The 144179-nt window shown below is 41.0% G+C and overlaps 4 protein-coding genes and 2 pseudogenes across 4 annotated transcripts; 3 read left to right on the top strand and 3 right to left on the bottom strand.

The window, feature by feature from the left end:
• Positions 1 to 9522: 9522 nt before the first annotated feature.
• On the bottom strand, positions 9523 to 10464 carry LOC124968186 (olfactory receptor 7A17-like). Its single transcript, XM_047530486.1, has one exon. The coding sequence runs from the start codon at positions 10462 to 10464 to the stop codon at positions 9523 to 9525; it is 942 nt and encodes a 313-aa protein (XP_047386442.1).
• Positions 10465 to 50492: 40028 nt separating this feature from the next.
• Positions 50493 to 51422, top strand: LOC124968185 (olfactory receptor 19-like). The gene has a single exon (XM_047530485.1). It carries the CDS (start codon positions 50493 to 50495, stop codon positions 51420 to 51422), a length of 930 nt encoding a protein of 309 aa, XP_047386441.1.
• A 4543-nt stretch (positions 51423 to 55965) lies between these two features.
• Positions 55966 to 59216, top strand: LOC124968184 (olfactory receptor 7A10-like; annotated as a pseudogene).
• An 8171-nt stretch (positions 59217 to 67387) lies between these two features.
• LOC124968183 (olfactory receptor 1571-like) lies at positions 67388 to 88917 on the bottom strand. Its single transcript, XM_047530484.1, has 4 exons — positions 88887 to 88917; positions 87966 to 88099; positions 85712 to 85867; positions 67388 to 68164 (listed from the first exon to the last, which is right to left on the bottom strand). The coding sequence occupies exons 1-4, from the start codon at positions 88915 to 88917 to the stop codon at positions 67388 to 67390; spliced, it is 1098 nt and encodes a 365-aa protein (XP_047386440.1).
• Positions 88918 to 104720: 15803 nt separating this feature from the next.
• Positions 104721 to 113595, bottom strand: LOC124968182 (olfactory receptor 7A17-like; annotated as a pseudogene).
• A 23640-nt stretch (positions 113596 to 137235) lies between these two features.
• Positions 137236 to 138243, top strand: LOC124968181 (putative olfactory receptor 7A2). Its single transcript, XM_047530483.1, has one exon. The coding sequence runs from the start codon at positions 137236 to 137238 to the stop codon at positions 138241 to 138243; it is 1008 nt and encodes a 335-aa protein (XP_047386439.1).
• Positions 138244 to 144179: the final 5936 nt, after the last annotated feature.

Genomic DNA, 144179 nt, shown 5'->3' with positions numbered 1-144179 from the left:
GTTAGATTGATTCCCAAGTATTTTATTTTATTTTTTTGATGCTATTGCAAATGGAATTATTTTCCTCATTTCCCGTTCAGATGTTTCCTCACTTGTATATAAAAATGCTTTAGTTTTATGCATGTTGATTTTATAGCCTGCTGATTTTGCTGAATTCATTGACAAGGTCTAGAAGTTTTCTGGAGGAGATTTTTGGATCCTCTAATATAGAATCATGTCATCACCAAATAGTGACCACTTAAGTTCCTCTTTTCTTATTCATATCCCTTAATTTCTTTAGTCTGTCTAATTGCTCTGGCTAGAGTTTCAAGGACAATGTTGAATAGAAGTGGTGAAAGAGGACATGCCTGTGTTGTTCTGGTTTTTAAAGGGAACGGTTTCAGTTTTTCTCCATTAAGAATGATGTTGGCCATGGACTTAGCATAAATAGCCTTTAAAATGTTCAGATATGTTCCTACTATCCCTATTTTTTCTAGTGTTTTGAGCATGAAGGGGTGTTGTATTTTGTTGAACGCTTTTTCTGCGTCAATTGAAATAACCATATGATTCTTATTCTTAAGTCTATTGACATGATGGAATATGTTGATTGATTTATGTATGTTAAACCATCCTTACATTCCAGGGATGAACCCCACTTGATCATGGTGCACAATTTTCTTAGTATGTTTTTGTATACGGTTTTCCAATATTTTGTTAAGGATCTTTGCACCTATATTTATCAAGGATATTGGTCTAAAATTTTCTTTCCTTAATGTGTCTTTGACTGGTTTGGGAATGAGGGTGATATGAGCTTCACAGAACGAGTTTGGTAGGGTACCCTCCTTTTCTATTTCCTGGAATACTTTGAGAAGTATTGGAATGAGTTCTTCTTTGAAGATCTTGTAGAACTGGACTGCTAATCCATCTGGTCCTGGGCTTTTCTTGGATGGTAGGGTTTTAATGGCTTCTTCTATTTCATTGCTTGATACTTATCTGTTTAAATTGTGTATGTCCTCCTGGTTCAGTTTGAGAGGAGCATATGTCTCTAGAAATTTGTCAATTTCTTCAGTAGTTTCTACTTTGTTGGAATACAGATTTTTGAAATAGCTTCTCATTATGTTCTGTATCTCATGGTGTCTGTTGTGATATTTCCTTTTTCATTACAAATTTTCGTAATTTGAGTTTTCTCTCTCCTTCTCTTTGTTAGTGTGGCTAAGGATTTGTCTATTTTGTTTACTTTTTCAAAGAACCGACTTTTTGTTTTGTCAATTTTTTGAATAGCTTCTTTTGTTTCAATTTCATTGATTTCAGCTCTGATTTTAATTATTTCCTCTCTTCTACTACTTTTGCTGTTATTCTGTTCTTCTTTTTCTAGGACTTTGAGCTATAATGTTAAGTCATTTAGTTGTTGGTTTTTCATTCTTTCCTGGAATACACTCCATGCAATGAATTTTCCCCTTAGTGTCCCAGAGATTTTCATATGTTGTATCATCATTCTCATTGACCTCTAAGACTTTTTTTATCTCTTCCCTGATATTTTCTGTTATCCATGTTTCATTCAATAGCATATTATTTAGTCTCCAGGTATTGGAGTAATTTCTGTTTTTTATTTTGTCATTGATTTCTACTTTCAGTCCATTATGATCTGATAGAACACAAGGAAGTATTTCTATTTTTTTGCATTTCCTAAGGGCTGCTTTGTGGCATAACATATGGTCTATTTTCGAGAAGGTTCCATGTGCTGCTGAGAAGAAAGTGAATTCCCTCGTTGATGGATGGAATATTCTATATATGTCTATTAAGTCTAGTTTATTGATTGTGTTACTGAGTTCTATGGTTTCTTTGGTTGGTTTTTGTTTAGAAGACCTATCTAGTGGTGACAGTGGTGTGTTAAAGTCACTCAGAATTTTTGTGTTGTGGTCTATTTGATTCCTGAAATTGAGAAGGATTTGTCTGATGTACAGGGATGCACCATTGTTTGGGGCATAAATATTTACTATCATTATGTCTTCCTGATTTATGGTTCGCTTAAGCAGTACGAAATGTCCTTCTTTATCCCTTCTGACTAACTTTGACTTGAAGTCCACTTTATCTGATATAAGGATGCAAACCCCCGCTTTTTTACTGAGTCCATGTGTGTGGTAGATTTTTTCCCATCCTTTCACTTTTAGTCTGTGCATATCTTTTTCTATGAGATGAGTCTCTTGCAGGCAGCATATTGTTGGGACTTTCTTTTTAATCCATTCTGCCAGTCTATGTCTTTTGATTGACGAGTTTAGGCCATTAACGTTAAGGATTATTAATGAGATATGTTTTGTATTTACAGTCATTTGGGCTTATTTTTGGTTTTTAACTTGGCTTGGTTTCTCCTTTGTGGTTTATCTCTAAGGTAGTCCCTCCGTTTGCTGATCTACATTGTTTTTTTTCATTTCCTCCTCATGGAATATTTTGTTGAGAACATTCTGTAGTAGAGGATTTCTGTTTGTAAATTCTTTTAAGTTTTGTTTATCATGGAAGGATTTTATTTCATCTTCAAATCTGAAAGTTAGTTTTGCTGGGTATAGTATTCTTGGTTGGCAACCATGTTCTTTCAGAGCTTGAAATATGTTGTTCCAGGCCCTTCTAGCTATTAGGATCTGAGTTGAGAAGTCTGCTGCTATCCGTATTGTTTTCCCCCATGTGTAATCTGATGCTTTTCTCTCGCAGCCTTCAAAAATCCTATCTTTATTTTGAATGGTAGGTATTTTCACTATAATGTTCCTTGGTGTGTATCTGTTGTGATTTTGTACATTTGGTGTTCTGTAAGTCTCTTGTATTTGATTTTCCATTTTGTTCTTCATGTTTGGGAAATTTTCTGATATTATTCATTGAATAGGTTGTTCATTCCTTTGGTTTGTATCTGTGCCTTCCTCAATTCCAATAATTCTTAAATTTGGTCTTTTCATGATATCCCATAGTTCTTGGAGATTCTGTTCATGATTTCTTACTATCTTCCTCTGTTTGGGCAACTTTATTTTCAAGATTAAATATTTTGTCTTCATTGTCTGAGGTTCTGTCTTCCAAGTGGTCTAGTCTTTTGGTGATGCTTTCCATTGAGTTTTTTATTTGGTTTATTGTTTCCTTCATTTCAAGGATTTCCGTTTCATTTTTTTTTTGAAAATCTCTATCTCTTTGTTGAAATGATCTTTTGCTTCCTGCACTTGCTCTTTCAACTGCTTATTCGTATTATCCATCATTGCCTGCATTTGCTCTCTTACCTCATCCTTTGCTTCGCAAATCATCTTAATCCTGTATAATCTGAAGTCCTTTTCTGACATTTCTTCTACCATACTGTCATTGGATTCTATTAATATAGAATCTAGATTTGTTTGGATCAATTTCTTTCCTTGTTTTTTCATGCTGTTCATGAATCTTCCCCTCTAGCAGTGCAGATATGTGGTATTGAAGATTCCCCCCTATAAACTTATAGTGGCCCTATAGGTTTCCAAAATCCTTTCTTTAAGGGGAGACCAATATTAGCAGTGCCCAATTCAGGCACTATGCAATCCTAGACCAAATAGCTCCAATGAGGACAATAACAAAATTGTCATAATAAACAGAATGACTTCAAATATTATCTTCTGTCAAAAAAAAGATTTGCAATAAGGTCTGCAGTTTCTAATGGAGGACAAAGTGGATGCAGAGGGTTGTAGGATGTCGCTGTTAATGGATAAGAGAAGAGTATACAGAAGTTCCAGATAATAGAAATGGTGAGAGTGTAATCAAAAGAAATTGGATGTTAGCATGCAAAAAAGGGAGAAAGAGACTCTGAGGGAACAGATAAATAAAAGGAAAAGAGAGCCAAAAAAAGTAAAGAAATAAAAATTTAAAATTGTTCAATAAGGAGAAGAAAGAAAATATACACTATAACAGTCATATAGTATTCAAACCTCCAAGTCTTCAGTAGCCTGATGCATGAGAGGTACCTGACAATGAGCTTCAAGTCTCCAGCAGGCATCACAGGATGGGCCCCACCTAAAGATAGGCGCTATGGATTATCCAAGGTGGCGGCACTGGCTTCTAAATGTGTTGGAAATGGTGAGCTGCAGCTCAGAGTGTGGACGTGGTCGGCTGGAGGTCCTGGAGGCAGGGGTGCAGTTGGTCAGGCAGGGGTCCTGGAGGTGAGGTGTGTTTGGTCTGGTTGCAGGATCCTGGAGGCAGGGTGCAATCAGTTAGTCTGGGGTCCCAGTGATAGGACACAGTCAATTGGTCTGGGAGTCCTGGCAGCAGGAAGCAGTCAGTCGATGTGAGGGCCCCCGAGGCAGGGAGTGATTGGTAAGGCTGAGGGATCCTGGAGATGTGGCTCAGTGAGTCCGGCCAGGATTCCTACGGGGCCTTGCTGTTGTCTGCAAATGGTGGCAGTCACGTGTAATCAAACCTGCAGGTACTGTAACACTGAACTTCCAGGCAACATCAGGCAGCTGGCACTCCACTGGCAGTCTGTGGTCAGTCTTCTGGCACCTGTCAGACGATCGGGAGGTGAACCTCTTGTGGTGTGGGATGGGTAGGTGAGAGGCAGATGATGGACAGGCAAGAGGCAGGCAAATGGTTGATGATAGGCACCTGACAATGAACAATCAAGAAATAGATACCCTCTACTTGAAACTGGAGTTACAGAGCGACAAGGAACTACTATGGGGGACTCATGTTACCTTTGTGGAAATGTGCCTCAAAATGCTAATATATCTGCCCTGAATTGAACTTTGTTGGGAATTCCATCAAGATGTTCCCAGTTCTGTTCCAGGTTGGTGGGCTCCACCAGGGGTGACTGTGCCTTCAGGAGACACTTGCAAATATCTGGAGAAAGTTCGGATTATAATAACTGGGTAGTTGGTACTGAACCTAGCAGGCTGAATCCAGGGATGCTTCTCAACATCCTATAAGTGACAGGATATCATATCACAAGGTATTATCTAGCACAAATGTCAACAGGAAAAGTGTGAGGACACCAGATTAGAACTTCTCCAGCTTCAATGTGAATATGAATTGCTTGGGAATCTTTTTTAAATGCAGACAGTGATGTGTGATTTGGCAGGTATAGGGCCACTCAGTGCATTTGTTAATAGCATTCAATGTTGTTGGTGGCCATCCTGGTCAGTGCATGATGCATGGAACTTCGAGGCTATGATGTGGATAAGAGTCAGGTTCAGGTATTTTGAGAACTTCTCTACCATGAATACCTCCATCACTTCTGCTCTGATTTTAGGTGGTCAGATTGGACTTGGAAGCTCAGCTTCTGCCTAATCAAGTTGACACTTGCTGCCTCTACACTTCCCTCATGAAAGGAAATCAAACTTATTGACCATGGCTCCTAATATATAAACTTGGTAGATTCATTCTTCTCCATGGAGTTTCTGTGTGAACTAAGTCATAGGCTTACAGGAAACTACCTGCCCAGCGGAGATGCTCCATGGACAGCAGCCATGTGACCATCACCTTTCTCCTCATTGTCTCAGGTCACTGTGACATCACAAGGGTTTCCTGGCAGAGTAAGTGAGTCCAGCACTGACCTGCTCCTGGTAAGACAGTGAATGGTGATGGAGGGGACGTGGTCCCAGGATCCAGGCCGGCAGCTCAGAGTCTGAGTTCACCACCCTATGCTTCTTGGACTCATGGACACCATCTCTAACCCACTCACTAGGGGTCTAAGTAGGCACAGTAAGTATTTTCAAACTCTTTTAAGCTGCTTTACTGTGCTACTCTTGAGAAATCTATAGAGCTGATGTTTCTTGGTGCATCAAATTATTTCTCCTTTGCTTCTAATCATTCCTGGCACAAATCCATAGATCATAATTCATCAATGTTTGATGCCACCAGAAATATAAAATGTTTGCCTCTGATTCTGCCCTTGGAGACTTTGTTTCATATTTTATGACGAGTTATCACTCCATTTTCTACAGGAGGACATACAACCCTATCCCCTACTGGGGGTCTTGCCCTGTCTTGCCTGATATGAATGCATTTCCTTCTGTGTGACTTTAGACATGGACAAGAGGGTGGCTAACTTTGGGTGTCTACTTGAGTAGATTAAGGGATTCCATGAAAATTTGTAAATTTCATTTCTCTTTCTCTGGGAGAATGTTTCCAGAGAAGATTGTCATTGAGTCAATGGACAGAAGGATGAAGCTTCTCTCCAGGTGAGCAACACCATCCAAATGTCTGGGATTCTGGAATGAACAGGAGAACAGAACAAGGGGAAGCTCTCTGCTGCCTCTTCCTGCTGCAGCAGGTGTGTTCTCTCTGCTGCAGTTGCTGGGCATCCGACTCCAGTATCTCAAGCCTTGGCCTCGTCCACTGGTACCAGCAGCTTCTGGGGTCTTGGTGTCTCTCATCTTGGACTGACCAGTGCACCACTGGCCTCTGTGGCACGGAGGCCTCTGGCTTCTTGGACTGAGGCACAAACTTGGCTTCTCTGGCTCTGCAGGCTGCACACAGCCATTGTGGAAATACTCAGCCCTTGTTATCATGTGAGTCAATCTCATTTAATCTCGTATGTAATATACATATTATATATTATCAGCTTTAATCACAGTAGAACACCAGAATTATTCCTCCCATCTGACTAACTTTGTATCCATTGACCAACTTCTCTCCATTAGCCCTCTTGCCGCTCCCTTCCAGACCCTCATAATCACCGTTCTTCATGAGATCAGCTTTATTAGGTTCCCCCTGCAAGTGACATCATGCTGATTAGTCTTTCTAGGTTCACTGAAGAGGTGTGAAGTGCATCTCACTGTGGTTTTGTTTTCTTTTTTGGGGGAGGTGGCACTATTATTCTTATTTATTTTCTGTTTTTAGAATGAGATATAGATCACAAATGACAAAATCCACCCTTTCAAAGGGAATGTTTCAGTTTATTCACAGAGTAGCACAATTATCACAAGTATTGACCTCCAGAATATTTTCATCAACTTCCAAAGAACCCCAGTGACTGAACTCATTCCTTCCTACCCTAGAGCCCTTGGCAAACACTAATGTACTTTTTCTGAACACTTCATAAATGGAACCATATGGTGTGTAGTCTTTTATGATTGACTTTTTTACATTTAGCATATTTTTTAAGGTTCATCAATTTTGTAGAATGAATGAGTACCTTGTTACTGTTCATGGTTGAATAATATTCTGTTACATGAATATACCACATTTTCTTACTGCATTCATCAGTTGATGGACTTGGGCTGTTTTCATTTATTACTTATTATGAACAGTGCTTATATGAACATGCATGCTTAAGTTTTTGTGCAGACCCATGCTTTCTGCTGTCTTAGGTACATAACTAGGTGGGGAATTGCTGAGAAATATAGTAACTCCATATTTCACTTTTTTTGGTATCAGAGATTCAACCCAGGGCCATTCTGAGCCCCTGAGTTACATCCCAGCCCTTTTTTATTTTCATTTTAAGACAAGGTCTCACTGAGTCCCTTAGGACCTCACTATGTCACTGAGGTTGGCCTCACACTTGTGATCCTTCTGCCTGAGCCTCCCAAGCTGCTGGGATTACAGGTGTGTGCCCCTGCACTCAGCCATATTTAACTTTTTAAAATTTTCTTTTTATTTTTACAGACTGAATATTTGATTCATTGTACACAAATGGGGTACATCTTTTCATTTCTGTGGTTGTGCACGAGGTAGAGTCACACCATTCGTGTAATCATACGTGCACATAGGGTATGATATCTGTCTCATTCCACCATTTTTCAGACGCCCCTCCTCCCTCTCATTTTCCTCTACATAAGCTAAAGTTCCCCCCATTTCACTGTGGATTTGATTCGCATCGAGTTCACTTTTTGGTCTCCCTATGTAAAGTTTTATTGGGAGACAGTCACGCCTACTCCTTTGTGTGTTGTCTGTGATGGTTTCCACATTATGGCAGAGCTGAGTCACTGTGCGAGACCATCTGGCCTGTGAAGCGTGAGACATTTACTATCTTCCCCTCCTCAGAGGTTCGGTGGCCCTCCCTTCAAGCAAGTGGGTCAGGTGAGAACCGTATTAGTGAATGTGTGTGTATGTGTATGAGCTTTCTTAAGTAAGAGCTTCTTGGTGGATGGTAGATAAAACAGGGGAAGGAATCCAAGTATCAGGTATCCAAGCCCTCACCCTTGCAGCCTGTGACTATGTTACCTGACCTGTAGCACACAGCTATGAATGCTGTCTTTAAAATTTATAACAAATATCAAATAGTGAAGTAGCAGATTAATATTATTGCCAGCTGTTCTGTTTCCTTTGTTTATTGTGATGGTGAGATATTGCTACATGACAAGCAAACCTAAATGCCAATGATTTAATGTAATGACTTTATTCAAATAGGGTCATATGGAGAAATTATTTTGAAATTTCTTTAGTGAAAGAACATGCATGTATGTGCAGGAGAGCTTCTGGCCTGATATCACAACACTGGGCAAGAATCCAGACTCTCTTGCAAGTTATGCTGAGGTTATGATGATTGAAGTGATTCTTAGGCAAAAAGGACATATATAATGGATGACATTGATATTGCCATTCACTACCCCTCTAGTGGTTATCCAAAATTCAGAGAGGGGAGGATATTTCATTGAGAACTACAGAAGGATTCATTTTCTAGGCTTCACTAGAAACTTTCAAACAAAAAAGGAAAGATAAGTCAATAATAAACCCTAAGTCTTGCCAACCAATCTTCAGGGAGAAAACCCCCTTACACATGGAGAGTACTCTTCCACACTTCAGTAGTAATATCTGAACTATGAAAAGACATTCTGCATAGCAATACAAGGTGCAATGTACAAGTCTGTCATCATATTTGAGGTCCCATCTGACTCTGAAGCCAAATAATTCAACCTATTATTTCTAATTTACTTTCTGTCACAGCATTTATTGGAGTTGTAGATTAGAGAACTTGTTTTTGCCTGTGATAATGGCAGATCTGTGCACACCGAGTTGTACAAGGAAAATAATCATGACAAAGAGAAGAAATGCTTCTGCTCAATCATAAAACAAACAAGTTTGTTAAAACCCATATCCCTAGGGAAGAGCAGACAATGACAGTAAGGTACAAAGAAAGGATGAACCCTGAGGGAAATCTGTGATCCTGGCCTCTCCTCCAGCATAAAAGGATGTGAATGACCTTCATTGTGAAGCAGGAGTTTTTCCATCTGAAGAGCACAGCACAGGGCAATGTTTTAGTACAAACAAACCCAAATTAACTTGGCATGGTCTATGTCCTTAGAGGAAACTATTCTTCAGAAAGTCATGTTATCCCATGGAATAAATGGGAATTTCCAATTTCTCCCTTCCATGATGGAAAACATGTTTGAGGGACACTGCCACTGGTAAAGCGGATGCTGAGTGGATGCCAGAGCAGCAAGCTTCCGTGGTGATTTAACAAAAGTTTGGATAAATTAAAATCAAAGAAATGGAAACTCCAAAAGTAAATATGATCCAGTTCTAGTGGCACAATCTGGTCAAAATATTGTATTTCCTTGCTCTGAGGCTTAAAGCCTGGCCATAAGCAGCAGTATTTAAGGGCCACTATAATGGGGACATTTTTATTTTCTCAAAGAGTACTTTCAGAGTGCTCTTGATGTCTTTATTTCTCAGACTGTAGATGAAGGGGTTCAGCATGGGGGTGACCACAGTGTACATCACTGAGGCTGTTGCAGTTGAACGTGAGTTTTGGGTCACAGCAGAACTGAGGTACACTCCCAAGAGTGTGCAATAAAATAAGGAGACCACAGAGAGGTGAGAGGCACAGGTGGAGAAGGCTTTGTATTTGCCCTCAGCTGATGAGATTGCACGGACAGAGGCTACTATCTTGGAATAGGAGTAAAGGATGCCAGCAAGGGGGCCACCAGCCAGCAGCACAGCTGCAATATATACCACCAGGTCATTAAGGAAAGTGTCAGAGCAGGCACAGTGGACCACCTGATTAGGTTCACAGAAGAAGTGGGGTATTTCCAAGTCTGTGCAGAAGGACAGTCGCAACACCATTAAGCTGTGCAATGAAGAATTCAGGTCACTCATGAACCAAGATGCCAGCACCAGCAATCCACAGAGCCTGTGGTTCATGATGGTCATGTAGTGCAACGGATGGCAGATGGCCACATATCGGTCATAGGCCATCACAGCCAGAAGGAAGTTGTCCAAAGCTCCAAATAATGCAAAAAAATACATCTGGGTGATGCAGCCTGCATAGGTAATGGCCTTGCTCTGTGTCTGGATGTTCACCAGCATCTTTGGGATGGTGGTGGAGGTGAAACAGATGTCCACAAAGGACAGGTTGCAGAGGAAGAAGTACATTGGCGTGTGCAGGTGGGAGTCTGAGATGGTGGCCAGGATGATGAGCAGGTTCCCCAGCACAGTGACCAGGTACATGGAGAGGAAAATCCCAAAGATGAGGGGCTGCAGTTCTGTGTCCTCTGAAAGTCCCAGAAGAAGAAATTCTGAAATTTGTGTGTCATTTCGTGATTCCATGTGCTTTGATTGACAGCAGGAAAGAGAATAATAACATCACTAATTTTTCTATCTCATTCCCTTTAAGGCATCCTCTACTATCTCCAATCAGGAATTCTTGTCCCTCTGCACCCTGTCCTTTCTGTATCACATGCTCTACTCTTTTAAGAAACTATTCCTTTATGAACATGTGGGATATAAATTGGGTCCAATTATGTTACTGGCACTGTCTTGGCAGTGAGCTTTAAAATAAAAGTACGTACAATCTTTTCATGCAGAAAAACATATGTATGTAAGGAAATGAATGAAAACCAGGAGCTGGAGGAGGATTTTGAGAATTTTCATCATAATGGAATGATAGATGTTTAAGCTACAATTTAACTTTATATAAACTATCCATGAATTAAAATATCACATCATATTCCAATATGTATGTAGAGTTTTTACATTAGTTAACAGATCAAAAGCCTTCGTGAATTCCACCTTTATGTATCCCTATAAAGTACCAATTTATAAAAAAAGTAAATAGATGAGGGTAAGGCCAGTGGAGTAATGCAGAGTGAAAGGGGAGGGAGAAGGTACTAGAAACTGAAATGGAAAAATGTATATTCCATGAGTGTCTGAAAATGTACCCCACCATTAGGTATAGCTCTATTTTATTGAAAAACAAAAAAATCTTCATAAAAGAAATGATCCTTTAACATATCAGATGTTAATAACTGTTATAAAGAAAACATGGGCAGGTAAGAGAAGAGTGGATAGATGGAGGTGCTACTCTTTATGGGCACAGGTAAGACAGGCTAACAAGATGACATTTGAGTGGAGATCTCAAGGAAGAAATGAGAATCAGTGAGATTGACTGCAGAGTGTGTGCCTGGCCAGAGGAGCGAGCAGTGCAAAGTCCCTGCAGGTGATGCTGTTTCAAAACCCAGCCACGGTGGCCACCAGAGCCAACAGGAGGAGACAGAGGAGGGGCCTAGACTGAGAATGGGGAGGAAGGAGGTGGCCTCCCTGACACTGCTGAAAGGTTGTGATCCTCAAGGTGCAGAGAGTCCTCTGTCCTCACGTTGTTCCTTGTCTTCTGTTTTAACCAGCTTTACTGGAGAGTAGTCATATCTGAAGAACTGCATGTACATAACATGCACAATCTGGTGAGTTCAGACATATGTGGACCTGGTGCCCCTCACCCAATCAATGCTATAGACACATCCCTCACCTCCCAGAGTGGGCTTTGCAGTTTTGTTTGCATGTTGTTTTCTGTGGTAAGAACAATGAGCATGAACTCTGTTCTCATAGCAGAGCTTCAAGTGTACAGTGTCTTTGTTACTGCCTGGCCCTGTGTTGCACAGCAGGTGTCTGGAAATGAATGATGCTATGTAACCCTGACTTCATATTCACCAAAATCAGCCCACTTCCTTCCTGCTCTCCCTGACACCACACTGCTCCAGATGTCCATGAGATTGACACCTTTACTATCATGTTCTGGAATCATGCAGTATTTTGATTTAAATAAAATTCTGTGACTCCCTTGTGATATCTCTCTGTTATTTAGGAGTCAGATGCCTGTGTTATAAAAGTCACAGTGTGGCCAGACAACAACTGTACAAGAAAATACAATAGAGGCTTATATCCTTGATGAACACAGTTGTAAAATCCCCAACAAATACTAGCAAAATGAGCTCACCATGTTAAAAGGATTATTCCCAATATGGAACACATGAGCTCAGGGACCCTGGCTCTGCGGACTGCTCACTCCACATGAATGTCTTTAGAATTTCACACCGACCTGGCCCTCTGTCCTCCTTCACAAGATGCACTCCTGTGGAGGTTCTGCCACAGATGCACTTGCTCCCTGGCACTCTTCCTCTGCCATCACAGTGTAAGATGCACACAGCAGAGATCTTACCTGCTTCGTTCACGTTTGGATTCACACAACCATAAAACAGTTTAGAATGCAAAGGAAAAAGTTTAAAATTGATGGTTTGTACAATGAAAAGAATGACATGTGGATAAATAAATTCAAAGCAATTGCATTAAATGGAAAGGAGTGAAAGTTTTAAATAAATTCTCAATGCAATGCTTTAAAGTAACCATGATATTATCCCATCATGAGTCAACATTACATTGCAAACATCTAGAAATAAAATAACAAAAATAAATGCTTCTGTAAAATGAATCAAAATGAATAAATTATTATAAAGAAAAGCTTCCTTAGGAGCAGTGGAAGGAATAGTATCCAAGGTTATAATCTCATCCTATATAAACCCAAATACATTCAGATGTGCTAGTGACACTAGACACGATGGCAAGAATAATGAAATTAATTCACATATGATTAAAATATCCTCACACCTGGCTTTTCCTCACCTATAATAATGAATATTCATACCCAATGTACAGCAAGGGAAATCCCATGAATATAATGAAGCTTTTGGGTGTAAAATGTAAGCTGAGAAATATGTAGTCAAGCTTTAGTTGAATGCAAAATACATGTTCCACTGGGCGACAGAAGATGATTTCTGCTCACCACATAACTGACCACAGGTCCTATGCATCACAGAGACTAACAGGCACTTCTCTTTATAGCACAGCAGATGAATTGAGCTCAGTCCAGTGAACAAACACAGAGGTCTCTGAGCTCTGGGCTGAGCTGGCTTGGTTCTCAGGGACCTCTGGTCTATTTCGTCGGGTTCCTTCCTTGCTGAACCTTTCCTGCAGCACCTGTCAGTGCCTCAGACTCACCTGGATGGGTGTCTGGAGAGAAGGGCTCTGTGTGGAAGTCTGGCTTCCTCCCTGGGTGGCTGATGATGGAGACTGAAGCTCTATCCCCAGAGAAGGCAGCAGGAGGGAGTGAAGCCCTGGTGCCCTAAACAGACTTTGGACTCCAAAAGAAACCACCCTGTTCTGTCCAGTCCCTCTCAGAGGGACAGCATCAGAAGCTCTTTTTATAGCTCCCTACCTCTTCTCATTAGGTACAGTTCTTCTTGTTAACACCAACACCTGAGTACCTCATGTCCCTGTGGGCCACTGGTCTGAGCAGAAAGAAAATTTCCTACTCGTTCTCTATTCCCAAGACATCAGTTTAGCAATAGTGTGAATCTGGTCTTCATTACTCTTTGTCCATGAATTTCCCTTCCATCTAGAAGTCTAACCTCCTTAGCACTTTTGCCCAATTCTTACATATAATTCTATTTAAGGTCTGAGTTACCTGAATTTGTTAGATTCCTCAGAACACCAAGTCACTGACTTGTACAGGGCCACAGATCCTGACTTGTTTAGAAATTTGTTATTCCCAGTTCAACAAAGGAGAGAACTGTGTTCATGTGTTTAAATAAAAACCATGACAAGTTACTACATCTTTCGGTTTCCTATTGGTTTTTACAAAACATGTAGGTGTTTCATGCTTGGAATATAAAATTTGTCATTTATTCCTTCATTTATGAAACTTTTGATAATTATGAGAGATATTCTAGATTTTTTATGCACCTTGGGTTGAATTTAGAATCTTTTGAGCGTAAAATCATTGAATTTCTTCATGTCCATTGTAAGAGTTTAATACTCTTAGGGACCCACTTTACATTTGCAGAAACGAGGCTCTGAGAAGTTAAGTGATATGCTCAAAGTCAGAACTTCAGGAAGAATGAGATTTTCTCAAAATCCTCTTGGTTCTGCTCTGGGTCAGTGGTTCTTTCCCAGGTTGATGATGCCTCCAGGAGACACAGGTGATGTTCTGAGAGTTTTTTGAGTTGCAAACTGGGAGTTGGTGCTGTGCCTGGTGGGCCGAGGCAGGGATGCTGCTCGGCATTCCACAACCCACGGGAGGACGCACCACAGATTTACCTGACCCAAAGGACAACAATGGGCAGTTTGAGAAATACTTTTCTAGACCATAACTTTTCAAATTTCAATGTGAATATGAATCACTTGGGGCTTTGTTTCAATGCAGATTATGACTGGGGAGGTCTGGGTGGCCCAGAGATTGTGCATATGAATCTAATGCCCGGTTGATCCTGAGCCTGTCAGCCTTGATTGGTGGATCACTTTTTATAAATTGATGATAAAGTTGTATTCACTTAAAGCACAAATCATAATGTTTTGACATATAGATTTGATATATAATCCTGTATATTCACACGAACATATCCCTTGGTGGATATCATATATATGTATATGGATGACTAAATATAGCTCATTAACTTACACATTACTTCACATAGTGTTTTCTGATAAGCACAGTCAAATTCCACTCTGGGTACTTTTCAAGATATTGTTAACTGTGGTCACCATGCTGTGCAGCAGATCTCATGAGCTCACTCCACCTATCTGATGGAAATATGGAATTCTTTGACCGACATTTTCCCAACCTTCCTTCCCCAAAACAACCTCATCTCTGGTAACTACCATTTGAATCTTTAGTTCCATGAAATTAAAATGTTTAATTTGTGCATTTGAGTAGAATATTTGTGTCTTCCTAATTTCCCTTAGCATTATGACCTCTAATTACTTCCGTTTTTTGGCAAAGGACAGGACTTCATCTATTTTTATGGGTGAGTCCTGTTCCATTGTGTATATGTGCTGTGCTTTCTTTATCCATTCATCTGTTAGTGGGTATGTAGGTGGAATCCATGTCTTGGCTGTTTAGAATAAGGCTGTAACAAATATAGAAGTGCAGAATGTCTTTGGGATACTTCATTTGTTGTATGAATACTGCTGCGGTTTAGATATGGGGTGTTTCCTAGAAGGCAATGTGTCAAAAAGCATAAGAAAGTTCAGTGGTGGAAAGATTGGGTTATGAGAGCTGTAACCTAATCAGTGCATTCATCCACTGAAAGTAAATTCATCATTTACTGGGTGGTAACTTGAGGCAGGTAGGTTGTGGCTGGAAGTATTAGGCCTTTGGCGTCCTGCCTTAGGGGTTTATATTTTGTCCATGGTGAGGGAGCTCTCTCTGCTTCCTGATTGCTATGTCCCTCAGTTCTTTTCCTGCTCTAAACCCTTCTGTCATGATAGTCTGCCTCATCTCAGGCCCAGAGCAATGGAGTCAGCCATCTGTGTACTGAGACCTCTGAAACCGTGAATCCAAATCAACTGTCCCTCCCTATGTTGTTCATGTCAGGTCTTCAGGTCACAGCAGTGAACAAGCTGCTTAAAACAAACAACAGTGGTGGCATTGCTGAACCACGTGGTGATTCCATTATTGAGCACCAAGGGTGTGCTCCAGCATCAGAGTCAAGTATGCATCCCAAGGCCTTCTCTCCTGTGAATGCCTCCCCCTCCTCAGTTCTGATTTTAGCTGCTCAGATGTGGACTCAGTAGCCCAACTATTGCCTAAACACGTTGACACTTGCCTCGTGAATGCTTCCCTGATGACAGGAATATTCACAGGTCCCAGGCAGGCAGCTCAGGGCCTGAGTCCACCACCCTACGCTGTGCTGGACTCATGGGCACCAACTTGGACCTGCTCGTGTGGGCTGCAGTTGGCACAGTAAGAATTGTTAGACTCTTTTTTTTTTATTGTAAACAAATGGGTTACATGTTGTTTCTCTGTCTGTACATGGCGTAAAGGCATACCATTTGTGTAATCATAAATTTACATAGGGTAATGTTGTTTGATTCATTCTGCCATTTTTCTCTCCCCCCCCACCCCTCCCACCCCTCCCCTCCATCTATACAGTCCTTCCTTCCTCTATTCCTGCCCCCCTCCCTAAACCCAACTCCAACCCCAACACTAACCCTTCCCACCCCCCATTATGTGTCATCATCCACTTATTAGCGATATCATTCTTCCATTGGTTTTTTGAGATTGGCTTATCTCACTTAGCATGATATTCTCCAGTTTCATCCATTTGCCTGCAAATGCCATAATTTTATCGTTCTTTATGGCTGAGTAATATTCCATTGTATATATATACCACATTTTCTTTATCCATTCATCAATTGAAGGACATCTAGGTTGGTTCCACAATCTGGCAATTGTGAATTGAGCAGTTATGAACATTGATGTGGCTGTATCTCTGTAATATGCTTATTTTAAGTCCTTTGGGTATAGGCCAAGGAGTGGGATAGCTGGGTCAAATGGTGTTTCCATTCCAAGTTTTCTAAGGAATCTCCACACTGCTTTCCAGAGTGGCTGCACTAATTTGCAGCCCCACCAGCAATGTAAGAGTGTACCTTTCTCCCCACATCCTCGCCAACACCTGTTGTTGCTTGTATTCTTGATAATCGCCATTCTAATTGGGGTGAGATGGAATCTTAGGGTGGTTTTGATTTGCATTTCTCTTATTACTAGAGATGTTGAACATTTTTCCATATGTTTGTTGATTGCTTGTAGATCTTCTTCTGTGAAGTGTCTATTCATTTCCTTAGCCCATTTGTCGATTGGATTATTTACATTCTTGGTGTAGAGTTTTTTGAGTTCTTTATAGATTCTGGAGATTAGCGCTCTATCTGAAGTATGATTGGCAAAGATTTTCTCCCACTCTGTAGGCTCTTTCTTCGCATTGCTGATAGTTTCCTTTGCTGAGAGAAAGCTTTTTAGTTTGAATCTATCCCAGTTATTAATTCTTGCTTTTATTTCTTGTGCTATGGGAGTCCTGTTGAGGAAGTCTGGTCCTAAGCCGACATGTTGAAGCTCTGGACCTACTTTTTCTTCTATAAGATGCAAGGTCTCTGGTCTGATTCCGAGATCCTTAATCCATTTTGAGTTTAGTTTCGTGCATGGTGAGAGATATGGGTTTAGTTTCATTCTGTTGCATATGGATTTCCAATTCTCCCAGCACCATTTGTTGAAGAGGCTATCTTTTCTCCATTGCATGTTTTTGGCCCCTTTGTCCAGTATGAGAAAATTGTATTTATTTGGGTTTGTGTCCGTGTCCTCTATTCTCTACCATTGATCCACCTTTCTATTTTGGTACCAATACCATGCCATTTTTGTTACTATTGCTTTATAGTAGAGTTGAAGATCTGGTATTGCGATACCCCCTGCTTCACTCTTTTTGCCAAGGATGGCTTGAGCTATTCTGGGTTTTTTATTCTTCCAGATGAATTTCAAAATTGCTTGCTCTATTTCTGTAAGGTACATCATTGGGATTTTAATTGGAATTGCATTGAATCTGTATTGCACTTTTGGTAGTATGGCCATTTTGACAATATTAATTCTGCCTATCCAAGAATATGGGAGATCTTTCCATCTTCTAAGGTTTTCTTGAATTTCTTTCTTTAGTGTTCTGTAGTTCTCATTGTAGAGGTCTTTCACCTCTTTTGTGAGATTGATTCCCAAATACTTTATTTTTTTCGAAGCTATTGTGAATGGGGTAATTTTCCTAATTTCTCTTTCTGAAGATTCATCGCTTATGTATAAAAAGGCCTTAGATTTATGTGCATTGATCTTATATCCCGCTACTTTACTGAATTCACTTATGAGATCTAAAAGTTTTCTGGTGGAATTTCCTGGTTCCTCTAAGTATACCATCATATCATCAGCAAATAGGGATAGTTTGAGTTCTTCTTTTCCTATTCATATCCCTTTAATTTCTTTGGTCTGTCTAATTGCTCTGGCTAGAGTTTCAAGGACGATATTGAATAAAAGTGGTGAAAGAGGGCATCCCTGCCTTGTTCCAGTTTTTAGAGGGAATGCTTTCAGTTATTCACCATTTAGAATGATATTAGCCATGGGTTTAGCGTAGATGGCCTTTACAATGTTAAGGAATGTTCCCACTATCCCTATTTTTTCTAGTGTTTTGAGCATGAAGGGCGTGCTGTATTTTATCAAATGCTTTTTCTGCACCTATCGAAATAATCATGTGATTCTTGACTTTAAGTCTATTGATATGGTGAATTACATTTATTGATTTCCTGATGTTGAACCAACCTTGTGTTGTGCCCAAAGGCTTGAGACCCCACAAGGACCACCAGAGACCACGATCAATGCAAGCAGCAAAGAGTCATTTATTAGCGAGTTCGAACCCGGTCCTCTGCGTCCTTAATCAACGACGCTAGGAGAGGCCCCGAGCCCTCGTCAGCAGGGTTTTTATAAGGAAAAGCAAACAGTTTTACAGTGTTCTTCTAATTGGCTAACATTCGAGCAGCTAAACCTCCCCTGGTTGGGTCCGGTCAATCTATTTGATTTTCATTGGGTCCGGCCAGAACTGGACGGTCCTAGAGGAAGAAGGGGGGAGGGAACAGGTGAACTATTCAGGACCTGAGTCGGGGCTAGGCCCTGCTCTCGTCCTTGACGGAAAAGGTCTCCAGGCAACTGCACATTCCTCGGACAAATATCTCTTAACAACCTTGGTAAGCACAGGGGCCCAGCAGTCCTGTTTGTCCTTGAGACAGCAGCACAGATACCACCCTGCTCTCAACATCCCCCCTTTCCAAGAACACTTAGAGAGCCAATCTTGGGTCTCTACTGTTCTAATTCTTGCTGCTTAATGGGCTGATATTGGGCCTTTAGCACCATTAGCTGTACTGTATTTATTTTATCTTTAACAAAAGCAATTAACTTATTGATTATACAAGGTCCTATAGTTAAAGCTAGTAACAACAATATTAGGGGTCCCACTGTAGTGGACACCAGAGTAGTTAACCAAGGGGAAAAATTGAACCAGGATTCAAACCAGTTCTGACTAGTTTCCCATTCTTTCTTTCTGTTTGTTAGTCCTTCTCTGACTTTTGCCATGGATTCCCTCACTACTCCAGAATGATTAGCGTAAAACCAACATTTTTCTCCCAGAGCTGCATATAGACCTCCTTGCTTACAGTCTTTAAAGTCAGGTAAATTTGGTAATTAATGAGCTCCGGAGACCCTTGACATTTTATTCTTCCAGGGGCAGTCTCCAACTTCCAAAGGCAGATGGCTTCATGGCTTCATTTCCTCAAATTGACATGATTCCCTATTTCTACACTAACTACCTGTCCTTATTCTGACTTCATTTACCCCTCTAATACTAGGAACTCCTTCACTGCTGTAGGGAAAATGGGCGATGACCAATCTGACTTCTTCGAGCTGGAAGTGGGCAGCGTGGGGCAAGCAGTTTGGAGTTCCCTTTTTAAAATCGGGTCAACTGAGGGGTCCAAGGTAGAAGTCTGGTTGGGGAAGAGCAGGCTGTAAACTCATCTGGGGGTGGGTGCTTCTATGATAGAAGAACAAAAAGACATGAGTACTGAAATGAGATTAGTACAAAGTAAATGTTGCAGCATCTGAAACTTGCCACTGAGTATCATAAAAATGACAGAAGTCAATCTCTCACCAGGAGGTGGAAGAACTGAGAAATTGTTCCCATAACTAGGCCTAGCAAATGCTGGAGAGGACAAGGCCTTTATTTGGGGACTTTAACATAGTACAGGTTATCAGGAATGTAAACACAATATTTAACTCTTAATGTCATTGAGGTCCCCAGAAAATATAGTTAAGCTACTTAATGTCATCTGATTTTTGTAAAATATCCCTTATTGGTATAACCTGTGTTTAGTAGAGATCTCTATATTCTGTTACTTAGGGCTAGGTAATCATACGAGCAAACATAGATCAAGTCTACCTGTATAGCTTAGGAAGGTCTGTAGGCCTTAAACTGACTAAAAACTTCTGACTCTGGCAGTTTCCCTTGATAGTTATCAGGCACATTTGCCTAAGAATCTTTCTTTTGTAGCTTCCACTCTTAATTTTAGTGGGTTAATGTCGGGGGCCGCGGACCCCACTCCGGCCTGAAGGCTGAAAAGACTGTACCCTGGCACTAAGCCGGGGCAACATAGACTGCAACATCAAGGACTGGCACGAAGCCGGGGCAACCTGGTTTGCAACATATGGCTGACGCTGCCGAAAGAACTGGCCCCGGCACTAAGCCAGCAGCTGATAAAGTGGCCCCGGCATTGAGCCAGGGCCAGAAGGAACTGCTTTGATTGGACAAAAGTGACTCGTGCTTGCACACGCCCTTTAGTTGCTCTGATTGTATTATATTGTAATCTTGCTCTCCCCGCATATTCTGTAACCTGATTGGCTTATAATTCATATAAATATGACCGTGACTTCCTAGTAGAGAGAGAGAAAAGAGAAACCATGGTTATCTAATAATAAGGTCCTGATTAAACTGCTGAAGGAAGTTTCCTGTGTCGTGCTTTCTTGCGGGCGAGGGACGCGACAAGTGGTGCCGAAACCCGGGAATTCAGAACCTTCAGCGGTCAGGGGGTGCACCGGTAAGCCCCACAGGTAAGTGGGGTCCACATATAGTGGGACGCTCCTCTGTAGACATAGAGAGAGCGGGGATTAATCCCACAGGTAAGTGGGACGCTCCATAGAGAGAGCGGGGATTGACGCTCCTCTGTAGACAAAGAGAGAGCAGGGATTTACTTTACATAATTTTGCTTTCGCTTTCATTCTGCTGGCTCTGAACACTGCTTTTGTTATGGGCAATTCTCCATTTAGTTCGTTAGTACAGCCTTTGGATTTAGTACAGCCTTTAGATTTTTTGTTGCACTCCAAAGAGCTCAAGGTTAAACACAGTACTTTAGAAACATTCCTTGTAAGATTTGATAAAGCAGCCCCATGGTTTGCTGTCTCCGGAAGTTTGACTCCTGCTAGCTGGGATAAGTTGGGAAAAGATTTGGATTTCCTTCAGGAGCAGGGACAATTGGAGAAAGGGGTGATACCGCTATGGAAATTAATAAAAGGATGTATTCTTGATGGTAGATGTCAGGAAGCTATTCATAAAGGACAGGCAGTTCTTGAACAACTACATGAGGAGAAGTCCGAGGATTCTATGAGTACTTCCAGTAAACATAGTGCAGGAGAGCAGGTTTATGGAACTATTCCAAAGAGGAGACTGTACCCAGATTTAAAAGCCCTCAGAACACCAGAAGATACAGGGGAGTCAGAATCAGACGGTGATGAGAAAGTAAAAGAGCTAACGCAGCACTTACGGAAGGTGAAGATAAAAGAAGGGGGAACTAAGAGGCAAAAAGATTTTAGACAAAAGGACTATGAGGAAGAACAGAAGCCAGCTCTAGCCTATGATCCTCCCCCATATGTGGGAGGGGTTCCAGGCACGGGTAGAGCTTTTAACTCTGCAGCTTGGAGGGCTGCCCATGTAGAGTTGAGGTTTGCCTGTCCTGTATTCCAGGACAATGATGGGGGAAGACATCAGGAACCCATAGAATTTAAAACAATAAAGAATATAGCAGAATCTGTCTGCACTTATGGTGTGGATGCTGCTTTTACTATCGCCCAAATAGAGGGGCTCAATAGATTCTGCATGACCCCCTCGGACTGGGCCAGTTTAGTGAAAGCTTGTGTTTCCCCAGGTAAATATTTAGACTGGAGAGCCTTCATGTTAGAGGGGGCCAATGAACAGGCTGCACACAACCAAGCTATGGGCAAACCTGCCTGGGATGTGGATATGCTTCTGGGGCAGGGTAGATTTGCCAATCAGCAAACAGGCTTTCCATTAGAGGTTTATGAACAAATTAATAAGATCTGCATTGCTGCCTGGAAAGCACTTCCTAATAAAGGAGAGGTGCGAGGTAACTTAACAAAAATTGTCCAAGGCCCCACAGAAGCTTTTTCAGATTTCATGGCTAGAATGGTAGATGCAGCAGGGAAGATCTTCAGGAATGCTGATGCAGCTATGCCTTTATTAAACAATTAGTATATGAACAATGTACAAGAGAATGCAGAAATGCTATTAATCCATTTAAAAGCAAAGACATAGAGGCATGGATGAAAGCTTGTAGAGAAATAGGTGGCCCATTAACAAATGCAGGCTTAGCTGCTGCCTTCCTTCGCATGGAAGGACTATTAAAGGCTTTATTAAAGGCTAATGGAGCACCTTTAGAGGTTTCCTCAGCTAGGAAGTTTTTAAAAGCTGTAGAAGACAAAGCCCTTTGGTTTTTAGATAAGGGCTTGTTGGATCAAGAGAAACTATCACAAGAGACAGAAAAAGGCCCCCCTCCTGATCCCTTCCACGCAGCTCCATGGCCACCTAGGGAGGGAACACCCATGTCCTTGAAGCAGTCCTCCCCCTAGGCAGAGATCTCAGCAGTTCCATTCCTCAAAAGTAGTAAGAAATAATGTTTTGTGATTTTCTGCATTCAAACCTAACCTGATTTCTCAACCAGGAAGAAAAAGGGTTAAAAAAGTCCTGGGTGATCCTCCCTCCCCCCCTGCCTGGCCTTGCTGAAGCCTGCATTGGAATGTAAACTGCAACAGTCTCAGCGGGAAAGGGGGGTAACCTGAAGATAAGAAAAAGAAAACAAAAGGGTGTCTGTTTTAAACCTCTGGACTGCTACACAGAATTAACTCATTTTCCAGGATTCTTGTTTTGTTTTGTTTTTCTTTAATGCTGTATTTTTGAGCTCATAATTCTGATCTTGCATACCTAGGTTAATGATTTTTTTTTCTCTTTTTGATCAGTTCTATTTTTTATTCAACTAAAGTTTTTGAACATCTGTTACATTGCAATGGAGATTCACCTATAAAGTTACAAGGCCTTTGATTTTGTGTTATTTGTATGTCGTGCTGTCTGGTGTCATGTCTTGTCTACATCAAAACTGAGTGCTCCTAAAATTAAAATTTAAAAATGGATCCAAATACTTTTATTCACGTGATTTAAAAGGGTTCAATTTAAATTGAGTAAACTAATAAAAGTGACATGTCTTTAAAAATCACTTGCAAGTCTCTAGGTGGTCAAACTAATGAAATGTTGAAAAACAATGTCTAATATCAATTGTTTCTAGGACTTTTCTTCAACAGGAAAGAGACAGCAAATACTGTTCAGGACACCTGCCTGCTTTCTTGGTTTTTACAGAATAAGTAAATTAGAGTTAACATATATGGGATTACTTAAATGTGTTTGTAGAGACATCTGATTAATTTACAAAATTAAAATGCTCATTGTTAAATAACATCAAGTACTCTTAACTCCTTAAATTCCATGGAGTATCATACTTAAACATTATTGGTGTTTTCATAGGTTGGTAAATAAAAAGGGTTTAAACTTGCTTTGTGTCATCACTAAACTAAAAACAAGGTTACTAAGAGTTATGTCTTAACAAGTACAATTCTATATACAAAGGGTTCTAAAGGTTTCAACTGTGTTTCAATTAGAGTACTATAAACAACAAAATATTTAATCTTATTAAAAATAGAGCAATTTATCTAAATTCAGAAATTTCATAAGAGTTGTTTCAGAATGTGAACAAAAAGGGGTCAACAGATAGGAAAGAGAAAATAAAAGGGTCTGGGTATGGAAATATATTTAGTAAAAGGGAAAAGGAAATGTTTCTGGGTAAGAAAGTGCTTGTGTGATGAAATACATGAGGGTCTAAGTAAGTGCTAAGAAAGTCTATGTAAGTAAAGGGCAAGTTTCAACATGTTTGTGTGAAACTGAGTTGGTTGTGTGTATGTGAGACAGCTAAAGCTATTAAAGGTTTTTCCTAAGGTGAAATACTAATGTTCTGATATACACCAAGTTTAATCTACATGGTAAAATGACATGGTAAAATGGCAAGGATTTCTTAGAAACACTAATTTACTCTTAACTTTGTGTCTATTAAGTTTTATTCTTTAGAACAATTAGTCTTAAAAATTGGGGTTTATACAATTATGGTTAAACAACTGTTAGAGTATTGTACTATGTTACAGAGTCTACATTTTTCTTTAAAAACTGAATTTGGTAAGATAAAAGTGTCAAGGTAATTATGAAATGGTCACTAGTTGTATATGAGATGTGTTCATATTTTTCAGGTACACAAGTTTTTAAGCAAGGAATTTATTAAGCTCTGCTATTCTCCAGATTAAACTTGTCTGTAATGGTAATCTTAAACTTATAAAGAGTAAATTTTAATTGGGGATTTATTTCTATCGTTTAATGTTCTATTATGGGACATATTATCAGTAAGGTATATGTAACATTGGTTACTTATTTCACTGAGATAAAAATTTAAATGTAAATATATATCTAAGAGTTAGTGACAGCCTGATTTGTTTAAAGGTTCATATTGTAGAAGGTAAAAGCATTTTGCTACACACACAAAAAAAAGTTAAAACCTCTCTCAGCCTTTCTTTGATTGATTCCTGTTTTGGATATAATGTTAGACTGTGTTAACTAATGTTTATATGGACTCAGAAATCAATATATATAAACTTCTTAAAATGACATTTAAGAAAGAGTATAATGCATTATAGCAAAAATGGGACAACAATGACTGAGATTGGGGTCCCTGACTTCATGACTGTAGCATGCCGGGTGCCTGGAAGTGTTCCTGTGTAGGAGCACAAGATGCCTAACTGCTGTGGTAGTAACCTCCCTGGGGAGGCTGTGTACAGGAGTCCTATCAGCTCTTACATTGATATCAAGCACACAGCTCTTGGGCAGAAAGAAATTGTTTTGCTAGATAACCAGTGTTTCATCAGTTCCCTTCTCTAGTTCCTGCCCACCTTACAGTAACTTTGGACAGTGGACTTCTTTGAGAACTACACAGAGTTCCTAACATTGCACTTTGCAGTTGTGAGAAAAAGTTATGTAGATAGGTCTAGTCTCTGTAACTCTCCTAAAAGCAAAGAATAATGCTTACATAGTCTTTAACTTAATAATAAGACATGTATAAATGTTGCTACCATAACTCTTTAGATCTACATTTCCATCAGAGAGCAGAGCTCCATCTGATCTCAGCTTAATCTTCAAAATCTGTGTTTATAAACCTTTATTTTCTAATACTCCTTTGACCCTCACTGAACTTAAAAATTTGGTCATGCTGGTCATGGACAAAAGGGACAAAAATTAGTTGTAGAATTAGAAACACTTAAGATCTGTAAGGAGTCACTGCCTTACCTGAGATAAGGCTCTGCCTCCCACCTTACTGCATGTTAGAGTGACTCCAAAATAAGTCAGACTTCAGCTTATTTAAAGTTATAATCAAAAGATTGTTTTTTTTTTTGTTGTAAAATTACTATGATCTCAAATAGGGAATATAATGTGGTTCTCAGTCAAAATTCAAAATAGCTATTATACAAGCAGAATATATTTTTACTCTTACTTATTTCATTTTGTAAAACTGTTATCCTATTAATGTTTTGCAGAAGTAGCTGCTTCAAGAACACGCAACCTAGGTAACTTGTGATAATAAGCCATCACCTAACAAATAGTGGTAACAGATACCAAAACAAATAGTGGTAACTTCCAGAACTAATGCAGACTCCAGTTAGATAAAAGGGTAAATAACTGTAAAGTTATGGACATTAAAGTTAAAGCCCAGTACTCTTACTTTATGACTGGTGAGACTGGCTTGCTGGATGATTAAGATCAAACTTAGAGATTGGAGTACAGAAGGCAAGATACACCAGTATTTGGATCTTTTGCCCTCAGTCAGCCTGAACCCAGGGAATAAGAGGACTTCTCTAAGGAGCACTTAAGGTGTTGTAAACTGTAGGTGCCATCAATCCTAACAACAAGGTTTCATCTTTATTTATTCAGTTACAAAATTTGATCTTGAACCGTTCTACACCCTTTTATCCTGTACATATAAGAGCTCATACGGCTCCCCCTGGACCTATTGTTGAAGGAAACGCAAGGACAGATGCCGCTACCCGCACAATTTGTTTTCTTTCTTCTCTTGACAGTGCTTCGAGACTTTCATAATAAGTTTCATGTTAACTCTCAAACACTTCGTAAGCGCTTCTCTATTCCTCGAGCAGAAGCTAGACAGATTGTCTTAGACTGTTCTCATTGTGTTCCATTTCGTCATCTCCCTTCTTTTGATGTTAACCCCGAGGCTCGTGACCTCTTACGATTTGGCAAATGGATGTTACTCATATTGCAGAGTTTGGTTTCCTAAAATATGTTCATGTCTCAATAGATACCTTTTCTGGAATTATGCATGCCTCTGCTTTGACAGGAGAAAAAGGCCATCATGTCATCTCTCATTGCCTAGAGGCTTGGGCTGCCTGGGGCCTTCCATGCTCCTTAAAGACGGATAATGGGCCAGCGTACACTGGTCTACAATTCACCTCTTTCTGCTCCACTATGGGAGTGCAACTGACTCATGGCTTACCTTACAACCCCCAAGGTCAGGGAATCGTGGAGAGAGCTCATAGAACAATTAAGGAACTTTTACAAAAACAAAAAAGGGGAATAGGAGTAAGCCGTACTCCTAAAGAGCGCTTGTCTTTGGCTCTTTTTACCATTAATTTTTTAACTTTGGATGCACATGATAATTCTGCGGCTGATAGACATTGTTCGCCGCCTGTCCCCCCTTCCCTAGGAAAAGTGAAGTGGAAGGATGTGCTTTCAGGCCAGTGGTATGGACCTGATCCTGTACTGATATGGGCACGAGGTTCTGTTTGTGTTTTTCCACAGGATCGAACAGAACCGCTTTGGGTGCCTGAGCGACTCGTGCGTAGGGTACCTGGGAGTCTGTTAGCCTCGACTTCAGCTAAAGGTGTGAAAGAACAGAATGAAGAATCTACTGATCCTATGGTGTCTGGTCCTGATGATCCAATGGGCCAGCCAGAAGCCAGTTTCTAAGATAAGGCTCTGGGCGGTTACTCGGGCATGGCCAGTACCCATGCCGATCCATGCTGATTCTAATATTTTGCCAACCCTTTTCGCCACCACCTGTGAGATGGAAATGCCATGTCGTGATCCTATGTCTACTGAAACCTCTGTTTTTAATCTTACATCTTTAATTTGACTGAAGTCTTTTGTTTCTCTTTCCATAGTAGCAGTCAACATTGTGTGCGTCTGCTCCTTAAAAACGTCACCTCCTGGGACAATCCCTTGCAATATAATAGCATATCCTTAAACATACTGACTTCTGCCCTCACGCAGGTTTCGCAAGGATTGCAGTCTGGATCTGGTGTGGGAGATAATAGTGGAGTGGTAAAAATCACCACCATGGTTACTGTGAGTACTGGCCATTTTCCATGGGCCAGGAAAAATGCGACAAATGCTACATGGTTTCTTGCTTCACCCACTTGTACCCCTTATAAAAGCTTCCCCCCTATGTTTACTCATTGTCAAGACAGAAATTGGGATTATAAAGAGGTGGCTCCAGGATTCTCTATATCTCCATCCCTTAAGAAGTTTGCCTATAATTTCACAAAAAATGGTAACTCTACCGGATTGGGATGGCCCTTTTATCAGTGGCTGATAGGTAATCGGGCCGGAGCCACGGCTGACATTTCTGCTTTAGCTTTATTAAAAGGAGGTAATTTCTCTTTGTATAATGCAACAGGTACTATTGCAGAAGATATTCAGAAAGGACATCGACTAGGAAACTTGTTGTTGCATAAACAGTTACATTATGCTACTCTCCCCCCCACTCCAGTATGCTTAACCCCCCCTTTTCTATTTCTATTATCAAACAGTTCGGAAGTGATTTTAAATTGTTCTACTAATAATATTACCTGCCTGCTTTCAGAGTGTTGGAACGGTAGTGAATCTGTTGCTGTGATTGTAAAGGTACCCACCTTTGTACCTGTCCCAGTGGAGGTCAATCCAGATAATTTTCCAGTTGGTGAAACTCTTTCAGGGAAAAAGAGACACTTTGGCATTACCGCAGCCATAATAACTGCTATTGCTGTCTCTGCTGCTACAGCCACTACCGCTGCTCTGGCCATGACCAATCAAGTTCAAACAGCGCAAACCATTAATCAAGTCATACAACAAACTGCACAGGTGCTGGAATCCCAGGACCGCGTCAACAGACATATCCTATCAGGGATTTTGGCAGCGAATCAAAGGATTGATTTGCTACAAGTACAATTGGATGAACTTTTCAACATTGCACAAGTTGGATTGCATCGGGAATCATAAACACATGTGTACAACTCCAGTAAGATATGAAGAAGCAAAGAATCAAAGCCATTTGATTTCCGCCTTTCTTGCAGGCAATTGGTCCTTAGAAGCTGAAAAGTTGATGAATCAACAATTATTGCAGATTGCGATTTTAAATGACACCCGTGTTGAACCTATTACTTTGAGTCAGTTCTCTAGCTGGCTTACCTCTGCTTTTAGTTATTTTAAAGAATGGGTTGGTGTGGGAATCTTTGGTTGTATTTGTTTTGCAGGCATCTGCCTTTGCTTTTGGTTTATTTACAAGTTAAGAGTACGCCAAGCACGTGAAAAAGCAATGTTAATTCAGACTGTGTTGGCCATTGAGCAAGGGGTGTCACCTTCTGTGTGGTTGGCTAATCTGACACGAAAATAAGTGGCATTTTTAGTATATCTCTGTTAAAGCTGGAATTGTCACTTACGCTAGGTGTCTGCAAGGTACTGCTGTTATTACTTTATACTTTTCTTTGGGGACTGTGTATTTACATACTACAGATTCCTTGCAGTAACTAAAGCTTTAATTGCCTTGTAACTTTCACCCTTAATCTTGAACTGTAACAATGATATTGGAGGAGATGAACTGTTACTGTGTACCTTGTGTTCATTATGGTGCCCCTGTATTGTACAGCATTGGCAAGTAGGGCGATTTTCCTATTTCAGGCCCTTGCGGTTGCACAAGCTGGATAAGCTCCCCCAAGTATGGTTTTCCATACCGCTATGACTTCATAGACACAGGATGCGAGGCAAAGCACTGCACTTGAGAGTTTTATTTTTAAACCTCAAGGAAGGCATGCTCTATTGCATGTGGGTTTGATGTCCACGTCCCACCCTACGAAAAAAGGCATCGGCTTGGGTGATGTCAGGCCTAGAGAAGGCGCCACTTTGGGACTGACATTCACTATCTGCCACTTTTGCACAGTAGGATAGAGCCTCTACCTTCACCTGTGTTTTTAATATTATAAAGGGGGAGCGCTGTGGCAAGCCGCCACGCCGCCATGACAAGATGGCGCTGGTTTCCGCTAGGGTCTGAAGCACTTTTTTAATAAACAAGCCCATATTTGGTTATGCCAACTGTCATACGTAAAAGCACCTATGAGCATGGGCCAAGTGACAGGAGTAGATCGGTTATTGCTAAAGTATGCTTTCTATTATATTAAAAGAAAGGGGGAGCTGTCAGGGGCCGCGGACCCCACTCCGGCCTGAAGGCTGAAAAGACTGTACCCTGGCACTAAGCCGGGGCAACCTAGTCTGCAACATCAAGCACGAACTATACCCTGGCATTGAGCCGGGGCAACATAGACTGCAACATCAAGGACTGGCACGAAGCCGGGGCAACCTGGATTGCAACATATGGCTGACGCTGCCGAAAGAACTGGCCCCGGCACTAAGCCAGCAGCTGATAAAGTGGCCCCGGCATTGAGCCAGGGCCAGAAGGAACTGCTTTGATTGGACAAAAGTGACTCGTGCTTGCACACGCCCTTTAGTTGCTCTGATTGTATTATATTGTAATCTTGCTCTCCCCGCATATTCTGTAACCTGATTGGCTTATAATTCATATAAATATGACCGTGACTTCCTAGTAGAGAGAGAGAAAGAGAAACCATGGTTATCTAATAATAAGGTCCTGATTAAACTGCTGAAGGAAGTTTCCTGTGTCGTGCTTTCTTGCGGGCGAGGGACGCGACAGGTTAACACAAGTGTACATCTTAAGTTACTTTTAACTATTATTTATTTTAAATGCCCAAGAATGGCTATATTTTGGTTTTAACTGTTTTGCTGGGTGTCCAAGACCAAGCTGGTCAAATTGACCTGGTTCCTGTCTTGTTAAAGAGTCAGCTGAGTTTCCACAGGGGCCACTCATAGAGAACTTAAGAGCAGCTTCTTAGCTCCATTAGTGCCATTGGTTAGGCAGGGTCTTCTCCAGGGGTGGCTTTCCTTGAAAGCATTAGGGGTGTCTCCCTTTTTCCATGACCCTCCTCTGCAGCAGATGCACTGAGCGATTCTCATCCTCTAGTCTCAACAATCTCCTTGATCAGGAGGTTGTGTGACCCAGAGTTGCAGTAGCGCTCCTTAGAGAAGTTCTCTTATTCCCTGGGTTCAGGCTGACTTTGAGGGCAAGATACTGTTGTTGTTTTTTTTTTGGCCTCTGTATTTAATTCCAATTTCTAAGTTTGATCTTAATCATCCAGCAAGCCAGTCTCACCAGTCATACAGTAAGAGTACTGGGCTTTAACTTTAATGTCCATAACTTTACAGTCATTTACCCTTGTATTAAAGTACTACCACATACTATCTGTTTTGAAGGTGATGGCCTATTATCACAAGTTACCTAGGTTGTATGTTCTGGAAGCAGCTACTTCTGCAAAATAGTAACAGGCAACAGTTTTACAAAATGAAATTAGCAAGAGTAAAAACATATTTAGCTTGTATAATAGTTATCTTGAATTTTGGCTGAGTTCTACATTATATACCCTGTTTGAGATCACAGTAATCTTTACAACAAACATCAAACTTTTGAGCACAACTTTAAATGAGTTAAAGTCTGGCTTACTTTGGAGTCATTCTAACATGTAGCAGGGTGAGGCAGAGCCTTATCTCAGGTAAGGCAGGGCTCTTCACAAGTCTTAAGTAAAATGTTCTAATCCTAAAACTAATTTTTGCCCCTTTTGTCATGACCAGCATGACCAAATTTTCAAGTTCAGTGAGGGTCAAAGGAGTATTAGAAAATAAAGGTTTATAAACACAGATTTTGAAGATTAAACTGAGATCAGATGGAACTCTGTTCTCTGATGGAAATGCAGATCTAAAGAGTTATGTTAGCAACATTTATACATGTCTTATTATTAAGTTAAAGACTATGTAAGCATTATTATTTGTTTTCAGGACAGTTACAGAGACTAGACCATCTATGCAACTTTTTCCCACAACTGCAAAGTGCAATGTTAGGAACTCTGTGTAGCTCTCAAATAAGTTCACTGTCCAAAGTTACTCTAAGGTGGGCAGGAACTAGAGAAGGGAACTGATGAAACATTGGTTATCTAGCAAAACAATTTCTTTCTGCCCAAGAACTGTGTGCCTGATATCAATGTAAGAGCTGATAGGATTCCTGTACAGAGCCTCCCCAGGGAGGCTACTGCCATAGCAGTTAGGCATCTTGTGCTCCTACACAGGAACACTCCCAGGCACCAGGCATGCTACAGTCATGAAGTCAGGGACCCCAATCTCAGTCATTGTTGTCCCATTTTTGCTATTGTGCATTATACTCTTTCTTAAATGTCATTTTAAGAAGTTTACATATATTGATTTCTGAGTCCCTATGAATATTAGTTAACACAGTCTAACATTATATCCAGAACAGGAATCAATCAAAGAAAGGCTGAGAGAGCTTTTAACTTTTCTTTTGTGTAGCAAAGTGCTTTCACCTTCTACAATATGAACCTTTAAACAAATCAGGCTGTCACTAACTCTTAGATATACATTTACATTTAAATTTTTATCTCAGTGAAATAAGTAACCAATTTTACATATACCTTACTGATAATATGTCCCATAATAGAACATTAAATGATAGAAATAAATCCCCAATAAAATTTACTCTTTAAGTTTAATATTACCAGTACAAACAAGTTTATTCTGGAGAATAGCAGCTTGACAAATTTCCTGCTTTAAAAACTTGTATACCTGGAAAATATGAATACATTTAATATACAAGGAGTGACCATTTCACAGTTACCTTGACACCTTAATCTTACTAAATTCAGTTTTTAAAGAAAAATTTAGACTCTGTAACATAGTACAATACTGTTAACAGTTGTTTAACCATAATTGTATAAACCCCAATTTTTAAGACTCATTGTTTTAAAAAATAAAACTTAATAGACACAAAGTTAAGAGTAAATTAGTGTTTCTAAGAAATTCTTGTTATTTTACCATATATTTTAAACTTTGGCTTATATCAGAACATTAGTATTTCACCTTAGGAAAAATCTTAAATAGCTTTAGCTGTCTCACATACACACAACCAACTTAGTTACACACAGACTTGTTGAAACTTGCCCTATACTTACACACAGACTTTCTTAGCACTTACTTAGACCCTCATGTATTCCATCACACAGGCACTTTCTTACCCAGAATCATTTTTTTTTTATTAAATATATTTTCAAACCCAGAACCTTTTATTTACTCTTTCCTATTTGTTGACCCCTTTTTGTTCACATTCTGAAACAACTCTTATGAAATTTCTGAATTTAGATAAATTGCTCTAATTTAATAAGATTAAATATTTTGTTGTTTATAGTACTCTAATTGAAACACAGTTGAAACTTTTGGGAACCTTTGTATATAGAATTCCACTTGTTAGGACATAACTCTTAGTAACCTTGTTTTTAGTTTAGTGATGACACAAAGCAAGTTTAAACCCTTTTATTTACCAACCTATGAAAACACCAATAATGTTTAAGTACGATTCTCCATGGAATTTGAGGAGTTAAGAGTACCTGATGTTATTTAACAATGAGCATTTTAATTTTGCAAATTAATCAGATGTCACCAACAAACACATTTGAGTAATCCCATACATGTTAACTCTAATTCACTTATTCTGTAAAAACCAAGAAAGCAGGCAAGTGTCCTGAACAGTATTTGCTGTCTCTTTCCTGTTGAAGAAAAGTCCTAGAAACAAATGATATTAGACATTGTTTAACATCAACATTTCATTAGTTTGACCACCTGGAGACTTGCAAGTTATTTCTAAAGATATTTTACTTTTATTAGTTTACCCAATTTAAATTGAACCTTTTTAAATCACGTGAATAAAAGTATTTGGATCCATTTTTAAATTTTAATTTTAGGAGCGCTCAGTTTTGATGCAGATAAGACATGACACCAGACAGTACGACATACAAATAACACAAAATCAAAGGCCTTGTAACTTTATAGGTGAATCTCCATTGCAATGTAACAGATGTTCAAAAACTTTAGTTGAATAAAAAATAGAACTGATCAAAAAGAAAAAAAAATCATTAACCTAGGTATGCGAGATCAAAATTATGAGCTCAAAAATACAGCATTAAAGAAAAACAAAACAAAACAAGAATCCTGGAAAATGAATTAGTTCTGTGTAGCAACCCAGAAGTTTAAAACAGACACCCTTTTGTTTTCTTATTCTTATCTTCAGGTTACCCCCCCTTTCCCGCTGAGACTGCTGCAGTCTACATTCCAATGCAGGCTTCAGCAAGGCCAGGCAGAGGGGAGGGGGGATTACCCAGGACTTTTTAACCCTTTTTTTTTTCCTGGTTGAGAAATCAGGTTAGGTTTGAATGCAGAAAATAACAAAACATTATTTCTCACTACTTTTGAGGAATGGAGCTGCTGAGCTCTCTGCCTAGGGGGATTGGAGAAAACAAATCTCTCAGGAACAAGGAGGAGGACTGTAAAGTACCCTGCAATGAGTATCCCTAAGCCTAAGATTGGATTAACACAATGAAGAATTTAATAGAAGGCAAGAGTAAAGACCATATAGTACAATACACAAACAGACAGACACGTAGCGCGCTAAATCAAAAATTGGCTAGCTGGTATTTTGTAGTTTCCCAGGTGCCACACAAAGCCCAAATGGGACAAAGAGTTAACCAGATGCAGCCAGTCGTCCAAATGCAATACTGAAGCTGCTCAGAAGCAGCGCAGACTCTGCTCAGAAGTGACAAATTCACCCAGAATGCAGCACAAACTGCTCAGAATGCAGCACAAGCTGCTCAGAAGTGACAAATTCACCCAGATTGCAGCACAAACTGCTCAGAATGCAGCACATGCTGCTCAGAAGTGACAGATTCACCCAGATTGCAGCACAAACTGCTCAGAATGCAGCACAAGCTGCTCAGAAGTGACAGATTCATCCAGATTGCAGCACAAACTGCTCAGAATGCAGCACAAGCTGCTCAGAAGTGACAGATTCACCCAGATTGCAGCACAAACTGCTCAGAATGCAGCACAAGCTGCTCAGAAGTGACAAGAACATCACCAGATGCGACGAATCGCCAGAATGCAGATCCAACTGCTCAGATGTGACAAGAATGTCACCAGATGCGACGAATCGCCAGAATGCAGCACCCGCTGCTCAGATGTGACAAATGTCACCAGATGGGTCGAGGGGACGTCTCCCGAGACCCTGCTGGGGTCCTATAGCGCGTCCGCCAGGACTGTGCCAGCTCAGAACCAGAACCTGCAGGCAATTCAGACCAGAAAACACACGGCAATGCCTTACTCACCGGTGGAAGATGTCACTTATGACTCTATGATCAGGTGTCTGGGTGGGCTTGGGGATCCCGGACGAGCCCCCATATGTTGTGCCCAAAGGCTTGAGATCCCACCAGTACCACCAGAGACCACGATCAATGCAAGCAGCAAAGAGTCATTTATTAGCGAGTTCGAACCCGGTCCTCTGCGTCCTTAATCAACGACGCTAGGAGAGGCCCCGAGCCCTCGTCAGCAGGGTTTTTATAAGGAAAAGCAAGCAGTTTTACAGTGTTCTTCTAATTGGCTAACATTCGAACAGCTAAACCTCCCCTGGTTGGGTCCGGTAAATCTATTTGATTTTCATTGGGTCCGGCCAGAACTGGACGGTCCTAGAGGAAGAAGGGGGGAGGGAACAGGTGAACTATTCAGGAGCTGAGTTGGGGCTAGGCCCTGCTCTCGTCCTTGACGGAAAAGGTCTCCAGGCAACTGCACATTCCTCGGACAAATATCTCTTAACAACCTTGGTAAGCACAGGGCCCAGCAGTCCTATTTGTCCTTGAGACAGTTAGCAGCACAGATACCACCCTGCTCTCAACACTTGCATCCCTGGGATGAAACCAACTTGATCATGGTGCACTATCTTTTTAATATGTTTTTGTATGCGATTTGCTAAAATTTTATTGAGAATTTTTGCGTCGATGTTCATTAAGGATATTGGTCTGAAATTTTCTTTCCTTGATGTGTCTCTGTCTGGTTTAGGAATCAGGGTAATATTGGCTTCATAGAATGAGTTTGGGAGAGTTCCCTCCTCTTCTATTTTCTGGAATACTTTGAGAAGTATTGGAATGAGCTCTTCTTTAAAAGTTTTGTAGAACTCGACTGAGAACCCATCTGGTCCTGGACTTTTCTTTGTTGGAAGGCTTTTGATGACTTCTTCTATTTCATTACTTGAAATTGGTCTATTTAAATTGCGTATGTCCTCCTCGTTCAGTTTAGGCAATTCATATGTCTCTAGAAACCTGTTGATGTCTTTGAAATTTTCTATTTTGTTGGAGTATAGGTTTTCAAAATAGCTTCTAATTATGTTTTGTATTTCAGTCGTGTCTGTTGTGATATTTCCTTGTTCATTCCGAATTTTAGTGATTTGGGTTTTCTCTCGTCTTCTCTTTGTTAGTGTGGCTAAAGGTTTATCAATTTGTTTATTTTTTCAAAGAACCAACTATTTATTTTGTCAATTTTTTGTATTGTTTCTTTCGTTTCAATTTCGTTGATTTCAGCTCTCAGTTTAACTATTTCCTGTCTTCTACTACTTTTGGTGTTGGTCTGTTCTTCTTTTTCTAGGGCTTTGAGCTGTAGTGTTAGGTCATTTATTTTTTCAGTTTTACTTCTTTTAATAAATGCACTCCATGAAATAAATCTTCCTCTAAGTACTGCTTTCATAGTGTCCCAGAGATTTTGATATGATGTTTCTTTGTTCTTGTTTACCTGTAAGAATTTTTAAATTTCCTTCCTAATATCTTCTGTTATCCATTCATCATATAGTAGCATATTGTTTAATCTCCAGGTGTTGGAGTAGTTTCTGTTTTTTACTCTTTCATTAATTTGTAACTTCAATCCATTATGATCTGATAGAATACAAGGTAGTGTCTCTATCTTCTTGTATTTGCTGACATTAGCTTTGTGGCATAATATATGGTCTATTTTAGAGAAGGATCCATGTGCTGCTGAGAAGAAAGTGTATTCGCTCTTGGTTGGATGGTACATTCTACAAATGTCTGTTAAGTCTAAATTATTGATTGTGTTATTGAGATCTATGGTTTCTTTGTTCAATTTTTGTTTGGAAGATCTGTCCAGTGGTGAAAGAGGCGTGTTAAAATCACCTAGAATTATTGTGTTATGGTCTATTTGGTTTCTAAAATTGAGAAGGATTTGTTTAACATACATGGATGAGCCACTGTTTGGGGCATAGATGTTTATGATTGTTATATCTTGCTGATTTATGCTTCCCTTAAGCAGTATGAAATGTCCTTCTTTATCCCTTCTGACTAACATTGGCTTGAAGTCCACATTATCTGAAATGAGGATGGATACTCCAGCTTTTTTGCTGAGTCCATGTGCATGGTATGTTTTTCCCCATCCTTTCACCTTTAGTCTATGGGTATCTCTTTCTATGAGGTGAGTCTCTTGCAGGCAACATATTGTTGGATCTTTCTTTTTAATCCAATCTGCCAGTCTATGTCTTTTGTTTGATGAATTCAGGCCATTAACATTCAGGGTTATTATTGAGATATGATTTGTATTCCCAGTCATTTGGTTCATACTTAAAATTTTTGACACATCTTGGTTCCTCCTTCATTTGACAGTTCCTTTAGGATAATTCCTCCCTTTGCTGATTTCCTTCTTTGTTTTTTATCTCTTCCTCATGAAATATTTTGCTGAGAATGTTCTGTAATGCTGGCTTTCTTTTTGTAAATTCTTTTAGCTTTTGTTTATCATGGAATGATTTTATTTCATCGTCAAATTTGAAGGTAAGTTTTGCTGGGTATAAGATTCTTGGTTGGCATCCATTTTCTTTCAGAGCTTGAAAAATGTTGTTCCAGGCCCTTCTAGCTTTTAGGGTCTGGATTGAAAAATCTGCTGATATCCGTATTGGCTTCCCCCTGAATGTAATTTGGTTCTTTTCTCTCACAGCCTTTAAAATTCTGTCTTTATTTTGTATGTTAGGTATTTTCATTATAATGTGCCTTGGTGTGGGTCTGTTGTAATTTTGTGTATTTGGAGTCCTATAAGCCTCTTGGACTTGATTTTCCATTTCATTCTTCAGATTTGGGAAATTTTCTGATATTATTTCTTCAAATAGATTGTTCATTCCTTTGGTTTGTTTCTCTAAGCCTTCCTCAATCCCAATAATTCTCAAATTTGGCCTTTTCATGATATCCCATAGTTCTTGGAGATTCTGTTCATGATTTCTCACCATCTTCTCTGTTTGTTCAACTTTGTTTTCGAGGTTAAATATTTTGTCTTCAATATCTGAAGTTCTGTCTTCCAGCTGTTCTATCCTATTGGTTATGCTTTCTATGGAGTTCTTAATTTGGTTTATTGTTTCCTTCATTTCAAGGATTTCTGTTTGTTTTTTTTTTCAATATCTCTAACTCTTTATTGAAATGATCTTTTGCTTCCTGAATTTGCTCTGTTAACAGTCGATTGGTGCGATCGTTCAATGCCTGCATTTGCTCTTTCATCTCATCGTTTGCTTCCCTAATCATTTTAATTATGTACATTCTGAACTCCCTTTCTGTCATTTCTTCTGCCATGCTGTCGTTGGATTTTATTGATGTAACATCTAGATTTGTTTGGGGCATTTTCTTCCCTTGTTTTCTCATATTGTTCAGGAATCAGTGGGTCATTAAGATATTGCAGATTTCCTCTATCAACTTATAATGTCCCTGAAGATTGCTAGTATATCCCCTCTTATCCTTCAGTAGCCTGAATTCTTGGAGGAGGTTGATAATGCAGAGCTCCACGAAGAAGCTGCCTCTCTAGGGGTGGCGACCCTCAGGTGGCGTATATTCCCTGCTAGTGGGCAGAGGTGCCTCCACTTGTTGACCAATGGTCATCCAATGGGGAACTAGACTGTGGGCTGAGGCAAGGCCTGTTTGTGCCTGTGTCTCTGGTTTTACCGTCCCTGTGGGAAAACCTCCCCCTGCCGGGAAGACTCACTTGGTGGGGACGTCTCGCTGGTCAGTTGCCCTCCTAGAGGTTCCCCTCAATCTACAACTACCACCTGGGCTTGACTGTCTTCCTCTGCAACGATCCCAGGGGCCCAGACCTATGTCCTGGGCCTGGGAGCCTCACCCTTCGCAGGCGAGTCTCCTTAGGTTGCCTCTCCCAGAGAAACTGCCCGCCGCCCTGGAAGCTTCGCTCCGCCCCAAGGCGTGTCTCTGTGCGGCTCTTCCAGCAAGAAGCCACCTAGCTCCTGGGACCCTGCTCTGCACCAATCGCCTGGCTATGCAGCCCCTCCTCTGAGCCACCACCTGGAGCCCCGTACAATAGCTCCGAGACCCAGAGACCTGCCACACACCTCCTCCTCCGGACAGCCGCCCGGTTTCTGACACAGTCACTAGGAGTCCAAACAACTTACTTCGGTTCTCCTCCTCCCGCCAACCACCCGTAGCCCTAGGCAGTCACTCCAAGTCCAAGTGACCCGCCCTGTTCCTCCTCCTCCTCCTTGGGGTAGCCCCCCGGGTGTTCAGGAGCGGTGGCTCCGAGACCAAGTGACTCACCACGCTCCTCCTCCAGGCAGGCCACCGGTGTTCAGGAGCGGTCGCTTTTAGTCCAATCAACTCACCACTCGCCTCCTCCTCTGGCAACCACCTGTGGCTTCTGATGCAGTCTCTCCTAGACCAAGTGTCCCGCCGCACTCCTCCTCTTCCTCTGGGCAGTCCCCCGGTGTTCAGGAACGCTCGCTCTGAGTTCAAACAGCTCACCACGCAGCTCCTCCTCTGGCAACTGCCTGTGGCTCTGATGCAGTCACTCCTAGACCAAGTGTCCCGCCGAGCTTCTCCTCTTCCTCCGGGCAACCCCCCGGTGTTCAGAAGCGGTCGTTCTGGGTCTAAACAGCTCGCCATGCAGCTCCTCCTCAGGCAGCTGCCCGGAGCCCCAGTGGTTGCTCGAGTCCAAGCACTGTGCTGATCCGCCTCCTCTCTTGTTAGACTCTTTTATGCTGCTTTTCTGTTCAGGTCTTAGCAGATCAATGTAGTTGATGGTTCTTGATTCATTAAATAATTTCTCCCATTCTTCTCACCCTCCTGTGGCAAATAGAAAGCATACAACTTATAAACATTCGATGTTTAAGGAAGAGTGAAATAACTCCCATGTTTTACATTTATGGTTGATTGTCACTCTTCTGCTGTGTACAGGGAGACTGTACAAACCCACCCACCACCTGGGTCTGGCCAGTGCCTCCCGTGGTAGGATCATGCATACCTTCTGTGTGCCTTTTCAGCTAGACAAAGGGTGATCAATGTGGGGGATCTAATTTATTGCCTGGAGAGATTCATGAAGAATCAGTAAACCATTAATTCTGAGTGTGTCTGGGAGGCAGTTTCCAGAGAAGAGCTGTGTGAGGGTCAGGAGTGGGTGAAGACAACCCTCCCTGAATGTGTGTGGTGGGAACTCCTCCAGTTGCTGGGGGCTGGATGGTAGGACAGGTGGAGGAGGGGAAGCCTCTGGCTGGGTCTTCCTTCTGGAGCAGGGCACGTTCTCTCCTGCTACTACCCTCCCATGTCAGACACTGCTTTTCCTGTTTTTGTACTGTGGGAGCAGCTCCATTAGCCCTCTGTGGTCTTGCTAGCCTTTCGTTTGGACCAGGGGCTGCACCACTGACCTCCAGGGCTCTTCAGCTTCCACCTTCTTGGACAGAGTCACAAGACTGGCTTTTATGACCTCCAGCATGCAGTCATTATGGAAATACTCAGTCTTTGTGATTGTATGAGTCAATCTTGTATCTATATCTGCATCGCTATCTATCATCCTGTGAATCCGTCTATTTGTCTTCTGCTTCTTCTTTTTCTCTGGACAACCCTGACTGCTAAAACAAATGACCTGTGTATTTGGTAGAATGTGTGCCAATATGATGTGCTCAATGATTGAGAAGAAGATGCAAGACTCTCGTGAGATTCTACTGTTTCTTCTTTCTTCCCTTGTTAAGAGAATGGGCAACTCTCACATAAGTGCTGCTTCTGTGGCCACATTCCCAGGTCAATGCCACATATGAACAGAGAACACAGGACAGAGCAACATGGCCTTGAGCCTACATGCAATGTTACTGGGTCTCTTCTTTCTCCTTATGAAAGCTTTGGAATTCGACGCACTGTTTGTTATGAAAGCAAATAGGAACTGTACTACCATTTTATGGTGTTGAGAAATATTTAATTTTTAACTACCTGCCAGTTAGACACTGCTACATACAAGATTGTTCAAGCCTGTTTCCCTGGGTGACTTGCAAATGGGAATTAAAAACTGGAAAGATGGGTAGAGGAGGTGGGTAATCAGTACCAAAAATAGAAAAAATAAGCTCAAGTTTCCTATAGCACAGTCTGGTGACTATGGTCCTTGACACCCTTTCATATATTTAATGAACAACTAGATGAGAGCAGCTTGGAGGCTTCAAACTCATGTTAATTAACCTGATTAGATTAGTACATGTTACATGCATGTATTTAAATATCACACAATACCTAATAAATATGTACAACTTTAATATTTTAATTAAAAAAATAAAATATTTCATTTAAATGTTAAGTGTTCTGAATTGATAAGTATATATTCTACACATGCAGTGAATTACACATGAATTTGTATAATTGAAGTCATAATTTATATAAAAATTTAAGGCTTGAGGTTTTAAGTACATTTTTAAATTTAATCATGGTCACTTCTGTTCTCTAATGATTTATTTAAAGTTCACAAATGATACTTAAACTAATTATTTGTGTTTCCAATGAGCTCAGCATTGTCTTGCTCAATTTGGATAGAAATCACATGTAGTCAAAGAGCAGCTCCCTTAGTGTTAGCATCTCTGAGTTCTGAATACCAGCAGCTCTCAGGTGCTAGTATTTTCAGCTCCCCTCATTGCTCCCTAGTGACCAGAGGTAGCTGCTGCTGGCAGTTATAGGGAGTTCTACATTGCTCACTGGCTACTCCTAGCTGTTCTCAGAGTTACTAGCTCCAATGGCTGACTACATGGAGTGCCAGCAGCCTTTAGTGTTGCTTGTTCTTAGAGCAATCTGCTTTTCTTAGTCTACTCAAGACACTCAAGTGATATAGAATGAATAGGCAAAATAAAACCATCTTTACAAAGCTCTGTTAGGACGTATGCTGTATCATAAGGGGAAGGAATATGTGGACTGATCCAATAATGCTACAGGAAGGTTGCTAATAGAAATAAAAAGGTCAGGTTCATGCATATGCAGAGTCCAGTTGGCTCAACCCAGATTTTCTGCTCATGGGTAGGGAAGGCATTCCTCATGGATTGCAGTAAAGAGATGTGAAGCAGCTGCAGAGTGAAGTCATCCAGAGAGGCTGTGGACAGAGTCATATGACAGTGTTGGTGTTCTGGGACATCCCAGGCTGCCCTAGTCTTTTGGGGTAGTTGTGGGATGTCAGATGTGGCCACAAGACCAGAAGTGGCAGGTCAAATGTGCTCCAGGTTAGTTGCAACTGATCAGCCAGATGTGTGGGAGGGGCCTCGCATCTTATCAGCAAAGCAATAATCTATATGTAAAGTGCAGAATAACAGAAAAAAATGAATAGATCTTCTCAGGGAAGGTTATTTCTCTTCTGGTTTGTATGTACAGATGCTCCTTCCAATACCATCTAATTTGAGAATATCAAAAATCAGACTTGGATTTATATACCTAATCCACTGAACATGGTATCTGAGTATGCTGTAGAGAATTGATTATTGGTCGTGATGGTTGTGTGCCTAACTGGGTGCTAATCAGACGTGGACCACAAACATTCAAAATCCAAAGGTAGATTTCTACTGAATGCTATTACATTTGCATCATTTTAACGTAAAAAAATAAGTAAGTTGAGGAACCATTTCTATTACTTTCTGAGTTCAAATAATCCTTGTAATCCAAAATACCTATCCACAGAAAGATAATTTTAAAATAGAAACATTGGACTTCATCACAATTTTATGACATGATGCGTTGCTTTATTTTAATATTTAGTATCCCTCAATGTCATAAGTGAAGTAGGCCAATATTTTTTAAACCTGAACAAATTACCTTGTTTATGAAAACCAAACTGAACAAAAAAGATTTAAAATTTTTTCATCAAAAGAAACTGCAAATAAAATGGAAAGGAATGCTCTAATTATAAATGATAGATACACATATCTGATAAATAATTTACATGTTTCTACAATTTGAAAAGAACAAAAAATACAAAATGACTAAATTCTTGAAGACCACATTCAAAAATATTTACAGAAGGCATTAGTAAGCGAAGCATCTGCATGGGAGACCAGTCAGGAAGGCTGCAAAATACAAAGCATGATGTGCTGTGTTCCATTGTCCTTGGTCACACTTGTCCAAGCACCAGATGAGAGTTACAGAGGACATATTCTGTACTTCCCTCCTGATGTTGAGATCCGCAGGACAGAAGCCATAATTTGAAAACAAGTGAAAAGGATCCCAGCTAGAGGAAAAATACCCTCACATGCATTAGAGTATAAGACAGGAAGTTATTGATGAAGGTGTCAGAGGAGGTGAGCTTGAGGACCTTAGGGAACTGACAGAAATACTGCAGGATTTCTCAGACTAAGAAGAGAGAAAGCTTCAGTACACCTAAACTTTCAGGTAGGTCTCTCGGCATGCTGATGACCAGGTCAGAAAAATAACTGGGCAGAGTCTGGGGCTCCTGAGGGTGGTATAGTGCAGGGGGTGGCAGATGGCCAAGAAGTGGTCACAGAACATCACAGTTAGGAGTCAATTGTTCAACAGCCCAAAATCTGTGAAAAAGCACATCTGGGTGATGCAGCCTGCATAGGCAATGGCCTTGCTCTGTGTCTGGATGTCCACCAGAATCCTTCAGATGGTAGGAGGTGAAGCAGATGTCAGAAAAGGACAGGCTGGAGAGGAAGAAGAACATGGGGTATGCAGGACAATGAGCAGGTTCCCATTGATGGCCACCAGGTACAAGGTCAGGAACAGCATAGAGTGAACAGACTGGAACTCTGTCTCCTCAGAAAGTCCCTGAAGGAGAAACACTGGCATCCCTGTGTGCGTTTCTGGTTCCATGTAAAGTAAACGTCTCCAGGAGAGAAGCAGCAGCTAGAGGAAGTGAGCAGTCCACAGCCATCAGGAACCTGGCTGCCTGGAACTTGAACCCAGTGCTCTGAGGAGAGGAGGCATTGGCTTGGTGTTGCCTTCTCTGTGGTTGGTCAGACTGGAGATTCACAGTGCCACCAAATTCCCCTTTGTTGCCACCACTAGCTGTAAAACCCAGACACAACACCTAATTTGTATCCAAAGCTGACTTTCTCTGTTCAACTGCCCTGGTACCTGCTCAGTCAGCCTTTGTCATCTGAGATGACCTCTGAATTCCTGTGGTACTTTACTTTTAATACTCTAATAGCAATAAATAGTTCAATAAGCAAATTAAAGTCATGATCTATGAAATTTCCATAATTCTTGGTAATCTCATATTTTATATAACTGGTTAATTTTTAGTTAAAAGTATAATGCAATGATTCATCAAGGAAGAAATTACCTACCAACAAAATATCTCTCCCATGAAAGAAGACACCAAAGCAGTAATTTTTAAATCTCACCTATTTGCAGTCTCTAAAAATTATTTGGAATTTTTGAAATTATTAATTGAAATTATTAATTGAAAACAATTATCCAATGGATTTTATGAAACTATTTTATCCTTGAGGCCAAAAGAAAACAGCTTTCTGCAGTAGCAGCAACTTAAGAGAAAGCATCCATTGGCTTAATTAATTACTGCAAATGGAAAAAACTGGAACAAAGTAGCTCTAAAATATAGTCATCAATTTGTAAAGTGTACTAAATATGATAACCAGGTATCAACCCAAGAAGGCAATGTACATTTCATACTGGTTTTGTTATTTATTATTATGTTATAATAAATAAGTGGAAAAATAATCTAGGGTCATCTTAACAGATGAAAAAGACACTATATAAAAACAGTTGGGAGAAAGTCAGAAATAGAAACATCTTTCTTAAAATTTCATTTGTTCTTTTTAGTTACACAAGACAATGGGATCTATTTTGACATATTTATACAAGCATGGAATCTATCATAATTCTTATACATTACAAAATTGATTCCTTGACTGTCAGCTAATATCTGCCCTCACATGAAACTCATATGGAAGACAAGGGACCTGCCACTGTCTCTATACAACACTGTTCTGAAATTTCAAACCCATGTTATTCAGAAAGCAAAAGCAATCTCAACTTCACAGCTTGGATAAGAGGATATTGAAAACATTTTCAGGTGATAAGATTGACAAGCTAAAATGTATTGGAAAACAATTACAACCAAGAATTCATTTTGATGAAGCTAAATAATTTTTAAAAACAGGTGCAGTGGCTCCCACCTGTAATACAAACTATTTTGGAGACTGCCACAGGAAGATTGTTAACTTGAGGCCAGTCTGGGCAAACTTGGAGAGACTCTGTCTCAAAACCCAAAGGACTGAGGATGTAGCTCAGTGGTAGGGCACTTACCTAGCCTGCATGAGGCCAGAAAAAAAATCCATATTATAATATCATTTTCTTCCCTACTTCCAGCAATAGACATATCCTACGAAAATCATCTTATTCAATATACTATAGAAATGCAACATACACTGACCAGGATTTGACTTATTGAAGGTGATCAGGAAATGATATGAATGTTAAATCATATTTATAAACACTTCCAAGTTGTAGGAACTATGCCAATTTGTTGTTCTGAATGACCTCATTTCATCTCCCTGGAAACACTGGGGAGAACTGTCAATCATGCAAATTGCAGAAACAACTGTCAGCTTAAATGCTAATGGATTGTTTGAGTAAATGTCTTATGCTTTTAAATTCAAGGTAAGTTCCTTCTATCCTTTGATTCTCTACTGTTTTAACATGATTGAATGCTGGATCTTATCAGAGGCCATTCCTGCATCTATTGAGATGCTCATTTGATTTTTGTCCTTAATTCTGTCAAAGGTCTATTGAGCACACCGGAGTGCTCAGGCATGTGGTCCTTGCACTCATGGTGTCTCTATCCTGTTGTGGGCTGAATATTTCTGTGACCTCTAAATTTTTATGTTGAGATCCTAGCTCCCTGTGGACCCAGTTGGGCAGATAATTTAGTCATTCTGAGCCTCACTTGTAGGAATGTAGAGCGAGGTTCATAACAGTAGAGAAGACAAAGAAGGGAATTTTATCACCTTAGTACAGTGACACATGCATACCCATGTCTACAGCAGCACGATTCACAGTAGCCAAACTATGGAACCAGTCTAGGTGGCCATCAGTGGATGATTGATAAAGAAAATGTGTTACATATGCACAATGGAATTTTTACTCAGCCATAAATATAAATAAAATCATGGCATTTGCAGGAAAATTGATGAAACTAGAGATCATCCTATTAATGAAATAAATCAGACTCAGAAGGTCAATGTACATTTTCTCTCACATACATAAGCTAGGAAAAAGAAAAAAGCATGGGTAGATACCCTAAAAATCAAAGGGAAATCAGTAGAAAGCGGTGGGAGGTGGAGGGTGTTGGGGGAACTGCCAGGAATCACATTAGTCAATTTGTATTGTTATATTCTGTGTGTGTGAGCAAATATGTATCCTATCATGATGTAAAATTTCAATGCACCATTAAAATGTGGGAAAAAATAATGGACTTTAATAAAAACTAAACAAGAGAATTCTTAAAATTTATTAATCTCACGAAATGTGCACAAAAAATTCAAATATATCTCCTTGAATTATCGAATGATAAATACAAGACTCAATAAGTTAGGCGATTCTAACGTATCTTGTATACATGATGTTTTCAATTATTTTGTAAAAATAACATGAACCCAAGGGTTTTAGCGCTCATGGTTTTATATCAAGGGACTGCTGCTCCCTCATTAAGGAGAGGAAGAGTAAATATTCCGGAGGTGTCAGTAGTTTTTCCCTGGCACAAGTCAAGGCTTTTGGGACCCAGGGGATTTGCAAAAGGCAAAGCATTTTAGACTTTGGACAAACCTTTCAGTCAGGTTTGGGATTTGTGATAAGGTTAGATCTCCAAAAGACAGAAGAACTATTGAGGAGAAATAAAGACTCATTCCCCTGATATTAACCTGGTGCCTGGAGAACAGAGGATCAAGAACAAATTCCCTGTGGTGTAGAGCAAGGTCTCACTGGGAACCATGTCTCAGGCTTGGAATAAGAAGAGGGAAAGTGTCCAGTGAGCAGACACACAGGCCTGAAGCTACTCCCTGCTGGTGTCCTCTGTGAGCTCTGCTTTTATTTGGATGGAGCGTGGCTGCTTGCATGGAGTTCTCTGACTGGGAGACGGATCTTCCACCCCTTCCAGCTGTCTCACCTGGCAACAAAATCTCAGTCTTCTTCATCAAAGAGAGGAATTTGGATTCTACATTGAGACTTCCATTCAGAAGACCCATGCAGGTAAGTCTGAGGGCTGCAGGAAAGCTTCTCAGAGCCAAGAACATTTACCTGAGGTCACCCAAGAGCCAACCCAGCTCCACCCAGAGCAGAGAGTTTGCAGTGGTTATTTGTTGATTTGTTTGATTTTTACTTGATGTGTTTATTTAGCATGGAAAAAAAAGTATGGAACACTGGACTCAGCAGGGCATGGGTCAAGCTGATGGTGGAGTGAGGTCCTGGAATCTCAGCTAGATTTGGAAGTGAGAAGCTTGAAGCCTTTTCCAAGTAAGAACATATTCAAGGACATTTGCAATTAGTCAGGTGGGAGGGAAAATGAGAGCATTATCTGTGGAGGGACGTACAGGAGGAGAGGACATTTCCTGTTTCTGAGATGGAGCACCATTTTGATTGGCTTATTACTATAATATACCCATTTTTCTATTGCTCTCAATATTTCAAAGAGTTTTTCCTTTTCATTGTTTCTCTATTGACTTTTGGAGTGATAATTTTTAACCTTTAAATATTTTAAATTTTAGCCACTTATGTTGGCTCATGCTCATAATCCCTGTTACTCAGGAGGCTGAGGCAGGAGGATGGCATGTTTGATGCCAGTCTCAGCAACTCGATGACCCCCTGTCTCAAAATAAAAATAAAAAGGGCTGAGAATGTAGTTCAGTAGTAAAGTGCCCCAGGTTCAATCTCCTGTAAACTGTCCCCCCAAAGTTTTCTAAATTTTTTTACTAAAATATATCTATGTTATTACTTCTGAGGTTCTTGTCTTATTCCACATATTTTATTAACTTGTGAAGTTTACATGTAATTTTCCTGATTTCCTCCAAAATGTGTCTATTACTTTCATACTATTGTCTTCACTTCCTCTGAAGTTTTCTAAGATATGTGAACTAGGAGGTTTTATTTTCCTATAGGTGGCCAGTGATACCAGTTTTATCTAAGTATTCAAACTTTTCCAACAAATTTGAATTACCACCGTATCATGGTTTCTGAGTTCACATGCACCAAAGCAGAATTCCTGATCCATCCACCAAATGAGCTTCTCTCTGTGCCGCACATTCAAGGAGCATTCTGTGTTATGCCCCTTTATGCCCAGGTTTGTGCCAACTTAGTTATTAGTTCATCATGACGGCATAGAAGTGTTGATATTAAGCATCTTCTTTTATTTAGTGCTTGATGCTGTGTTCAGTTTTGCTAGTGCATTTGTTTTGAGGTCACTCAGCTCAATCTGCTTCTACTTCCCCACTACTCTTTCTTGGGTCACTTCTCTCTGGTTTTATCCTATGGAATGGGCACATATTCACACACTGCTGTGAGACATAAAGGTGAGTGAAGCAGGCGAAGTCTGCCCTCTTGGATCCTGTTCCATGATGCCAGCGACAGACAGTTCCTGGTAATAGCTGTGTGATGTGTTGTGCTGTGTAGGGATGAGTCACAGGCAGGATTGTATTTAGTGTAAAAGGGTCAGTGTCATGTCATGTGCGGGATTTTATAGAAAATTGCCTTGGCATCTTGGAAGAAGACCATAACCAGGACTAGAGTGTGCCCACTGGATTTGTTCGAAGAGTTCACAACAGAAACCCCAGGAATAACCCAGAAAGTGAACCTCACCAGATAAACCAGGGAGGTCCTGCCTCTGTTGCTGTCCATACAGTGGCCAGGGGGTATTAATCTTTCTGTGCCCTGCGTATTTCACAGAATGGGAAATATCAACTGGTCTTTACTGTGGAAGCTAAAATGTTGATTCAGAGAAGCAGGAAGTAGACAGTGGATACTAAGAAGTAATAGTGGGGAAATCCAATTAACAGGTACAACATTATAGTCACACAAAGGAAGAATATTTGGAATCTATTGCACAGGTGGTGCCTGAATTGGGAAGTAATGTGCATTTCAGAATAAATGGAAGGGAGGATTTTGATTATTCTCAGCATGACAAAATAACAAATACTTGAGGTGATGGTATTTAATTACCCCTGTTATATTATTACACAATATATACATGTCATACCCCACCATTATGTGTCAATCAAAAATGCAATAAAACATTAAAAAAAAGAATCACTGAAATCTATATTGAATGTCACAGAAACAAATTCTCTTCTAATATTTTTTATGAAAATAGCCATATTTTGTTGCTCTTTGTGTATGTCCTGTTTTGAATTTCTGCTGCATTATTCCCTTTACACTTTTTTTTCCTACATGAATATTCTACCTGTAAATGTCTTGGACCAACAAGTTATTATTATTACTTTTGACTTTGAGGAATTTGGTCTTGCTGTTTTGTGCATGCTTCCTGGTCCATGGGGGGTGTAATTGTAGTTGGAGGTTGCCAGAAAAAGGGAGTGTTTTCTTCCACACAGTCCCTTGGGGACTGAGCTCATTAGTGTTTTTCCCCTTAAGGTCTTTTAATTTCTCTCTAAATGAGCAGATTTCTCCTATTCCTTTAACCACAGGGTAGAAAATGGCAATGCCAAAAGGATCTCCCAGGTTACATGTGTGTGGGAGATTTTCAAACTGGAATTTCTGGGTCCCACTTTTTCTTGTCTGTTTCCTTTTCTAAGTGTTATAATGGTGCATTGTAGTTATACATAATATTGTGGTCTTTTTGACATAGTCATGCAGGTATGTAATGGGCTCCATTCTGGTCTTCAGTACTTCCTTTTTCCCTTTCCTGTTCCTCTTCCTCTACCCTACTGGTCTTCTGTCTGTTCACTTGTAGTTCTTTTAATTGGTGCTTTATGGATATACATAAAGGTGGAGCTGGGTACCATCTTGTACCCACTTTGCAGAATGATGCACTGATGCAGACAGCTTGTCTGGCGTCCATTCCTTTGAATAGTGAGACTGGGTATGAGAAGCACAGGCCCAGGAGAGCAGGACTTCTGGTGTGTTTTGGGGATTGTGTGTTTGTGTGTGTCTGCCTATAAAGGTGAGAACAGGTTTCAGAAAAGGGGACCCAGGATTCAACATATTCCAAAAGGTAACTTGTACTACAGAGGTCAGGACTTCAGGCAGCAGATGGTAATAAACCGGGATTACATTTAAGTCCACACAGGCACCTCGTCAGCCAGCTTCATGGAAGGCCCTGCAGGAGACCTGGACAGAGTCTGCTTGCATGGAGCTTCATCAAGAGCGAGGCAGCTTTGTTCTTCATTCTTGTCTGATGCCAGTGCATGTCACCCTCTCCCTACTCTTGTTGACTTTCTGCAGATGGTGGCTCCAGCCCTATCTTCCTGAAGGTCTCTTTCTAAATGTCACTTACTGGATGGTCTGTCCTGGACACCTAGTATAAAATGAGACCCCCTCTCTACCTTCTCCTTCACAGCTGCTTTCTTTCCTTCATAGTAATGTCACATTGCACTTGCCACACGATTATTTCCTTGCCTCCCTGTGTTTGCTGGTGTTACTTCTCTATCATCAGGTGTTAGGAATACTTGCTTTCTTAGCCCTGATCCATCATGGCTCTGATATTCCCTAGAACATGATCATCACTAAATTAATTTATATAAAGGAATGAAATAAATTCATACTATTGAATACATAATCTACTGGGGAAAGTGTGAGGGTGATATGAATTCCAAGTCAGAGATGGCAAAGGATCCCCTAAAGGGAGCAGATTAATGCAGAAAGCAGAGGAATTGTGTCTCCAGTGTGAAATGGAAATGACAATATGTATGTCAAATTATTCCATAAAATTATGCCATGTTCTCTCTCTCTCTCTCTCTCTCTCTCTCTCTCTCTCTCTCTCTCTCTCTCTCTCTCTCTCTGTCTTTTAAAGAGAGAAAACCTCATGGGGACAGAGAATGAGACACAGATTTCAGAATTCCTTCTTCTGGGAATTTCAGAGGACCCAGAACTGCAGCCTTTCCTCTTTGGGCTTTTCCTCTCCATGTACCTGGTCACTGTGCTGGGGAACCTGCTCATCATCCTGGCCACCATCTCAGACTCCCACCTGCACACACCCATGTACTTCTTCCTCTCCAACCTGTCTTTTGTGGACATCTGCTTCACCTCCACCACCATCCCAAAGATGCTGGTGAACATCCAGACAAGGAGCAAGGTCATAACATATGAGGGATGCATCCTACAGATATATTTTTTCATACTCTTTGGAGTTTTGGACAATTTCCTTCTGACTGTGATGGCTTATGATCGCTTCGTAGCTATCTGTCACCCTCTGCACTACACAGTCATCATGAATCGTCGACTCTGTGTGTTGCTGGTGCTGGCATCCTGGATCACCAGTGCCCTGAATTCCATGTTGCAAAGCTTAATGGTGTTGCGGCTGTCCTTCTGCACAGACATGGAAATCCCCCACTTTTTCTGTGAACTTAATCAGGTGGTCCTTCTGGCCTGTTCTGACACTTTTCCGAATGACATGGTAATGTATTTTGCAGCAGGATTGCTGTTTTGTGGTCCCCTGGCTGGCATCCTTTACTCCTACTCCAAGATAGTGTCCTCCATCCGTGCAATCTCTTCAGCTCAGGGCAAGTACAAAGCCTTCTCCACCTGTGCATCTCACCTCTCTGTGGTCTCCTTATTCTATTGCACTTGCCTAGGGGTGTACTTCAGTTCATCTGCTACACACAACTCACACTCCAGTGCCACAGCCTCAGTGATGTACTCCGTGGTGACCCCCATGCTGAACCCCTTCATCTACAGTCTGAGGAATAAGGACATCATGGGAGCTCTGAGAAGACCCTTCAGTCGGAAGCTCTAGAGGAGACCTTTTTCAGGAACTGCCTGAGGTCCCAGGGTGCTAACCTGCAGAGCCAGAAATTCTAGTTCCTTAATCTGATCCTGACATAGAATGTGCTCTTTCCATTTATTTCCTGTAGTCTTGATTTCTTTCATTTCAACTTCTTTGTCAAATGGAAGCAACCTCATTAATACGTTTTCTGCTCTGTTAGCCAATATTTTTCTCTCTCTCAGTTTTCTACTTTCCTAGTGTTCTTCCCGATCTCAGATCAGAGGCAGTTTTGAGATTCCTGTCATTCTCACAGAGAGAAATTGCATTCATCCTCTGGAATAATCTGCACTTGCAGTTGGGGTCATTTATGTCATTTTGTTATAGAGGAAGAACTGGGGCCACAATTCTTCATTGTTCTGTTCTTTATTACTGTCTGTAATGCTGCCTTATTTGGTTTGTTATAATGTAAACTTCAACATACCAATGACTTTACAGCTCATCATAGGAGTTTATAGTCATAGGTATATGATGCTCTTATTCAGCACAGTTTTCAACACATGCTGTATTCCATGGTAAGGAGTAATAATGAAACATTGCAATCAAATACACATTAAACCTGTATGATCTTACATGTTTACACTAAAAACAACCAGAAGGACAAATTACACAAATCAGGGACTCAACGTGGTATTAGAGTCAGAGGACCTTACATTTTCAAATGTCAATCAGACTTTGAGTTTTCAGTCACACCTCCATGAAAGGTCTATTTCTCATGCTGCACATTTACTCTTTGAAATGTGAAATCTTATCTTCCATGCATAAGGGGTTTATTCAGTGACTGAAGGATTCAGCATAAAGTTCTTACTGTTCAGGACATAAAGTCACTCTTCTTGCTTAATAATTCTTGCTTCTGAGGAAAATCATGACTCCTTCAACATTAACAAAATATCTCACTCATTAAATTTTTTTTGTAAACATTAAAGTGCAGGTGAGTGAACTGTGTGTACATCTACACTAACTTAATTTTAATTTCATCTTTTATGTTCCAAACTCTCTTCAGTGCTCATGAGCAAAGGAGGGTTTCCATAAGAAATTGAATCCTGCCCTGCCGAGCCTTGGCCAGGATGTTGTGCATAGGTCACTCGGTGTCCCCTACACACATGCCTGTTTTTCCCACCTGCCCTGGTTACCTGGAATGGAAACTCAACAATGGTCACTTTCTAATGTACCACGTGAACCACAGATATTTGGTGATAAATATATATATATTTAAAAAATTAATTAAAGAACTATATAATACTCATAATACTAGAAGGGAGATCAATAGAACAGCAGATCAAGGGAAGGGAGAGAGGAGGGATAAGGAAGGTACTGGGATTGAGATTGATTGAATCACGTGACCTGCATGTCTCACTATGGCATAACTATTCCCACTATCATGGATGATTATAATGCCCAACAAAAGAATAAGAGCTACATATACACAGCAGAATGTTGCAGTCTTAATAAAGAAGAAATAGGGGTCATTTATAGCTGGAGGACACTGTGCAGAGAAATAAGGCAGGCACAGAGAGACACACACTGCCTGATGTCACCAGTGTGTGGAACCTAAACAAGATGACCTCATAGGAAAAAGAGCAGAGAGGTGGTCACAGAGGGTGGGAAGAGTGTGTTGGGAAGAAGGGGCTGTTGGTCAAAGGGTGCAAAGCTTCAGTTACACTGGAGGAATGAGTTTTAGTGATCTCTCCTGCTGCTGGGTGACATCAGGTAAAGATAATGTATATTTTTGAATTATTAGAGAGATTTTTAAAATATAGACTCAACTGTGCACCTGGCAACCAGTCAAAGGGTAAAGAAAATGTGACCCATACGCCAGAGGGAGCATCAGACATAAAGAAGGATGAAATCCTGTCACTGACAGCAAACAGATGGAGCAGGAGGATGTGGAACTGATCAGAATGAGGCAGAAACAGGAGGCCGATATCACCCCCTCCCTCTCCCACACAGGAACCCAAACACGGAGGAGCTAGAGAGGAAGTGTTGCTGGGGACGGTGCTGCCTGCTGTGGGGAGGGAGGGAGAGTGGAGGGAGGTGGCATGACCAGTGCCCCCTGGTGTGCAGGTCACTGTGAATCCCATCAATCTGCACCAGATGTGGGTCAATAACAATGAAAAGTAAGACAAAAATGATAAAGAAAATAAAGTGTGAGCAACCTCTCTGGCCCCCACTGACTCCCCAGTGAGCAGAGAGGAGGACAGTTTTCTGAAGTTGACCAAAAGTCCATGCTTTGGAGATGCAGGGCACTTAGTGAACAAGTCTCCCTGAGCTTCATGATGTGAGCATTTCCATGGAGCCTGGGCTGGCCCAGAACTCCTGAGCTCATGCGATCCCCTCACCACCGCCTCCTCAGTAGCTGGGGTTACAGGTGGGTGACAGTGCACCCAGCTAGAAGTGACCTCTGAGAAAAATAAAAGAGACTATTTGTAAGGTACTAATCTCAGAGCCTCACACATGAAAGATCTAAATGTTTTCACATGTAATTACCAAAGGCTTTGTCAATGAAGGACTAAATGACAACTTTGACCATGTATTGAGAGAATGTTCTAATTGGTCTGGGGACAGTGTCATAAAGCCAAGAAGATAGTACCCATGGTTTATAAGCTTGGGTGAAGAGGGGGATAGAAACTTCCTGCAGGTATCAGGGGCCGTGTCTCCAACACAACCCAAGGCTGTGGAGATCCAAGGTACCTAATCCAGAGAGGTTCCTTGTGTCAGACCTGGGAGAGAACTTCAGCTCATGAGGTTAAACCTCTGGAAGGAAGAAGAGGGCGTGAGATGGAGTAATAGACTGAATTCTCCTGACTCTGAACCATGTCTCTTGGGAGTAGAGAATCTCCTAGAAAGAGAAACGTCCTTGGTGCAGAACACTGTCCAGCAGGGGAATTAATCATGTGCCCAGCATTGCCACAGTGAGGACGTGCCTAATGAGAATTCTGGGGAGCTGTGTATGTCTCCTCTCTGCAATTCCTCAGAATGCTCCACCTTGGACTGGACAGGACGTGGTGGTTTCTTGCTCTCAGAGTACTCACCCAGATCAGTGAGACCCAAGCGGCCCTGTAGGAGAGGTCCTGAGAATGGACACCAAGAGCATTGACTGAGGTCATCCAGAGTCAAACCAGAACTGCCTGACCTGGGAGACTGTGGTTATCAGGCTGTTGGATGGTCTGCTTTCCTGCTTAATTCATTGATTCATTTATTTATGATGCTGAAAATAGAAGTGGCAATTTAACTTTTGTCCAAAAAGAGATCAGTCCTAGAAGTGGAGGAGCTGTGGCTACCAGAGCTGGGAGGACGTGCAGGGAACTGAGGGGATGGCCAGGGACACAGGGTGGAGCTCACAGGAGGAATGACTGTAGTGCTCTCTTGCTCAGTGAGTAGTGTGGTCACAGTTGCTGGTTGTGGATATGAAATAGGTGGTAGAGGAGGTTCTGATTGTTCCCAACACACAGGAGTGATCGATGTTGAGGGTGATGGGGATGTTAATTCCATACTACTCCCAGGTCTGCTTGCTTAGGAGCCACATACACACACACACACACACACACACACACACACACACACAGCAGTCCAATGTGTGACTGATTATCACACATGGATCACATGTATTCAATGATCACACAACTATCATTGCTGCTTAAACCTTTAAAAATATTTTTAAAAGAGGTCAACACCAAAGCCTAAGTATTACATAGTAAAGTACCATATCAGAAAAATATGACAGGGGCCTGCCTCACCCAGTGTCCAGTGCTGTGGAGACAATGGCCAGGGAGATGCAGCAGCCTCCGGGAAGTGGTTCTCTTGCTGTCCTAAAAACAGTGCTGAAAGCACTTTTCTGTCCTTGGTAAACTTCCTTTCATGAATTGTTGGCTTACAGTGTTCAACTTTCCCACGTGGGTGTTTGATATGCATGTTATGGACATTGAAAAGATGTCCATTATTTGTTTTGGTCCCTTCCAGCTTTATTGGCCACTGTGGGGACACATGGGAGGTGGAATGCCGCCAGAATCAAGGAGCGTCCCCTTCCTTCCAGTGTCCTAGGGACCCTGCCTTATTGGACGGTTCCCCCCTCAGCATCCCCTTCTGTTTATTGAGCATATTTTTTGTTTCTATAAACACAGGGCAGATAATGCCCATACAAAACTGGATCTCCAAGGTTACCTGTGATGGGACATTGACAGACTGGAGTTCCTGACTACCATGGCTTCCTTCTTTAGGGAAAAGTTAATCTGAAATTGGCAACTTGCCTTGTATCCCTTCCAGTTGAATAGTGTGGCTGGGGTGAGAAGAGCGTGCTGTGTGTGTGTGTGTGTGTTTGTGTGTGTGTGTGTGTGTGGTTCCAAAGCAACCGGGACTTGGGAGTAGTATGAGACACTGCCCAAATTATGAGGATCAAACTAATCATTTCTTTTAAAGTTATGACCATGCAAATATGATTTGCATTACAAAATAACTGCTTTTAATGTTCAATTTTGATATTTTTCCAGGCTGGTGGTATGTAGTACAATACCCCCTCATGATGCTGGGTCCTGGTGGCCCAGAGCTGGACTCCAGGTCAACCACGCCCTCCCCTGATGAATACCTGAGACTCCAGGGCTGCTGTGCTGCTCAACTGGGAGGCTGGTGGGTGGGACGTGTCAGTGCATTGCTGACCTGTGGGGTCTCAGCCCTTCTGATGGCTTCATCAAGACACAGCCCACCATCATCCCCGAGCTTCCACATTCCTAAGGGGATCCCTAACACAGTGCCAGGATTCAGATTGACAGGTGAAATGAAGTGACAGTGCACTTCTGTCCAAAGAAAAGTCCTGCAGCTAATTTATAGTGTGAATTAGAAAACTTTGGGCAGAATCATTTGTCTTGATGTTTCAGGGGCACAAGACAAGTTCAATCTTCAATGTGGTAAAAATGATTTTAAATGTATTTTAAGTGGACACATAACATTACTACCTATTTACGTGGTATAGGGCCCTAAATTTGGAACATGCATGCAGGGTGAAATGAGCAAGTCAGTGAGGTCAGCATTGCTTCTCCTCCAGCATTAGTCACTCCTACATGCTGAGAATCTTCAGGCTCTTGTAGTTACTGTGAAGTGTGTGGAAGGTTGCTGTGGCCACAGTTCCCCTACTGTGCTGCAGACCCCAGAGCTGGCTCCTCCTGCCTCTCAGAGTTTGGGAGTTCTTATGTCCTCTGTCTCCTTCTCCCATCCCTCCTACATTTCCCAGTCTCCAGTGACCATGATTCCACTCTCTTCCTGTGTAAGGCCAGGATTTAACTTCCACACGTGAACCACAGCATGCTCTGTTTCCATGCACGCTGCTGCAAATAGCAGGATCCATTGTTTCTTAGCTGAATATGATTCCCTTGTGTTCTGTATCTGTCCTTGAACTTCCTCTCTATTCATGCCCTGATGGATATGCTGATGAATTCCACAGCTAGACTGCTGTGAACAGGATGCAATGAGCACAGCCTGCAGGGTCCCTATGTGGATTCAATGACTTTGCATCTGCACAGAGGGCTGTTCAGCTCTTTCTGTCCACATCCATCTCCACTGTCCCCTTCTGTAAATCAATTTAGACTTTTCGACACGTTTTCTCATTGCTTCCCACCAGGTCCTTATGCACTGGGTGACAATAGTGCAACATTTCACAACTAAAGTGATGGAGTTTCATAGTGCCTTTCTGTGTTCATGCAGTGCTAACAAACACAACACTGGGGCTGACACTGTGAACTCGGCATGCTGCTGTCTGCTCTGAGAACTGAGGAGCCACACACACAGCTGCTCTCACCAGGCGTAATCACACCTTGTGACGCACACCACCAAGGAAGCTGTCCTACAGAATACATTACAAGGAGAATCGCCTTTTAAATCAATTTCCTTGTTTAATTCACACATAACAATTGCATCTATTCATGGTGAACCTTTTGATATTTTGCTGCATGTGTCAAAGTTTAATGACAATATTGGGGTGATTATCCCATTCATGTCTTTCAGCATTTGTCATTGTGAGTGACAGGAAAACTCAAACTCCTGTTTTCTAACTATTTGGAAATAAATGAAACATATGGGAACTTAAGTCCCCTGCTGTGCTGTGGGACACTAGGACTTCATTTCCTCCCTGTGACTTTTACCATCCTCTAGCCCACCCATATCTTCCCCTCCCCACTCCCCTTCCCAGCCTCTGGTCACTGCTCTGCTCTCACCTCTGAGCCGTCCCTGTCCATCTTGCTCTTTCCTGTTGCCACTCTGGCTTCCTTGCTGGCCTTGGACATATGAAACGGGCACCTTCCTCAGGGCCTTGGCATGGTCTTTGCCTCCTGCCAGACACTCTTCCCTGACAGCCTGTGGCACTTGCTCTGTCGTCCTTCAGATATTTTTTTCAAATCTGATTTGTCACCTTTGCTGGTCTCATTAGAAACCCAGTTTTAAGCGTCCCTCCACTCACTCTCTTCTTTTAGACCTTGTTACTTTTTCTTCCAAGTGTCTCCTTATCTGAATGCTACATCATTTTCAATATTGCTTATCATCTTTCTCCATCATTGGATTGTGCCATCATTTTTCTGCCTGTTCACACATTTTCTAGATCATTCATTGAACATGGCAAATATTCAACTTTTGTTCTTCAGATGTGCTAAGAATTTCTCAGTATAATTGTAGAATGTAAACCTCTTGAGGAAATGCTCAGACATGGAAAGGAATTTCTAATCAGTGAATCAGGGTGATGCCTGGAAGGGGACCAGATTCAGAAGAACTATAAAAAGGTGCCTTTTTCTACAAAGTGGAAATGAGAGCAAAATAGAAATCAAAGGATAGTAATACATCTTTTCTCTTTTTCTCATAGTCACAGCAACCATAAGAAACCAAGGAATAGCACAGAGATTTCAAAATTCCTTCTGCTGGGGCTTTTGGAGGACCCAGAACTTCAGCCCATCATCTTTGGGCTTTTCTCCATGTACCTGGTCACTGTGTTGGGGAACCTGCTCATCATCCTGGCCACCATCTCAGACTCCCACCTGCACACGCCCATGTACTTCTTCCTCTCCAACCTGTCCTTTGTGGACATCGGCTTCACCTCCACCACCATCCCAAAGATACTGGTGAACATCCAGACACAGAGCAAGGCCATTACCTACACAGGCTGCATCACCCAGATGTGCTTCTTCATACTCTTTGTAGGGCTGGACAACTTTCTCCTGACTGCGATGACCTATGCAGGTTTGTGGCCATCTGCCACCCCCTGCACTACAAGGTCGTCATGAACCACCAACTTTGTGTGTTGCTGGTTCTGATGTCCTGGATCTTGAGTGTTCTGAATTCTCTATTACAAAGCTTAATGGTGTCCTGGCTCTCCTTCTGCACACATGTGGAAATCCCCCACTTTTTCTGTGAAATCAATGAGGTGGTCCACCTTGCTTGTTCTGACACTTTCTTAATGACATGGTGATGTATTTTGCAGCTTTGCTACTGGCTTGCTGTCCCCTCACTGGTATCCTTTACTCCTACTCCAAGATAGTGTCCTCCATCCTTGCAATCTCATCAACTCAGGGCAGGTACAAAGCCTTCTCCACCTGTGCATCTCACCTCTCTGTGGTCTCCTTATTTTATGGCACAAGCCTAGGTGTGTACCTCAGTTCTGCTGTGACCCAGAACTCACGCTGTACTGCAATAACCTCAGTGATGTACTGTGTGGTCACCCCCATGCTGAACCCCTTCATCTACAGTCTGAGGAATAAGGACATCAAGCGCGCTCTGAGGAGATACCTGTGAGGGTGGTTATAGACAGAAACTTTCTTTCTTTGCCCGATGAGTCCACTTAACATGATGAGTTCCAGTTCCACCCAAGTCGTGCTGAGTGACAGGACTTTATCCTTTCCTTGGCTGAGTAATATTCCATCTTATGCTTGTACCACATGTGTTTTTTGCTCATCCATCAGTGGATGCCTTGGTTGATTTCTCCTGACAGTTATTGTAAACACGTAGTAGATGTGTTGTGCAGGTTGGTCATAGTTTTTCTTACGCTAACACTCTTTTCTCATAAGTGGAATTTGTACAACTAAGCAGAAGTACAATGTACTTTCTGTTTGTGTCTTGCCTCACATTGTCAATTTAACTGTGCAAGTCTAAGGGTGTCTTGGTTCTAGAACTGTCCACAGCTCACCCGGAAGTGCATCAGCCTTGATGAGGTTCACCATCTTCACCCCCTTCATGCGCCCCCTCATCTACAATCTTTGGAATAAAAAGATAAACTGGTCTAAAAATATTGTTTGGAAAGAAAGACTACCCATGGTCCCAGGATGGGAATGTGATGTTGTGTTCATGCTCAAAGCCTCAAAGCCAGAAAACCTGATTCTCTGGTTGGGTTGGAGGGGGAACTGCCTCTTTTCATTTACATCCTGCAGTTTCCTTCCCTGTCTTCTTTAATATTATGCTTTCTCTCATTCTCACCTGTTTCTTCCTTCATCTCTCCTCCTGCTTTCCTGCAGCTATTCCTTGTATTGCAACAGAAAATATTTGTCAATTCTTGTTTAGTTTAATACAATATTTTGTGCACCATTCTTAAATCATTCACATGACCAAGTGATGGGAGTAAGGTGACCAGTTGTCACTGAGTGACAGGGAATTTCACAATGAGAAGGTAACCCTGGAACTGAGCTAAGGAGTTAGAAAATATTTCCTAGTGAGTGAAAATGGCCCTGGAAGGAGAACCAGCATGGCAGCCTAGGGAGGAAGAATATCCCATGATGTATGAATGGATAGATGGATGAATGGATGGGGGCATGGATGGATTGATGGGTGAGGGGATGGATGGATGGATGGGTGGGGGGATGGATGGATGGGTGAGAGGATGTATGGATGGATCAATGGATGGGTGGGGAGATGGATGGATGGGTGGATGGGGGATGGATGGATGGATGGGGGATGGATGGATGGGTGGGGGGATGAAAGGATGGATTGGTGGGGGAATGGATGGATGGATGGGTGGGGGGATGCATGGATGGATGGATGGGGGATGGATGGATGGATGGATGGATTGATGGGGGATGGATAGATGGATGGGTGGGGGCATGGATGAATGGGTGGGAGGATGGATGGATGGATGGGGGATGGATGGATGGATGGGTGGGGAGATGGATGGATGTTTGGATGGGGGATGGATGGATGGGGGACATGGATGGATGGGTGGGAGGATGGATAGATGGATGGAGGATCGATGGATGCATGGGTGGTGAGATGGATGGGTGGATGGATGGGTGGGTGGATGGATGCATGCGTAGGGAGATGGGCGGATAGATGGATGGGGAGTTGGATGGACAGATGGGGAGATGGGTGGATGGATGTAATGGATGGATGGGTATGGGAAGGATGAATGGATGGATGGGGGATAGGAGGGAGGGTAGAGGGATGAGTAGAGGGAAAACATGTAAGAAAGCAAACATCAGAAAGTTATTTGCAGATGCATGTGATTTAGTGGGGATGCTCTTGGCATAATTCTTTCACCTCAGTGTTGATTTTGGAATTTTTAATGATAAAGAGTTGGAAAAAGCTCACCTGGTTGTTGGGGAAAGTTATATTCTTTGACTTGGTTGGAAACAGATTCTTTTGAGAATGTATGTTGGGAGATGTGTCCATACAATAATGTGCTACACAAACAAACAAACACACGCACACACACACTTTAGTGACAACTCTGACAAATTTCTGTCAACAGTGTGGATCATGTGAGAATGAGGAAGTCTGGGAGCCCAACCCACAGGTGAGATGTTCATGTCTTCATGGGCTGTATGTCTAAGAACTACTAGCCTCTCACTGTTTCAGGAAGGAACACTGGATCATTGCCATCATAGAAGCAGAGCATGGAATAGAGACCCTGAGAAATGAAAGGGAAGGGAGAGGGAAGGCAGAGAGAGGTTGAACAATGGGTCAGATAGGAGGAGAACGTTCTAGTCTTCTATACCAAGCAAGGTGATTATAGCTTATAATAGTTCACTATGCACTTTCTAAAAAATCTGGAAGAGAAGGGGTGGAACATTCTCCACACAAAGAAATGGTACATGTATAGGGAACACAAATTGCCAATTGTCCTGAGTAGGTCAGTGCATGTTTTATACATATATTGAATTATTACAATGTACTCCATAAATATGGATGATATTTACATACCAATTGAAAATTTGAAAAAGTTTCAGCCTTTTAAAATACACCAACTATTCTCCTAAACAAATGCCAAAACTCTATGTAACAAATTTACCAGAGCCTTACCCAACTGGGGGGGTAAATCACTCATCTCCCCACCCCTTTGGCTTTCTGTCTCACATAGTATGGGGAGAGCTGAGAATGTTTGCAAAGAACATAGTCCAGATAACAAGAAGATATGAACCAATTCTTGAAAGACACAGTTTACCAAAACTCACGGAATGAGAACTAGGTCACTTAATGACCCTACATCTGTTAAGGCATCTATTAAGGAAATGAATCAGAATTACCTCACAAACAAGAAAGCAGCAGGTCTATGTGGGTGTTGAGTGAATTCTACCAAACATTTTAGGGGAAAATATCTCATTCTCTACTGTGTTCTATAGAAAGCAGAAGCAGAGGAGCCACTCCCTAATTCATTTTGTGAAGTCAGAATTACTCTGATATCAAAAACACACAATGACATTTAAAAGAACAAAACCCAACTTACCAGAGAGAAAACCTACAAAATAGTATTTACCATGAACACCTGTGGAAAAACACATGAGATAATATTAACTAATCATATCTAACAAGGTATAAAAATAATTTTATTCCATAACCAAGTGGGATTCCTTCCAGGGATGCAGAGCTGGTTCAACCCTTAAAACCACTTTGCTCTAATTATAGAAAAATATTTACAGGACATGTTTGAGAGAAGCTGCACAGCTCTAGAAAAAGATTAAATCCCCTAATGGAAAGTTTTCTTATACATGGATTGGAACACTCAAAATTTTCAAACTGTAAGTCCTCGTCAGAATACTCTATGGATTCTTCCCAATCCCAATCAAAATCCTACATTGTACTTTATTGATGAACAAGTTCTGTGGTTCATTTGGCAAAACAAAAGACTCAGATTAGCTTTTTCAAGGATCAGAACAGTTGGATTGACACTATGTTGACTGCAGGACTATAGTAAATAGACAGTAATCACAACAGTGTGAAATCAACAGACAACATTACAAGTATACCAGTGGGACAGAATATGGAAACAGAAACGGACCCATACAAATGCCATTAAGTGGTTTGACAGAAGAGATGAGGCAATTCAATGGAGATAGGATAGTAATTCAAGAAATTGTTCTAAAGTTTGATACAGCATACGTGAAAAATATTGTAGACCCAGAATTATCCCCAAAGCAAGAGTAAACTCAAAATCATCTACAAGTGTCAATATCAAATGCAAAAGTGTATAAATCACAAAAGGTAACAGAGAACAGTTCAGGTGACCTTGGACTTGACAATGACCTTTTGGATAAAATGCAAAAACCCAGTACACTAAAGGAAGAATTGGTAAATCAGATCAGTTAAACCAAAAACTTCCTCTCTGAGAAATACATTGTTAGAAAAATGAAATTCAGTTCACAGATGGGAGCTAATCTCTGCAAAACAGATATCTGATAAAATACTTCTGTTCAAAATATACTAATAACTCTTAAAAGGTACTGATAAGAAGACAGATGACCTTATTGGAAAACCTGGCAAAAGATCTGAGTGGAGACATCACCAAAGAAACATCCAAATGGTAAATAAGCACATGAGGACGTCCTCAAGGTCATCTGTCCTTAGAGAATTGCCAAATAAATAATGAGACTCCATGACACACCTATTAGTATAGTTAAAATTCAAATCAATGGAAACAATAAATGATGGCAATGATTTGGAGAAATATGAACCTGTGTTCATTGCTGATGAGAATGGAAAATATTATGACCAATTCAGAATACAGTTTGGGAATTTCTTACAAAACTAAATGGACTGTTAGTATATGTTCCAGCAGTTGCACTGCTTAGGTGTTACCCAAATCAGTAGAAAACTTACATCCATACAGGCAAAAAAACAAGAACAACAAACAACCATTTACACATAAATATTTATTGTGGTTTATGTATATTTGTCAAAACTTGGAAGCAACCAAAGTGTTCTTTATAGGTAAATCAAACTGTGATGCACCCACACAATGGAAAATTCATGATTGAGCAATGGAAGAGAGAGAGGTTTCAGGTTTCAGAAAGACATCAAAGAACCTTAAGTGTTCACCACTAAGTGAAAAATCCAACCTCAATGGGCTGCATACTGCATGACTCCAACTGTGTGGCCCAACTCTATGTCCTTGGTGGTAGAGCTGAGCACATATGAGGCCTTGGGTTTGACCTCCAAGACCAAAAAACCAACACAATAAAAAATCTAACTCTATGACATTCAAGACAACAGAGTCCTGTGCAGATGGCAAAAAACAAAACAAAACACAAAACTGAGTTGATTAGACTGGAGGGGAGGCATGGGACATGAATAGGTGGAAGTGAGAAGATCTTTAGGACAGTCATGGTTTTGTAGGGGACTGTGGATAAATGTCATTATGCATTTGTCAAAAGCCACAGAATGTGAAACTTAGAGAGTGAATGCTAATGCAAACTCTGCACATTAAGTAAAAATAATTAAAATATTAACAGCAATTACAATGTCTGTTGCACAAAAGCAGCCATTGTGGTGAGGGAGATGAGCAAGAGGGAGGGTGACAGGAGACGGTGACAGCGAGGGCTGAAGATCCAGGCTGCCTCCTTGTGTAGTGAAGACCCCAGGCGTCACTCAGGCCAGGTGTTGCGTGGACACCTTATTCAGCTGGATACAAAGGTGTCTGTGAAGTGAAATGCAATCCTATCTCCATTTGCTAACTTGAGTTCTGGCCTGGGTGGTGTATGTCACCTTTCTGAGTATATCGAGCCCAGGTCCCCTTTCTCTGAAATTTGTTTTCATGTCTACAGTGAAATACACACACACATACACCCCACATACAACGTAGCCTCCTGGGGCCATGTTGGTGCCAGTCTCAGTTTGGTACCCCCAGCCACACTAGCAGAGAAGCATGGATAGTAGGCAAGCTGTTATCACCACACGGTCTTTCCTTTAAATAATTATGAAGAAAAAGTTAGTGTGGATGGAACCCAGAAATTCTAGTTCCCAAATCTCTCATATATATGTAACCTGAGGTTCCTTCTGTTGTGGGCATTTTCTTCCAATGAGAGAGAGAGAGAGAGAGAGAGAGAGAGAGAGAGAGAGAGAGAGAAGAGAGAGAGAGAGAGGAGAAGGTCTAATAAGATCAGTAATTCCCCCAAAGACTCTAAAGATCAAAGATCAAAAGTTTCCTTCTTTCTGGGAACATCCCTACTACGTCACAGCCCCTTGGTGGCCAAAGGAATAAACTAGTGAAAATACATCCATGCAAAAGACAAAAATAATGATATCTTTTTGATAAAATCAGAACTTTTGCAGATTGAATATTAAAGAGAAAGAAATAAACAAAGGGAATAAGCAAAGAATTTAGAACAATTTAGTAACAATAATAACACAATTTGGTCATTTGTTACCGAAAACATAAGACTGATGTTTCCTGTGTTTATTTTATATTTATTTGACTGGCTTTTACACAATCCAATAGCAGAGAAGCAGGTCTGTGTTTCATTTTTTCTTTGAGTTTCACATTATTTTTATGTCATTATATAATCTTTTATTCATGCATGTTAATCATACAGAATGGTGGTGTTCATGGAGGTATATTTGTATGCACATTAACATATAATTTGTTACTGCTCTGTATGGCATATTTTCTTTCTTTTATTGAGGTGTATAGTGGGGTGGGGTTGATCTCCTTTTTGATAACTCCAATGGGTATTCTTCAAACCTGGCTCTCGTCTTCTTCAAACATGCAGTGACCTCTTCAGAGCATTTTCTTTGAGATTCTGCACACACCATGACGATTATATCCTTTTACAATGGATGGCAGTTTTCATGAAATTTATCCCTGAAGACAAGCACCATAAACACACTTATCTCATTGTTTTCTGTATTCAAATGAAAACCATCCACAGGATATCCATGCAGGTATCCACAGGAGCTGGGACTTCACCTGCTCTTTTGTTCCTTCCATTCTCATGGTATTATGTAATACATGTGCACTATGTAGAAAAAATATGGAAAGAAGCTCAGCAATCAAAAGGATAGCAAGAAAATAAAGCCAGTTTAAAACAATGCGTTCGATGTCCATTGGCAGATGAATAAATATAGAAAATGTGGTATACATTCACATAATGTAATGCCACACTCCTGACAGTTTTCATTTACAACATGAATGACTCTGGAGCAAGTTATGCTAAGAGAAATCTGGCAGGCTCATTCTGTTAGATGCCTATCAGATAAGAGAAACATGATCTCAAACCATTTGCTGTGGGGATAGGTTGTTATGCAGTAATAGCTTACTGATACAGTGATCAATGCAAACAGATGAGAGGTCATTCAGAGAAATCCCTTTTTTCATATTTTATGCATTTCTTCTGATGTTTGAGGCAGCATTCATGACGACCTGGGTTTTCCTGTTTATTTCAAATAACTCTATTATAAAACAGAATACCGTTGATTTGTCCTCCTAAGCAGTGGAAGAATATTTATTTTTAAAAAATTCATTTACTTTTTATTAATGCATTATAATTATAGATATAGAAATTCTCTGTGCCATATTTGCACATTCATGTAACATAATTTGATGAATCTCATTCCCCAATAACTTCCATTCCCTCCCAGAGCAGGTTCTTTTTTCCAGGAGTAACCTGCAGGCATAAAGGGCAAGTCTCCATCCCAGAGGTATATTTCCTGCAGCCTTTCCAGCAAAATCTAACAGACAACCCTCAGAGTGGTGTGTGCAGCTGTACAGCTGGACCTGGCTCCAGGGATGCACCTGAATCTGATATTAGCTTAAGATATACCAGGTAGATTCTGGCTTAGATGAAGTCATTGTCTAACCATATATATGCCCCTCTTTTTGACCGAAGCTGCAGGGATCCACAGGGTCTCGCTGTGGCTCAGGACCATGCTTCTGTCAGTCAGTCCCCAGTAAACTGCACTCTGCACTCTGGGTCTGTCTGCCTCTTTCTTAAGTCTCCCAGCAGGTTATGGCTTGTTCTCATAAACCAGGGCCAGTTGTTGTAGAAAAATGTACCTCAACAAAAGTAAATCTTCCAGAGTAATTCAAAGTATTGTTGCACGTTGACTTCACACTATTTTAGGTCATATCTGACTGTAAGTCAATGAAGACATTGAAATTTGTCTTTGTGTCCATTACATTTCACACATGTATTGATACATCGTTTTTGCCTTACTATCCTATGTAGGGTAAATAAGATGCACCAAGTATCATGCTGAAGAAGAACCAAGATTGTAATGAGGAGAATGAACTCTGAGGACAGCTGGAAAACATGGTAGCAATTTAAGGTCTATGTTACGAGAGAGAGAAGTTAGAGATGGAGCATGGAATCAAGAACATAAAGGTCAAAACCTGCCTTTCAGATCGTCTCCTATTATAAAGTTATGCAGATGACCTCAGCTGCCTAGTGTAGCTCACACGATGTTATTACAACTAATCTTCAGGTCAGACAGTGGGAACCTCAAAATATTTCCCAAAATTTGTACACAGTTTGAGAAAGTAGAAACATTACCAAAGGTGGGGGGGGGAAATTGAGTACCAGAAAGAGCAGAAATATTAATAAACGAAGTTTTTAAAATTATATAAAGTCATGGAAGCCAAAGAAGATGAAATTCAAGAAAAATAAAGTTGTATTTCCATGACCTGTCCATGGAACTGCAATTACTAGCTTGAGGATGAGAGTCCAGCAATCAGGGAGGCTTCTGAAAATACAGCCTCTGTAGTTTCCTCACAGGTATCTCCTCAGAGTGCTCTTGATGTCCTTATTCCTCGGATTGTAGATGAAGGGGTTCAGCATGGGGGTGACCACGCTGTACATCACTGAAGCTGTAGTGCCTGAATGTGAGTTATGGGTTGCTGCAGCACTGAAGTACACACCTAGGATTGCAAAGTATAACAAGGAGACCACAGAGAGGTGAGAAGCACAGGTGGAGAAGGTATTGTACCTCCCCTGAGCTGATGAGATTGCACGGATGGAAGACACTATCTTGGAGTAGGAGTAAAGGATGCCAGCAAGGGGGCCTCCTCCCAGCAACACAGATGTAACATACATCACCAGGTCATTAGGAAAAGTGTCAGAGCAGGCAAGTTGGACCACCTGGTAAAGTTCACAGAAAAAATGTGGGATTTCCAAGTCTATGCAGAAGGACAGTCGCAACACCATTAAGCTTTGTAAAAGGGCATGCAGGAGTCGCAGGATCCAGGACACCACAACCATGAACACACAGCGTGGGGGGTTCATGATGCCTGTGTAGTGCAGGGGGCAACAGATGGCCACAAAGCAGTCGTAGGCCATCATGGCCAGAAAAAAGTTTTCCAAACTTGCAAAGACTATGAAAAAGTGCAACTGCATAATGCAGCCTTCAAAGGTTATGACCCAGCTCTGTGTCTGAATATTCACCAGCATCTGTGGGACAGTGGTGGAGGTGAGACAGATGTCAGAAAAAGACAGGTTGGTGAGGAAGAAGTACATGGGTGTGTGCAGGTGCGAGTCCAAGGCGATGGCCTAGATGATGAGTAGGATTCCAAATGTGGTGATTAGATACATGGAGAGGAAAAGCCCAAAGAGGAAGCGTTGCAACCCAGGTTCCCCTGAAAATCCCAGAAGAAGAAATTCTGAAATTTGTGTACCAGTCTCTAATTCCATGTGGTCTATCTGGCTACCAAGAGAGAGAGAGAGAGAGAGAGAGAGAGAGAGAGAGAGAGAGAGAGAGAGAGAGAGAGAGAGAGAGAGAGAGAGAGAGAGAGAGAGAAACAGAGAAAACAGAAAGGTATTACTTAATTTTCAGAAATGCTCTCATTTATGATATAACCAAGAAATTATTTTTATGTTTCATGTATGAATTTCAGGGATCACCCAAATGGTTAGTTTAGAAATTCCTTTCCCATTCTCAGTCTTTCCCAACAGATCATGTATTCTACAATAATGAATTTCTTTATGCACTTAAAGAATAAAATTCAATGTAAACCTTGTCCATGGGGCTGTATAGACAAGATGTAAGCAATGCAGAAGAAAACATGCATTCCGAAATCTTACAATGCCGAAAGAATATAAGAAAAAATTAAATCATAGAGCACTTCAAATGATGGCAGATTCTTAAACAATAAGGAAAGGAGTCCAAAAGAAGGGAGAAGTGAACTGTGGTTTCTATTAAAAACTAGGGTTCAGTCAAAACCAAAAAGCATGGGAACATCTGAACAAAGATGTTACAGAATTTAGAAATGAGAAACATGTAAGGAGGTGGAACTCAGCTACCTCAACTGGGATAACAATTCACATACAGGTTTCAAAGTATCACACAGGATCGCATTCATATATAGAATTATTTTGTGTCAAAAATTTTAAAGATAGTTTCTCATTGTAGTTGCACCTTCACTATAATTGTTTCTTTTGTGGTTTGTAAGATCTAACTTAGTATTTAATATAGAGGCAATAAGTAAAACCCTTATGATCACAGGGCCTAGATTCCCATAAGGTTCAAACTACTAATCAATCATGTTGTTGTTAAATAAAACAATATAAATGCTCTGTGTCTCAATTTTTTTGAGTTGTGAAATGTGATGTAGTAGTACAGTTTGTAAAGTATTTGTGGCAATTAAATGAGATGATATATAAATAAAATTTTGATTTAATTTGTTTGGTAGGAGGGAGACTGTTAAGGGTCAGCATTCCAAAGTGTTGAAGATCGCTATGTAGATATCCACAGGAAATGAAATCAGAGAGCGGAGAGATCTCTGCATCCCATGTCCATTGTGGAACAGTTCATAATCATTAAGATCTAGGATCAACCTAGGTGCCCATCCGTGGATGAATGAAGAGAATGTGGCATGTGTACATAAGGGAATATTATTCAGCCTTAAAAAGAATGAAATATTGTCATTCACAGGCTCATGGATGGAACTGGAGGACATTAAGTAAATGAAATATGCCAGGCTGAGAAGTGTCTCATGTCCTCATCCATGTGAGGAGGCTAAAGAGACTTGATCTCACAGAAGAAAAGGTGGCATAATGGTCACTGGAGCTGGGGAGAGTCGGGTACAGGAGAGTGAGATTAGGTAACAGGCCATGTGGTGGCACACGCCTGTAATCCCAGCAGCTCGGGAGGCTGATGCAGGAGGACTGAGAGTTCAATTCCAGCCTCAGTAATGGAGAGGCGACATGAAACTCAGTGAGAACTTGTCTCAAAATGAAATACAAAAAATAGGGCTGGGAATGTGACTCAGAGATTGAGTGCCCCTGGACTCAATTCCCAGTGCCAATATATATAATATATTGGTATATATATAATATATATATATATATATATATATATATATATATATATATATATATAAAACAGGGACCAAAACACAGTTAGATAGGAGGAATTCATTCTGCTGTTTTACAACATGGTAGTGTAACTATATTCTACACCAATCTGTACTTCAAACAGCCAGAAAAGAAGTGTCCAAAGTTTCCCAACCAACAGTAACAACAAATGCTTAGGTGCTGGACATGCCATAACCCTCATTTCATCTCTGCACATTGGACACATGTGCTAAGTTATGCTACTGTGCCCTGATATACGTGCCAGTGTGATGTGTCTACTAAAATGATATACAAAGCATAGAAGCAGCAGTGCCCAGCTGCCATGGAAACATCAGGCCAAAAGGACTCCCTCCACCCAGTGCTTCTGCCTTTGCACTTCATGAAGTTGTCTCCAAATCTTTCCTTCAATGGAAGTGGATTATCTTTTTATTTCCATCTATTATCCTGAGTTCTGGACTCTGGAAGATGCATCCCCATTATGAATATAGAAGAGCTTCAACAATTCAATTTCATAACTTATATTATGTCACCATAAACCTATTGTAAGTAGAAAATACTGTAAATTGACAGTGCTGTGGCCACCTGAAACCTACAGAACATCCCAGCTTAGTGACACAGTAATGAGAGTCTCAGTGCCGTGCTGAGCCCTTGCCAACCCATGTGATTCTGGGCTTGACAGGGAGCTTGCTTGTCGCGCTTCCCGCCCGCAGAGAGACACGACACCTGGTTCTTTTCAGCCCTTTTATTGCGCGCACCCCCTTCCTCTCAGTTCTTTCTTTGTTCTTTTTCTTTGAGGAACTTACACTCCAATATATACAGTACTGTAACCAATCAGCATTTGAGCACGAGGGGAGAGCATGAACAGATACAGGCAGTAAATGCAGACATGCAGTGATCATGCACTGTCCACGAGGGAACTTAACCAATCCCTGGAACTTCCTCAAAATGATGTCAGTTGTTTGTGCAAAAGCCAACCATACTGGCAGCCTGCCAAGTGCCATCTTGGCTACGCATCTAAGTAAGCCAAGCCAGCTATGCCACACCCAGGCAGCCAAGCCACACCCAGGGCCAGGGGTCCGCGGTGCCCCGACAGTTCCCCCTTTTTTCTTTTACAAGAAAAAGGCTCGGGACCGTGCCTGTCTTAGGCGGAGTGGTCAACCACCGTCCTTACCCGTCATTGGATAACTGTAGAGCATGCTACAGCTCCTGTCTTAGGTTGGTACGGTGTCACCTCCTTCCTTACCCGTCTTTGACTACCGGTCCAGCATCGAGAGCCATACTTGTGGGGAACTGCCGGCCTCTAGGGCAGTCGTGGCCTGATGAAAAATAATCTGGTCCATTTGTTGGGTGGCTCGTAGTTGTACAACCAGGCGGGTGAGGAAAAAGATACCAAAGAGGAGTAAAAACCCCAAAGTGCCAAGGCTTGCCCACTGTTTACAAAATTGAAAGCAGAAGAAAACCATTTAGCCAGCTCAGACATAGAAGCAATTTGTACCCTAGTAGAATTAACTTTGACAATTTTAGCCCTAAGTCGTGAGGTAAGATTATCAAATTGAGACGACCAAGTAGAAGTAAGATAGGCTGACAATTTTTTAGATAACCCAGCTGCGGTGCTGGAATTATCATATAAAATGGGGGTAGCACAAACAGCTCTTAAAGAGTAAACACATCCCAGTCCCAAAAGTTCTTGTAATATGTCCACTTGTTTTTGTAATAGGTCCACTCTCTGATTCATAAGGAGTATGCCTGCTGTTAGACGTTGGTTTAGGGTCTCTTTAGTCTGTAAGGCTGCAGCTGTATTTTCGGCCAAGTGATTGACTGCTGTTGTTGTAGGTATGGCAGTTGCTAGTGCTGCTGTTGCAGAAACCACTATTGCAGTGACCATAGCCGCTGTGATGCCAAATTCTCTCCTGTTTCTTGATAGTCACACTGGCAATTCTGCATCTGTAACAGAGACTGGGACTGGTAGGAAGGTAGGAACACACATTAAGTCTGCCAGCAGGAACCTAGAAGCATTTTAACATTGAGAGATAGCACAAATCTGAAGTACAATTGAGAGAAGCAGTTGTTTTGTTACATAGTTGAACTGTTCCTCCTAAGAGACTAAAAAGAGGTTGTAAGTTAGTTTATTCCGTGGAAACACACAAACTGAGCCGCAGCTCCAGTAAAGCACCGAGTTACCCTTATTACCCAGAGTTAAAAAACCCCAAAGAGACAAAGAGAAAGTTTATCTTTAGGGGACCTGAAGGTCTCCTCTATTCCCCCTTTTTGTTTATAAAGAGCATTTTTGAGGGTGAGATGTGTATGTTCAACAATACCTTGTTTTTGTGGGTTATAAGGTACATCTGTGGTTAGAGTTATTTTAATTTTAGTGAGGAATTGGTTCTTACCAATTTCAGTTTTTAAAGAAAAATTTAGACTTTATAACGTAGTACAATCTTTAACAGTTGCTTAACCATAATTGTATAAACCCCTATTTTTAAGACAATTGTTCTAAAGAATAAAACTTAAGAGACACAAAGTTAAGAATGAATTAGTGTTTTTAAGAAAACTTTGTTATTTTACCATGTCATTTTACCATATAGATTAAACTTTGGCTTATATCAGAACATTAGTATTTCACCTTAGGAAAAACCTTAAATAGCTTTAGCTGATTTACATACATACAACCAACTTAGTTACACACAGACTTGTTGAAACTTGCCCTTTATTACACACAGACTTTCTTATCCAGAAACATTTTTTTTCTTTTTATTAAATATATTTTTAAACCCAGAACCTTTTATTTTCTCTTTTTTATTTGTTGACCCCTTTTTGTTCACATTCTGAAACAACTCTTATGAAATTTCTGAATTTAGATAAATTACTCTATCTTAATAAGATTAAATATTTTGTTATTTATAGTACTCTTAATTGAAACACAGTTGAAACTTTTGGGACCCTTTATATATAGAATTTTACTTGTTAGGACATAACTTTTAGTAACCTTGTTTTTAGTTTAGTGATGACACAAAGTAATCATAAACCCTTTTTATTTACCAACCTATGAAAGCACCAATAATGTTTAAGTATGTTACCCCATGTAATTTAAGGAGTTAAAAGTACTTGATGTTATTTAACAATTAGCATTTTAACTTTGTAAATTAACCAGACGTCTCTACAAACACATTTGAGTAATCCCATACATGTTAACTCCAATTTATTTATTTTATAAAAACCAAGATATCAGACAAGTGTCCTGAACAGGGTCTGTTGCCTCTTTCCTGTTGAAGAAAAGGCCTAGAAGCAATTGATATTAGACATATTATTAACATTAATATTTTATTAGTTTGACCACCTGGAGAGTTGTGAGTTATTTCTAAAGACATTTTACTTTCATTAGTTTACCCAATTTAAATTGAACCCTCTTAAATCACGTGAATAAAAGTACTTGGATCCATTTTTAAATTTTAATTTTAAGAGCGCTCAGTATTGACACAGACAAAACATGACATTAGACAGCACAACATAACACATAACACAAAATCAAAGGCCTTGAAACTTTATAGGTAAATGTTCATTGCAATGAAACAGATGTTCAAAAACTTCAGTTGAATAAAAAATAGAACTGATCAAAAAGAAAAAAATCATTAACCTAGGTATGTAGGATCAAAATTATGAGCTCAAAAATACAGCATTAAAGAAAAAACAAAACAAAACAAGAATCCTGGAAAATGAATTACTTCTGTGTAGCGGTCCAGGAGTTTAAAACGGACACCTTTTTTTTTTTTTTTTTCTTATCTTCAGGTTACCTCCCTTTCCCGCTGAGACTGCTGCAGTTTACATTCCATTGCAGGCTTCAGCACGGCCAGGCAGAGGGGAGGGGGGATTACCCAGGACTTTTTAGCCCTTTTTTTCCTGGTTGAGAAATCAGGTTAGGTTTGAATGCAGAAAATCATGAAACAATTATCTCCCAATACTTGTGGGGACTATGGCTACTATATTATGTTCCCACTGTGGAATATTTAACAGCCCCTCTTTTAAAAACCACGGAGAGACCTTCTCTATGGTATCAAGGAACTTTTGAGTTGTTTTTGCTTTTAGTGGCATTCCATGACCTTTTAGCAACTCCCTAAGAGGCTGCTGCATTCTAGTCTTAGACAGTTCTGTTCCTATGATTAAATCTTACAGCACTAAGAGCTCCAAGCACACAAACAAGCCACGCAATTGATGTAACAAAGACACTTACTACACAGAAAATCTACCATCACTTCATACACACAGTTAACATAAAACCCCTTGGCTAGTCACTGTTCCGTGAACTTTTATAGCTAGTCGCTGCACCGCGAACCTTTATAACTAGTCGCTGCTCCGCGAACCTTTATAACTAGTCGCTGTTCCGCGAACTTTTATGGCTAGTCGCTGCACCGCGAACTTTCTTTAACTAGTCGCTGTTCCACGAACTTTTAAGGCCTTTTTACTGTTTAATTTACTTTATCAACTACTTATCTTATACTTACTCTAGAGTTATTTTTAGGGCTCCCGGGTTTCGGCACCATCTGTCGCGCTTCCCGCCCGCAGAGAGACACGACACCTGGTTCTTTTCAGCCCTTTTATTGTGCGCACCCCCTTCCTCTCAGTTCTTTCTTTGTTCTTTTTCTTTGAGGAACTTACACTCCAATATATACAGTACTGTAACCAATCAGCATTTGAGCATGAGGGGAGAGCATGAACAGATACAGGCAGTAAATGCAGACATGCAGTGATCATGCACTGTCCACGAGGGAACTTAACCAATCCCTGGAACTTCCTCAAAACGATGTCAGTTGTTTGTGCAAAAGCCAACCATACTGGCAGCCTGCCAAGTGCCATCTTGGCTACGCATCTAAGTAAGCCAAGCCAGCTATGCCACACCCAGGCAGCCAAGCCACACCCAGGGCCAGGGGTCCGCGGTGCCCCGACACTTGCTGTCCACTCTCAGCATCAGGAGAGTGTCATGCATCATCACACTGGCCTGGGAAAGGAACTCAATTCAAAATTCAAAGTACAGTTTCTTCAGAGTGTACAACTCCTTACACCATTTTAAATCCAAAGAAACACCATGTAGAACCATCACACCTTGGGGACAGCCTGTATTCTGTACACAGGCACGCCTTCTCTGAATTCTACTCTCAGCCCTAAAGGTACACACCTCCACACAACACACACAGCCCTGTCCACACAGCACAATGTCTTAACAGCAGGATCTTCTCACTCCCAGCCACACCATAAGATAGGAATGGTTACAAGCTATCAATATTAGGTTAACTTGCCTGAAAGAATGTAGACTTGGTTATCAGCAACTCCAGGTGGTCAATTTTCCATCACAGGTAACCCTGGGGCACCCTTTTGCTATATCCATTATCTGCCCTGTGTTAAGATAATGAAAGAAACAAATATATGCTCAATAATCATAGTGGGGTGGCAAATGGACCAGGAGGAGGAAGTTCTAATAAGCACAGGGGATCCCCAGGAGCATGTAAGGAAGGAACATTTTCTATATTTATGGTGACATTTCAGATCCCATTATATCCCCTTGATGCCCAGTGAAAACAAGAGATCAGAAACATGTTAGCTATGTCACTACAGTGTGCTGATCTTAATTCCTTCATGTATATACTGAGGAGTGGGATAACTGGTTAAATGGTGGTCCTTATGTTCACATATGAATACATGACTGGTGTAACTCCACGTCATTCACAGACACAGGAATGAGAGCTATTCTCCATGTATTTATAATATGTCAAACCACACTCTTCTGTCATGCATATCAGAAAAGAACAAATACAAAACAGATTAGGAAAAAGAAAAAGTAAGGACATCATTGAAATGTCATGAAACACATGTCAAACATCTAAACCGAAGAAACTGAGCTCAGAGAGTGAACCAACAATTCACCAAGAACCACAAATGTTCTTCCTCATTTTTCTTGCTGTGCTGGTCCACGTGGATCTGCCCACTGGTTCTCACAGGACTTGATGGCAGGTGAGGAGGGCCTTTGTCTTATTTTTCTCAGGTACCTCTTTTCTTGGGTCTCGATCTTTCTTTTTAACATTTCCAAAATCTATAACTGACGTCTCATAATGGTTCATATTTAGGGGTACAATGCTACACTGTGTGCTGATCAGGTCAGAGTCATGGGCTTACACATCACCTTAAACGGTACTTGTTTCTTTGTGAGGGAACATTCACAAAGCCTCTCTACCAGCTGCTTTGAAAACCACAAGTGCTGTCAACACAGTCACCACAACATGGGCAGGTGCTGCTCCATGCTGCACGTGTGAGCCCTCCTCTCTCCACCTACCATCCACCATGTCCTTCCAGTATCTGGGAACCACTGGTCTGCTCTCTGCTTCTATGATGGCCTCTCTCTGACCCACTAAATGAACTCACCCTAGTCCTGGTTCTGGACTTAGTCCAACATGCAAAGGCCTCCACACCATAGTACCCAAATTTTGCTCCTGATAGTATACTGGAAACTTCCACAGTCATAATGCTCTCCATGTGGCACATACCTGAGGACCTCATGCCACACACATCTATTTATGTATTTGTGCCATTATAATGCAAGTGACAGCTTAGCAGGGACTTTGATCTGCTGTTTTGTCCTTTCTAGTTCACATTGATATGTGGAGACGTGTGCATGATTTAGACAAGTTTACAAAGAGAGGTTTCTTTAATGTTTTCATAAGTGCATGATAGTTATTTATCTCAATAGGGTTCCTTTTGAAGGAGGAAATTTTGAAACAAAAATTGCAAGGTAATAGAACCAAGTTAAATACCTTGGTTTCAAAACAACTGTAACAAACAAAATTGAAAAAAGTATTAAATAAAAATTAAAAACATAATATAGTAATAATTTAATTAAATCAACATGGGTTCCTAAGTAAATGGGCACTTAGGTATATGTATGTATTTACATACATATCTACCTATACATATATACTGTTCCTAGAATTATTTGCTGAATCAGGAATTATGTCTCAGCATATCTGGAAATTTATTAAAATGATAGGATTATACTTGGAAAAGCCTGAAATTTTAAATTAAAGCTGGCATAAGTGACCGTGTGTTTCATTCAGCTTTTTTGCTGCTGTGAACAAAGGACCTCAGAAGAACAATTATAAGGAGGAAAAATTTATCTGAGGATCATGTTTTCAAAGATTTCAGTCCACAGATGGTTGGCTCCATTCCTTGGGGCTTGAGGTGAGGGAGAACATCAAGGCAGAAGAGGGTGGTGGAGGAAAGCAGGTCAGGACAGACAATCAGGGAGCAGAGAGCTCCTCTCAACAAGGACAAAATATAAACCTCAAAGGCACACCCCCAGGGACCCAGCTCCTCCAGCCACATGCCTGCAGTTACCACTCTGTTAATCCCTCTCCAGGGATCAATTCACTGATTGGTTTGAGGCTCTCATAAGGCCAATCATTTTGCTTCTAAGCTTTCTTGAATTGTCTCACACTTGAGTTTTTGGGGAACACATCTAAACCATAACACTGTGTATCTGGAGGAAAATGAAGTTGGCCCCCTATCTCACAAACCTTACCAAAAAATCAGGGTAATTAAAGAACTCAGTGTAAATGTAAGCAATGTGTTTCAGATAAACACCCAGGAAGACTGCATGCAAGTCTATGGGTGGGAAATTTATCTTACGTAAGGCAAGAAACTGAGAATTAAGAAGATAGACACATATTTAACTGAATAAAATATTAAAGTTTTTTATGACCAAAATCACTCACATGAAAATCACTTAAGAAACAATAATCTGTAATGCTCATTCTATGTAGGGGACATTCCTCAAACTTATCTGACAGCAGTCACTGACACCATGATCTAAGTAAGCCAAACATTCTGGACAGAGAAACTGAGGTAATGGTAAAGATTCGCCATGGAATGAAGGTCTTTGCAGCTACTGAGTCTGAGTTAGGAGCTGAGGGAAGGCCTCGCTTATCAAGCATCCCAGCAAGCTGTGGTGCGAGCTTGCCCGCACTACCTTGCCTCATGCTGTGTGCAGGGGCTTACCATCCCCCCAGTCCTTTGTCTCAGACCTGTGGCTGGGCAGAATTGCTTAGGCATACTTGGTTTATTTACATTATCTCAACGTATAGTTCACCTATAGGCTGCTTCTTTATGCTTTAACAAGTGTGTTAACTTGATTGGATAATGTGCCTATTATGTTCTGTACAGTCCTAAGTAAAATTGGGTCTGTGCCTTCAGAGTCTGATCTCTGATGTCTGAGTGCACTAGATAGGCATTGACGTCCTCACCCTCAGCAGACTCCATCTCTGAACATCTACAATTCTAAATGTTAACTATAGAGTATAATAAATGTAGATCGAAATTGTCATTGGATGTATAAATATTTGCTGAGAACGAGAAATACTTTCAGGACACAACAGGAAATCTCATGCATTCCCATTTGAGGAGAAAAATATGAAGTGCTTTCAAACCGATGGGGTTGGAAGTTTTAAACAGGTGGGAAAAGGGGTGCTCTAAGTTTTCTGGAAATGGGAAGAGTTGCAATGCCTGGGAGAAAGATCTACATGCAGTTGTCCACACTAAGTGCAGGTGACCTTTAACTCAGCTTTCTCAGTCTAGGGACCTTAACATTCCAGGCCACATCGCTGTACTGTGCTCCGCCTGGTGGGTATTAGCAGGTAACTCATGCCTCCTGGAGTCTCAGAGAAAGCCATCTCCAGTTTTTTCACAGTGTCCCTGAGGGGACCAAAATACACCTACTCCAGAACCATGGTTTTAAATAACCAATCCCCAAATAACTTTGTAGAAATCATGGTAGATTGATTATGACATAGTGGTTTAATGAAGAACAATACCACAGACTGTCAGAAGTGTAAATGTTAAACCATACCAAAAATATTTTGCTGGCCTTTAAATAATTAGACTTTGCACTGCTTGATAGGAGAACCTTTCTAAGGTGCTGTTGAATTAGAGGTAATGAGAGAAAAGGATAGAACCTGATGATGTATTTGATGAAACCAAATTTGTCAACTTTCACACATTCCACCAATTATATTTACAACAAACGTTGAAATTGGTTTAAAAAAGTTCAATTCTTAATTTTGAAAACCTGCTATAAAATCTCTGTACATTCTGGACAAAAGTGAACTATTGGCAGTTAGTTTGAAGGTAAGAAACATAAATGAATTTCACTTAGCTTGTGTCCCATTCCCAAGGTATCTCATTATGCATGTGTAGATATTCCAAAATCAGAAAAAAATACAAAACCTGCAACGCTTCTCATTTCAGGTATTGAGTATAAGAGTTACTCAGCTTTTACCATTTCCCCAATTAAATTAAAACACAGCATCATCATGTATTAAATTTCTAGATGCACTGAGACTTTACTCCTCATTCATTCAACAAATAATGAGTAACTGGTAAAGATCCAACATTCTAGGAAAATTCTCTATTACATTTTCATCAGTCATTCCAAATTTAATTACTAACTTGTTTTGATACTGTTAAATTATTGATATTTTGTATCTTGTTTCAGTCAATTTTAATGTTATTTCAAATTTTGTTTCTATCATTCTTTTAATTTTTTAATTAATTTTTAATTGAAGATTATGTGTATTTGTGGGGTAAAATAGACTGCTTTGATCTATGTATACTTTATACAAAGACTCAATCTAGTTAAATGTCTCATTACATCACCAATGTATCATTTTATGTGGTGAAACATGAAAAGTCTATTTTATTTCATTAAGTATTATTATGAACACACATTAATAGTACAAGTTAATGAGATTCACCATGATATTTCCACATATGCCCCCATTGTGCACCGATCATGTCCATCCATTCTTCCACCTCTCCTACCCTCTTGGGCCCCCTACCCAAGTGCCTAGAAATCCGTCTTCTTCTTGCAGTTCATCTTTTCTTCTTTTAGTTTCCCCAGATATAAAGGGGCAGAAGCATTACCTCTCTTCCTATTTCTGACTGTTCTCTAGTTCCAATAATTTTGCTGAAAATGGCAGAATTTCCTTCTTTGTGTCTTAAAAATACTCCCTTGGATCGATATGCCATATTCTCTTCATCCATTTCTCTCTTGACAGGCACCTAGACCGACCCCATGTTTCAAGCCTATTTCAGGAATTTAAAAATATACAACAAATTGTTATTAACTGTGCTCATTATGCAGGGCAATTGTAGGTCACTGAAACTTATTCCTCTAGTATGACTGAAATTATGTGTTTTTTATTAAACATCTGCCTCTCCTCTCTCTTTCCTAACCTCTTCCTCCCCTCTGGAATCCAGCTTTCTGATCTGTTCCTGTTATAGATTGAATTTGAGGTGTTCCCCAAAGGCTCCAGTGTTAATGTTCAGAGCTGAAATGATTAAATTGAGATCTATAACATAAGCAGTGGATTAATCCATTTTAGGGATTAATAATTTTAAAAAATTATTGGGTGGCAATGTAGGTAGGTGGGGCAGGACTGGAGGATGTGGGTCTCTGGGGAAGTGCCCTTGGTCATTACCCATGGTGCCCCTGGCTCCTACCATGGAGTGAGCAGCTTCCTCTACCATCCCTGCTGCCATGATGTTCTACCTCACCTAAGGCCTACAAGGATAACTTGACTGACTGAACTAAAACTCTGAAACCATGATCTTAAATGAATTTTTTCTCCTCTAAGTTGTTCTTGTCACATATTTTGGTCACAGTAATGAAAGCTGACTAACATAGAAACTGGTACTGAGAACTAGGGTAATTACTGTGACTAATCTGACCATGTGCTTCAGAAACCTTTGGAAATGATTTAGGAGAAATTTGGAAAAGTTTGGAAACGCAAGAACTCCTACAGTGTTATAAGTGGAGAGTGATGGGTGATCTGGTAGGAGCTCATAGGCCAGAAAGCTGATAGGAATAAAGGTAATAAGATCAGTGCTCCAGAGTTCTCAAGGGGGACTGAGGACTCTGTTGGCAATTGGACTTGTGCCAATCTGGCAAAGAATTTGTCAACATTTCCCCCATGCCCAGAGATTTTATGGAGGTTTTATTTAAAAATTATGTACTTATTAATCTGGCAGAGAAAATTTGAAGGCAGCACAGAATTCAGGTAATGGCCTGGGTATTGCTGGCAAGATCTAACCACAATTACTGTGAGATTCAGGAGTAAAAATCAGAGAGACAAGATTTGGAAAACTTGCAGTTTAGCTAGAAATATATATGTCATAACAGGGACAAGGAAAATGTGGTTGTTGAAGAGATTACTGTCACTAAAGTGAAGCCAAGAATTTTGCACAGAGACAATAAGAAACATGTCTTTAAGGTATCTCAAATCAGCAAGACCACATCCATTCCAGGATCAAGGTTATAAGGGAAAAGTTCATAGTGTGCTGCATGTGTATGTGGTATGGTGTGTGTGCAAATGTGTGTGTGCATGCATGTGCCTTTGGGGGTGAGAACAAGTTTGAGAAAAAAGATACTTGGAATCAAAATATTAGCACCCCAAATGAAACAGCTTGGTGTCAATATAGCAATACATTTTCAAAGTTGATTTCAGAGAAGCTACAAAATTCTAGTGGAAAACAAAATCAAAGCTCTAAATGGAGCACTACTCCATGTGTATGCAAAGAAATACACAATGTTGTCAAGTTGTATGTGAGACAAGGAAAGAACATTCAGAAGTGAAAATGTTAGATTATGAGAGATGTAACCTAATGGGTGAATTAATCCTCTGATATGGATTAAGTGCATGTTTGGGGAGGGTAGGTCACTGGGAACATGACCTTGGTGTTTATATTTTCTTCCTGGTGATTAGGCTCTTGTTCTCCTTTCTGTTGCCATGTCTTGAGCTGCTTTCCTCCACCTTCTGCCATGATGTTCTGCCTCACCTCAGGCCCAGAGCAATGCAGTAGGCCATCTGTGAATTGAGACCTCTGAAATGGTGAGCCTCAGATAAGCTTTTCTTCTTTTACAATATTTTCTACTACCTCCTTTCTAATATTGAAAAATAAAAAAAAAATCCTTGCCAACAATCAATACTGTGAAAAGAGAGTCTATCAAGTGGGAGAAAACCTTTTCCACACGCACTTCAGATAGAGCACTAATCTCCAAAATATATAAAGAACTTAAAAACTTTACACCAAAAATACAAAGAACCCAATCAGTAAATGGGCAAAGGAAGTGAGATATAAATGCAATCAACAAATATAAGAAAAAGTGTTCAACATCTCTAGTAATTAGAGAAATACAAATCAAAACCACCCTAAGATTTTATCTCACTCTAATTAGAATGAATGTTTTCAAGAACACAAGCAATAATAGGTGTTGGTGTGGATGTGGGGAAAAGGCACACTCAGACATTGCTGGAGGAGTTGCAAATTGGTACAGCCACTTTGGAAAGCAGTGTGGAGGTTCTTTAGAAAACTTGGAATGGACTTACCTTTCGACCCAGTTATGCCACTCCTTGACCTATACCCAAAAGACTTAGAATCAGCATACTATACTAACACAGCCACATCACTGTTTATAGCAGCTCAATTCACAATAGCTAGAGTGTGGAACCACTTCACACTTCACAATAGATGAATGGATAAAGAAACTGTGGTACAACCACAGAAACGAAAAGTTGTACCCCATTTGTGGACCACGAATCAAAATGCAGTCTGTAAAAAAAAGAAAGAAACTGTGGTATATATACACAATGGCATGTTATTCAGCCATAAAGAAGAATAAAATTATGGCATTTGCAAGTAAATGGATAGAGTCGGAGAATATCATGCTAATTGAAATAAGCAATCCCAAAAAACCAAAGACCAAATATTTTCTCGGATAAATGGATGATAATACATAACAGGGGGCATGCAGGAGGGTAACAGAAGAATTGAGGAACTTTGGATTGTGTTGAGGGAAATGAGGGAGGAGGGGGTGGGAGAAGGAAAGACAGTGAAATGAGACAGACATCATTACCCTATGTACATGTATGATTATCCTAATGGTGTCCATCTACCTTGTGTACAACCATAGAAATGAAATTTATACTGCATTTGTGTAAAATGAATCAAGATGCAGTCTGTAAAATATAAATAAATAAAATTAAATAAAGTAACCTTGCCTTCGTTTTTGTGAAAAATGACCAGGCAAATGGATGAAGTTAGAGAATATCATGCTAAGTGAGACAAGCCAATCCCAAAAAAGCAAAGGATGAAAGATCTCGCTAATAAGCAGATGATGATACATAATGGGGAGTGGGAGGGAGGCAAGAATGGAGTTTCTCACTCTTAAGATATGGTTGTTTTGAAGGATAATGAATTTGAGGATATTCCTCTAAATTTGTCATTTGCTGGCTTTTTTCATAAACAAATATTTGAATTTTTCAGATTATTTTTCTGAATCTATTTACCTGATCATAGACGTTTCTTCTTCAGCTCTATGATGTGATGGGTTACATTGTATGTAACTCTTTAATTAACACAATCTCATTGTTTACATTAGTGGATACAGTAGAATAGTTCCATAAATGTATAAGACATTCCCTGATCAAATGCAACCTTCCTTTTTCCACCTTCCCACCCACCTGACTGATCTTAGCTAACTAGTTGTTTAGGGGATTTAACTGAACATGGGGTCCCTTGAATATAAGGGTCTTCTCCAACTTGACCTTTATGGCCAGGGTATTGGAAAATGTTCTGAAATCGCCTTATGTTCAGACCTTTCTTAAATTTACCCCACACTATCTTCTCCATACCTGGGCATTGCCCACTTGGTCACAGAACTGTCCCTAAGTGCCTAATTGGAATTATTCAATTGTCATACTGACCATATAAATATATATAATCACTGGGCATCAAAAAATATGAAAATAAATGGATAAACATCTCAGTGAGAGGAAAAACTCTTCTAAGTACAGTTTCAAAACACACATGCAGCAGAACAGAGAATTCTGACCCCCTAATTCAGTTACCATCCAGACTGTAGATACAGGTTTCCACACACCATTCAGTTCTTAACACGTGCAGGACACACGGTCTCCAGGAGGACAGGAGGAGAGCACAGGCCAGGCTTCACAATCACATAATGCAGGGATGACAGATTGTGTGTTTGTCAGCTTTTCATTGTCTTGATCAAAATCCCAAACAAGGACAACTTAGGGGAGGAAAGGTTTATTCTGACCAATGGCTTCAGCTCATGGTGGGCTGGTGCCACTGGGCCAGGTGAGGCAGAACATCATGGTGGAAGGCAGTGGCAGAGCACAGCTGTTCAGCTCATGGCAGCCAGGAAGTAGAAAGAGGGAAGGGGCCAGGGACAACTATAGTCCCCAGGGATCCCTCCCAGTCACCTACTTCCTCCAACTTGACCCCCACCCGTGCTGTTTCTGGCACCTCCCAAAAATCCATTGAAATTAATCCACCAAATGGATTAATTCACTGATGAGCGAGAGCCCTCATGATCCTGTCCTTTCCTAAAGGCAGGAGGTTAAAGAACCCTGAATGGCCTGTGAGAAAAAGTCCACATGGGTGCTGCTGTGACCTTCCCATCCATGACTGGCTCTCCAGCATCTCTGGAAGGTGATGGAACAATCACATGTCAGAAAAGAACAGGCTGGAGAAAAATTGTACGAGGGTATGAAGAGATGGAAATCCACGGGTGTGTTTGCAACCACAGAGCCCAGGTACCTGCACAGGAATGTGCCCAAAAGAGAGTTAACAGGCAACATTTGAACAGAGACCTCAGTAGGCACAGAGGGTAGGAGTGAGACAAGGTTGTCTGGTGAAGTGTGGTCCTTGCAGGTAGAACAGCAGAGCAAAGGCACTAAGGCAGCATCTTGGTTTAAGTGTTCAGGTCTGAAAGGAAGCCTGAGGGTCCAGGGGAATGAGGAGCAGGAGGCGTGATGAGCCATGAGGTCAGAGAATGCTGAAGACTGAACTGGCCTCCCTGTTGCTGCTGAAAACTCAGGACACAAGGGGTCCAACTTGGACATGCTGAGCTTCTTGCACCTCTTTAGTTTTGTTGCAGACACGTCCTGTGGATTTAAGTGGAACTTCCCTTCATTGAGTCCTAGATTCTGAGTCATGCTAGGGACAATGTGTCAGATACCCTGCCACAAGGACTACTCTCACCTGTTTGCAGGTGAACAATATTAATCTAATAGCTCATCCGGAAAAATGGAAAAATTAAAAATCAATGAGGGAGCTATACTTAACTCACTGACAGGTATGTGTCAGGACAGGGCCTGAGCCCAGGGCTTGTGCCCGCCTAGTGTTTCCTCTGTCACAACCCCAGCCACTGGCAGAGTTCACCACACAGAGCATAGCACTGTTCACTCACTCCCATAAATACATTCAAATGAACATTTTAAAAACTCAAATAGGAAGTGGGTAGAAAAACAGATTCTTTTTGATGCCATGCAACCAAAAGCTGGAATAAAAACTATCCAAATTCATATTATGAAGTAAAGGTCTTGCACAGAAAAATTGGAGCATGGAGATTGACTGAAAATGCACAGATATGTTCTGGCTTTCTCGTGAGGAAACCTGGCCGAGTAACGAATTCAGCTCACTCATTTCACCTATTCGATTATTTTTTTTACATGGATATCTGGCATGAGAGACGATGCCATGAAAGCCAGGGCTCAGGAACCACTGTTGTGAGCTAGCCAGTTTCCTTGTCTGGATCGTTCTCAGCAGCAGGAACTAACCCCTTTAGCCATGGCATAAAATGGCCACACATTGGTTCAAGACAACAGAGCCCCAGGGACTCACAGGAGCACGTGGCTGAGCCCTGGTATCTGGTTGCAGACTCAGCTGATGAGGCTCAGGATGGCTTGGGACGCCTCTCCTCCGTACCCTCCGACTCCTCACAGTGGCAATGGAGGGACTCTCTGGTTTCAGGATGGGTGGATGTGCAGCAGAGGCCAACTGAGGGGTGAATAGCACATGAAGCAAGTCAAGTGAGCAGCTGGTGGCTTCTTATTTCTAGCATTTCTTTGACATTTAGTAACAGCATTCATGATTGCTCTGGTTTCCAAGTTCGCTTCAGATAATTGTAAATAGTGACTACGCTGAGGTTCCCTTCCAGGCAACCAGAGAAGTTGTAGGGACATGCAGACACGGGCCGGAGAACCTGGGACGCTGAATCACGTGACTGGGCAGGAAAGCAGCCCTTAGAATGTCATTCTGTGATCACGAAGACTGCAGGCCCAGCTTGAGAAAGCTCTGTAGTGTTGAGGTTGACACTGCTCATTCACAGCTCCTCTAATTGTCCAGACGAAATTTGAAATAGTAGAATATTGATTCAGCACCATGGCAGAAGTTGTATTTGTAGAAAACCCTGGATGTTTTCAAGCAGAAACAGGTAAATAATTCAATAATTAAACACAAGAGATACCTCGTCCTTAACTCCAACGAACAACCTCTTCCACACAAATACCAATCCTGCGTGTGTTAAATGAGTTAATGCACAGTGTGACAATGACCTCATTTACCTGATGACATAGTGCATGACGTGCAGTCCACCTCTCTGCACTTCAGGTTATCTCCTCTGGAAATACTCAGACAGCGTGGGAATTTCGAATAGGCGAACATTTCTGACGTGTAGAAAAGAGTGACACACACTTCCACCTCAGTCACACACCGTGGGATGCTGTGTGTGTGCCCAAGACCTAGAAGTCATCAGGTGCTCAGGACGGGGTGACTGTGTTCTTTGCTTCCTGTGTTTTCCTCCTTCCTATAACGTGCATATTAACTTTTACAAAATGAAGATTACTTTAAAGACCTGGAAAAAAGAAACCCAAATTTGTCGTTCCACAGAGACTCCAGCTGCAGACATTTCTTTGATTGCTATTTACAGGTGACAATAGCATTTTGGATAATAAACTAAAAATACTGAGAATAAAATCTGAAGACCTTTTACAAAATGTGCTGGGATACTAGGTCTACATATCTGAAAGTGTATATAACTAGAGAAATTCAAGTGAAAGATCACCATTTCTACTACAAGGTTACATAAAGGGCCTTAGTTGCCAAAAGCAGTGTTCTCCATAGGGGTAATAAAATTCATATTTAAAAGAACTATAAAAGACTTACTTGGTATAATTTACATGTACTTTGAGTAAAAAATTAGTTTTAGAAAATGGATTGACCTATGTTTTCATCAGTATATTCAGGGACCAAAAGACCTCACAAGAACAATGTTAGAGAAGGGAAACTTCATCTGACACTCTCTGATTCGGAGGTCTCAGTCTGCAGACGCCAGCTCCATTCCTCAGGTCCTGAGGTGAGGCAGAACCTGGCAGAAGGGGTGGCAGAGGAAAGCAGCTCAGGGCCTTGGCACAGATGCAGAGAGACCCTGCAGACCAGGGAAGTACCTACACCAGAGGCACACCCCCAGGGACCACCTCCTCCAGCCTCACACTACCTGCCTGCAGAGATCACCTAGTGAACCCAATCAAGTGGGTGAATGAGCTGACTAGGTTAAGGTGCATAGCCCAGGAATTTCACTTCTAAGCTTTTATAATGTCTAACACATGAGCATTTGGGGGACACCTACTATCTAAACCAGAACAATCTATGACACAAAATGAAACTTCCAAATATGTATGATACCAAGTAGGAAAACTTGAGAAGAGGAAAAATGATGAGGAAAATATGTTGGATATCACTGAGAGCCCAAAGCTTGATGGAGAATATTTCTTAAGTAGCACATGATGTTAATTTTCAGAAATAAATAGAAGCAAGATCAACTACAACAATCTCATCAAAGTAGACAAAGTATCTGGTTTTGAGTCTTTGAGTTTTGAAATCACGAGAATTAATCCAATGATCCTTTTATAGTTTCCCTGCAAAAGAATATCCTCAGAGCGCTCTTGATGTCCCTATTCCTCAGACTATAGATGAAAGGGTTAAGCATGGGGGTGACCACGCTGTACATCACTGAGGCTGTTGTACGTGAGTGTGAACTTTGAGTCACAGCAGAACTGAGGTACACACCCAGGCTTGTGCAATAAAATAGAGAGACCACAGAGAGGTGAGAAGCACAGGTGGAGAAGGCTTTGTACTTGCCCTGAGCAGAAGAGATTTTACGGATGGAGGACACTATCTTGGAGTAGGAGTAAAGAAGGCCGGTGAGGGGGCCAAGCGCCAGCAGCACAGCTGAAAAACACATGGCCACATCATTTAGAGAAGTGTCAGAGCAGGCACCGTGACCACCTGTTAAGTTCATAGAAAAAGTGGGGGATCTCAGGGTCTGTGCAGAAGGACAGCAGCAACAGCGTCACGCTGTGTAACAAGGAATGCAGGGCACTGATGGTTCTGACACCAGAACCATCACCACACAGACTCTGGGATTCATGATGACTGTGTACTGAAGGGGGTGACAGATGGCCACAAAGCGGTCATAGGCCATTATGGTCAGCAGAATGATGTCCAACCCTGCAAAGAGTAGGAAGAAGTACATTTGGGTGACACAAGATTTGTATGTGATGGCCTTGCTCCTTGTCTGGATGTTCACCAGCATCTTTGGGATGGTGGTGGAGGTGAAGCAGATGTCCACAAAGGACTGGTTGGAGAGGAAGAAGTACATGGGCGTGTGCAGGTGGGAGTCTGAGATGGTAGCCAGGATGATGAGCAGGTTCCCCAGCACAGTGACCAGGTACATAGACAGGAAAAGCGCAAAGATGAGAGGCTGTAGTTCTGGGTCCTCTGAAAGTCCCAGTAGAAGAAATTCTGAAATCTGTGTGCTATTCCTTGGTTTCATGTGCTTGCTGTGACTATGAGAGAGAGAGAGAGAGAGAGAGAGAGAGAGAGAGAGAGAGAGAGAGAGAGAGAGAGGTGCATTAGTAACCTTTTAAGACTTTTTATTTAAAAAGATAGAAATATTCTACTGTCTAGACATCACTTTTATATTTCATTATGAATCTGATCACTTTTAATGCCTTACCCTGAATCTCTGATTGGAAGTTCCTCTCCATGTCTCTACCTTTCTTCAAGCATTCATGCATTCTAAAATTGTATGAAGAAAGTCTTTAAAGAAGGATGAAATCATGTCATTTGTTGGTGAGTGGGTGAATCTGGAGAGCATAATTCTAGTGAAATAGGCAGACTCAGCAAGTCAAGTGCAGGATGATGTCCCTCATGTGAAAGTTAGAGAGGAAAAGAAATTTCTAAACAGGAGACCCCATGGAAATAGAGGGTGCAGCAGTGGAGAACATGAAGAGAATCAAAGCATGGAGAGGAAGGCTGGGGAAAAATTAACCAAAACACACTACACGTGTGTGAAACATCACAATGCATTCCACTTTGATGCATAATTATAATGCAACAATTCAAAACATGGATGGAAAACTAGTAGAGTAGAGGATGAGGGGAAGGGAGGAGAGGAGGGAGAAGGTAGTACTGAGGATTATGATGGGCAAGGTATGTTATGTGCATTTGTAACCATGTCCGTGTGAACCCTGCAGGTATGTAAGACATTCATGCACTAATGGAAACATAAAGAAAAATTCCTTTGTGCACTTTACAAATGAAAAGTGACTATCAACCATGTTCCAGGAACTCTCTAGAAAATGTGTGAATAATGAAAAAAAGTCAAATGTCTCTGCATTCAATGGTGGACAAAATTATAGAAAGTTTCACATGGTATGATGTGTCAGGTGTTGACAGAAGCTTGGAGGAAAAGGAAAGGAGGTAAAAAGAAGAGTAGGAGAGTACTTTAATATAACTGGGGTTCAGGAGAGACCAGCCAACAAGGTGACATTTGAACAGAATTCTCAAGGAAGAAAGAGCTAGTGCCAAAAGGCTGCCTGGGGAAGAGGATCTGGCAGGAGACGCAGACCGTGCATAGGCCCTGAGGAGGAAACTTGGTTCAGATATCCACGGTCAATAGGAAGCCAGTGGGCAACAGGAAGGAGCAGGAGTGAGGGCCAGCTCAGCTGTGGGGCTGCAACCTTGATCCTACTGAGGTGGAGAGTCAGAGAGAAGACCAGAGGCTGGGGTGGGGAGGCAGGATGCAGAGGGCTATGCTGCCATCAATTACAAAACACAGTGAGGGGAGAGAGAAGCCCAGTGTTCCACAGCACAGTCAGGTAACTCCAGCTGACCATGATTTTTGTAAAATTCCAAATGACTCAAATAGAGACCGATCCTAACATAAAATAATAAAATGCCTAAGGGCATGAAGATGAGCATCTCCCAAATTTGTGCATTACACACTGTATGTGTGTAACCAGATATCACAATGAACCCTCAAATACGTACAGCGATTATGCATCAATTACAAATAACAAGAGATCTGAAAAGACCTTCCATATTGAAATTTCATCTGCATTCTAATTTTCCTTGGTAGGCTGAACCACAAAAAGTAGTTATATGTTCACTAAGAGAAGCCGTAAGAATGTAAGACATTACATTCAACTCTAAGGAGGAAGTTACTTGGAGTAAGTTTCTGGGTTCAGAAATCTGAACCCCACTGACTCAAGGTGTTCTTGTTGTGCCCATAATGGTTAAGCACTCTGAGTGAGGCCCAGGTTCTCTAGCAGTAAATGTGACAATCATGGTGCTCAGTGCATAAGGATCTCATGAGGATTAAATGAGTTAAGAAGCAAAACATTGAATATAATCTTAGAAAAGAGGATGTGGAATCCACCAGGACGTCCACCATGAGATGAAGAGGGAAAGAAATGTGTCCGTCAATGGCAGGACAGATACAGAACACTACAGAGTCATAGTTAGCCTAAGAAATAATGAATCTTGTAATTTGCAGCAGCGTGCATGGAAACAGAGCATGCTCTCATTCATGTGTGGAAGCTAAATTCCTGGTCTTACACAGGAAGAGAGTGAAATCATGGTCCCTGGAGACTGGGAAGTGTAGGAGGGAGGGGAGTCGGAGGCAGGGAAGATGATCAGCTCTCAAACACTGAGAGGCAGGAGGAGCCAGCTCTGAGGTCTGCAGCACAGTCAGGAAACTGTGGCCACAGCAACCTTCCACACACTTCACAGTAACTACAAGAGCCTGAAGATGCTCAGCATGTAGGAGTGACTAATGCTGGAGGAGAAGCAATGCTGACCACCCTGCCTTGCTCATTTCACTCTGCATGCATCTTCCAAATTACTGTCCTGTACCATGTAAATAGGTAGGAATGTTATGTGTCCATTAAAATACATTTAACCTCATATTTACCACGTTGAAGAGTGCAGTTGTCTTGTGCCACTGAAACATCAAGACAAATGATTCTGCCCAAAGCTTTTGCATTCACACCATAAATTAACTGCAGGACTTTCCTTTGGACAGGAGTGCACTGTCACTTTATTTCACCTGTTGTCCTGAGTCCTGGCTGTGTTTTAGGAACTCCATTAGGAATGTAGAAGCTCGGGGATGATGGTGGGCTGTGTCCTGACGAAGCCATCAGAAGGGCTGGGACCCCACAGATCAGCAATGCTCTCACATGCCCCACCCACCAGCCTCCCAGCTCAGCAGCTCAGCAGCCTGGAGTCTAGGGTGTTCACCAGGGGAGGGTGTGGTTGACCTGGAGTCCAGCTCTGGGCCACCAGGGCCCAGCATCTTGAGAGGGTATTGTACTACATACCACCAGCCTGGGGAAAGATCTAAACTCAAGATTCAAAGGTCAGAGTCTATGAAATGCATATTCCTTTTACATTATCATAAAGGTCAAGGCATCAAGGTTTTGAACAGTCCATGCATTGAGTCCAGGTCCTTTGCTTTGAAACCAGTGCACACACCTGGGCATGCACACACACACAAACACACACACACACACACACACACACACACACACACAGCATCATGTGCAACCTCAAGGCTCTCACAATTGGATTAGAAAGACATGCATATATAGATAAACTGTGGGTATCAGAATAATTACACTCAAAAGAATGAAGCAATGGTACCCAGAAATTCCAGTCTGTCAATTTCCCATCACAGGGAACCTTGGAGATTCATTTTTGTACAGGCATTTTCTGTCCTGAGTTTAACAAAAAATTATGTTCAATGAAGAGTGGGAGTTAGGAGGACTAGAGCGGGGAATTTCTAGCAAGCCTGAGGTCCCTAGAAGATTCTGGCCGCATTACCACTCCCATTATATGCCTTTGATGCCCAGCAAAACTAATAAGAGATCAAAAAGTACCTGTATTCAAACAGAGAAAAAGCAAGAAAAACTCTTCAGCATTTAGAAGCATGCATATCAAACATCCAGATCGAAACATTGAGCTTAGAGTAAAATCCAACAATTCACAAAAGGAAGGAAAAATGTCCATTGGCATTATTCCCAAGATAGCAGAGGATGTGCCCTGTCCCTAGGCTGCTCCACACGTTCCTGAGCACTGGTTTCCATGTGATCTGGAGGTGGATCAACCCTCTACTGCGTTTTTCATGGGGCTCCTACAGTTGCAATATTTATGCTTTGAGTTTTGATCTCTTTTCAAAATATCTTTAAATGTTTACCTAACAATAGTTCTAGGTGCTGAGGAGGTGCAGTGTGATATTGCAATTCCGTGTACAATGGATAAGAGTCATGTGGCGTAATCAGCATATCTATCACCTTAAATAGTTATCACTTCTTTATGCTGGAACAGTAGGAATCTTCTCTAACAGCTACTTCAGAATATACAGTCCGTAACCGTCCAGCACAGTCACCCTACTGTGCTGGAGAGCATTGAGGCCAGTCCTCCTCTGAGCTCCCTGGAGTCCGAACTCGCGGCTCCCTCTCTCCCATCCCCTAGCTCTCGCAGCCACAGCACCTCCACTTCTGGGGTTGAGTTCTGTTGGCAAACCCCTCAAGCACACTCTAGTCCTCGTTCAGGCCTCTTTCCAACATGCAAAGGCCTCCTGAGTCCACATGGTATACAATTCTGCACACACAAAGACAGCCGTGTCCTTTCACATTGAATGATACTCTCCAAAATGTTCCCCTAAAGACGCTGCATCGCAACCAAATTTATTTGATTGTGCTCTGCTTGCCATTATATCACAGGTTACAAAGGAGCAGCGACTTCACATTATTTATTCAACTTTGTATTTTCAGACAGTGTGAGCAGGTATGCATGGTATAAAAACACTCTTAACAAAGGAGAAATATTGACACAAAATGAATGTCAAGGGTCAGAACCACTTCAATGCAATGGTTTCAAGAAAGCTCTATTAAACAAAAATTGAATGAAGCCTTAAACAGGAAGGGAAACAAGACACACCATAGGAATTCTTTAGTGATAACAGTGTGGACTCCTGATCATAATGTTTAGTATCCAGAAATAAAATTAAAAAATGTTACTAGAATGTTCTGGCACACACAGATGTTCAGTTATTATTTGTTGAGTGAGTCAGAAGTTGTGTCTCAGTGTGTTTGTAAAGATGGTGTTTCACTTAAGCTGGAAAAGCTTGAACAGTTTCACAAAAGTTGACAAAAATGACTCCGTATCTAGAGGGAATGATGTAGTTTCAAACCTCATGTTTCTTTTTTTATTAATTCCAGAGAAATTAAAAACTGAGTAAGAAAGTAAACAGTACATATTCTAAGAACCCCAGGAAAACAGCATGAAAAGCTCATTGTGGGTCAAATCAACTTGAATAAAGCAAGAACCTCAGGCAAGAAAAGACAGATTGCAATAGGATATAAAACATCTTATGCACCTCAGAATGAATTAAAGAAATTAACGCACAAAAACCCTGAAATGCTGGTAACTGTGGGAAAGCAGGCCCAGAATGAAAACAGGGAAATTGAAATGGTGAATGGGTTTGGGAACATTTGTTCAAAGTCAGTATTAATTGGAGGAAACAACAGGCAATCTTTTTCAAACCATCCCCGTCGGGAAAGTGTGAGCTGCCACGTTTTGGGGTCCAAGCTTTAAACAGGAGCAGAAATGAGAAGAGTTACATGATCTTAGGACAACACCTACAGACAGCTATGAATATTAGAAATTCAGAGACTCTCCAACTCACCTTTTCTCACTTAAGGAAATCGGGATGTTCAGGGCAAGATCATCATTGGTGGTCGTTTGTGTCTTGTGCCCTGTACCATGTTTAGCAGAACATTCTGGTCTAATCTCTCTTCCCAGTGTCAGTCCACACCATCTGCAACTATTTCTCAGGGTCCCCTGGAGGGGAAATATACCTTGTTGAGAACCACAGTTTAATATAAACACTCTACAAACATCTTTGCAGACACCATTGTAGATCATATCTGTTTAACGAGGGAAAATTCCAAAGGCCACCCACAGTGTGGATGTCACACTATATGGTGAAATCATACACAGCCCCTTATATAAGTAACGTTGCACTTGGTGGGAGAAACTCCCTTTAGGTCCTATTGAAGAGGGCAGTCAGGGAGATAGGCAGTGGGAAGCAGGCTGCCCTGAACCCAGTGGAATGCACGGTGTGCATGGAGGGCCATCCATACGTTGATAGGAAAGGTGCAGGAGATGAGTGAGTGTTTGACATTCAAGGAGAAGGTGAGTAGGACCTGAGAAGGAACAAAGAATGGCACCCTGAGAGCTCAGGCAGGCGGGGGCTTCAGAAAGACTCTGTGTGACAATACAGTAGGAACTCTAAAGGCCCCAGATGGTGACAGCTGAAGGGTGTCAGCTTGAGGCTTTAATTCAAGACTGAACAGTCACTGCAGAACATGAGAGAGCATTTTTAAATGCCAGCAAGAAGCAGTATCTGGGCTGTAATTTCATCTTGCATAAAACACAGGATTCAAATTTGCTTATGAAATGAAGGTGGTTTAGATCAAATGGTAAAGATTGCCAACCAAATGATGCTGGAGGAGATGTGAATTTTAAGAAATGGATCCAGTCACAAAATACAACAAGCACAGTACTGGGTAATGGAGATGGAAATACAGATCTGAGACACACATAAAGGCTGATTTATTTACTCAATTGATGTAGAACTATCTACATTTTCAAAGGAATCAGACAGATTACAGCCAGTTAATGCATCTGACAATAAAGAATTTGTAAACTCTCAAATATACTCCCCGAATACATTAACCTATATTGCAGAGCAAAGTGGCAAAAACACCAAGTGGTGAAAACTCCCATCCTCAAATTTGAAAAAATGATATAACAGACAGAAATGAAACTATACTGTACCCTCCACACAAAAGCAAGAGATTCTTACAGAAACTGGCAAATGGAGAGCAGACACATCTTACAGTCTAAAGATATATATAATACACTGTCTTAGGAAATAATTGTAATGCAAAATGAGTGAGAGTGGCCCCTTTTACCTGTAGAAGAGTTTTTTCAAGGTGAACAGACAACATGCAAGGAGACACTGCAATATGATTGACACATGGACTGTTGTTGCCTGGTATGGTTTGCAAGTCATCCATTGGTCTAATGTTATCATTGTGAAGGCAGATGCATACATGCACCAACTTAGAAATAAAAAAATGAAATGCCCTCATTTAAATGTATCCATCCATGGCTAAGACTCCATTTCTCTATTCCCCTTATTTGAAATGGTCCTATAAAACATGTGTCTACTTTTACTAAAATGATATTAACCCTTCCATGCCCTCTTCTAATTTGCTTTACTTGCAATGCCAGTGATGACCCCACAAATGAGTTCAATTGACACTTCCCTCTTATCATCATAAACAAATATATTAATGAATTCAATAAATCAAGCAAGGAAATGATCCTGCAAACTGCCATCTCTTAGCTCAGGGCAAGGCAGTTTTACCTCCAATGACCTCAGATGAACATGCTTGTCATCCATTCTCTGAACCTCTCCTGCAAGACCTGCTGCTTCTCACACTGACCTGGATGAGAATCTGAGAAGAAGACTGTGTGTGCAAATCCAAACCCTCTCTAAATGGATGAGATGGATACTGATGTCCCAGACAAGAGAGCAGGAATGAATTACGTATTGTTCTCTGAGCCAGGCTTTGGACCTCAGAAAGAACAATCACATCCTGTCCAGCCGAAGCTCACGCATTCTGAAAGACCACAGCAGAGCAGATATACACAGCTCCTGAGAATTCTCATTAGACCTTTCTCTTGTTACTCTGACCCCTGGTAACCTCGTTCCTCTGTGGGATATGATTCTACACAAAAAGGATTTTTTTTTTTACCTACAGATACTCTATTCCCAAGAGACCAGGTGGAAAGACAGGGGAATCCATTATTTATACTTCTTCTCTAGTAACTTTTCTGATTTCAGGGCTCTAATCTCCTACCACCAAATCCCAGTCCTGATTTAAAGTTTTATCCCAAGCCTGACACTGAGGAACCGATTATGTCTCTTGGATCTCATATGCCCTGTATGTGTTTGAGACACAGTTTATGAAAATGCTAGGAAATTGCTATTTTCTCTTCAAAACAGGAGCAAACTGTGACCTTTTGAATAGAATACCACCCCTACATTCCTTGCTTTCATGACACTTTCCCAAAATATTTAGAAAAATCATACTTAAAACACATGTAAAGAACCTCAGTTAGTCTTTGATTTATAAAACATCTAGCAATTTTAAGTAATATGTTCAGATCTTTTTATGTATGTTGTCCTGGGATGAGTACCTTGTTCTCATTCTTGTTTACATATTGTGAAAACTTTAACATGCATGCACCTGTTGTCTGATCTACTTAGGAGACTGAAGCTGGAGGATGAACTTGAGGCCAGGATTCAGGGCCAGCCTGGGCAAAATGAAAGTCCCTTTGCTTAACACACTAACAGAACACACAACCTTAAATCCATTCTGCGGGGTCAATACAGTGGTGACCTCATCCTTCACTTTGCAGACATAGACCACAGAAGGGTCATTAATCAACCCAAGTTATAAAAGAGGTAAAGTGCAATAACTTTCATTGGATCTATATCAAGATCTTTCTAGTTGTACTCTATGCAGGTGGGCTCACCCAGGGACAATTTTTTCTTGAATGGGCACTAGAAAATAACTGGAGAATTCTGTTTATCCCAAGTGGGTGGTGCTATGTTCATATAGTGGATTGAGATCAGAGAAGCTGCTCAACATCTTATAAGGCACAGGACAGCCCTCAGCACAAGGAGTTCTCTACAGAAACAGCTGTGTGTATTGAAATCCTGTTCTAGTCCAGAACATCTCTGCCTATGAGTACTTTGCTGAGATACAGATTCTGATTCCACCGGTCCAGGGTGACCCAGAGACTCTGCATTTGTAATTAGCTCCTACTTGATAGTGATGTTGCTGGTCCTGGTACTTGGGTAACTCATGGAGTATTACAGATGTGGTCCAGTATGAGAGTCCAATGCAGGTATGTTGAGATCTCTTCTACTCCACCCAACTCAGTTCTGACCTTAGATGGTCAAATGGTGGATTCAGTACCTGAAATCTGCATACAGTAACTTACAAGTACCTGGAGATCCCACCTACTGTAGGAAGTTGATATGCCAAACAAGTCATATATTACAGCTCATGGGAAATCACCTGCCTCAACAAGATCATCTCTATATCAAATCCACATCAATCCAGATCAAGGACACATCAGTCATTGTGTGTATGTTCCACATTTAGTAAGCTCCTTATGATACCAGATAGGTCTCTTTGGACCTTAAGTGAGTCCAGAAATGCCCTCTTCATGGGAGTCAGCAAATCAAGATCTTGCAGGGTGATGCACCTGGGCTGCAGCACTGTGAGAGTTCACCACCCACAGCAGGGTTTTACTGCAGATTCAACTGTTTTACTCATTATTTGTCAGTCTGAGTTTTCTACTAATGATCGTTCAATATCTGTAGGTTGCATATATCCAGGTTGTTCTTGTCCATTTCTTCCTGGTTTTCCCAATTTGTGAGGGTATGATTATTTTAGCCGAGTCTGGAGATCCTTTGGATTTTTGTGAACATAATTGGCTGGGACTGCATTAGTGGAAGAAGCAGGTGCTCAATAGATGTTCAGACTCTATATATAAAGAAACAATACACATTTAAGGAGATGGGAATGCTAATAACCCTGATTTGATCAATGCATATATACCCTTCAAGTTATTACTGATCCCATAAGCAAATTCAATTATGGATCCACCAAAAATAAACTTTACAAAACTTGTCATCTATAAATGGGTAATTTGTCTCCCTGCTTTCCAACTTAGATATTCTTCTTATTTCCCTTCTCTAATTGCTCTGGGTAGAACTTCTTGCACTCAAATGAAACACATATTGTGTTTCCAGTTATCTCAACTACTGAAAGGTAACAAAATATTGTCATTTTTAGCACTGATTGGTGACAGTTGTTAATAGAGGGGATGAAGCAAATACACCTAGCAACCCTTAAGCTGAAGCCTTTGACAGAGCGTATTGACAGCTCTAACAGAATCCATGTTCTGTTATTAAGGAAGAAGTCAAAGGTAGTCCAAAATTGGACAGGCAGCTCAGTCACATCTTCCACCAAGAAAAAGCTGGGCAAGAGTATTATGTTAGAGGGAGTAGAAGGGCAAATTTCAGCTTGCTTTTTACTATATGCCAAAAAAACATGGTTAACAAAATATGGTAAAATTAGCTTAACTCTAAATAGATATCTTAATGAAACAGAATTATTACAAACAACTTCAGTCAAACAAAAAAATATCATGAACTTAAAAAATCCCTGGGAATGGGAAGGATTTTGAAATGAATAATGCTTGGGAGATGATTTGTTGAGGTAAATTTCAATTCTTACCTTATCATGCATGACTATAATTGATTGAATGTGCAGGACAGAGTCTAAGAGGATAGACATTTTGCAAGAAATGGAAGAAATGAAGGGTAGAACTGAAAGAATGATCTATGGTCTCCAGTGCATGGAAGTTATACAAGCTCCTAGGACATTATTTTTCACGTAGTAAGGTGGATGCAGAAAGACAAATTCCACATCGTATCTCTCAAGTGCACTATTTACAAGGTAATTAGAATATGTGATAGTGATGCCAGAGGTCGGGAAGGGGTTCAGTGGGGAGACAGGGCCAGCACTCAGACACAGGGAGACAAAAGGAATATGTTCTATTTTTCTACAGCATGATGGGGTGATTATCCTAGAGAGAGACCCATGGTAGACATGAATAACTAGTAAAGAGGAGCTTGAGGTCTCCAGAAAAGCAAATAATGGAGATGAAATCATTTGGTCTGTCTTATTATTTACATGTATTGAAACAAGATACTTTTCCCATAACTATGTAGAATTATTACATAAATCAAAAAATTTTAAATCTTTTTTAAGTACATGTGAATGTCTACTTTTCTAACTTGATCATTATACAATCTACACTGTATATATTATCAAATTATCATGCCATACCTAATATATTTGTACTAAAATTATTTATGTTGAAAACATTATTAAGCACTAAGATCAATTTGTGATATATTGTATTTTAAGGAAAGCAAGGTTCACACTTTACTATCTATCTACATCCTATAATACCACGTTTTAAACTTCAAATATACACAGTAGTCCTTAATTCAAATGTAAATAACATTAAATTTGAAGGAGCAAACCGGCATATACAAATGGTTTCACTGATTAGAATTTTAAAAACATTTAAAATGATCTAAATTTGGGAGCGAGGGATTTAGCAAATAAATCCAAGTGACACATAAACATGAAAAGTGCTCACTTTCACAAAAGAACAAAGAAAATGACATTAAACTATCAAGAGAAGCTTCAGAAAGCTCACCTGTGTCTGCTTTGTTCCTAAGACTGCAACACCCAGAGAGAGAGCACTTCTTTGTTGGGGAGAGGTCCAAAGCAGGAGTTTGCATCTGAAGGCTTCTGATTCCTTCCAGTGTTAGTGATCATCCTTACAAAGCTCATCTTAGGCAACTCACCATCCAGCTTAAGAGAGGTGCCTGCGTCCACAGTAGTGGTCAGATCCTCTTCCTCCCACCTGTGACCTCAGTTCGTTGCCTGGTTACCATGAGCTCCTGCTCCTGATAAAGGAGCTGATGGAATCCCTCAGTGAGACAACACCAGGCTGGTGGCTCACTAGTACTGGCATGTACTGAGTGTCGATTTTAAACTTCATTTAATTTTTATGAATGTGTTTGTACTGTAGGTTTTAATGGCTCCAGCATGATATTTCAAACATGTATGCAGTGTGCTCAGGCCGGGTGAGGGTGAGTACCACTTCCCTGCCCACATCATTTCTTCATGTCTGTTGTCTCTGAGCTTTGCCCTCCTAGGTCTTCATAAAGTACATAACAAGATCCTGCGCACTGTGGTCTCCCAAGCTGGGCAACCTAACTGCGTTTGGGTTTCTTCTCTCAAATCACTTCTTCCTCCCTCCCTCCCTCCCATCCTTCCCAGATTCCAGGAATCTCTATGATACATTTGCCTCAACTTTTTTTAACTTCTACATAGCAGAGGGAATACACAGCACTGGTCTTCTGGATTATTTAACATTACAGAATGTACAATTCCATCCATGTTCCTGCTAAGGACAAGATTTCATTCATCTTTAGGCTGAATAATATTCTGTTGTGTATACATACACATTTTCTTTTCCATTCATCCATCCATGGGAAGCTAGACCACTTCATATATTAACAATTGTGAATAATGTCACAGTCATTGTCAGGACTTTGGGGATATTTTTGTATGCTGACTTCATTTCCTTGGTGGTATGATTATCAAAATCAAAGTCAGTGAATTTGAATTATTTTCCAAATTCAAAGCCTCTTCTTACACCTACCCATTTACACTTTTCTGGTTCAAGTTCTGTGCAGCTACCCCGTCCAAATTTCATCCAAAATTCAGAGTATAAATACCTTTTCAAGAACTGTACTACATATCACAGATGCAAACATGCATGCAATCTAGTCTTGAATATCAAGGAATCCATACTGTGTATGAGGAGAAAACTGAAATGAAAAAGAATCAAACACTTCACAGAAGAAGATATGCAGGTGATTAACAAATATATGAGAAAGTGTCCAACATCACTAGTCATCAGAGAAATGCAAATTAAAACAACCCTAAGATTTCATCTTACTCCAATTAGAATGACTTCTATCAAGAACACAAGCAATAGTAGGTGTTGGCATGGATGTGGGGGAAAAGGCACAATTGTACATTGCTTGTGGAATTGAAAATTGGTGCAGCCACTCTGGAAGGCAGTGTGCAGAATCCTCAGAAAACTTGGAATGGACCCACCTTTTGACCCATTTATCCCACTCCTTGGTTTGTACTCAAAGAACTTAAAATCAGCATCCTACAGTAACACAGCCATGTCAATGTTTATAGAAGCTCAGTTCACAATAGTTAGAATATTTAACCAACTTAGAGCCCTTCAATAGATAAATGGATAAGGAAAATCGTGTACATATATACAAAATTGCATATTATTCAGCCATAAAGAAGAATAAAATGATGGTAATTGCAGGTAAATGGATGGAATTGGAGTATATCGTACTAAGTGAAGTAAGCGAATTGCCAAAACCAAAAGGCCAAATGTTTTCTCTGATAAGTGGTTGATGAAACATAAGGGAGGTGGGGGTAGGGGAGTAAGAGAAGAATGGAGGAACTCTGAATTACATAGAGGGAAATGAGAGGAGGAGGGGCGGAGTTATTAAAGACGGAGGAAGGAGACTGACATCCTAACCCTATGGACATGTATGATTACACAAATGGTGTGAATCTACATCTTGTACAAACTTAGAAACAAAAATTTGCACCCCATTTGTGTATAATGAATGAAAACATGCTTTATTAAAAATAAAAAAATAAATTAATTAAAAAAAAACAAAGTCATTGAGGTAATTCCATTTGCATCAACTCAAAGATTCCAGGGCAACATGTCCAAAGGAAGCACACAGAGCCTCACCCCTGAGGATGTGTATTAAATTTGTAAGACTTTATTTATCAAAGTTTGTTAAATAAATCACTATTGCAGAAAACTGAAAAAGGCCCATGTTATATTCACATGAAATTTGCATTATTATTTGAAAGGTGGTTGGAGTGCTGGGGACTTGTTAGAGTAATTATATCCCATGCATTAACAGTTACATCAAGATGAATCCCAATGTTGTATATAACTGTTATGAACCATAAAAATAAAAATACAAAAAATGAAATAGAGTGATCCAAGAGATAACTTAACAAACAATATGTAGGGCAGGAAAGTCTCCAAGTGAAGACCCAAGGACAGAGTTGCTCTAAAACACATAAAGGAGGAAGTTGTCAAGGATGGAGGAGGGAGGCCAGGTTCTGTGGCCCTCAGTGTCCTGCACATGGCCACTTGGGAGAGTCCTTCAATGACCCCTTCACTGAGAGGCCTCATCTTACTGAGGGGTCTCCCCAGGCACCTTGCATGAACTTCTTCTTAGATGGTAGGAGAAGGGATTTGGCACAAGGTTGACCATGGGGAATGTCACTGAGGTCATCAAATTCTCCTGGGGGACAGAGTGACAGCAGACCTGAGGTAGACCCCAAGGCCAGTGCTACCGTGTATGTGTAAAGCTTCATGTGTTAAAGGTTTGGTTCTCAGTTTGGCACTATGAAGAGGTAGAGGAAATCTGGTTGGGGGTCATAGGTAATTGGGGATATGCCTTTGAAACAGATTGTGGGACCCCAGTCTCCTCCTCTGTCAGCTCCTGGCAAAGAGGTGGAAAGATTACTGTACTCATGTCCACTATCCCTTGTGACCTGCTTCTTTGCAACAAGCCCAAAGTCACAAGGTCAACTCGTTCTGGACTAAAGCCTCCAAAACCATGTGTCCAAATAAATTCTAAGTTGATTTTCTCAAGATTTTGTTCCAGTGACAAAGAGCTGCCTAACACAGCCAGTTCTGTAGGACAGGAGACCACCCAGAGGTGAGACCACCAAGTGTAAAAGGCTCTGGGCAAAGTCCAGGCTGATGAAATGCTCAGGATGGGAGAAAACCTAAAATGAGGGAAGAGGGGCCCGTAGGAGGGAAAGCTCAGGATGGCAGCCACCAAGCACACGCTGTCACTGATGAGCTTGTCTGCACAGGGCAGCTGGGGCCTGGGAAGGTCAGAACAGCCTGGGATTTCCCTGTTTGTGCAGAGGGAGGAGGGGAATGTGCTCACTGAGGTAAAAACCTCATTTCTAGATCAGGGGTCCATCACACTGCCCTCCCCCTTAACCTGTCAACAGAAGACACCACAGTAACCACAGGAGGCTGGATGTCAGCGTGCCTTACTGTCCCAAGCCTGTTCATTCCACTAGCCAACTGTTTACACTGATTTGGAAACAGCATGGTCGAGGTCTGTTGTGCACCTGTGTGGTCCAGCACGACCAGAGTGAAGTGCAGACATGCACACTCTCAGCTTCATTATGGCCTTTTTAATGAACTTCTTTGGTTAGAAGAAGATGAGGAACACTTGAAGCACAGGATGCACCAGAACAGGATCCGGTCACATGGGGGAACCTGAAGAGGAATCAGGGGTTTAAGGGAAGAGGGAAATGTGGTGGAATCTGAGCTGCTGTCCACAGCTTGCTCAGGTGACCCCCTTTCTTCATTTATCATTATCATTAGACATTTATTATGAGATCATTGCACATAAGCATTAAGTATTAGGAAATGACAAAATATGGCCATGTGTCCTCTCCTCAGCCTCCAGGAGGGCAGTCATGGTGGAGCATCACACAGGACGCCAACCCTGATGAGCAGGACTGACAGGGGCAGAGCAGGGCGATGCCTGCTGCATGTTCACCGGGCACTGTTCACTGAGGCTGAACCTGGACCCCAGGTAGTGCCCACAGCAGATAAATGGACCCAGAGATGAGGCCACACACAGTGGGATACCAGTCAGCCAGCAGAGGAATGAAGGCTGGCCTTTGTGGCACCATGGATGGGGGGGCTCATGATACCAGGAGAAATATGCCAGAAGGAAAGAAGCACTGCAAGCTCTTCCTCATGAAGTCTAGCAGAACAGAGATGCTGGAAGCTGGGAAGGATCAGGGAAGAGCGTGAATAAAGGGAGGCTGATTCAAATAATGCACTGGATGCAGGTGAGCAAATATCACACTGAAACCAAGTAACATGTGAATTTAAACATGCTAATCAAACACAAATAAAGGAGCATGCCTTCAACTCTGTCCTACAGCCACATCCACTGCCCTCTCTCTGAAGTGCCTACCCACAGGGGGCTCTTGTCTGTTCAGCTTTCCACCTTGTCATCATGTAGAAATGCTGTGTAGAGTATGCACTACCTACTTGGAAAATGCTGAGCTAATGTCCTGGGACCTGATTCCCCTGACTGTGGCAGGCACTGTAGACACCAAGCTGAACAGAGGCAGCACTGGAACTGAGCATGAAGCCTGTGGTCACCTGGGTAACAGGCTGGGTGTGATGGCACATTGTCAAGACGGGCATCGAGGGAGCCACACGGGAAGGACAGACACACACAGGTAAGAAAGTGTCCCCACACCTTACTCCACCCTCACATTATGCACACAGCCCAGGTGGCAGAAAGCAGATTTTTTCCCCCACACTAAGAAAAATAATGATTGTATTTATTCAAATATAAAAAAATCATTTATGTCATATGAGTTGGTTGAGATGAAATTATTCCTAAAAATGGGTCATTTGAGTTAGGTGGGGTTTGCAAATTATTGCTGTTCCAAAGATGGGAAGAACTTCCAAATGGTTGGAAAATGATATAGTGAAAAGGCTCAGATGTCATCCAGGTCAGAAGATGCACTCCATTGAAATATGAAAATGAACTGTATGAAGAAACTGAAACCAAAGAAACTAAAACTTCAGGAATAAAACAGAAGAGCAAGTTCTGCTTCCACCTGCTGATGAGAACCCAGTTCTGGTTCTGAGGATCTGAGTCCTATGGTCACGGGCACATCTTCAGTCTCAGCACAACAGACACTTTCATAGTTTCTCTCTCACAGAGTCTCCTCAGAGCGCTCTTGATGTCCTTATTCCTCAGACTGTAGATGAACGGGTTCAGCATGGGGGTGACCACGCTGTACATCACAGAGACTGTTGCAGTAGAGCATGTGTTTTGGGTCACAGCAGAACTGAGGTACACACCCAGGCTTGTGCAATAAAATAAGGAGACCACAGAAAAGTGAGACGCACAGGTGGAGAAGGCTTTGTACCTGCCTGAGCTGATGAGATTGCACGGATGGAGGACACTATCTTGGAGTAGGAGTAAAGAAGGCCAGCAAGGGGACAACCAGCCAGTAGCACAGTTGCAAAATATATCACCATGTCATTAAGAAAAGTGTCAGAGCAAGCAACGTGGACCACTTGATTATGTTCACAGAAAAAGTGGGGGATTTCCAAGTCTGTGCAGAAGGACAGTCGCAACACCATTAGGCTTTGCAACAATGCATGTGAGCTGCTCACAATCCAGGACACCATAACCAGCAAAGCACATTATCGCGTTCCCTCTGGCCGCAGAGAGAGACACGACAAACGTCTGAAGCTTTGGAAGTTTATTGTGCACAGTCTTCCTTTCTTTCCCTCTTTTCTAATCCCTTTCTCTCTTTTCTTTCTCTCGCTCTCTTTCCCTCTGCTTAACTCTCACCTGCTCCGGTCGCTCCGCTCCTCCCGCTTGGCTCACACCTGCTTCGGCCGCTCCGCTTCTCCCACTCGGCTCTTGCCCTTGCTCGCACTCTTCTTCCTCGCTTCTTCTCCTACTCTCAGCTTCTTCTTCTCTCAGCTTCTTCTTACTCCCAGCTTCAGCTTCAGCCGCCGCCTACTCCCCCACCCACCAAGCTTATATACACTTCAACCAATCAGGGGAGAGCACACGAGGTAAACGCGCAGACAGCTGCAGGCATAGAATAGGTACACGAGGGGGGCATGCTCTAATCACATCGTTAACTAGCCAATCATTGGAATTCGCTGGTTGTTTACTGTATAGCTGGCCGCTTTTGGCTCAGCGCCAGGCGCCATCTTGACCATGCTCAAGGCTGGGGGTCCCGGGAACCCCGACATATCCCCCTTCTTTATTATTAAACTAAGGCTTGGGACCGTGTCTGTCTTAGGCTGAGTGGTCAGCATATGTCCTTACCCGTCATCAGAGCCTGCAGAGCATGCTGCAGCTCCTGTCTTAGGTTGGTACACAGCCACCTCCTTCATTACCCGTCTTTGACTACTGGTCCAGCATCAAGAGCCATACTAATGGGGGGCTGTCGGCCTTTAGGGCGGTCATGGCCTGATGAAAGATAATTTGATCTCTCTATTGGCTAGCTCGTAGATGCATGCCAAAACGAATGAAGAGAAGGAGGCCAAGGCAGAGGAGTACCACCATAGCTCCTAAGCCTGCCTGCTGTTTGATAAATCTATAAACAGAAGAAAAACCATGTAACCATATTAAATACAGAAACAATATACATCCCAGTAGAGTTACAATACGGGCAACACAAACAGCTCTCAGGGAATAAACGCATCCCAGTCCCAAAAGTTCTTGCAAGGTATCCACTTGTTTTTATAGTAAGTCCACTTTCTGATAGAGTCTCTATGGTCTATAAGGCTGCAGCTGTATTTTCAGCCAAATGATCGTTGTTATGGTTGTGTCAATGCTGCTACTGCAAGGACTGTGATGGCAATGATCGCGGCTGTTGCAACGTCAAAGCCTCTCCTGTTTCTTGATAATAGCACTGGCAATTCTATATCTGCAACAGAAACTAGGACTGGTAGGAAGAATTAGAAATGTGCATCAAATTGCACGGGTGGCAAAAGAACCATTCCAGCATTGTGAGAGATAGCACACGGTTAGTGAACAGTTAAGAGGTGTTATTAGAAATGTTAGTTGGTAGAAACATAAAAGGGAGGAAATACACAAGCTGACGTGGGAGGAAAAGCAATATTACAGCTAGGGTCAGCAAAACGAGTTGCTCCACTCTGGGTCTGATTTGTAGTATGATTCCAACGGCAAAGTGCAAAAATTCCTCCTGTTAAAGCAAAGAAAGGCTAGAGATATCCTTGTCACCAAAAGCAGCACGACCTGAAAAATCATCAGTAGAATTGACAGGCTTGTAGAGGAATTGGTGAAAAACAAGAGAAGAAAGGATAAAAAATGTGTTAGTTAGAAGTAAAAAATATGGCCAGGCTAACAATGGCCCATAGGTTCCGGGTTTGCCTTTCCGTCTGAGTTTTTGTTATTGGAGGAAGGCTCAGGCTCACCATTGCGAGGAGGAGCAGCATCACCTGCATGTTGTAAAACTCTGATTAGCCTTTCTGGAATCCAGACTGGAGTCTGTTGATCCTGTGGGAAAATACAAACAGACCCTCGGACCCAACGAAGGACTGGATCCGGTCCTTTCCAACAACCTGTCAGGATATCTTTCCATTTTGCCCATACTTGAGGAGTATCATGGGGATTATAATGTCGATCAGCTGCAGAGTGGCCGTCCCTATCCAGAGTTAAGAAATTTAGAATGAAAAGAACTAAATTAAGTTTATCTTTAGGAGACTTGTACGAGGCTCCTATTCCCCCTTTTTGTTTATTTAGACAATTTTTTAAAGTAAGATGTGCTCTTTCCACAATGCCCTGTCCCTGAGGATTATAGGGGATGCCAGTGACTGATTGGATGTTAAATGTTTGTAAAAACAACCGGAAGCTTTTGGAAGTATAAACAGGACCATTATCTGTTTTAATAACTTTAGGTATGCCCCAGCCAGCAAATGCTTGTAGGCAGTGTTGAATGACATCTTTTACCTTTTCTCCAGAATGAGCGGAAGCCATAATGACCCCTGAAGCAGTGTCTACTGACACATGTACATACTTAACAGTACCAAATTCAGAAATATGGGTTACATCCATCTGCCAAATATGACCAGGCAGCAGTCCCCTGGGGTTAACTCCAAAGGATTGTACTGGGATTAAAGGAGCACAATGTTGACAATTTTTTACTATTTGTCGAGCCATACATTTAGATATAGGAAATTTTCTGCTCAAAGTAGTGGAATTTACATGGAATTTTTCATGAAAGAGTTTTGCTTGTTCCTCTATGGAAAAAACAAAAATTGATTTGGTGGCCATATCTACCAAGTCATTAGCATTGGCCAAAGGTCCTGGTAAATTAGAATGAGCTCTAATATGTCCTACATAAAATGAATGTTTACGCTGTAGAATAAGGTTTTGTAGCGTGGTAAAATAAGAAGCTACCGTGAACATGGAAGAAATATGGGGTACCGTTTCAAAAACCTGTAAAGCGTTGACGATATATAAGCTATCAGATAGAAGATTGAATGGCTGATTATCTGCTAATTTAAAGGCTAATATTACAGCTGCAAGTTCAGTAACCTGTGCGGAGTTGGGTGGAACTATTATGGTGTGAAGTTGTTTACTGATAAGCACTGCACCTACTCCATTTTTGGAGCCATCAGTAAAAATGGTTACACAGTCTTTAAGAGGCTGGACACTAGTCACTTTTGGAAAAACTATGGGAGTATTTTTACAGAATTGAATCCAGGGATGTTGGGGATAATGGTTATCGAACTGAGCTGAGGTGGAACAATATAATACTGACCAATCATCATCATTATTAATTAGCCATTTAATTTGCTGAGTGGAATAAGGAGTTATAATAATGGACGGATGGATTCCAAAAACAGTAATGCAAGATTCTATTCCCTTGAATATTACCTGAGCAATAGCTTGGGGATATGATTGTAATGTTTTAGCTGGAGAGCTAGGGAGATTTATACTTTGCAGAGGTCCTCCTTGCCAAACTATGCCAAAAGGGGTATGTTTCTCTGAGATTATGATTAAACTTAATGGTTGAGTAGGATCACAACGATCAACGTAACATTGCTGAAGTCTATTCTCTACTAGCTGTAAGGATATCCGTGCTTCGGGAGTAAGTTTCCTAGGAGAATTCAAGTCAGGATTACCTTTTAATATATCGAATAAAGGTTTTAATTCCCCTGTGGATAATTTTAAATAGGATCTGATCCAGTTAATGTCACCTAAGAGTTTCTGAAAATCGTTCAAGGTATTCAATTGATCTGTCCTGATGGTCAACCTTGATGGTCTGAGTGTAGTAGCAGTGAGCCTTGTACCCAGATATTCTTGGATCTCCTCTAATTGTAATTTTTCAGGGGCTATCGTTAGTCCTCTTTTTTCTAATGCTTGAGTTATAAATTGTAATGCTTCTAACAAAACTTCTTTTTCTGGATGGCAAATAAGTATGTCATCCATATAATGATAAATCAACAATCTCTTAAACTTTTGTCTAGTAGTTGTTAACGCTTTATCTACGTATATTTGACATATAGTAGGACTGTTAGCCATACCTTGAGGCAACACGGTCCATTCAAATCTCTGATCAGGCTGAGTGTGATTAAGAGAGGGCAAAGTAAAGGCAAATCTCCAACAATCATTTTTGTGTAAGGGTATAGAGAAAAAGCAATCTTTTAAATCCAGAATAATAGTAGGCCAATTTTTTGGTAGCGCAGTGACAAGAGGGAGTCCGCATTGGATGGGTCCCATAGGGTACATTTGTTCGTTTATGGCTCTTAAATCATGTAATAACCTCCATTTTCCTGATTTTTTCTTTGTTAAGAATATTGGAGTATTCCAAGGAGAAGTAGAATGTTGTAAATGACCTGCTTGTACCTGCTCTTGTACTAACTTATGAGCTGCCTCTAGCTTCTCTTTTGTTAGGGGCCACTGTGGAATCCAGTGAGGCTTATCATCTTTCCATATTATAGGGATTGATGGTTTATCAGTGGCCCCTAGGAAAAACCCAATCCATGAGAATCATTTTTTGGTGGAAGTAAAGGCAGTGGTTGGGTAGATCCTTGACTATGTCTTCCTAATCCTTTTTTATCATCATAGTTCATATTTTGTAACATATTTCTTACAGGAGTCCCTTGGTAAGTCTGATCAGTGGTGAGTTTCATACCCATTTGCTGCAGGACGTCTCGTCCCCATAGACTAATAGGAACATTACAGACATATGGCTGAAATATTCCTGTGTGTCCCTCTGTATCTTTCCACGATAATGAGGAAGCACTTTGATTGGGGCTTTCTGCTACTCCTAAGCCTCTCAAGCTCTGAGCTGCTGTGATCAATGGCCAGTGCTTTGGCCAGACCATTGCACTAATAATACTTTTGTCTGCTCCCGTATCTAATAAACCTGTAAATTCCATATTTCCCACTTTTAATTTTAGGAGGGGCCTCTGTCCCATATCCATAGTAAGGTTTATTAAAGTGGTTCCTGTTGATCCAAAACCTCCTTGTCTTTTATTTGTATTTTTACTGGGCCACAAAGAATGTTGACTGGGTAATATAAGCATTTGTGCAATGCGATCCCCTGGAGAGATGACCGTAATTCCTTTTGGTGAAGAGACCAAGGCTTTTATTTGTCCAGTGAAATCAGGATCAATAACCCCTGGGTGTACTATAAGTCCTTTTAGTGTTGAGGAACCTCTACCTAGTAATAGTCCTACACTGTTCTGTGGGATTTTTTCATGCCAATCAGTATCAATCATCTGCACCCCCATATCTGGGGTTAGTATGAGTCTGGAGGTGGCACAGATGTCCAATCCGGCACTTCCTGAGGTGGCTCTGCGCTCCCCTTCTCTGTGGGAGGATACCACCGTCGGGGAACTTGTTGAATTACCCCGTATATTTGTTGCGGGCCCCGGGGAGGGCCCTGTCTCCCGTTTTTTTGAAGTTTAGGATTCAATCCTAGGAAATTATCCTCCCTATCTCTAATAGACTGACAGGCACTACTCCAATGACTTCCTCTTCTGCATCTTGGACATAGCCCAGGTCCGGTTCCCAAGTTATTCTTTGTATAGATGTTCCCACCTTGGGCAAAGGGTGGCCTTTTGTTTGGACAAGTGGCTTTTAGATGTCCCTTCTGTCTGCACACAAAACATGATCCTAAAGACTCTATTAGTTCTTGAAGGGAACCTCCCCTGGGCTTGTGCAAGTGCGGCAGACAACAAGGTGGTTTGTCTATCTATAGCTGCTACAAAGGCACTGCTCTGCGCCGAAGTATCATTTATATCTCTACACACTTTTAAGTAGGTGGACAAGTCTTTGTTTCTCCATGGTCTTATGGCCTCCCTACACCATTTGTTGGCTTGTTCGTAAGCCAATTGTTTTACTAGGGGCATGGCTTGCTCTGCATCTCCGAAGATGCGTGATGCTGTCTGAATTAGCCTATCGACGAAGTCCGCGTAGGGCTCACTACTCCCTTGAGTTACCTTTGACAACTGGCCCTGCAAATCTCCTGCTCCTTGTAATGTTTTCCAGGCCTTGGTTGCAGCCACGGCAATTTGCGCATAGACTGCTGGATGATAATTAAGCTGTGCCTGAAGGGTTTCATAAGGTCCTACGCCCATAAGCATGTCCCTATCGACTTGGGGATTCCCCGCTGCCGCATTTCGGCGGGCGGTATCCGTAGATATTTCCTGCCATGATGTTTTCCACATAAGGTACTGTCCCCCAGACAGAGCGGCCCTAGCAAGATTAGTCCAGTCCTGGGGCACTAAGTTTAATGATGTCAAGGTATCTACCAAGGCTATAGTAAAAGCTGACTGAGGACCATATGTGCTAACTGCTTCTTTTAACTGTTTCACTATTTTGAAGTCTAAGGGTTGGTGGAATCTTTGATTTTGAGCATCCTCAAAAACAGGATACGCTACAGATCCAAGATGACTCCATTCTGAGCATAATCCGAAACCGGACGCTTCATGAGGAGGTTCCCTATTTATGGGAGGTGCACTAGGCAACACGGGCACTAGAGGGGGCTTTTCATCTAGTCTTAATCTTTGTACTCTTTTTTCCAGTTCCTCTCCTGATAGTTCCCGTTCTGATAGTTCCTCATCTGAATTAGTTCCTTTTTCTGAATTTTGAGAAAGATATGAGCGTTCCTCTTTTATTTCTTCCAAAACCTGTCTTCCCTCAGCTAAAGGCTCGGTGAGTGAAGGTTTTTTGTTTTTATCTCGCAGACAGGATTTAATAAGAAACCAAATAGCCATAGTGCCTACTGGCAAAGGGTTTTGCCTATCCGCTATACGAAGGTCCTCCCCAAGCTGTTCCCACTGTAGGGTATTCAAAAGGCCCTCATCCAAAAACCAAGGGGAAACTCTTTCCACAGTATCGAGAAATACTTTAGCTGTTTTTTCCTTTAATGGCGTCCCATGGTTTTTTAATAGCTCCCTGAGGGGTTGCTGCATTCTGAATTTAGACGTTTCAGACCCCATTGTTACTAATTTGAATAGCTTCAGTTATGGCAGTTACAATAACAAACAGTGGCCAAGCTGCCAGGAGCAACGAGATTACTGAAGGGAAAACTATCTATCAAGTGTGCATTAAAATTTTTATAGCGGCTTTTCACGTGCTACCTATACCCTAATTGGACCGCTTCAAGCGTGTTTCTACTTTCACTTTTAATTAGACCGCGTTCCACGCGTCAGGACCGCTGCTGGCGTATCCCGATACCGGACCACCTTCGGTGTGTCCTTATTTTTATTTTAATCGGGCCGCATCCCGCGTGCCCCCAGGACCGCTGATGGCGTATCCTGATACCCTTTAACTGGACCGCATTCCGCGTATCCCCAGGACCGCTGATGGCATATCCTGATACCCTTTAACTGGATCGCATTCCGCGTATCCCCAGGACCGCTGATGGCGTATCCTGATACCCTTTAACTTTTTTATAACCGGTTTAACTTATTAAAAAATTTTTTTAGATATCTTACCTTGTTTTCTTTTTAATATTTTCTTCTTCCCGGGTTTCGGCACCAGTTATCGCGTTCCCTCTGGCCGCAGAGAGAGACACGACAAACGTCTGAAGCTTTGGAAGTTTGTTGTGCACAGTCTTCCTTTCTTTCCCTCTTTTCTAATCCCTTTCTCTCTTTTCTTTCTCTCGCTCTCTTTCCCTCTGCTTAACTCTCGCCTGCTCTGGTCGCTCCGCTCCTCCCGCTCGGTTCACACCTGCTTCGGCCGCTCCGCTTCTCCCACTCGGCTCTCGCCCTTGCTCGCACTCTTCTTCCTCGCTTCTTCTCCTACTCTCAGCTTCTTCTTCTCTCAGCTTCTTCTTACTCCCAGCTTCAGCTTCAGCTGCCGCCTACTCCCCCACCCACCAAGCTTATATACACTTCAACCAATCAGGGGAGAGCACACGAGGTAAACGCGCAGACAGCTGCAGGCATAGAATAGGTACACGAGGGGGGCATGCTCTAATCACATCGTTAACTAGCCAATCATTGGAATTTGCTGGTTGTTTACTGTATAGCTGGCCGCTTTTGGCTCAGCGCCAGGCGCCATCTTGACCGTGCTCAAGGCTGGGGGTCCCGGGAACCCCGACAGCACATATCCAAGGCTTCATAATGACCAAATAGTGCAGGGGGTGACAGATGGCCACAAACCGGTCATAAGCCATTATGGTCAGCAGAAAGATGTCTACCACTGAAAAGAGCAGGAAAAAATTCATTTGGGTGATGCAACTTTTATATCCGATGACCTGGCTCTGTGTCTGGATGTTCACCAGCATCTTTGGGACAGTGGTGGAGGTGAAGCAGATGTCCACAAAGGACAGGTTGGAGAGCAAGAAGTACATGGGTGTGTGCAGGTGGGAGTCTGAGATGGTGGCCAGGATGATGAGCAGGTTCCCCAGCACAGTGACCAGGTACATGGAGAGGAAAAGCCCACAGATGAGGGGCTGCAGTTCTGGGTCCTCTGAAATTCGCAGAAGGAGGAATTCTGAGATTCCTGTGTCATTTTCTGTCCCCATGTGTTTCATGTAACTGGGGAAAGACAGAGTGAGAGTATGAGTGAAAAATATATATATTGAGAGAGAGAGAGAGAGAGCTACTGTGCAATGCTGACCCGACCTGATTGGAGAGCAGCCCTTGCTATTCTGCAGTTAGGCACCAGCCCCTCAGGTTGGTGTGAGTCTGCTTTCCCTTAGGAATCCCTCTGCCTTCTCTGATTTGGAATTCCGTCTCACTCTCACACTTTCCTCCAAAGATCATGGATCTGTCCTTCCCCATGCATTGGAGGAATGTCACTGAGTGGCATTCGTGTTCCAGGCACCGTCTATGCAGGGACTGGTCAGTGCTAAATGCTCATGTTCCTTTATCTAACAAGGGAGGAAGGGAACCAGCAAAGGTAAAGGTGAAGCATGTGGCGTGCTGCACAGTCGTGGGTAATCTGAAGAACAAAAGGCAGGTGTGATGGACACCGTGGAGAGGGAGACTTCTTTTGAGCTGTGTGTTTAGGAAAGACAGAGGGTGACCCTGGAAAAGAGGTCCAGGAAGAGCAGGGAGGATCCACGGAGCTGCCTGCAGAAGTGTGTGCCTGGAAAGGGGAAGTCAGTGCAAAGGCCTGAGGGAGGTGCTTGGTTCAGAAGGTCAGGGTCCACAGGGACAGTGACCAGTGGAACAAGCAAGGGGAGGGGACGTGAGCTGGTGTCAGAGAATACTGAAGCACACAGCGGTCTACTTGCTACTGAATGCTCAGGACACAAGGAGACTCTGGGAACATATTGCAGTTAGTCACCAAGGTGCCTGGTGAATGGAAGTTCATCTGTTATTTCCATCAGTTGCTTTGTCTTCTGGCCTCTGTATGATGAGTTTCCCGTTTGCAATATATTGAACCCAGAGACTAAAGACACACACACACACACACACACACACACACACACACACACGACACACACACATGACACTTAAACTCCTGCTGCATGCTATGCTCTTCTAGGGCCATGTCAAGAGTGGGTTCCTGCCAAGCCCATGGGATTTAGAATGGCGTAAACACCAGGAGAGCAGTTGGTATTAACTAATCATTCTCCAGAATGTTGACCGAATAGTATCCAGAGGATTCTGTTCTTCAATACTGCACACACATGATATCTTGGAGCTCCGTTCTGCTTTGGCCATCTCCCTTCCCGTGTTTAGGGAAATACCACAGAGACTGAGGATGCAGCTCTGTGGGGCACACTCGCCTGTCATGTGAAAGGCCCTGGGTTCCAGCCCCAGCACAAGAAGAAGAAAGAAAAAGAAAAGGAAGGGAGGGAGGACTGCTCCTGGGTTTCATCCCCAGCTCAGCAGAACAGCAAGAACAACAACCAGGAGATATAAAACTCTCCATGATAAACAACCAATGCAGTGGATGGAAGGGGGGATACCTAACAGGCTGCGGTGGCCTTGGAGAGACAGTGGAGAAGAAAGAACATTCCCATCTGTGACTGCATCCCAAGTCCAGTGACATCCACTAAGGACCAGCAAAATAGCACAACAATGAAACCTTCTCAAAAACAAATGTGATAATATCTTTTTGGTGCCAATATAGTTGAAGATTGAGTATCTACATGGGAAAAAATAAGTTCAAAGGAAAGGAAGAATAATTCAAAATTGGAAAAAAAAGGATACATTTTTAAATGAACTATAAAGAAATGCTTTCTTGTGCAATGTGAAGCTGATTTATCTAATTGAATTTAATGTTTCATTTCATTTGAACTGACAATAATTGTACATATATAAGGGAACAATGTGGATTTCAGGACAGGTGTACATTGTGCAATGATCAAATCAGCATAATTAACATATCCATCATCCCAAATATTTATCACCACATTGTGCTGAGAATATTCAAAAACCTTCCTCCCAGTGGCTTCTGAATATATGACTCATATTTGTTAACCAGACACTCTACTGTGAACATGATCACCCATATGGATAGCAGCTGCCTCGCTGGCACTTGATGCTGCTTTATCAACTCTCCTGTATTACCATCCCCCTTTCCTCCCTGCTCTCTGGTGATTTCTGTTCTCTCCACTTCTGTGTGATCAACATCCTTTGGATTCCACATTGAACACTACTTGGGATTTGCCATTTGATGAAAGGAGGCAGACACTGCAAGACAAATACCAGCTGGTCATTGTGTGGACAGTGGTGGAAAAGGTGGGCCTTTGTCCACTGACTGCCGTGGCATCTTTCTGTGTTATTCCAGGGCTTTTTTTTTGGAACTCTGGGGGCAAACCCAGGGGACATCCTCTGATTCACTGGTTGTTTTCCTCAGTCATGAGGAAAAGGCCTTCTGAGCACATATTCTACAAAATCCTGCACACACCTTGATGAGTTCATCCTTTTACACTGAATGAAATCGTGCATGTGGTTTATGCCTGAGGGCATCACAGACAAATTTAGTACAAGGTACTGATGTCTTTGGTCTCACAAGCCAAGATACAAAGAGTGGACATCACCTGCTTTGTTCAGTTTTCTGATTTAACAATGATACGTGCATACAATATCTAGAATAAAATTAAAGAAAAGAAAACCTGTGTAATAAAAAAGAATGACAGGGAAATAAAACTTGGTTAAATTGAATGATTTATATAAACTGTGTTAAATAAATTGAAGGGAGCATCAAGCAGTATGTAAAAGAAGTTATAGAATAACAATAATTTGATGTGATCAAATGGATGTATAATTACGTGGGCAGAGACATAGACGTAAATGAATATAATAAAGATTTTCCTCAGATTATGCAGATGCTTCGGTACTATTTGTTAAATAAATGGGGAATGTTGCCTTTGTATATACAGACACTGAAAATAAGACAGGGTTACATATCTATTTAGTAGAAAAGTATTGAATGGTTCTTCATAGACTAGCATGAATTGCTTCTGTCTAGAGGAATTAAAGGAGCCTCCTCACTCACATGTCTTACAAGAAATCTGAAGGACGTACAGACTCAGCCTGAAAACAAATAACACATTTGAGAGGAACATGGAGAAAATGATATACAAAGCTCATGAGTGGGCAAAATCACTGAAAATAAGGCAAGAACCCCAGAAGTAATAAAACACATATATTTTACTAAATAAAATTTAAAATTTTTGGTGACCAAAATAATCACTCCAAAAGTTAATAAAAAACAATGCACTAAAAAATTCGACTGTAATATTGATAACTGTATGAAATGGGCATATCATAAAAATAAGCAATGTGGATACAAGGACAAAATAAGGATAAAAGGGAGGATTGAATAAAAACAGAAGAAACATCAGGAGCAGAGGAGGGGGCTGAAGGGGGGAGGTGAGGGACAGGAGGAGGGAGGAGCCAGGGTTCATCTGACCTCACCTTTCTGTACCTGTGTGAATGTGCCACAGTGAGTCTCACCATCAGGGACGGCCACAGAATCATGAAAAATAAGTAGCAGCGGTATCAGTAGAGTAGATGAAAGGAAGTAGGGAGGGATGAGGAAGGAAAACTGGTGGTCCTGGGATTGAATAAAAGCAAATTGTATTTTATGCTTGTATCATTATATCAAAATAAACCCTCATGTTATTTAGAGTTAAAAATAACTCATAAAAATAACAATAAGCAAACAAAAATCATTCTCCATCTCAGAAATAAGAAATGCCCTCCCTTCACCGTGTCCCTCCACAGATCAGGCACATCCTCCTTTCATATTAATTAGTTGCCAAGTTCCTGGGACAAATGCTGCACTTACACTGAAACCACAGGGAGCTTCCCCGCCCCCTTCTGATGGGGCTGCCTTTGCCACCACATCATTGTCAACAAGGACCTGGCACTGCTGAGCTCACTGTTCACTCCTGGGTTAGCATGGTAAATACACACATGAATGCAAAATCAAATAATTCAGCATCAACCGCAGCAACCTCTGGGTTCTGGGCATGGCTGGTTGGGTTCTCAGGTGACCTTAGGTACATGGTCTTGGCTTCTAGTCTCTCCAAGCCTTCTGAAGACCCTGCGGGGCTCTCAGAATCACCTAGATGAATTCTGAATGAAGGGTATGATGGAACAAAATTCTTCCCTGGATGTGTGATGATGGAGACTGAAGCTATGTTGTCAAAAATAGCACGAAGGGGTCATGCATCAGTGCCTGAGCCAGGTGTGAGTCTCCAAATTAAAAAGCAGTGTCTCCTCTAAATCAAGGCTCATGCACCACGGAGGAGGTTGGGAAGCTATCTTCAACTCTGAGTGTCTGCTCATCAGGCACATTTCTCTCTTGTTAGTCCAACCCTGAGTAATCACTTTCCCCTGAGACTTTGCTTTGCACTGAAAGCAATTTTGTCTTGATGATTTTCTGTTCCCGAGACACCAAGTTATATACCAGGGAATTGCTCTTCATTTCTCCTTCTCCATGAAATATTCTGCCTTGCAGAGAGCTGTACTCCTAACAACACCTGATCCCAGCCCTGACTCAAAATTGTCTCCAAAGTCTAAGATGCATGAATCTGCCTTGGTCAGGTCCTCTGGATCTACAAAACCTTGACTTGTGTTGGGGAAACATCCCCTGATATTTTGAGAAAGTAGTCTATTTCTCTATTCAACAAGGTGGTGAACATGTTATGCCTTGATTCAAAATCTTTCATATAAATTTTATTTTCTACAATACTTCCATATATAAAATTTTTCCAACAGTTAAAAATACCATGTTTATAATTAATATAACGAGCAGTCATGTAGTCCTGTATCTATAAACTTTCTGATAATTCAAAGGGGCAGTTAGATATTTTTCATGATGTAGTCCTGAGGTGAGTAACTTGTAAGAATTCTTTTAATTTGTATAAAGAGTCCGTTATTTGTATTCTGTACCATCATGACCCTCATTCTACATTCCAACAGATGGTGCTCAGGATGGGTGTGGGACCTACCCAGTTGAGTCCACTGTAGTTAGACTGTCAACACAGGCAGACTGGAAACACCATGAGCACAGAACTGCCTCATATGAACCACGGTGCTCAATAGACATTCGGGCTTCACACACAAAGGAAGAAAGAAGAAATGTGTAAGGAGATGGAAATGCTAATGACCCTAATTTAATCACTGCACATGTAATGCACACTTTAAGTCCTTACTGTAACCCATAATTACCTATAATTATGTGTCAATGGGGAATACACCTAAAATCATATCTTTTGCAAATGAGCAATTTGATTACCTATTTTCCAAATTTTGATGACCCCTTGATTCTCTTACCTACTTGCTCTGGCTTAGATTTCCAGTACTATGAGGGATACTACTGAGGGTGGGCCTCCTTGTCTTGTTTCAGGTCCCAGAGGAAAAGCTTTTGACTCTTCCCCACTCAGTATGATGTTAGCCATGAGTGTGTTCTGGTAGCCTTTATTGTGCTAGAATCATTCCTTCTACACCTCATTTGTTGAGAGCTTTTCCTTTATGTGATGTTGGATTTTATCAAGGGCTCTTTCTACATCTAGTGAGATGATCCGATCGTTTTTGTGCTTCAAGCCTTTGAGGTGATGCATCAAGACTGACCTGTGTCCTTTTATTCTTGAGATAAATGCTACTCAATAAGGATGTGTAATCATGTTAATGTGCTGCTGGATTTGGGTTGCCAGTATGTCGTTGAGGATTTCACTCAATCTTCATCAGGGATACTTCCCTATATTTTCTGAGTCCTTGTCTGGCATTGGTTTTAGGGTAGTGTTTGCCTTACAGAATGAGTTTAGAAGAGTTTCCATCTCTTCAGTTTTGGAGGGAAGTTTAAGAAGCTTGCTATTTGCTCTTCAAATGTTTCTTAGAATTCAGCAGAGATGACATTAGGTCCCGAGTTTCTTCGATGGGTGACTTCTTTTTTTTAAAGTTTTAATTTTACAGATTGCTTTTTGATTCATTGTACACGAATATGGTGCAACTTTTCATTTCCATGGTTGTACATGATGCAGATTCACACCATTTGTGTAATCATACATGTAGATATGGTAATGATGTCTGTCTCAGTCCACTATCTTTCCTTCCCCTGCATTCCTCCCCTCTTCATTCCCCTCTATAGAATACAAAGTTCCTCCATTCTTCTCTTACCACACCCGTTATGAATCATCATCCACTTATCAAAGAAAACATTTGGCTTTTTTTTGGGGGGGGGATTGACTTATTTCACTTAGCATGATATTCTTCCAATTCCATCCATTTATTTGAAAATGCTATAATATTACTCTTCTTTATGGCTGAATAGTATTCCATTGTGTATATACCAGAGTTTCTTTATCCATTCATCTGTTGAAGGCCATCTAGGTTGGGCCCACAATATAGCTATTGTGAACTGAGATGCTATAACCATTGATGTGCCTGTGTTACTGTAGTTTGCTGATTTTAAGTCCTTTGGGTATAAACGGAGGAGTGGGATAACTGGGTCAAAATGTGGGTACATTCCAAGTTTTCTGAGGATTCTCCACACTGCTTTCCAGAGTGACTGCACCAATTTACAACTCTACCAGCTATGTAAAAGTGTGTATTTTTCCCCACATCCTCATCAACATCTATTACTGTTTGTGTTCTTGATAATAGCCATTCTAATTGAAGTAAGATGAAATCTTAGAGTTGTTTTAATATGCTTTTCTCTAATTAATAGAGATGTTGAACAATTTTTCATATATTTATTAATTGCTTGTGTGTCTTCTTCTATAAAGTGGCTGTCCAGTTCCTTGGCTCATTTATTGATTGGGTTCTTTGTATTTTTGGTGTAAAATTTTGTAAGTTCTTTATAAATTCTGGAGATTAGTGATCTATCTGAAGGGTGTGTGGAAAAGATTTTCTGCCACTCTGTAGGTTCTCTCTTTACATTCTTGATTGTACCCTTTGCTGAGAAAAATCTTTTTAGTTTGAGTCCATCCCATTTTTGATTCTTGCTTTGACTTATTGTGCTTTGGGAGTCTTGTTGAGGAAGTCTGATCCTAAGCCAACATGATGATTCGGGTCTGCTTTCTCTTCTGTTAGGTGCAGGGTCTCTGGTCTAATTCCTGTGTCTTTGATCCATTTTGAGTTGAATTTTGTGCAGGGAGAGAGATGGAGGTTTAATTTCATTTTATTGCATATGGATTTCCAGTTTTGCCAGCACCATTTGTTGAAAAGCCTATCTTTTCTCCATTGTATGTTTTTAGCTCCTTTTGTCTAGTATAAGGTGTGACTGTATTTATGTGGTTTTATCTCTGTGTCTTCTATTCTGCACCATTGGTCTGCCTATTTTGGTGCCAACACCATGCAGTTTTTGTTACTATTGCTCTGTTATGTAGTTTAATGTCTGGTATTCCGATAACTCCTGTTTCACTTCAGGATTGTTTGGGCTATTCGAGGTCCCTTGTTCTTCCAGATGAAGTTCATGATTGATTTCTCTATTTCTATGAGGGATGTCAGTGCGATTTTTATTGGAATCTCATTGAATCTGTAAAGTACCTTTGGCAGAATGGACATTTTGACAATGTTAATTCTGCCTATCCTAGAACATGGGAGATCTTTCCATTTTTGAAGGTTTTCTTCAAATTCTTTCTTTAATGTTGTGTAGTTTTCATTGTAGAGGTCTTTCACCTCTTTTGTAAGATTAATTCCCAAGCATTTTATTTATATTTTTTGATGCTATTTGACTGGCGGGTTTTCCTAATTTCTCTTTCAGAGGTTTCATCACTTATGAATAGAAATGCATTAGATTTACACGTATTGATTTTATATCCTGCTACTTTGCTGAATTCATTTATTTGTTTTAGAAGTTTTCTAGTGGAGTTTTTTGGATGTTCGAAATATAGCATCATGTCATCAGCAAATAGTGACAGGTTTAGTTCTTCTTTTCCTATTTGTATCCCCTTCATTTCTTTGGTCTGTCTAAATGCTCTGGCAAGTGTTTCAAGGACGACATTGAATAGAAGTGGTGAAAGAGGGCATCCCTGTCTTGTGCCAATTTTTATAGGGAATGCTTTCAATTTTTCTCCATTAAGAATGATGTTGACTGTGGGCTTAGCATAGATAGCATTTACAATGTTGAGGTATGTTCCTGTGCTTTCTCAGCATCTATTGAAATAATAATGCGATTCTTAACTTTAAGTCTATTGATGTGATGAATTACATTCTTTGATTTCTGGATGTTGAACCAACCTTGCACTCCTGGGATAAACCTCACGTAATAATGGTGCACTATCTTTTAAATATATTTTTGTATGCAATTTGCCAGTATTTTGTTAAGGATTTTTGCATCTATGTTCCTCAGGGATATTGGTCTAAAGTTTTCTTTCCTTGATGTGGCTTTGGTTTTGCTATTAGAGCAATACTAGCTTCAAAGAATGAATTTGGAAGGGTGACCTCCTTTTCTATTTCCTGGAATACTTTGAGTATTGGTATCAGTTCTTCTTTAAAGGTCTTTAGAATGCTGCTGAGAATCTATTTGGTCCTGTGTGTTCTTAGTTGGTAGGCTTTTGATGGCTTCTTTTATTTCAGTGCTTGAAATCGATCTATTTAGATTGTGTAGGTCTTCCTGATTCAGTTTGGGAGGATCATATGTCTCTAAAAAGGGGTCAATGTCTTTGATATTTTCTATTTTGTTGGAGTATAGATTTTCAAAGTAACTTCTAATTATGTAATGTATTTCAATGGTATCATGGTATTTCCTTTTTCATCATGAATTCTAGTAATTTGGGTTTTCTCTCTCCTTCTCTTCATTAGTGTGACTAGGGTTTATCAATTTTGTTTACCTTTTCAAAGAACCAACTTTGTGTTTTGTCAATTTTTTGAATTGTTTCTCTTGTTTCAATTTCATTGATTTCAGTTGTGATTTTAATTATTTCCTGTCTTCTACTATTTTTGGTGTTGATCTGTTCTTATTCTAGGGCATTGAGATGTATTGTTAGGTCATTTAGTTGTAGCAATATTTAATTATTTTGATGTATGATCTCAATACAATGAACTTTCCTCTTAGTACTGCTTTCAGAGTGTCCCAGAAATTTGGATATGTTGTGTCATTATTCTCATTTACCTCTACAAATTTTTTTATTTCTTCCCTGATGTCTTCAGTTGTCATTGCATCATTCAATAGCATATCATTTAGTCTCCAGATGTATGACTGGTTTTGTTTGCTATTTTATTGTTCATTCCTAAGTGCTTTCCATTATGGTCTCATAGGATACAGGGTAGAATCTATTTTTCTTTTTGTATTTACTAATGGCTTCCTTGTGTCATATCATATGGCCTATTTTGGAGAACGATCCATGACCTGCTGAGAAGAAAGTATATTTGTTCGATGATGGATGAAATACTGTGTAAATATCCATTAAGTCTATATCATTGATTGTATTAAAAAGTTCTATAGCTTCTTTGTTCAGTTTTTGTTTGGAGGATCTATCCAGTGGTGAGAGTGATGTGTTAAGGTGCTTTTGTCTATTTGATTCTTAAATTTGAGAAGGGTTTGTTTGATATATTAGATGTTCCATTTTTGGGGGCATAAATATTTAAAATTGTTATATCTTGCTGTTTTATGCTTCCCTTAAGCAGTATGAAATGTACTTCTTTAAACCCTTCTGACTAACTTAGGTTTAAAGTCCACTTTATCTGATATAAGATGGAGGCCTCTGTTTTTAACTGGGTCCTTGTGCATGGTATGTTTTTCCCTATCCTTTCACCTTTAGTCTGTGGGTATCTCTATGAAGGCAGAGTCTCGTGAAGGCAGAATACTGTTGGGACTTTCTTTTTAATCCAATCTGCCAGTCTATGTCTTTTTTTTCATAGCAGTATGAAAATAATTTTTATTAGTATTTTAAAAAAATATACAATTTTGGAAGTTATACAATGTATGTTAACTGATGTTGATTTTTTTCCTGTAGCAATTTATTTTGGACACAGTGCTTTTTTTTATTGTAAACAAACAGGGTACAACTTATTTCTCTTGTTGTACATAAACTAGAGCATATCATTTGTGTAATCATACACTTACATACAGTAATGGTTTTTTGGTTCATTCTGTTATTTTTCCTTCCCTCCACCCCTCCATCCCCTATTTTTTCTCTATAAAATACCTCCTTCCTCCATTCTTGCCTCCCTCCCATCCCCCATTATGTATCATCATCCGATTATCAGTGAGATCATTTGTCCTTTGGTTTTTTGGATTTGGCTTATCTCACTTAGCATGATGTTCTCCAACTTCATCCATGTACCTGCAAATGACATAATTTTATTCTTCATTATGGTTGAGTAATATTCCATTGTATACATACACCACAGCTTGTTATCCGTTCCTCAATTGAAGGGCATCTAGTTTGGTTCCACAATCTGGCTATTGTGAATTGACTAACTATGAACATTGATATGGCTGCATCACTGTAGTATGCTGATTTTAAGTCCTTTGGGTATAGGCCAAGGAGTAGGATAGCTGGGTCAAATGGTGGTTCCATTACAAGATTTCTAAAGAATCTCCACGCTACTTTCCATAGTGGCTGCACTAATTTTTAACCCTACCTGCAAAGTATGAGTGTACCTTTTTCCCCACATCCTCCCCGACACATATTGTTGCTTGTATTCTTGATAATCACCATTCTAATTGGGGTGAGATGGAACCTTAGGACAGTTTTGATTTGTATTTCTCTTATTAATAAAGATATTGGACATTTTTTCATGTGTCTGTTGTTTGCTTATAGATCTTCTTCTGTGAGGTGTCTATTCATTAACTTAACCCATTTAGTGACTGGGTTGTTTGTATTCTTGCTGAAAAGTTTTTTGAGTTCTTTATAGATTCTGGAGATTAGTGATCTATCAGAAGTATGAGTGGCAATAATTTTCTCCCAATCTGTAGGTTCTGTCTTCACATTGCTGATAGTTTCCTTTGCTGAGAGAAAGCTTTTTAGTTTGAATCTATCCCAGTTATTGATTCTTCTTTTATTTCTTGTCCTTTTGGAGTCATAGTAAGGAAGTCTAATCCTAAGAAAACATTATGAAGATTTGGACCTACTTTTTCTTTCTAAGTTGCATGTTCTCTGATTCCAAGGTCCCTGATCCGTTTTGAGTTGAGTTTTTTGCAGGGCGAGAGATAGGGGTTTAGTTTCACTCTGCTGCATGTGGATTTGCAGTTTTCCCAGCACCATTTTTTGAACAGGTTGTCTTTCTCCATTATATGTTTTGACACCTTTGTCTAGTATGAGAAAAGTGTAGTTCATTTGGGTTTGTCTCTGTGTCCCTTATTCTGTACCAATGATCTACCTATTTTGGTGCCAATTCCATGATGTTTTTGTTATTATTGCTTTGTAATATAGTTTAAGTTCTCATATTGTGATACCCCTGCTTCACTCTTCCTGCTAAGGATTACTTTAGCTATTCTGGGTCTCTTCTTCTTCCAAATGAATTTAATGATTGCTTGCTCTATTATTACGAGGTATGTCATTGGGATTTATATTGGAATTGCATTGAATCTGTATATCACTTTTGCTACTCTGGTCATTTTGACAATATTAATTCTGCCTATCCAAGAACATGGGAGATCCTTTCATCTACTAAGGTTTTCTTTATCTCTTTAGTGTTCTGTAGCTCTCATTGTAGAGGACTTTCACCTCTTTTGTTAGATTGATTCCCAAGTATTTTAGTTTTTTCGAGGCTATCGTGAATGGGTTGGTTTTCCTAAATTCTCTGAGAATTCATCACTCATGAATAAAATGCATTAGATTTATGAGCATTGATTTTATATGCTGCTACTTTACTGAATTCATTTATGAGTTGCAGAAGGTTTCTGGTGGAGTTTTTCTGCTCCTTTAAGTACAGAATCACATCATCTGCAAATAAGGATAGTTTGAGTTCTTCTTTTCCTATTGATATCCCTTTAATTTCTTTGCTCTGTCTAATTGCTCTAGCTAGACTTTTGAGGACAATATTGGATAGAAGTGGTGAAAGAAGGCATCCCTGCCTTGTTCCAGTTTTGAGGGGAATGATTTCAGTTTTTCTCTATTTAGAATGATATTGACTATGGGCTTAGCATAGATAGCCTTTACAATGTTAAGGAATGTTCCTATGATACCTATTTTTTTCTAGTGTTTTGAGCATGAAGGGATGCTGTGTTTACCAAATGCTTTTACTGCATCTGTTGAAATTATCATGTGATTCTTGACTTTAAGTCTCTTGATATGGTGAATTACATGTATTGATTTCCAGATGTTGAACCAACCTTGCATCCCTGAGATAATACCCACATGATCGTGGTGCACTATCTTTTTAATATATTTTTGTATGCAATATGCTTAAATTTTGTTGAGAGTTGTTTAATAAATATTCATTAAGGATATTGATCTGAAGTTTTCATTCCTCGATATACCTCTGTGTGGTTGAGGTATCAGGGTGATATTCGCTTCATTGAATGAGTTCTAAGGGTTCCCTCCTCTTCTATTTCATCGAATACTTTGAGGAGTATTGGAATGAGCTCTTCTCTAAAGATTTTGTAGAACTAGGCTGAGCATCCATCTGGTCCCAGACTTTTCTTTGTTGGTAGACTTTTGATGACTTCTTCTATTTCATTACTTGAAATCGATCTATTTAAATTGTATATGTTCTCCTGATTCAGTTTGGGTGAATCACATGTCTCTAGAAATCTGTTGATGTCTTTGTGATTTTCTATTTTGTTGGGTATATATTTTCAAAATAGCTTCTAATTTTTTTTGTATTTCAATTGTGTCTGTCGTGATATTTCCTTGTTCATCCCAAATGTAGCAATTTGAGTTTTCTCCCTTCTTCTCTTTGTTATTGTGGCTAAGGGTTTATCAATTTTGTTTGTGTTTTCAAAGAACCAACTTTTAATTTTTTCAATTTTTTCAATTATTTATTTTGTTCATTTTCATTGGTTTCAGCTCTGATTTTCACTATTTCCTGTCTTCTACTTCTATTGATGTTGATCTGTTCTTCTTTCTCTAGGGCTTTGAGATATAGTGTTATGTCGTTTATTTGTTGATTTTTTCTTCTTTTATTGAATGCACTCCATGAAATAAAGTTTCCCCTAAGTACTGCTTTAATAGTGTCCCAGAGATTTTGATATGATGCATCTGTGTTCTCATTTACTTCTACAAATTTTTTAATTCCCCCTGATATCTTCTCTTATCTATTCATCATTTAATAGCATATTATTTTATCTCCAGTTTTTGGAGTATTTTCTTTATTTTATTCTGTCATTTATTTTTAATTTCATTCCCTTATGATCTGATAGAATGCAAGGTAGTATCTATATCTTCTTTTATTTGCTAACAGTAACTTTGTGGCATATTATACGGTCTATTTTAGAGAAGGATCCATATGCTGCTGTGAAGAAAGTGTATTCAGTCTGTGTTGGATGGAGTATTCTATATATGTCCATTAAGTCCAATTATTGATTATTTTATTGAGATCTATGGTTTCTTTGTTCAATTTTTGTTTGGAAAATATGTACAGTGGTGAGAGAGGTGTGTTAAAGTCACCTAATATTATTGTATTGTGGTCTATTTGATTCCTGGAATTTAGAAGGATTTGTTTGATGTACATCGATGAGCCACTGTTTGGGGCATAGATATTTAAGATTGTTATGTCTTGCTGATTGATGCTTCCCTTAAGCAGTATGAAATGTCCTTCTTTATCCCTTATGACTAACTTTGACTTGAAGTCCACATTATCTGATATGAGGTGGGATACTCCAGCTTTTTTGCTGAATACATGTGCATGGCATATTTTTTCCGAAGTTTTTGCCTTTAGTCTGTGGGTATCTCCTTCTATGAAATGAGTGTCTTGCAGGCAGCATATTGTTGGATCTTTCATTTTAATCCAAACTGCCAGTCTATGTCTTTTGATTGATGAGTTCCAGCCATTACCAGTCAGGGTTATTATTGGAATATGATTTGTACACCTGGTCATTTGACTCATTTTTGTTTTTGACATGACTTGGTTTCTCCTTTATTTGTCTATTCCTTTAGGGTAGTTCCTCCATTTGCTGATTTACATTGCTGCTTTTCATCTATTCCTCACAGAATACTGTTCTGAGAATGTTCTGTAGTGCCAGCTTTCTGTTTGTAAATTCTTTTAGCTTTTGTTTATCATGGAAGGATTTTATTTCATCATCAAATCTGAAGGTAAGTTTTGCTGGGTGTAAGACTCTTTGTTTGCAGTCACTTTCTTTCAGAGCTTGAAAAATGTTGTTCCAGGCCCTTCTAGCTTTTAGGGTCTGATTTTAAAAATCTGCTGATATTCATATTGGTCTCCCCCTGAATGAAGTTGATTTTTTTCTCTAGCAGCACTTAAAATTCTATCTTTATTTTGTATGTAAGGTAATTTCATTATAATGTGCCTTGGTGTGGGTCTGTTGTAATTTTGTATATTTGAGTCCTATAAGCCTCTTGTACTTGATTTTCCATTTCATTCTTCAGATTTGAGAAATTTTCTGTTACTATTTCATTGAATAAATTGTTCATTAATTTGGTTTGTTTCTCCATGCCTTCCTCAATCCCAATAATTCTTAAACTTGGCCTGTTCATGATATCCCATAATTCTTGGAGATTATGTTCATGATTTCTTACCATCTTCTCTTTTTATCAACTTTGTTTTCAAGATTAAATATTTTGTCCTCAATGTGAGATATTCTGTCTTCCAGGTGTTCTATCCTATTAGTTATATTTTCTATGGAGTTTTTAGTTTATTGTTTCCTTCATTTCAAGGTTTCCTGTTTTTTTTTTTCCCCAGAATCTCTAACTCTTTAGTGAAATGATCTTTGGTTTCCCACATTTGCTCTTTTATCTGTTGATTGGTGGAATCATTCAATACCTGCATTTGCTCTCTCATCTCCTTGTTTGTTTCTATGATCATTTTAGTTATGTACATTCTGAACTCCCTTGTGACATTTTTTTCTGCCATGATGTCATTGGATTTTATGAATGTAGCATCTAGGTTTGTTTTGAACATTTTCTTCCTTTGTTTTCTCATATTGCTCAGGTATCTTCCCCTGTAGTATTGAAACTCTGTGATATTGCAGTTTCCCCCCTATTGACTTATAGCAACCCTGTAGATTTCCAATCACTCACCTCCTAGACTTCAGTAGCCTGAAGTCTTGGAGGAACTTGATAATGCAGTGATCCACAAAGGAAGCTCCCTCTCTTGGTGTGGTAGCCTCCAGGTGTGGTATATTCCCTGCTAGTAGGCAGAGGTGCCTCCACGTGTTGACTGAAGGTCAACCAAATGGGCACTAGACTGCGGGCTGGGTCATGGCTTTTCTGGGCTTGCGTCTGGTTCTATCACCCCAGTGGGAAAGCCTCACCTGGTGGGGAAGACTCACATAGTAGGGAAATCTCACTGGGCAACTCCCCTCCAAGAAGTTCCCTGCAGTCCGGTACTACCTGGGCCGGGGAGCCTTGCCCTGAGGGGCAGTCTCTCTAGGCAGCTCTCCTCTGTGACAGTCCCAGCTGTCCAGGTTCACTGCTCTCACAGGGGAGTCTTGCTGGACAAGTATCCTCCAAGAAGTTCCCTGTGGTCCAGGACTACCACCCGGCCAGGGAGCCTCGCCCAGCAGGAAAGACTCACCCAGTGTCTCTGAGTTGGTCCCGAGTCTCTCAATACTTCTTCTTCTTGAATCATGAGTCCTAGAGTGACATGGAATGTGGTCACACTCTAGTCCACCATCTTGAAAGTCCCCCAGTCTTTGTCTTTTGATTGCTGAGTTTAGGCCATTGACAATCAGGCTTTTTATTGAGATATGATTTTTATTCCTGGTTATTTTCTCTTATTTTGTATTTTACTCATCCTTTGATTGGCTTTTCCTTTAGTGTATTTCCTCCCTATGCTGACTTGTATTGTTGCTTTTCACTTCCTCCTCACGAAATATTTGTCTGACAATGTTCTACAGGGAGGCTTTCTATTTGTAAAGTCTTTTAACTTTTGTATATCATGGAAAGATTTTCTTTAATTGTCAAATCTGAAGTTTAATTTTGCTGGGTATAGGATTCTTGATTGGCATCCATGTTCCTTCAGAGCTTGAAATATATCATTCCAGGCTCTTCTTGCTTTCAGATTCTGGGCCGGGAAATCTGCTGATATCTGTACTGGTTTCCCCTTATATGTAATCTGATGCTTTTCTCTCTGTCTTTAAAATTCTATCTTTATTTTGTATGTGAATTATTTTTATAATGTTTCTTGGTGTGGATCTTTTGTAGTTTTGTGTGCCTGGTGTTCTGTAAACCTCTCGTATTTGACTTTCCATTTCATCTTTCAGGTTTGGGAAATTTTCTGATATTATTCTGTTGCACAGGTTGTTCAATCCCAATAATTCTTAAATTGGTCTTTTTATGATGTCCCATAATTATAGAAGGTTCAATTCATGACTTCTTAACATCACCTCAGTTTGTTCAACTTTATTTTCAAGATTAAGTATTTTGTCTTCATTGTCTGAGACTCTGTCTCCAATGAGGTCTATTCTGTTGGTGATGGTTTCTATTGAGTTTTTAATTTGGTTTATCATTTCTTTCATTTTAGTTATTTCTGTGTGGTTTTTTTTCCCAGAATCTACATCTCTTTATTGAAGAGTTCTTTTGCTTCCTGCATTTGCTCTTTTAATTGTTTACTGGAATGGTCTTGCATTGCCTACATTTGCTCTCTTATCTCCTCTTTTGCTTCATGGATCATTTTAATTATGCACATTTAAACTCTTTTTGTGTCATTTCTACTGCCATGCTGTCATTGGATTCTATCACAATCGTGGTTTGTTAGGGACACTTTCTTCCCATAGTATTTCATGTTGATTCTATATATTCCCCTCTAGCAGTGAAGATCAGAGGTACTGAAGTTCCTTCATTGCAGGCTTATTATGACCCTGCAGTTTCCCACTACCTCTCCTTTGAAGGGGAAATCAATACCAGTAGCACCCAATAGAGACAAAATGCAGCTCTGAACCAGATAGCCCCTATAAAACCTTTAACATTATTAAAACAAATAGGATCAGTTTGATTACTAATTACAGTATTTCTACTTGTGAACAAGAGGATGGGGAAGGTTGTAGGATGTAAGTGAGTAAACAGAGGTACTAGTCAAAGGGCCTCCAGTCTCCTGTAGCTGTCTCAGGAAGGGAGCCACCCATCCAATGGTGATGGCCATGCCCTCAGAAATAATTCAAAATGTGTGCACCAGACTCCAAAGAAGCTGGGGAGCCCCAGAAAGGGTGTGCTGAGTCAGCAGGGAGGCAGGTGCATTTTCCCTCATCAGTAGGGATCTGGGCGTGCAGGCTCAGCTATGGCCTCAATCCTTGGTGTAGGGGAGAGCTGGAAGGGGTCAGCACTGGTATATCCCTAGGTGGGGGGGGTGGACTCAGTGCTGGCATAGGACCTAGTTGTCAATTTTGTGTAATTTTTGTGTAAATTCTGAAAACTGAAACTTAGAGTTTCAGGTACAAGTGGATCCTAGAAAACCTCCACATTATAAATCATGCTATGCAAAATAAGAAAACCAAAATCTAAAGGTGGAATGTTTTCTCAGATATACAAATGCTAATTCACAATAAGGAGGGGGGTTGCAGGGGATGAATAGCGACACTATATTAGGTAGAGGGAGGTGAAGGGAGGGGAAGGCTTATGGGGGTGGGTAGGATAGTAGAGGGAAACAGACATCATTAACAAAGTTGATGACTATGTTTGGACATCAGGGAGGAGATAAAAAAATTCATAGAGCTAACTTAGTACAATGATACAACATATCAAATCTCTGGGACACTATGAAAGCGGTACTACTGGAAAATTCATTGCATATTGTACATATTGTACATTCAATAAAGGTTTAGGGCCACCCAGAGACTCTGCAGTTGTTAACAGCACTCAATGTTGATGATGCCCATCTTGGTATATGCACAATCCTTGGAGCATCCAGGCCACAATGTGGAATGAGTCAGGTTCAGGCGTTTTGAGGACTTCTCCACCATGAACACTTCTATCAGCTCTGTTCTGATTTGGGGTGGTGAGATGTGGACTCAGCCGCTCAGCTTCTGCCTAAACAAGTTGACACTTGCTGCCTCTATACTTCCTTCATGAGAGGAAATCAAAGTTAGTGACCTTGGATCCTCATACACAAACTTAGGAGATTCCACTTCCTTCATGGGGTTTCTGTGTGAACTAAGTCATATGCTCACAGGAAGTGTCCTTCCCAGAGCTGATGCTCCAGAGATAGAAGCCATTGTGACCATCACCTTGCTCCTCATTGGCTCAGGTCACTGTGACATCACAAGGGTCTCCTGGCACAGGAAGTGAGTCCTGCATTGACCTGATCCTGGGAAAGAGGGAGTGTTGGTGGAGAGGACATGGTCCCAGGACCCAGGTGGGCAGCTGTCATCCTGAATCCACCACCCTGTGCTGTGTTGGACTCTCAGGTGTCATCTTTGACACTCTCATGAGGGCTCCAAGTAGGCACAGTAAGTGTTTTTAGATGCTTTTAATCTGTTGTAGTATGTGTGTAAGAAGTATCCCATCTATGAATAGCCAAGAACACAAAGACTTCACTGGAGAGTTCCATCAAACCCATGAACAGCAAGCCTTTCCAAACATAAAATGAAATGAAGACACAGGAACTCTTCCAATCACAGTGTATAAAGCCAATAGTACCCTGAAACCCAAATAAGACAAGGACAAACCAAATCATAGTCAAATATGCCTGGTGAAGATAGATGTAAAAATGCTCAATAAAATATTAGCAAATCCAATCCAATGTTCATCCAAAAGATTATACACCATGATCCAATGAGGTATATCTTGGGGTTGCAAGGATAGCTCATCATATACAATCAATACCATGATACATTACATCCACAGAAAGAGGGATAAAATCTATCTGATCAACTCCAGGTATGCAGAAAGAGAATTTTGTAAACTTCAACATCCCTCCATGGTTAAAAACTCTTGAGAAATTAGAGAAGGAAATTCCTCAACAGGATGAGTGCTGCAAATGTCAAACCCACAGCTAAGATCACACTGAATGGGGTTTCCCTAAGATCTGGAAGAAGTAAAGTATGCCCACTCTTACCACTGTTATTCATAACATGGGAAGTTTTATCCAGAACATGTAGATAAGAAAAATAAAGGACATGATTTTAAAGTTTATTCTTAGTTGACACTGAACCATACATGTGTGGGGTGCGGGGATGGTTTGAAATGTGTGCACCATGTGCAATAATCAGATCTACGCATTTCCATCACCTCAGTTGTGTGGAACCCAAATGCCTATGGAGCACCTGTTCAACGCAGGTAGTTCCTGCCCTGGTGGTATTTCCATTCTCTTGTTAAATAAATATTTCTGTCTCTTCCAAAATTCATGTGATGAGATCTAACTCCCAATGGGCCCAACTGGACAGGTCAGGGGTATTATTGGAGAATGAGGATTCTAATGATGCAGTCCACAAAGAACAGAGTTTTATTATAAATATGTAATGTAAAAAATCCTTAAAATGTGCTAATCTCTGGAAAACATGCATAAAAGGAAATAAATATATGTCTTTGAATTATGAAATTTCTATAAATAAATACTGAATGATAGCTCTTCACTAGAGATATGATATTTTCAATTGTCTTTGGGAAAGTGTCACAAAGCCAAGGATTACAGTTGTCATGATTTCACATAAAGGACTCACAATTCACCCCTTGTTGAAGAGGGGGAAATGTAAGTATTCTAAAAATATCAGAAATGTGTCACCAACACAATCAGACTTTGGGGATGCCTAGGAGAAAATTGTCTTCCACCGTAAGCTTTGGAGACATTTTGGGTCAGGGCGGGATCTGGTGTTAGGAGGTTAGCTCTCTGGATGGCAGAAGATTTCATTCAGAAGGGGAAATAAAGACCAATTCCCTAGACATTTAACCTGTGTCTTGGGAACAGAGAATCTGCAAAAAAAAAAAAAGAGTACATTTGGTGCAGAGCAACATCCTACAGGGAATTTATGAGCTAGGGGTTGGAATAGCAAGAGGGAAATGCGCCTAATGAGCAACACACTAGCTTTAAGTGTCCTCCCTCCCAGTCCTCAGCACTGCTGCCTTGGTCTGGAAGGGATGTGGCTGTTTCTCCGAGTCCTGCATCTGGTGGGCACTGCTGCTTGCCTCCCTTCTGATGTCTTGTCTGTAAACAGCTTCTGTGTCCCTCATAACACATTCCAGAGGAATCTGGTCCCATGAGGAGACCTTCCATTCAGAACCCACCCAGGTGAGTCTGAGTGCCCAGTAGGTGCTGCAGAAAAACATCTGAGATGCTGGAAACCAACAAGGTGTACCTAAGGTTACGTGAGAGCCAGTCCAGCCCTGCCCAGAGCTGAGAGATGCCTGTGGTGGTTTGCTGAATCATCTGACCACCATGCTAACAAGAGGAGTGAAGAGGGAGCTCGGCAGTGCCAGGTCCTTGTTGACAATGACATGATGGCAAAGGTGGCCCCATCAGAAGAGGGAGCGGAGGCTCAGTGTGGTTTGTGTGTCATAGAGCATGTGTCCTAGGAACTTTGCAAACACTTGTGTGGAAGAGAGATGTGAGTTATTTGTGGTTGGACACACAGCAAAGTGAGGCACTTCTTATTTCTGAGATGAAGGAACAATAAATTGGTTTATTATTATCAAATGCCCTTTTTCTAAGGTTGTCAACATTTCAGTGGAATTTTCCGGTTTATTCTTTCACTTCTGACTTTGGGAGAGATATTTCTGGTGATGAGAAGTCTTAAATCATATGTAGTAAAATAGGTTTATCTTACTACTTCTGCATTTCCTGCCTTATGTAAGGAAGTTTTGTCCATCCATGAACCTATATGATATTTTCTTGATGCTTCTCTAAAGTGTATTGCTTACTTCCAGATAGAGGTCTTTAATTCCTCTGTTAAATGAGCTAGGGGGCCACCTTCACTTCCTCTGCACAGATAGTCATGTAACCAGCTTTTATGGACCTATTCAAGGTTTCCTAACTGAAGGGAAATTCATCTTGATCATATTGTCAGTGGATCTGAGACAGAAATCCTGATTCATCCAACAAAGGACAACTGAGCACCTGCCCTGTGCCAAGGCATTAGGGGAAACTCTCTCATTCCATTCTTTCAGGTCCAGATCAATGCCAACTTTATTATTAAATTATTCCTATTACGTATGTTCTTTCACCTTACGGTTAATGCTTTATTCAGTTATAAACTACAGTTGTGCAGGTCAGTTCAACATGTTCTTTTCCCCTGCTGTTCTTTCTATGTCACACTTTCTCCTGTTCTTTAAGTTTGATCTAGACCATGCACATGTATTCACAGCCTCAAGGAAACTGGGAGAATAAAGCAGGTGTAATCTGCTGTAGTGGCCTTGCATTTCATGCCCAGAGTTCATTGTGATAAATGTGCATCTGATGTGATGCCCTTAGGGTTGCACCCACCACTCGCAGGATTTTATTGAGTGTGCATATGTAAACTTGTCTTGGTGTGTGCAGTTTTATAGGCTATGGTCTTAGGAGACATTTCATTATTGGATGAAGGCTACAATCAGGACAAAGTGTGCTCACTGGGTTTGCCCAGAATGTCCCAAACTGGAAGGCTGGAAATAGTGCAGAAAATACACCCCACAAGAGCACCGAGAGAGGGGCCTGTCTCATCTGCTGCTGTGCGCACAAACCCAGTGGAACTTTTCTTTCTGTGTCTGTCATATTTCACAGCAGGACAGATAGCAGTTGGTTTTCCCTGTGGAATCTAAAAGTGCTGATCTCCTAGAAGCAGGGAGTAGAAGAGTGGTCACCGTGCCTGGAATATGAGACTGAGAAACGTGGGTCACCAGGTGCTAGGTCACTGCTCCACGCACAGAGTCAGTGTTGGTTTTCAGTCGCACAGTAGAGTGACTTCAGTTAACAATAACATGTGACCTATTTTAACCTACCCATAGGGGCATGTTTTCAAGACTCTCAGCGCAATGCACTTACAGCAGTTTCAGTTGATGGATATGCTGATTACCCCAGGTGGGGCATTAGACAGTGTTTACTTGTAATGAAACTTCCCACCTCACCCCAGAAATAATGTGTGATTACTGTATTGAACCATTGCTCTCCTGTAGTTTGTCTTATCACTAGTGAACGCCACAGAAACGTCTCTTTATATTTCATGTAATAATGTACGAAATTTGTCATCCTTTGTGTATTTCTCTTTATGGATTCTTACTTTTTTCTTCCCTTTGCCCTTATTGTTTCCCACATGGGTGATCATTATGTAGGTTTCTCAGCACTATAAAAAATGATCACGTTTCTTTTTGAGAAAATTGTAACATTTTAGTTATTTTTGCTTTTTCTCAAGGAGATGTGATTGGAATTGAAAGAATGTTTTTCTTCCCTAGAGTCTGTGTGGGACCCCTGAGATTTGAGACATTCTTCCTGATCAGGGTCATTTAATTTCTCTTTGGAGTGGACATTCCTTCCCTCCCTTCATTCTTTCTCTCTCTTTGCTTTTGCAGTGCTGGGGATGAAATCAAGGTCCTCACACATGCCAAGCACATGCCAAGTACATGCCAAGTACATGCTAAACACTTGCTCTACCACGGAGTTGCCCCCTTGGCATGACTTTTTAACCTATGTATATTTTTCAAAACAGGAGTAGAAAATGGCCATGGCAAAAGGGAATGCCAAATTCTCATGGATACAGAATATTCACACTCTGGAATTTTTGGGTGCCAATTGTATGTCCATTGGAAGAAAAATAATTGATACTGAGAGCTTGCCTGTTGTCCTTTGCTTCCACTAGTCTAGGCCTGAGAAGAACATGGTGTTAACGTGGCCCCAGGAGAGCATGGCAGGTTTGAAATAGAGGAGGCATTTGAATTTAGGGGTCATGATAGGTCTAAGAGATGTGGGACCGGGGCCCAATCTATTCCAAAAGGATACCCATGATACAGGGGCCAGATCATAAGGCAACAGAGGAAGCAACAGATGTCTTTCCAATCACAAGGCTCCTCGGTAAAGTTAAATGCAAAAGCCACAACATCTGAACAGTGTCCTCTTGTCCTGAAGCTTCAGCAGCATGAAGGACCCTCTGCTCCTCATTATCCTCTGAGCTGTACCCTCCCGCTCATGCTGCGGGTCACCCTGGCTCCCTGTTGACCCAGGACTTCTGAAACCAGCACCTCCCTCAGGCCTTTGCACAGGTCATTCTTCCTGTCAAGGAAACACCTCTGGACTAACTTTGTGGCTCCTTCCCTGTCTTCCTGGGGTGTTGTCAAGTGTCACGTAGTGCTGGTCTTTCCTGAGCACCCAGCACAGAAGAAAACTCTCTAATTTCTCTTTCAAACTTGCCTTTTCTCCCTCATGTTATTCTGTTATCAACTATTGACATCTGGTACGATTATTTCTTTATCTACTTACATTTGCCTGTATTATTTTTTCTTTATTAGATTTAGCAATGCTTTTTTTTCTGTTAAGAAGGGAATAATCACTGCTAAGACATTGCCTAGAAAATGATCATCACTTAATCACAGTGCTCAAATTCATGGAAGTCATTCAGATTTTTGTGTAAGTAAATGCTTGGGGAATTACGAATGAGAAACGAAATTCTGGAGAGGGTTATAGGACCTTCATAGTGAAGCAAAATCATGTACACAACAAGAGTTTGCATCCTGGTTGTAGAACATACTGGATTGTGCTTCTGTGAGGTTAGGATTGCTAATTGAGTCATGGCTCTTCTCGCTTGTTTTGTTAGCTATGTAAACCACAGAAGACCAGAGAATGAGACACAAATCTCAGAATTCCTCCTCCTGGGATTTTTAGAGGACCCAGAACTGCAGCCCTTCATTTTTGGGCTTTTCCTCTCCATGTTCCTGCTCACTGTGCTGGGGAACCTGCTCATCATCCTGGTCACCATCTCAGACTCCTACCTGCACACACCCATGTACTTCTTCCTCTCCAACCTGTCCTTTGTGGACATCTGCTTCACCTCCACCACCATCCCAAAGATGCTGGTGAACATCCAGACTCAGAGCAAAGCCATTACTTATGCAGGTTGCATCACACAGATGCAGTTTTTCATACTCTTTTCAGTGTTGGACATTTTTCTGCTGACCATAATGGCCTATGACCGGTTTGTGGCCATCTGTCACCCCCTGCACTACGTGGTCATCATGAAGCCCCAGTTCTGTGGTTTGCTGGTTCTGGTGTCCTGGATCATTAACATTCTGCATTCTTGGCTGCAAAGCATAATGGTGTTGCACCTGTCTTTCTGCACAGATTTGGAAATCCCCCACTTTTTCTGTGAACTCAATCACCTGGTCCACCTTGCCTGCTCTGACACCTCTGTCAGTGAGGTGGTGATATACACCTCAGCTCTGCTGCTAGGATGTGGCCCTCTCATTTGCATCCTTTACTCCTACTTCAAGATAGTGTCTTCCATCTGTGCAATCTCATCAGCACAGGGCAGGTACAAAGCCTTCTCCACCTGTGCATCTCACCTCTCTGTGGTCTCCTTATTTTATTGCACGAGCCTAGGTGTGTACCTCAGTTCAGCTGTGACCCAAAATTCACGCTCTACTGCAACAGCCTCTGTGATGTACAGCGTGGTCACCCCCATGCTGAACCCGTTCATCTACAGTCTGAGGAATAAGGACATCAAGAGTGCTCTGAGGAGACTCAGTGAGAGAGAAACTATGAAAGCATCAGTTGTGCTGAGACTGAAGATGTGCCTGTGACCGCAGGGCTCAGAGCCTCAGAGCCAGAGCTGGGTCCTCATCAGCAAGTGGAAGCAGAACTTCCTCTTCTGTTTTATTCCTTGAGTTTTGTTCTCTTTGTTTCACTTTCTCTGTACAATTCAATTTCATATTTCACTGGATTGCACTATCTGGATGACATCTGGGCCTCTTCACTGTATCATGTTCCAATTGTTTGGAAGTTCTTTGTATCTTTGGAACAAAGATACAAAGGGGGGTTGGGGGAACTGTCAGGAATGATGTTGGTCAAATCATATTGTTATATTGTGTGTGGGCGCAAATATGTATCCTATCATGTACAACTATAATACACCAATGAAATGTGAGAACAAGAATGGACTTTTATAACAAGAGAATTCTTAAAAGTCACTAATCTCAAGGAAATGTGCACAAAAAGGTCTCAATGTATTTCTGAATTGTTTACTGGTGAGTGGTTTATAAATGCAAGACTCAGTGGCAATTCTTAACTTCTGTTGTAAACATGATTTTTAAAATTTATTTTGTAAAAGCAGCATGAACCCAAGTATTGTAGGGCTCATGATTATGTATCAAGGGACCATAGCTCCCTCATTAAGGAGCAGAATAGTAAATTTTCTAGAGATGCCATGGGTTTGTCCCCAGCAAAATTCAAAGCTTTTCGGACCCATGGGAACTGCTCCAGGCAGGATCATGCATTTTAGAACTTAGTCAAAACTTTAAGTAAGCATTGGGATTTGTATTCAGATTTGATCTTTGTGTTAAGGTTAGAAGGGTTCATGGAGGAGAAATAAGACTCATTCCCTGGTCCCTAGGGAACAGAGGATCATCAAGATCAAATCCCCTTTGGTGCAGAGCAAGGTCTCACTTGGAAACATGTCTCAGGTTTGGAATAAGAAGAGGGAAAGTGTCCAGTGAACAGACACACAGGCCTGAAGCTACTCCCTGCTGGTGTCCTCTGTGAGCTCTGCATTGATTTAGATGGGCCTTGGCTGTACCACAACATAACTTCATCAAAGAGAGGAATTTGGATGTCACTTTGAGACCTTCCATTCAGAAGAACCATCCGGGTAATTCGGAGATCCAGGTGGGTGCTGCAGGAAAACTTTTCAGAGTGAAGAACATTTACATAAGGACACCTCAGAGTCAATCCAGTCTCACCCAGAGTTGAGAGGTTGTGGTGGTTAATTGTTGGTCTGCTTGATTAATTATTTGATATGTTTATTTAACATGCAAAAAAAAAGGAAGGAAAAAGCATGGAACAATGGACTCAGCAGTGCATGAATCATGCTGACCATGGAGTGACCTGGAATCTTGGCTGGAGTGGAAGTGAGAAGCTTGAAGCCTTTTCCAAGTAGGAACTTGTCCAAGGACATTTACAATTAATTTGGTGGAAATCAGAATTACAGCATTGTCTGTGGAGGGATGGATATAGAGAGGGAGAGCGCAGTTTTGTTTCTGAGATTGAGCACCATTTTGGTTGGCTTATTATTTTTATATATCCATTTGTCAGTTGCTCTGAATATTTCAATTTTTTTTCCAGTTCGTTATTTCTCGACTGACTTTTGGATTGAAAATGTAGCCATTAAATATCTCAAATTTGAGCCAAGTATGGTGACTCATGTTCATAATCCCAGCCACTCAGGAGGCTGAGGCAGGAGGATGCCAAGATCAATGCCAGTGTCAGAAACTCGATAAAACCCTGTCTCAAAATAAAAAAATAAAAATGACTGGGAATGTAGTTCAGTAGTAAAGTGCCCCTGGGTTCAATCTTAAGTATTCCCCACAAAACTTATCTAATTTTATTCAGTGAAATATGTCTATATTGTTACTTCTGGGGTTCTTGCCTTATTTAAAATATTTTTTCACCTGTGACCTTTATACATAATTTTTCTGATTACCTCTAAAGTGTATTTATTACTTGATTCTGTGGTCTTCACTTCCTCTGAATTTTTGTTAGGTATTTGATAATCAATTTTCCTAAAGATAGCCAGTGAATCACATCCTTGTCTTGGTTTCTGTGTTCACATGCACCGAGGCAGAATTTCTGATCCATCCACCAAATGAGCTTCTCTCTGTGCCACACATTCAAGGACCATTCTGTTATGCCCCTTTATGCCCAGGTTTGTGCCAACTTAGTAATTAGTTCATCATGATGGCATAGAAGTGTTGATATTATGCATCTTCTTTTATTTAGTGCTTGATGCTGTGTTCAGTTTTGCTAGTGCATTTGTTTTGAGGTCACTCAGCTCAACCTGCTTCTACTTCCCCACTACTCTTTCTTGGGTCACTTCTCTCTGGTTTTATCCTATGGAATGGGCACACATTCACACACTGCTGTGAGACAGAAAGGTGAGTGAAGCAGGCGAAGTCTGCCCTCTTGGATCCTGTTCCATGATGCCAAAGACAGTCGGTTCCTGGTAATAGCTGTGTATGTGCTGTGCTGTGTAGGGATGAGTCACCGGCAGGATTGTATTCAGTGTAAAGGATGAGCATCATGGCGTGTGCAGGATTTTATAGAAAATGGCCTTGGCATCTTGGCAGAAGACCATAATCAGGACTAGAGTGTGCCCACTGGATTTGTTCAAAGAGTTCACAACAGAAAGCCCAGGAATAACCCAGAAAGTGAACCTCACCAGAAAATGGGGGCGGGGGGAGGCTGCCTCTGCTGCTGTCCATAGAGTGACCAGTGGGTATTAATCTTTCTGTGTCCTGCTTATTTCACAGAATGAGAAATATCAACTGGTTTTTACTGTGGAAGCTAAAAATTGATTCAGAGAAGCAGGAAGTAGATGATGGATACTAACAAGTAATAGAGGGGAAATCCAATTAACAGGGACAACATTATAGTCACAACACAGGAAGAAATTTTGGTATCTACTGCACAGGAGGTGCCTACAGTTGGCAGTGATGTGCATTTCAGAATAACTGGAAGGGAGGGTTTTGATTATTCTCAGTATGACAAAATAATAAATGTTTGAGGTGATCAATATCCAATTACCTCAATTTGATTATTATGGAATATATATATGTAGAGAAACTTCATGTCATACCCCATAAGGTTGTGCAATCATTATGTGTCAGTCAACAATGCAATAAAACATTAAAAATCATTGAAATCATTATTGAATGTCACAGAAACATGTTCTCTTCTAATATTTAAAATGTAATTACCCATATTTTATTGTTCTATTTGTATTTAGTGTTTTGAATTTCTGCTGCATTATTCCCCTCACATTGTTTTCCTTGCATGAATATTCTGTCTGTAAATGTCTTGGACAAAAAAGTTATTATTATTTCCTTTGACTTCGAGGAATTTGTTCTTGCTGTTTTGTGCATCCTTCCTAGTCCACCAGAGGTGTAATTGTAGTTGGAGTTTGCCAGAAATAGAGAGTGTTTTCTTCCATACAGACTCTTGAGTACTGAACTCATTGGAGTTTTGCCCCTCAAGTGTTTTAATTTCTCTATATTTGAACAGATTTCTCATATTCCTATAGCCACAGGGTAGAAAATGGCTATGCCAAAAGGATCATGCAGGTTACATGTATCTGGGAGATGTTCAAACTGGAATCTCTGCGTACCACAGTTTTCTTGTCACCATTTCCTTTTCTAAGGTTTTTTATTGGTGCATTGTTGTTACGCATAGTTCTGGGGTCATTTGCTTCATTTTGACACAGTAACACATGCATGGGATGTAATTTTCTCCATTCCGGTCCCAGCACTTCCTCTTTCCCGTCCCCAATCCCCTGTCTCTATCCTACTGGTCTTCCTAATGTCAACTTATTGTTCTTTTTATTTATTTATTTTGATTCATTGTACACAAATGTGGTACAACTGTTGTTTCTCTGGTTGTACACTAAGTAGTTGGTGCTTTATGGATATACATAAAGGTGGAGCTGGGGACCAACTTGTACCCACTTTGCAGAATGATGCATTGATACAGACAGCTTGCCTGGCGTCCATTCCTTTGAATAGTGAGACTGGGTATGAGAGGCAGAGGCCAAGGAGAGCAGGACTTCTGGTGTGTTTTTTGAGATTGTGTGTTTGTGTGCATCTGCCTATAAACGTGAGAGCAGGTTTCAGAAAAGGGGACCCTGGATTCAACATATTCCAAAAGGGAACTTGTACTACAGAGGTCAGGACTTCAGGCAGCAGATGGTAATAAACTGGGATTATATATAATTCCACACAGGCACCTCGTCAGCCAGCTTCATGAAAGGCACCTGCAGGGGACCTGGACAGAGTCTCTTTGGGTCGTGAACTTTCAGCAAGAGCGAGGCTGCTTCGTTGTTCGTTCTTGTCTGGTACCAGCTCATGTCATCCTCTCTTTGCTCTTGTGGACTTTGACCATCTTAAGCAGACACCTTCCTCAGTGCCTTTGCACTGGCCACTCCTCCAGTCAGCCACAGGCTTCTGCAGACAGTGGCTCCCACCCTGTCTTCCTGGAGGTCTCTTTCCAAATGTCACTTACTGGCCCGTCTGTCCTAGACGCCCAGTATAAAATGACACCCCCTCTCTACCTTCTCCTTCACAGCTGCTTTCTTTCCTTCATAGTAATGTAGCATTGCACTTGCCACACAATCATTTATTTACCTTCTTGTGTTTGCTTGTGTTACTTCTCCATCATCAGGTGTTAGGAATACTTGCTTTCTTATCCCTGATACATGATGGCCTAGAGAGTCCCAGGAACATGGTCATCCCTGAATTAATTTCCTTTAATGCATGAAATAAATTCAAATTATTGCATAGATAATCTACTGGGGAAAGGATGAAGGTGAGACTGGGATTCCAAGTCAGAGATGATAAAGGATCCCCTAAAGAGAGCAGAGTCATACAGAAACACAGGAATTGTGTCTCTAATGTGAAATGGAAATGAAAGCACATGTGCATGTTAACCTGTGAAATTATACCACCTTCTTCTCACTTTCTTTTTAGTTACAACAACCATATGGGGACAAGAGAATCAGACATGGATTTTAGAATTCCTTCTTCTGGGAATTCCAGAAGACTCCAGAACACAGCCTTTACTCTTTGGGCTCTTCCTTCTCCATGTACCTGTTCACTGTGCTGGGAATCTGCTCATCATCCTGGCCACCGTCTCAGACTCCCACCTGCACACACCTGTATACTTCTTCCTCTCCAACCTGTCCTTTATGGACATCTGATTCACCTCCACCACTGTCCCAAAGATGCTGGTGAATATCCAGACAAGGAGCAAGGTCGTAACATATGAGGGATGCATCCTACAGATATATTTTTTCATACTTTTTAGAGTTTTGGACAATTTCCTTCTGACTGTGATGGCTTATGATCGCTTTGTAGCTATCTGTCACTCTCTGCACTACAGAGTCATCAAGAACCACTGATTCTGTGTGTTACTGGTGTTGGCATCCTGGGTCACAGTGCCCTAAATACCATGTTGCAATGCTTAATGGTGTTGTGGCTGTCCTTCTTCACAGACATTGAAATCCCCCACTTTTTCTGTGAACTCGATCAGGGGGTCCAACTTGCCTGTTCTGACACCTTCCTTAATGACAAGGTGATGTATATTGTATCTGTGTTGCTGGGAGGTGACCCCCTTGCTGGCATCCTTTACTGCTACTTCAAGATAGTGTCCTCCATCCATAAAATCTCATCAGCTCAGCGCAAGTACAAAGCCTTCTCCACCTGTGCATCTCACCTCTCCATGGTCTCCTTATTTTATTGCACTGGCCTTTGTGTGCACATTAGTTCTGCTGCAGCCCATGGCCCAACTCCAATGCCACATCCTTAGTGATGCACACTGTGGTCACCCCCATGCTGAATCACTTCATCTACAGTCTGAGGAATAAGGATGTAAAGAGAGCCCTGAGAAGGCTCTTTGGATGGAAACTGTAGCAGGTTCAGAAGCCCATGCCCCTGACTGCAGGCAGCAAGCATCAGAGACAGCGTTGGGATTTCTG

The sequence above is a fragment of the Sciurus carolinensis genome, chromosome 17, assembly GCF_902686445.1.
Source record: "Sciurus carolinensis chromosome 17, mSciCar1.2, whole genome shotgun sequence".
Lineage (NCBI taxonomy): Eukaryota > Metazoa > Chordata > Mammalia > Rodentia > Sciuridae > Sciurus > Sciurus carolinensis.
Note: the sequence above shows the minus strand (reverse complement) of the source record. Positions and strands in the feature narration are given on the sequence as shown.

Excerpts from the sequence above, each read along its gene's own strand:
- LOC124968186 (XM_047530486.1), bottom strand. The coding sequence starts at position 10,464 with ATGGAATCACGAAATGACACACAAATTTCAGAATTTCTTCTTCTGGGA.
- LOC124968185 (XM_047530485.1), top strand. The coding sequence starts at position 50,493 with ATGGGGACAGAGAATGAGACACAGATTTCAGAATTCCTTCTTCTGGGA.
- LOC124968183 (XM_047530484.1), bottom strand. The coding sequence starts at position 88,917 with ATGGAGAGGAACTTCCAATCAGAGATTCAGG. Across the intron at positions 88,100-88,886 it reads CTTCCAATCAGAGATTCAGG|CTGTGCTGCTGGCGCTTGGC; the intron begins GTAAGGCATTAA and ends TGTGTTTTTCAG. Across the intron at positions 85,868-87,965 it reads GTGCTTCTCACCTCTCTGTG|TTGGCCTCTGCTGCACATCC; the intron begins GTCTCTCTATTT and ends TTCACCCCTCAG.
- LOC124968181 (XM_047530483.1), top strand. The coding sequence starts at position 137,236 with ATGGCTCTTCTCGCTTGTTTTGTTAGCTATGTAAACCACAGAAGACCA.